Source organism: Drosophila serrata, unplaced genomic scaffold (genome assembly GCF_035046125.1).
Source record: "Drosophila serrata isolate PLE 108 unplaced genomic scaffold, ASM3504612v1 contig_273, whole genome shotgun sequence".
Lineage (NCBI taxonomy): Eukaryota > Metazoa > Arthropoda > Insecta > Diptera > Drosophilidae > Drosophila > Drosophila serrata.
The window spans coordinates 1,859,476-2,003,654 of NW_028257171.1; the positions used below are offsets into that span (position 1 = coordinate 1,859,476).

Genomic DNA, 144,179 nt, shown 5'->3' on the forward strand with positions numbered 1-144,179 from the left:
TGCACCGGGAAAAATTCATAATTTAAATATTTGTTTTTGCTAGGGGAAATAATTGCTTTCAAAAGCCGTTCATCCCCTTAAAAAATGAGCACACATAATGATATAAAATACAATTTCGTAGTAATTATTAATTATAGATAGAAAGTTAATTATATTAAATTGGTTTAACATATTTTTGAAATCAGTAAATTTTCAGTTTGTATGGTCACTTTGTTGTTAAGTTGATATATAAAATTTTAAAAAATTTTGTAAATGAATGAAGGAAAAAAAAAAACCATACATCCTAAATAAGATTATCGAAGAGCAGACATTAACCATTATCACCTTGGTCACACTATTCAAGAGATGTTCAAGTTTATGGTCATATTTAAAAAAATATATTTTATTTGGTAACATTGCCGCCTTTGACTTGTTGAATTCAAAACTTTAACGAATATTAAATCTGGAAATTACTTTTAAATCTAGAAAACTTAGAAGCAGAAACTTAAATGAATATTAAGTATGGAAAATATTTTTAAGTCAAGAAAACCTAGAAGGAAAAATAACACTTTGATTAAAAATCAAAAAATAACCTCATTTTGATAGACATTTTCTCTATGTGCCCCTGCCCGGATGTAGATGAAGAGTCTGAGGGATTGATGCCTTGGCAGGGTTGGAAGTTGCGCCGATAATCTCGATAATGAAGTGACTTTGCCTGCATGGTCATGCATCCTGTTTGGCTTCCTTGTTTATCTGTCTATCTCTGTCTCTCCCTCTGATATCCGGCTGGCATTCAGCGGCAGGATTCAGGACTCACGACTCGGGATTCAGGATTCAGGATTGAGGATCCGGCATTCCGGATTCAGTTGGCAAACCCTTAAGTGGTGGGTTTTTTTTTATTATTATTTACTTTAGCTTCCTCTCTCTCTCTCTCTGTCGCTCAGACTTTTGACCATTTTGCACGGAAATTGAATTTAAATTGGAAGTTTTTAACCCTGGCGTGCGATAATCTCAAGTCAATATAAAGGAGAAATCTCCATGAGACTGAGACGAAGACGGTGGGTCATGGACAAAAGGTATTGCGTAATACCGAAGCAACTTAACCACCCCGCCTCATCCTCCGTGGCAAATGTTCTTTTCAAATTCTATTAGCAAACAAATTTACTTACTTTAAATCGAAGAGGGGGTTGCTCTGGCAGAAGGAGGGTCTCGGGTTAGGTAAAGACCCTGACATACAACACGTTGTTATTTGGTGTAGATAAATGAGACAATTGTTCCATCTAATTATCTGATAATGCCAGCACGATTTTAATGATAATGAAGCGATCTTGCCGCCGAGAATAACAATAGGGCGAAGAAATACCCCTTTTTTTGGGTTTCAGGAACTTCCTTGAAAGATTCCCATCTAAATGTTTGTTTAGACAGAATTCCTCATGAATGGAGCTTTGAATTTTGTGGGGTACGAATCCCAGTTCGACTATTATAATGATTGTTATAGATGAATAATTTATATCTCCCGGAGGTGGGTTTTCACGTTATTTGGGTTATCCAAATATTATACCACCTCTTTTGTGGCTTTCTAAATAAATAATTAACCCTTTGACGAAGAAATACCTGCGGCTATTTGGGTTCAGGATAATTTTTAAGATAATATCCTGGGGGGGGGGTCATGTACTCGACAGGAATTGTAAATCAAACAAAAGTACGTTTGCTGTAATCGAAGCTTATTAATATTTCTGGGCATGCACCCCCTTTAATCCCTTATCCCTTATGCTGTCACAGTCAGTCAGTCGGCCCCCTTTTCCAGGGTATTCCCCGTTTTACATAAGGTTTGAATTGGGCAACTCGGAATACTAATTCCCCTGCCTCTCACAACCTTCAGCCAAGGCCGCTTATTGCTTTTCATATTTTTCTGCGTTGGCCTTCCTTTTTTCGAATTTATTTTTTTCCAATTTTTTTTTTTAGCTTTTGCGTTTTGCGTGTTTAACCCTTTGAGGTTACATTTGGCGTGTGTTCGGGGACTTCCCCCACCATGGAAAAAGAAAAGGTTCGCATTTTGTGTACGCACCATAAAAAGGAAGCCGAAAAGAGAGAAAAGGATTTCTTCGGTAACAGGAAAACAAGCGAAACTGATGAAAAGTAAAAGCTCAAATAAAAATACATAAATTTCTAGGTATATACATTCGAGCATGTATATAAATACGGGCACATGTATCCTCGTGCTTTTTATTTTTCTCTTCTTTTTTTTTTGGTTTTATTTAATCACAAACGATGACGCAAAAAGAGTTCAAAGAAGGCGGCTGGCATTATGAACCCCGAAGAGTAACCCCAGAAAACATAATACCGGGGGGGCTGCTGCTCTGCAGAATGAGTTTGGTAGGGTAAGGGTTAAGGGGTGTGCACAACCCACACCTTAACAGGGGGACACATTTAACCCTTACACCCGGACAAACATGTGCCATGATGCAGGGAAGTTATTATTATTTTGATTATGATGATGATGATGATTGTTGTTCAAATAATTCCCGAGCTTGAGCTTTGACTTGAAAGAGATTCCGTTTCACTGTCATGATCTAACCCTCGACTTTGCATCCGCCTGATGCAAATGAATTCAGGAATATGAGGCAGACACAGAGACAGAGTGAAGTGGAAGCCGGAAGTTGTTCAGGTAGTCAAACAAGGATGTTCCCCTTGATAAGACACCCTGGATCAGCGCAACAGGATACACATTAGGAACCGCTAAGAGTCCAATAAAACGCTATCCAGGAGTGATCACACACAGAAGAATAGAGTGAGGCAAAGAAAACAAAAGAGAAAGATACAGAAAGGTACAGAAAGTTGGAGAATAGGGAAGGAAGACACCACCAAAAAGTATCTTTGTCTTGTAAAAAAATTTAGTTCTGGAGTATAAAATACATTTTGAGAAAATATTTCTAATAATAATTAACAACAAATAGTTTATTACTCTAAAATACGTTCATTAAGAGTTTAATTATGGCTTTAAAAGTCTATTAGACTATTTATTAAGAAATATATTTACTATTTATATGATTATTAATTAAGTTTATTAATGAAAAATCATGTATACTTCACTTTTTATAAATGATAAGTCATATATTTATCACTAAAAGATTTTTTAAAGCTCCAATTTCTGAAACTTCAAGGTAACAACATACCCCAAGATACCGCTGAGTACCCCAATTTTTTTCAAAAATTCTTAAAATTTATACTTCATTATCTCAACATCAGTATAATATATTTTCCAGATAGAATCAGTCATCACTTATCACTAAAAAGTGGCTTTAACTTCAATTCCTTAGACTGCAAGGACGCAACATTCTCTAAAATTTCTCTAAGTTTCAAAATTCTCTTTAAAAAATTCTTAAAAATGATACTAAACTCTCTTAACTGAAGTGTAATATATTATTTTTTCAAGTGCAGATAGGATCAGTCACCACTAAAACCGAACCGCACAGGAGGGGCATATCAAAAGAGGCTCTCGCCCCGACAGAGCCCTTTGGCCTTTTGTCAACTAGGGAACAACAGTAGCCTCAAGTAGGCACAACTGCGGTGCCATCATGAGCAGGATAAGCAGGCAGGAGCAAGGCAGGACCCAGGCAGGAGCAGGAGCAGGAGCAGAAGCAGCAGGAATACTGAATAGACAGAGAGACAGGGGAGAGAAGAATGAGCAGAGGCGGATAGGCAGTCAGGAAAACAGCAGACGAGACAAAACAGACAATTATCGGGCCACGCAGTCATGACACTTATCATGTGTGTAAAGCGATATTCCATTTCCATCCAGAACATCGATGGAGTGGACTTGAATGGAGTGTGGAGCGTGCTCCTCTCTTTTGTGTGTGTGTGTGTGTTTTTGTATCTGTGAGCTGTTTAAATTCAACAGGGAAAGAAAATGTAAAGAAAATTGGTCATTAAATAAACGCTTATTACATTAAAGTTGAAGCTAATCTTTTAAATAAAATAAATATAAGATTTATGAGGTTAAGAAATGTAAAAGATACAATATCTTTTCATTAAAAGGAAAGTCTTTCTTCAGTATATGTTTATTAACCCTTTAAACTATATTACATATTTTCAATTATCTATAAAATATCTCAAGTTTTTCTTATATATACCAAAGACATCTCTTAGTTTTTTCTCTCCCTGTATCTGTATCTGTGCGTTATCCTTGACACTCGCAGTCGTCAAGCGCGTTCCGCCTCAGGAGCTGCGGATTCTTTCAGTGAGCGATGCGGTTTATTGGTTTGTAATAAGCTCTTTGAAGTGTTTAATTGAAGCTTTTGTTAAGCAATTAGACGGCAAAGTGAAGTCGAGGTGTTTGCCGCCTATTGGTAATTGCTCAAGCTAAGTGCTATCACCGTGCATTGTGATGAGCGATAATGTTTTTTAGGGTTTTGGAGTGAGGACTCACCATCATCAAAGGGAGTGGAAAATAGGGTAGACCTTGTAGTTTTTGTTCTTTTTTTTTACCTACACCCAGCTGCTGTTTCTGCTGCATTGGTCTCGTTTCCAATTTCCATTTCCAAAAGTATCTCGCCCTCGTCTTCGTTGGTTTTTATTATTTATTGTAGCCGCATTTTGTATTTCTTGTGTATCTATGGAATGCATTCGAGAGCAGATACAAAGATGCACAGAAAGAGATATATGTAGAACAAACAGTTGGGCAGTCGTCGTCACTCAGATATTTCGATTCAGATTCAGAAACAAAACGAAATGGAATTATCATTGACCGCTGATCATGATCATGATCTGCTCTCACAGAGCAATGGAAAGACCATCGTCAAACGAATCATCATCATCGTCATCGCTCATCATCTGCCTTCTGTGTTTTTTGTATTTTGTTTTTTTGGAGGTGATCTTCTCTGCTCTCTCACCGATCCGATATGATCTGATATTATCTGATCTATTTGAGCGATGACTTCGTGAGTGGATTATAATGCAGGTGATCCATGCACCGGTGGAAAATTTTGGGAATAATTTCATTAGATCTAGGAGATAATAATAGAGAAATATGTATTGGAATAATTTAAAAATATATGGTGGACAATTAATAAAATTATACCCAAAAATCCATCAAAGAAATCGGTTTAAATTAAATTTATTTATGAAAAGCAGTATATTCATTGGAGTATCTTATGGAATTTTTTATTCCAAATTAATTAAGAAGAGTGTTATTTCCTTTCAACTTGATTCTCTCGAGTAACATATTCACGTTTCCATCTCTAACTTTTGGATTTCCCATTTCAGCCACGCACTTTTCCTGGGGGGGAATTTTCCTCTCTGTTTGTGGTTGTTGTTGTTGTTCTCTCTGTGAAGTAGTTGTTGTGCCTGCCGCCTGGTGATGTTGTTATTGTGTGTTGTACTTGATTGTGGCATAATTTCTCGCTCGCCTCCATTTATACAAATCCCTCGCTTTGTCTCTGTTTCGGCCATGCAACGCATAAATTTTTTATTTGTTTGGTATTCATCTTATTTCGTTTAATGTATTTTTATTTTCCGAATATTTTTTTTCTTTTTACTTATTTTCAGCGCTTGTTTGGTGTTTTTAAGGTAATTTTTCGGTTTTTGGTGTTGTTGTTGTAGTTGTTATTGCGCATAAGTATTTTTTGTGTGTTAATTTTTTGATTGTTGTTGTTGTTGTTGTTGGGTTGACGGGTTGGTTCAGTCATTCAACTATATAAAAAAAAGTATTGTCGTTCCTTCCTTTCCTCGTCTGTACTCATTTATTTATTATTCGTTTCGTTTCGATTTCGTTTATGTACAACAACGCACTTCCCTTATTGTTGTAGTTGTTGGTGTAATTGTTGTTGTTGCTTGTTGTTTGTTTGTTGTTGATCGTTGTTTTAATTTATTGTTGTTGCTGGTTGGTCTTTTTTTTTTTTGAAGCGTGGGCATGTGGCATCCACTCATTTCCCCATTGTTGTTGTTGTAATTGCGTTGGGTAAACTGCATGAATAATTATGAAGTTATTCGAGGAGAGGTCATAAACAAGGGCTGAGAGTGGAGAAGGGGAAACTGGGGTCGAGAAAAGAGTACTTCTCTGACCTCTCTTTCTCACTTATACAAATTTTTGGATTTCTCCCTGATTTTTGGTTGGATTATTTTTAGAATTGTTCAATCATTTCTTTTGGTGGCAGCATTTATACCTAGTTAATCGAAAACAATGGCAATCCAATGTTCTTTAGTGGGAAATAAAATTTAATTCTCTATATATTATAGATTTATTTTTAAATTGTTTAGCTAATCATACATTTTTTTGATTAGTTTACCTTAATGAATGCAAAATGCTTTACCATTTACCCTGCCAAAAAATCAATATCGAATAAATATTGACTGGCTACCCCTAGATATTCTGATAAAATCTTTGATATTCGATATTATTTTTCAGAGACTTTGAAAATCAAATTTAATCTAATTTGAACCTCAATGAATTTCAATTTAACCCCGATTCGCCTTAGGGCATTATCCCGCGTAGACTAATAGCATTTTTCGTGGCTTTAATTAGGCTTATTAATAGAGAAGTCATACGCCCCGTGTTAGGGCCAGCATGGCCGTATCAATTTACCGCACACGGAAAAACACGAAAAACCCAGAAGTTGTAACTCTCGAAGGGAAACCAGAAACCAGGGAGTGCCAGAGGGAGAGAGGGAGGGAGGGAGAGTGGTGGAAAATGGGAAAAACATTTTCATTCATTCCAAATGCAAGAACAGGAATCGAAAGAGCTCAGGCTAGGAATGCCAATGGTGCTGCTTCTTCTGTCTTTTTTTCCCCACCATCGTCATCATCTTCATCACATCCACTTCTGGGGATGTCTTGAGGCTTCTTTTTCGGGCTCTCGTCTCTCTCGGCGGCGCTGTGATATTTATGTTTTCATCAAAAGAGCAGGCGAACAATCAAAATGCGCTGCACTCGACTCCAGACCCAAACCCACAGAAACAGATACAGATACAGATGCAGATGCAGATACGGATACAGCGAACATCTATAGGCACAGATACCGATGCGGATACAGCTGCAGGTACGGATTCAGATACAGATACAGGGGCTAAGGCAGAGGCAGACGCAGATACAGATGCAAGTGAACTGAAGTGAGGAAACTACAGACAGCAGGCAGCGCTTTAACCTCATATTTATCCAACAGATACTTATGGTGGAGCGCAAAAAAAAAATACAAGCAAAAGCAACGACAAAAGAAATGAAGGCCCCTCAATACCCCTTACCAAATGCACTGGGAAAAAGTTTACAATTTTTATATAATTTATAGGATATTTGTATCACAAATACATGAGGTTAAAGTAGGGTTAGTTAATATAACTTATCTTAAACCTTTTATTAATTTATAACGCAAAGAAATTCTTTGTAATTTCCATTTTTAAGCATAAAGTAAGTCATACCAAAATATTGTTAATATTTTGTTACTTAAAAAGGTATTCACACTGTAAGAAAACAATAATTAATAGCTTAACTATTTTTTTAAAAAGTTATTTTTCTTATCAGGCATTTTCCCTATGGATAAATATTAATTTAAATATTACTTTATATTCCATATTTCAATCATTATCATACCAAAGATACATTTTCTTCCCGTGCACCCAAAAAGAAAAGAAAATACAGAGACAGAGACAGAGTGTAAGAGACAGAGAGAGCCTGGGCAAGTACAGGCAAGAAAACAAATTTCAATAAAATATTATTACGCTTACGTTTATCGAACGCAGCCAGCAGCAGCAGCGAGCGAACTTTGCGAGTGAGTGAGTAAAGTATCTTACGGATACTCAGATACACGTCCGCACTCATTGTGCTCGTCGGAATTCCGATGCCAATGATTGCGTTTCGAACCGATGATGATGATGATGACGGTGGCTTGTGTGGATGATATTCGTTTCCTTCGGTTCGGTTCAGTTCGGTTCGGTTTCGGTCGCCAAGCGTTATAAATAAACCATATCCATCAATTGCTTAACTCAAAACAGCGCTAAAAGATACAAAAGAGATACAGCAGCAACAACAACAGCAACAGCACCAGCGGCAGCAGCGCCACATATAAAGATACAGATACAAATACAGAGATCCAGATACATTTGCCCGATACAAACACCGAACCGAATCCCAAAACGAAACCCAAATAAAAACAAAAACCAAACACCAGAGAGGAGAACAAAAACAACAACAACAAGGAGGAAAAAAATCATAAACGAAACCAAGCAAAAGAGCGAGAGAAAAAAAAATAATAAAAATAAAAACGCCAAGAAAATCGTCAGCGTCGACTGATAAAATGCATGAAAACAGGCGGCCATCGGTGGCAGTGAGGGGGGTGAAATCTCAAAGTATCTGCCGGCAAAGCTCCTCCCCCCCTGCTCCACCACCACCGCCTCCGCCTTTCGCCCCTGCCCCACCACCCAAAATCCCTCCTTGATTTTTCCTTCTTTCACTGCCTTTTTTTACTCGTATTTATGCTCTCGCTTAGCAGATGCAGGGAGTCAAAGAGAGGGGGGAGTGGGTTTACACAGAGAAAAAATCTGGAAGTAAGCAGAAAATCATGTAAATTATTTTGTAAAAATTTTAGTATTTAAAACAAGAAAGAAAACTATTTATGTTGTTTAGCTAAAGATTATATACCCATTCAGTTTGCAATTTAATAAGGATCTCATTGGAAAACGATTACATTATTCTTATTTTTTGATCAACATTTATCGTTATTTATATATGAAATTTTTTCAAAAATGCATATTTTAAAAATCGCACAACTAAGCCAAAAATGCATTAAATTTAATTCGGAAAGCTTTCCAATGTTAGTCTTTACTAGTTTAATAAATCTGCGTTCTAAATTAAAGATGTTAAAAAATTCAAATTTGTTTGCAATTTTTTGACCATTTTAATGATGTAACCCCTTATAAAATTTTGAAAAAATTAGGAAAATTTATTTTTCTCCCAAACATGCCTAGAACGATGCGCCTGTTGATGCTGATCAAGAATTTATATGATTTATTAGGTCGGAAATGACTCCTTTACGGGGTTTCAAGCTTCTGACTAAAATTATAATACTAGTGCAAGGACTACAAAAATGTATTTAAACAAACATGATTTTGTTAGTAAGTTAGTAGTTATTATTTTTTATTCAAACAAGGAGTTGACAAGACTCACACTTCTGTTTAGATAAGATTCTTACTAGTATGAATTTGAAGTATATTTTTTTCTTAGTGTACAACTGCAGTTTGGCGGTGCCAAACGGGGGTAACGGTGGGCGGTGCAGGAGGCGGCGAAGACGTCGTCGTTGTCGTTGCCTTTCTTTCACTTTGTGTGGCAGCCAGCCAAGCACTCAGCATAATTTTGCACGCTCTTTTTCTCCTACGTTTTTCGCTGATTATTTTCTGCTGGCAAGGGTGGTGAAGGGGGAAAGGGGGCAAGGTGGTGCAAACCTGCACGTGGAAAGGTGTCTTTGCCTTAGACCCAAAAAGCCAGCCAACAGCAAGAAGCAAAAGCCAGCAAAACAACAAAGGCAGCCAGCAAAGTTCATCGTCTACTGCTGCTGCTGCTTTTGGATTTAGTATTTGGTTTTCTTTTTATTTTTTACTTTTTTTTTGCTTTTGTTTATAGCTTTTTTGGTACCCTCTCTGAAAATGTAAGCTATTTAATTTTTAAAGCCTTTCTAGTCTCTTATATTCCATACATTCCTGATTAGCACTTGTAGGTAAGTGCTTACTTTTGAAATTAATTAAGGCTTAGTATCGAATTTGTAGTATATTTTATATTGAAATTAAAATGGGATGCAAGGGAAACATTGGAATATTGTTGTAATTATTGTATTTTATGTAAATATTATTGAAATTATATTAAATGTTAATATTTTTGTAATTGTAAAATTTTTCTAGTTATTAAAATTTGTTGAAAAATTAATTATTATATATCCTTAGAGAAGATTATGAGTGTATTTCAAGATTCGCTCTTAAGCTTTTCTCCTCTCTTCTTTTCTTTTTACATATATTTTTTTTTTTTTGCTTTTTGGCTTTGCTTTTGCACGCATTTTACCAGCCACCCAAACAACAACAACAACAACTACACCAACAAAAAACAACAGTTACAACAGCAGTTGACGTTGCCTCCCATCTCTATCGCTCGTCATCTAGCCCTCTCTATCGCTCTCGCTTGTAAATGCACAACATATTTTTGCCGACTGACCGACGCAACGACAAACAGACACTTGTGTGCCCGCCCCCTCTGCCTTCCGCCGCCCTTCCACCTACTATGCCCGCCTTGCACCCAACCCCCCTTTTCCAGTTGTCCCTAGTTTTGCCACCGTCCCTGCCATCACCCCTTTTTTCTGTTTGCTATCGTCTAGTGCTTTGCTATTTCGCTTTTTATACTCTGTAATCAGTTAGTTAAAGGGTATTATGTTTCAGTAAAGTTTATGTTAATATAGTACTATATAATTTGATTGTGATTTGATATACATATAAAGAAATAAAAATATTAATTAGGAATATTTGGAATAGCTTTGTTGGAAATATTTTCAAGTATATTTTCTTTTCTAAAAAAGGTGAAGCCTACCTTTATATTCATTATTAATATCAAACTTTGCAATTTTAAGGCATAAATATAACACGGGGTATTTCCTAGTCTTGACACTTGTTGGTTTTTATCATTTTTTCCACTACTATTTTCACGCTGCTGCTGTTGCAGTCGCTGTGATGTTGCTGTTGGTGTTGCTGCTGTTGATGTTGCTGCTGTTGCTGTTGGTGTTGCTGCTGCGCTGGCTACATAATTGATTTTAGTGCTGCACTCTCTCATTGCGTTGCATTCTGCTCCTGCTGCTGCTGCTGCTGCTGCTGCTGCATCTGCTGACGTCTCTGCTGCTGTTGGCAGTTACTTTTAGTGTAATCTCAACATTTGCTGCTGCTTTTGCTGGCATTGTTGCTGTTGCTATTGCTGCTGCTGCTGCTGCTGCTGTTCCCATGAGTGTTCTTCTTCCAGCAGAGCAACAGCAAACTTCCTAACTTCTCCCTTTTTCCCGGCCCCCTTTTAGCGCTTTCATCGCCTGCTTGTTGTTGTTGCTCCTGGTTGTTGGGTTTTTGGTTTTTGTGAAAACCAGATTTTTGTCGTTTTATCCATTAAATTGTTTTTACAGCCGTTTTTGGCCACCGGAACAGGGTGAGTCCCAGATCAATTGAGACAACTCAGTGAAAATTGTCTTGGATTTGATATTTTAATTCAATTAAGGCACAGAGGAGACTTTATTTTAATTCTTTTAATGGGAAATGCATTTCCGAAAATAGTCTTAATTAAGAAAATTAAATTAAAATACACTTAAAACCCATTGTTTTTCGCTCGTTGTCTGACATCTAATTCGAAATAAAACTGGGAAGAAGGCAGTACTTAATAGTACTTAGTTTCTGTAGTATCTACTTTCAAAAACCTTCTCTGATTAGCTAACCTATGATTAGCTTAAATACCATCCTTACTCACACCCCCACACGCATGCCTGGGACACCCTGTTTTATGGCTGTTTAGCAATTTGGCAGTTCCAGTGCTCCGTCACAGCCAAAGTAACAGGAATAGGAACACAGGCACAGTCACAGACAGAGGGACAGGAACCCACAACAACAAAAACAACAACAACACCACACACGGCACCCGAACAAACGCACGTTGGCAGCCGATGATCAAGGATGATGGCAATCGGGGGAGGGTACGGTGGCGAAACAAGCCAACAACCAACGCATTTACACAGATACAGATACGGATACAGATACAAATGCAGATACCCGCAGGATGAAGGGACAAGGCAGGAGGGCAGGGAGTAGGCTGAAGGCAGGAGGTCGCAGGACGAGAGGACGATGATGAAGAAGTGGCTGAGGACTGAGCGACAAACATACCCATTGTCCCTCCCTCACTCACACTCACACATGTGCAGAAAAAAAAAAAAAAACAATAACCACACACAGAACAACTACAACAACAACCACAGAAACACACCAACAACAACAACTACATCAACAACAACAACTACACCAACAGCAGCACAAACAACAGCAGCAGCGGAAAGCGAATGACGATGACGATGACGACGGCCTACAACACAGTACACTTCCTTTTACACACAGTACCCAACGCACACCCGTAAGCACAGTGAAGCCTTTATATTACCATAATTTTAGTATTACATATGGATTAAATTGAAGTTAATTTAGAAGAAATGGTTTACATATAATGGAAATTGGCTACTGTTGTTGGTGAAAAGTTTCGTAATTATTGAATGTTGCAAGCATCCTTAACAGTTACTATCTTATTATCTCCAGGTCTTAGAAACTTTATATAGCAGTTATTTATTTAACACTTTTACGAATTTATAAAATTGTATAGATTGTTTTTAAACTGTTCTAAGTCACTGGGCAAAGGACAATTTAAATTAAATTTTTTTTTAAAGTATATGACTGCTTTTGTACATTTTTCAATGAAATTTTCGAAAACTTTCATAAAATGAGAGATATAAAATCCATTTAAGTATAAATTATCAGAAAAGAAAACAAAAGATTTATGAGTTATATATCTATGTTGCATTTCAAATTAAATAAAATGAAAATATCCTTCTTATTTTGCGAGTGACCACTGTACAGGCACACACGGCACACCACTCACACCCCAGTAAATGTGTATGTGGAGGGCCTGAACTCGACTCAAACTCAAACTCGAACCCAAATACAAAATACGAAAATACAACAAAAATAAAAAAAGTACGAAAATACAAACCCATATAAGCATAACCCAATGAGGCTGCTGCTGCTGCTGCTGCTGTCTGCTGCCAACATAACATACCAACATCATCATTACTTCCATCATCGTCATCATCTCGATGAGTTGTTGTTGTAATTGTTGTTGTTGTTGTTGTTGGAAAATAAAAGAGACTTCCTTTTTGGGGCAGGACTCCCTCTCCTCAACTGTCCCCTTTTACCATTTTATCAGAATTATGACAAGGACTGCCAAAAATCGAGGCAGAAGCATGTTAAATAAAATAAAACATAATTTTATGCCAGAGAGCAACAAACACATTAACACGGTCGCCGTCGCTGTCGCTGTTGGCGTCTCTGTCGACGCTGGCGTCATCAATAAATCGCGACCCCAAACGAACCACCCACAAAATCACCCAACCACCCAACAACCCCCAACCACCCCAACCGCCTCCGCACTTATCCCCACCTCGAGTATTATACAAAAGCTTACAAGCCACGCATACAAACGAACTCTCACTCACTCTCTCTCTCTCTCTCTCTCTCTTTCTCTCGGGCTAAGGCCATCTCTTTCTGACCGATTCTCCCTCTCTCTTTCTCTCTGTCTCTCGTGCTGTGCTCGTTTGTGTTTTGAAAATTTAATCTCGATATGGCAACAAATATGCTACAATTTCATTGAGATGAACACCCGATACCAGAAAGAGAGTTTCTCACGCTGTGCAAGAGCCGACAAGAGAGATGGACATATGCCATACTTACAAAGAGCAAGCGAGAAGGAGACACTGTAAGAGAGAGAGAGAGCGAGCGAGCCAGAAGCGTAGTAAATACACTACTACATTTTTCCGTGCTAATTGAGTGATAAATTGGGAGTGGATTTTGCCAAGAGAGCGCGAGAGCGTGAAATGTGTGAGAGAATGTGTGTGTGCGAGTGTGTGGGCAATTGATATGCTCAGATTAAATTGTTAAATGTTTTTTATTCGGGTAATTAAAGTATATCAATTGTGCGGTCACTCGAACGAAAACTTCTTAAAGGGTTAAAAGTGTAGCAAATTAAATAGCAATTTTAGGGCGATATGTTTACTTAGTTATTAATAATTAAAAATGCTGAATATAACTTTATTTAGTTATTCTCCCACATTAAATATTTTAAGCATAAGAATATAGATATAATAATAATTATTGGTTATCCTTAGCTGACATTTAAAAAACAATTAATCCCGCTTGGCACTACACACGCCGTAAATCATTCAAAAAATCAACCACAAATCACAACAATTAAGACAAATGTGCTGAAAAATCTACTTAACGCAAACACACTCGCCAACACTGACACACACACGCACACTCGCACCCATTAAACGCTTTCAAAACAAACCCAATAAATGTCAGCTGCCTGCTTTGTACAAAAAGGTAGCAAGCAAATCTACTACCAAAACTACCTTTTTTTCTTCCTCCCAAGAGAGAGAGCGCCCCGTAAATGCCAAGTCTTCAGAGGCTGTGACTCTCGTCAAAAAGGTAGCAAAATCTACTACTACCCTACCAAATCGAATTGGTAGTAGAAATAGTAGGGAAGCGCGAGGCGAAGAAGTCAAACAAATTGACATACGTATACATAATTATTATTTTACTTAAGTGCTCGCGCGTCGTCGCCCCTTAACAGACCGAAATGAATACGAAATACGAAATACCAACCTGAAATAAATCAACCCGAGAGTGAGAGAGAGAGAGAGCGAGAGCGGACGAGAGCGAACTGTACTTCGTGCTCGTACGGCACCATTCGGCTTGCCGTGTGGGTGAGTTCGGGTGCCGAACGGCAGCTGCTGAGCGTAACAGAGAGGGTAACAGAGTGCTGTGCCTAACAGAGTATCTCATGGATTGCTCGCCAGAGGAAATACGTACTATAAGCTACTCTGAGCCGCCGTTCATTCAGTTCCTTTCTGGCTGCCGTCGAACGTTGTCGTCTCGAAACGGATCGAATCGAAGCGAGGCCAGGCCAAAAAAATCTCAAAGCCACGGCTCATGTGAAACCAACCAGAGTTTTTAAGTCGCGAAAAACCGCACGTAATTTTGTTCGAAAATATTTCAATATTTCAAAAAGCAAACAAAAATAGTGACACAATCGCAAACCGTAAATAAACAAAGAATTGCAAAACTTATGTTTAAGTGACAAGTGACAAAAAATATACGAGAAAGCGTAAAAAACGTAAACAAACCGCTTAGAGCACACATTTCTTGGATTAAGTGCCCCAAAAGTTCCTGTTAGCGGCGCAACATTTTGGATTACTATTAAAACAACAACAACAACAACAACAGTATTATCGCACAAATTCTGAAAAATAAATTCAACAACAACAACATCATCAAAAATATATTTAATTAATATATTGAAAACGAAAATATTTTTAAAACTCCAACACTTTTGCTAGGCAACCAAAAAAAAAAACATACAACAGCAACAAAAAGTAAATAAATAATTACAAAAAGAAACTTGTGCAACATCCCAACAACAAATGTGAAAGCGTAACAAACAAACAAAAAAACGCAACGAAAAAATAATAGAGAAAGAAACAAATCAGCATAAAAGTGAACAAAAAAGTGAAAAGTAAGAGAAAGAGTGAGTGTTTTTGAAAATGCTGCAGTGAACCTTAAAAAATACAAATAAAAATTAAAAACAGCAACAATTAATATCTACAGCTAATAACAACACAAGTGTTGTTGTCCCATGTATTTGTTGATGCCATGCAATTGATTGTTGACAAAATTCCCATGTATTCCAAACAAACAACGAAGCGCAATTCCAAAAAGTAAGTTTCCAAAGCAATAAACAAATTAACTCAAGAACCCCTAAAATCTATAAATTTAAAAATAAACAAAACCAAGAACTAGTGAAAAGTGCAAGCAACCAAAATAAAAGAAACTCTTCAGTGATAACTGATAACAGCAGCAAACTGAGACAGCAACAACTTTAGAGGGAAAGAGATAGCACATAGCAGCTGCTGCAACGTGCACCTGTTCCCCACCTTGAATAGCAACAACAGCAACAATAGCTACAACAACAACAACAACAGCACCACCAACAACAACAACAGCTTCAACAACCAACAACAACAATTAATACACCACGCGCTGTTGCCATAAAACCCAAAAGAAAAAGAAAACTTAGGTAAAATATCTAAAAATAAATTCCACTTAAACCAAACAAGAAAAAAAAAACGAAATAATAAAACAAAAAATAATCACAGCAAATGAGCCAAAAGAATTTTTCAACTTCAACTTTGTGTGTGTGTGTATATATCTCCTCAACTCGACAGTCAATAAAATTGCCCCGGCTAAAAATAATGTTTCACCTGGGCTAAAAATAAAAACAATTTATAAACACACACAAAGTGCTAAACAAAAAAAAAAAAAACAAGTTAAAATTCTTTATGGCCCATATCAACAATTTTATTTCTCCAACACTAGAAACTTTTAATTGTTGTGCTTGAATCAAAATTATGAAAACAAAAAGGAAACGAAAAACCAAATCCAGAAAATAATTAAATGGAATGTGCTTTTGTTTTTAGATATTTTATGTAAATTTTTATTCGTGTCTCTTATGCTTTGTTTGTTGTTTGTTGAATCATATTAATAATGATAATAATAGTTGTGTAGTTTAATTAGTTTGTAAGAGCTGTGAATATATTTTAGGGGGAGAATTGTGAGAATTAATATTTTTTTTTTTTGTGAAACAATTCCTTTTCAACGAGAATTAAAGACATGTCTTTATTACCAGTTTAAAATATTAGTTGGAATTTGAAAAGTTAAAATATTCTAAACTAGTTAATTTTTAATATGATTTTGTGAGAAAATATATATATTTTTTAATTGAACATTAATTTATAGTGCATTCTTTCATATTATAAAAACGTAGTTTCACATTAAACTGTATTTAATTTATAGAGTTAAATTTATCTCCACATAAATTTCCAGCCAATATTTTCTCAAAGATTTTTTTTTTCTATTCTACAAGATTTTTATTTCTTACTGTATAAAAAAAAAAATAATTCAAACTTCATTAAACTCAGATCTAAAAAATACATAAAAGTAACACACAAATTTCATATAAAGCCAGACAACACATTTACAAATTAATAAACAATTTCTTACCATTTCTTATCAACTATCTTAGCTATACAATTTAAATACAATAACTCTCCATATATTGTAAATATTTCTTATATCAATTATCTTAGCTAAATATTTTTTCACTTAATTTAAATTGATGAAAATTAAAAACCTCCCCCAAAGATACACGGGTTTTCCCACACACTTTAAAGATACGCATTCGAAAGATTAATTCCTGACCGACTTCTGATGCCGAATTCCCAAATCAGCTGTTTATTTGGACCGCCTCCCAACAACCGCCCCCTCGCTCAAGCTCTCTCTCTCTCTTTAGCCATCTCTCTAACACTCTCTCTCTCTCTCTCTCTCTCTGTCGCTGCCTCGCTCTCACGCACAGCTGACCCATAATTGACACACGACGCACACAAACACAAACATACACACAGATACGCCACGAAATGTATCTGAAGGGAAGAGGCCAAGAAACCATTCAGTTCAGAGACTCGAAGAAGATATTTAGGCAAAAAAGAAAAATAAAGAAAAAACATTTCGACCCACTGCTGTTGCTTTGTTTGTAGTGTACATAGGTATTTGTATCTGGAGTTTTCCATTGAAACGTTTTCCAGAAGTACGCATCGAATATGTACAGTTGCGGTTAAGATAATAGGGCTAAAGATACAAAGATATCTACAGGTTATTTAGGTTAGGTTATTTAGGTTATTTTTAAATGGTACAGAATATATTTTGTAATGACTTTAATTTTACTTTACATAAAAGATTTAAATATTTATAAATTAGTATAATCTGTTATTATATGAATTTTATTTTGCATTTTTAACTTTAAATTGTTGGTTTCATATTCCATATATTGCATAGCTTTGAGTTATTTATCACTATACATAACTTATGTCTTGTAAAAAATTAATTCCACTTGTAAACACAATTTAAGTGTTAAAAAATATATAATTTTTTGGTCAACATTTTAATAATTTTAATATACAATAATATATCTATTTTCATATTATAATTGTGATGAAGTGTATTCCTTAAGAAAAGATCTTGTAGAATTCCTGGTAAAATAATTGAAGAACTAAAGATTTTCAATTATTTTTAAACTTACTTAGTTAACTCCTGCAATTCCTCAAAAACTCCATTAATAAGACCTATTATCTTGACCCCAATCGTATATAGTTGCCGGTGGAAGTGGGCATATCGATACCAAGAAAGAAATTTTCCCAACGATCCGCTTCGTTTGCCTGAAAAACAACTCAAGTCTGTCACTTACTTTTCTCAGTTCGACAATGTTTTCGCCCATTTCTTGTGTCTGTGCGTCTTCTTCGGTTTCTGTTTCGGTTTTCTTTTGTGTGTGTGTGTGTTGGGAAAAGGGGCAGAGGTGCTGGAAAAAATATTCAGAGACCCAAAAAAAGGTCACTCCACACTCGCACACACTCTCCCCCCAACTCCAGCTTACAGAAAATTTTCCCTCCCGTATCTTGTTGTTTGCCGTTTTTCGATTTTTCGTTTTTTTTTTCTCACATGCCACGCATTTTCCCCCATTTTCCCCTCGACACAATGGGAGTTTTCTCGGCAGACATTTTTCTCGGTTCGCTTGTAATTCATCATCGATGCGAAGAAGATGAAAGCAACAAAGAAAAGGTCGAACATCTTACGGTTTAAAAGTACAGAGACCGCGAAGAAGAAAAAAAGAGCCGACCCCAGGTAAACCTTAACCCATTTGCAATAGTCGCAACTCCGCTTAACCCAAAGTGAAGTGAGAACAGGTAGACAGGGAGTTCCCATGAAACGGGAAATATGTACATAGTTTTGCCTGGAAGATTCCCGAAGAATAATAGATCGAGACCGAGATGGAAAATGCTCTGGAAATATGCCAATGAGTTGGGAATTAACCTTCTTGGAAGATCAGCCATAGGCGAACCATTCAGCACAGGTGATCTACAATGTCTTTTTGTTTCACTTCCGTTGAGGGAAAATGTTGTGTAGTGAAAAATATGAAGATCTTCAAGTTAAATGTATTTTGTATAAATTTTGCTTTTTAAACTGCTCAATTTATGTCAAGCTGCAAATGTATCTCAATTACCTTTTAAACAACTACAAAAAGGGATGATCAGCGTTCTTGCTTGCCACTTTACCTAAAAAACTCTCCCAATTTTCCGCAGCATAAAAAACAGTTTAAAATTCCGGTTACCAGATCAATCTAACGGTTAATTAACGCTTCGAGCTTATCGTAAACACCCTCTAATGTCATCAACCCACCACCACCACCACCACCTACCTCACCCCATTCAACAGCTCACTTCTCGCTAAAAAATAAAAGAAAAGGATCACAGGAACTCGGGGAAACAGAGCGCGAGACAATCATCAATCAACCACCGAGGCAACCAAATCACAACCCATCAAGCAACCACCGAAAGGACTTTAGAGACTTTAGAATTGCTACCTAAAAAAGTAAGGAAGTAAAGGGAAGGCACTCGTGTCCTCCACTTCCTCACTCACTCACTCTCCTGCCAACCATCCTGGCCACTTCCTGTTTGCCGCTCGCTCATCTGTTTTGCGATTTTCACACGGGAAATAAAAATGTGATACAAACGAGTAAATGACAGAAAAACAAAACCTAAACGCGGAAAACCATTTGCAAATCGCAGAAAGACTGCACCAACAACCCCCTCAGTCATTAGAGAGGGGAGAGCGAGATTGTATATATATATATATATATATATAGAGAGAGTGTATATATATTAGGCATTCTGCATTCTCGGTGATTAAACCCCGAAAGAAACAAACAGAAACATACACGGGTACAATTTAGCGAGTGTGGAGGAGCGTCGTCTGGGTATTAATAAACCCATCAGAACCAAAAAGGGGGCTGGAAACTGAGCAGCAGCAACCCCCGTAACACACTCGAGGGCATGCCAATAGTTACATGTGTAAGCCGTAGCCACCCCTAAAGCCGAAGGCGACTTTAACCCCTCATCAAGGCAGACTGAAGGTCATCGAAGCCGAGTCGGAGGTAGGACCAAAAGCAAACTCTGCTCGTGTGCGCATATCAAATCACACAATTTGAATTTGATTGGGCATTAATGGGTTAAGCAGTTGACTTTTCGCCTCAGGCTCTTAACCAAGGCACCTTGAAGAGTCGCACTCTGGCACTCCAATCCGATTCGTTTCGATACGCTTCCATTCAGCAGAGTTCGTTTAGTCACATGATAAAAAGAGGAACAACAAAAAGTTCCCAAAACGCAACGAAAACATTTAACGACCCAATTAAAAGCCCCTGAACGTACACTGATATCAAACTAGACCGCACTAACACACACATTCGCATAGATATAGTAAAATATATGCTTAGCAGAGCCACAACAACCGCACAGATAACTATACTCTAGCACCACATTCCCCACCACCGACAATCACCGAAAAAATAAATAAATACCATGCCATACCATACCATACCATCGTATGTAGGTACTATCACAATCGATGGGCCCAGACCCAAATCAGAGGTAACCAGCTCTTATCACAAAGCAGGCATTTGGGCGGGGGGGCGACTGACAAGCTAATTATAACCACAGATCGTACTATATCTATAGGGAAAAATAACAACAACAAAATAAGAACCATGAAGCCCGAAAACTGTATAGTTCTGCAAACCGAAAATGGAAACACAATGGAAATTTTCACTAGCTGAATGGAACCTACCTGTACCTGTACTTAAACATTGCCCATCTGCTCTTGTTTTTTTTTTTGGCCGACATAAAATTGCGCTTAGGTATGCAGAAATGGTTCTCGGTTATCGATAATTGCTTATCGCCATTTACGGCCAGGTAGTACCACCATTTAGTACGTCAGTCTCTCTGCATTCAGCAAAAAAATAACTCAACGCAAAATGGTCGCTTTGGTTTTTGTGAATGGAAAGTAATCAAGGTGAAGGTGTGGGGGCGGTGTGTAGAAAAAAATTGATTAGGCTCAGGAAGTGAGTGAGTGCAATTTATATATATATATATATTGAAACCATATGTTGAAGACTATAAAACTGAGTACAGCAGCTGATAAATAGTCGTACTTCTGGAATAATCTTTGAGGTGTTTACTTAAGCTTAAGGCATTGCATTATAAGGTGACGTGATAAGCATTGGAATCAAGCAGATTTTATTATGGTTAAATTAGCATAGATTTTATTCTTGAATCTTTGTCAACTTCCTGAATAATGAAAACTGCGATTTTGATGTAGGTGGCTCCACCTGTTGGTGATATCTATCTTAAGGAATGTGCCTCTCTCTGCGATTCTCAACATATCACCAAAATGTGTGATTTGGCCTTATCAATCGCTTTGCTTCCTGTCCCATTTTCATATCTGTGTTCTTGCTAACCTTTTTCCGATGGCAAATATTTTTAGCTTAGGCATTTTCTTAAATATATTTTGTTGGGTTTTATTTTGGTTAGCTAGTGTTGTTGTTGTCGTTGTCATTTAGCTGTACTTCAGTAGACATTTTTGTTCGAAACTGGTTTTCAAGTACGACGCTGGCGTCGCCGTCGATTTATGCGTTGGGTTTTGAGTCGCTTCAAGTTTTGCTCATTGCTGTTGCAATTTTCATTTTTGTTTTGTTTTATTTTTAATGTGATTTATGCATGTTCCTCGATGTGTGAGTGTGCGCACAAAATACTTGAACAAAATTATTGCAGCTTCTTTTATTTTTTATTATTATTATTTCGTCGTACATTTATTTTTGTGGATTTCGCTCTGTTGTTGGTTTTTTGTTTGCGAGCGTTGACAGTCGCAGCCTTCGATTTATTTTTAATGTTTATGTCTGTCCGATTGTTTATGATTTTCGTTGGGTTTTTTCTTGCTTAATTGGCGATTAGATAAATGCCAAAAACGCAACGAAACCAATGACAATGGGTATAGAGATCGCACCGACCCCCCTCTCTTTCTCTATAGATTTTTCCTCCTTTTTTTTCGTACCCCGTTTGACTGGCATAAATTTAGTTTCGAGCAAAATGCGATAGATAAGATAAGCAAAAGCAAAAACCAGACTCGCTCACTTGCCAGCCAAATCGAACCCAAAACATTGAAAAAAAAAATAGAAAAGGAAAAACTTGCTACGTAAGGTGTGCAAAAATCACACACACACACACATTGCCGGCTGATTGATAGTTGAGGGGGGATGACCAGGTGCAACGGGTGGGGGGTATTGGTGTGTGTTGGTAGGGCGTCCATTAGCGACCTGATTAGCGCGTGTGTTACAACAACCACAGGCGCTTTTTGTTTAGGGTTTTTTTTTTACACCACTTCTTTTTTTTTTGTGTTTTTTCTTTGTTTATTTATCGCGAACACGAGCAGACTTCGACGGCGACACTAGCCAGTCAGCCATCAAAACGATTTTGGTTACAACACACCACAAGGACAAACTATCAGACACCCAGCAACAAATAACAATAACAAAACGGGGGGAGAACAGCCGGCCAAACAGTGAAATGTAATTTCGAAATTGAATAATGCATCGACACCTGTTTATATACGTATATATTTATTCTGAGTGCTGCCAATCACAGTGGCCACAAACTATGCCATAAAGTTAAATAATATGGCACATGCACAGTGCAAAAATTCATAGAATTTGGAGATAAATTAACGCTTTACATCTGACTTTGAAGTTTGAGAATAATTTCCCCAGTTATATTTCGCCATAAATTATCATTGAAACTCTCTAACTAACCCACTGTACACTGAACTATAATCCCAGGCAAATTCTACATTTTAGTATGCAAATTAGCAGTTACAAACAAAACCCACAGAACAACAAATAAGCCTAAAAAAAGTATTGCAGGTCCGGCTTACATTGCGTATACGCAATATTTGGCAGAACAAAAGCATGGGTGATGGGCGGAAATGTAGGAAAACAGATATCGGGCCAATAAATAAAAGCCAGTTACAGGTGCTGAAAACATGCACAAAAATAAAGGGTGGAGTAAGGGAGAGAGGGGAGGGAGGATGGTTGGAATATTTCAAATATTACTCATACCGCATGTGGGCCAAGCCACCCTACCAATCCACAAGCGGCAAAACATTTATAAAAATGAATTTGCAAATCCGCAAAATGCAAACCGAGCACAAAAGTTGGAGGCAAACATTTTGTCGGTGGGGTGTGTGTGCAGGGCTGGTGTGTGCGGTGTGGTGTGCTGTGTGTGTGGAATATGTTTTTGCACATATTCAAAAAAGTACTCCCCTTCACCCTCTCCCCATCCCTGGCGAGTTGCTGCTGACCATCTGTATTATTTGCATGGGATTTTTAATCAAAAATTGTGCGATTTCTCTTCGCTTTTATTTTTCTGCCGCAGCTCTTTCTTCGCCTTTTTATGTTATTTCTTTTTTTTACAAGTCCTCCTTTTTTTTTTTTTTGTTTACAGTTCGATTTTTTATTGTATTCACCCCTCAACCCCCGAAAAAGAAATGAACCACTCCAATGGAGGGTTGCTGCCTGTGCAGCTCCTGGTGGTTGCTTGCTTTTTTATTATTATTATTTTTATTATTTGCCGGGGTCGAGTCTATTATGCTGATTTATTTGTATTTTCATTCAGATTGCAATTTATGCGAGGCAGAGATGAATTATGAAAGCGATCGGTTGGGCCAAGGAAAATTCAACAGCGGGAAATTCAATCAAAGTGGGAGGCAGGGAGGCCAGAGGGGAGCTAAAAGTTTGCCAAAAGAATTTTCGCGCACACGAGCTCGAGGCGACAAAAAGCGTTGCATACCAGCAGGCGCCGTCAAAATTCGAATGGCATACAAAGTCCTGACAAAAAACTAAACGCAAAAAATTATTACCATCCGTTTTCAGTCGGGAAAAAAATTCGAAAAAAAAAGGAGAAGCAATAGCAACCTACCCGACACAATATGGAAAAAATGAATCCAAGGGGGGGAGCAGAGCAGCAGAGGAGAAAAAAATACAGACAGACGACAACTGCCAACTCAAAATTGGTACTGGAAAGAGTGAAAGAAATTTTTATACGCGAAAAGTGCAGCCCATGGAGGAGTAGGGGGTGGTTTCGTTGCCTTCAAACACCCTTGAAAAACAACTGTCAAACGCATTTCAGTGATGCGAAGGGGGGTTGGGAGTGCAGTAGCAGGAGCAGTGGCAGCAGCAGCGAAACAATAAGGGGGAAATAAAGGATATGACAGGATATGGGGCGGCCGGGAGTTTTTTTGTTTTTGAGTGAATGATGAGCCCAAAAACGAGGCAGAAAAGGCAGGAGGATAGAATGGATAGAAATGGCAAAGAGAGCAAATCAAAAATTGTTGATGTGTTATTGCTTTTGCAAAAAGGGATAGTACACAGGAAGAAAATGGGATTAAAAAGATATTATTTGGGGTAATAAATAGGTAAATATAAGAGATACCAAACAATGACAAATAATAAATTGCTTTTAATTATTTTAAATATATAAACAATATAATAAATTACCAACTAGTTCAAGCCTCTAAACGGAATTTTATCTCACCTAAAATTATAAAAATAAAATCATTAAATTTGAATATTGAAATAGTAAACTTTTATCTCACCTAAAATTACAAAAATCCAATCATTAAATGCTTATTGATATAGCAAAGACCTCCCAGATATTCTACATATATTTTCTCCCACAAATATAAATTCTTTTTGATATATATACTCCTCTAATATAATATTTATTTTTCCCTCTGCAAATATGATTTAAACCTCCCTCTACCTACTCAGGAAAAATAACTTATTTCAAACATTTTTGTTCTATCATTGGCTCCACGCACGTGTTTCACAATTTTTCATGGCCTCTAAAAAACACACACATACATTTTCTCTATATACTTGTTTTGTTACATGACGCCAACTGTCGTCTACTATAAAAAATTACAAATAAAAAACAAGAAGAAAAGGCAAAGCAGAGCTGCAAAAAATAAAAATAAAACACACGCAAACAACAATAAAAATAAAAGTAGAAGAGGAGAAAATACAGAAAAAAAGTTAGATTTTTTATAAAGCATAATAAAGACTAGGCAGCAGACAGATACATGTCCTCCGAAAAGGATATATACCCCAAAACCAAATCGAGTGCCGCATTGCTGTCTCAGACCCATAATTCATATTGGAAAAAACTAGCCAAACAATGAACATAAATTGCAAAAAATGTACTCCAATAAAATAAGGGAAATAAGTCATTAAAAAATAACTAAAGAGAAATTGAGAGAACGAAATGACTACCCCTTGATAAAAACCTTTAGACACCGCCTCTGTACGGTTGACATACGGAAATCATTTCGTGTGCCAAATGAGAAATAATTTTTATTACCACAGCAAATCAAAGTGCGCACAATTTACAATTACACAAGCAGAAAAAAATACAAAAAGGTAGCAATAGAGGAGCAGGTTGTGGGGGTAATAATATCGGGGGCCAGAGATCGTGCCCTGATTTCGATATGAAGCTATATCTTTGAGCACGTGTATCGACTGGCCTCTGAACTGATTTTTTTTAGTGGTTCTAAACTTTGCTCGCACTTCTACCTCTCCCTCTCTCTCTCGTGTGCTATCTCCCTCTATCTCTCCACCTGACGAGTTACCTGTTTTGCTTTATTTTTATCTAATCAATGAAGAAATTTATATCTAATCAAAGTACAAAAGGCGGCAACAAGCTACAAACGAGAACTCGCCTCGAGAAACAAAAGCAAAATGCGGCGTCATCAGAGATCGTCGCTTGTATTTCGAACCCCTTTTCCCTGTACTGTTTTTCTTGCAGTGCAAGTCACATAATGGACAAGGGCACAACTTGGTTGTATATACATATATATCTGCTCTCGATTCCCCGTAATTATTCAAATTGTTTTGGTTACGTTTTTCCTGGTTATCTTTAACCATATCTTGACTTCCTTCGTACAGTTTTTTTTTTGCGTGTATTCTATCTTGGTTTCTATAACTTCCCACACATATGGTGATTTTTTTTATCATCCAACTCTGCGAAGGTCACTACGCGGTTTCTAAGTGCATATTCTTGATGATAAAACATAAGGCCACCTGGAATGGTATCTCTAAACAGGGATCTCTCTTAAAGAATTACCTGAAGAATATAGGATAACTTTGATTAATAGGAAAATTAGATTCTTAAATTCAATATTCTGTTTTAAAATTGTTAAAAACTTATCTGTTTTCTGGCAGTATTAAAATTCTATAATTCTTAAATTCTCTTTTCTTTGATTCTCTTTAACTCTCCACCTATCGAGTGATCACTGTAGCATGCCATGTTCATATTCCATCTTTTTCTATCTCAATATCTCCTTCTCTCCCCCTCCCTCTCCCATTCGACCTAATGACCCGCTTTGCTCTGCTTACCTCCATTCTCTACTCTCCACTCCCCCCACTTCCCCACTTTCTGCTCTCAAATCCCCATACTCTCCACCATCTGCTCTTAACTCTCCCTACTCTCCACCCCTCCTACTCTCTGCTCCCCTTACTCTCCATTTCCCTTGCTCTCCCCTTCTCTCCTCTCCCCAGTTGGCATTAGCCAGTGGCTCGATGCTAATTTATCGTCACAGTCTCGCGGCAATCACAGGTTCACTTTGCTACCTCTCCCGCCCCCTCCTTGTGCCACCATCGACCATGAATCTTCCCCCGCACCGCACCCCTCCCCACCCCCACCGCCACTGGCAATTCTCCTCGCTCGATTCTACAGCGATCTTTGTAGACTTTGCCGGCTCGGCTCGGGCTTTTCGTCATGCGATTATCAGCCAATCGCTTAGTGTGCCATTTATTTGCATTTCGTTCACTGCTGCAATTGTTGTTGCTTTTGTTACGTTTTGTTACGTTTTTTTTGTTGTTCTTTATATATTTTTTGTATTTATTTATGTTTTTCCTCGTTTTTTTTTCGTTTGTTTCTTGTTTCCAACTTTATTTGCTTTTGTGTTGTGCCGAGAGTATGTGTGTGTGTGTGTTTGCGTTGAGCCGCTTTTGTAGATGCGCAATTATTGTGAGCGTGTTACTTTATATATTTAATGTGCGATTTTTTGTTGATGTTACGGTTAGGATTTTACCCTTAAAAAGGGGTTAAAATATTAAGAAACAAGATTTATTTAAAACTTTGGTTGTATTTTAATTGGAAGAAAAGAATTTATGGCATATTTTCTATGATAAACGCGAGGGAAATTAAGTATACGCACTGTTGACAATATTGAAAACATAAGAAACTTATATATGTAGGTTTTTTTATACATTACATTATTTAAATATATAAAAAAATATATTTTAAAATATATTAAATACCGAATGTTTCATGCTAAAAGTTCTATATAAAATATATTCCGTATACGCCATGTTGTCATATTACAAATATAGATTGTATTTGATTTGAGCTTTAAAATCATTGAATATTAAATATTTCAAGTGCAAATCATTCAACAAATTTAAAATTAAATATTTTAAATTATAAATATAAAGTATTTAATATATTTTTGCTAGAGTATTTCCATTTTCGACTATCGAAACAAATTTCCGATTTGATGTGTCTTTCTACTTCGCATTCGCACTGCGTTTCACGCTCATATATGCTTCATATTGTTTATTGTCTGCCTGGCAAATATGCTTAATTATTTTTACCTTAAAAGTCGCGCCATCAAAGCGAATGCGAAAACAATTTCAATGGATTCAAGAGTACTAAAGGGGGTGGGGAGTACGAAAAAAAAATAATTGAGAAGAAACAAAACCTAAGCCCTGAGCCCATTTGACATTTTCGACTTAAATGTCACAGCAAATCGAGGGGCAAAGAGTCGCCAGCAATGAGCAGCAGCGAACAAGTGCAATGGGAAATACTTACATATAAGCAATGGAGAAGATGGAAAATGGAAAATGCAATTGCAATTGCCACAGCAAAAGCAACACCAACAACAACACCAACACCAACACCAACAACAACAATGAATGACGTTGACAATGACGATGTTGGAGATATGGTTGGGAGGTGGTGCACACTTGGCGCAGGGGGTGTTAGAAGCGGGTGTTCCAGGGATACTATTGGGCTAAAATCACGAACATAAGCCTCACCACCATCGGCTGACATCATCATCGATGGAGAAGGTCGTCGTCAAATAATTCCAATGATTCCAAGCGGGCAGAAACCAACTTGGAATCAGAATCAACTCTCAGTTCTGTGATGTGATGTGACTAACCGTCGCACAAGATAAGAAAGGAAAACAACAATAAAAAACAAAAGAACAGCTGCCAACAGAAATAGAATTAAATTCTTGGTAAAACAAAAAACTCTTGGAAAATCACAAAAAAGAGCAATGATTATCAGTTGAATTTAAACAAAATTCATCGAAAAATTAGGACATTGTACTCAAAACTATTTTGCGGATAGAAACAAAGCAAAGCTAGGTTAAATTATTAAGAAAATTGATAAAAGAGATGGAGAAATGAAATCAAATTCATTATAATTATTAAGAATAAAAGTAGTATATAATTCTATTTATAAGTAGCTTTCTCCTAATTATATTTGCTTCATTTGTCACATTTTTATCATCAAAATTTATTTATAAATTCTCACTTTTCTGGTTGTTGCCCTTTTGGTTTCCAACACTTTTTTTCTGCTCAAATTGGGCCTATGAAATAGGGACAACATGTTTTACTTAGGGACAGAAAGGGTTATACCCGTTTATATAATAAAACCTTGCTTTATAATCACCAAATTAAAGCTAACTAAATCAAATTGTTGTCTCTGTTGTGACTCTTGCAGGAAAAATGATGAAATGAACCAGCAGGCGGGCTCCTCAAGGGCGCCAGCCACAGGGGGCCAAATCTCACCGCCAGGTGCCACAACAGCCGGCGTTGATCCACAGCAGCAGCAACAGCAGCAGCAGCAGCAGCAACAGTTGCAGCAACAGCAGTACTACAATCAGCAGCAGCAGCAGCAACATCAATACCAGCAGCAACATCAGCGTGACAATTTCCTGGCCTACCAACAGCAGCAGCAGCAGCAGCAACAGCAGCAGCAAAGGACAGGAGGCGGTGGTGCTAACTTTATGCTGGGCAATGACCTTGTCGGCGGCGACAGCCTGCGCAGCCTAAACAATACCTTTGGACCCAATTCGGAATTTACAGCCGGTAGCTCCACATCAAGCTCATCGCTTGGCGGCCTAAACGGCGGCAGCACCAACGGTCAGGGATATCCGGGCATGGTGGCTGCCAGTCAGCAGCATCACCAGCAGCAGCAGCAGCATCAGCAGCAACACCACCAACAGCAACAGCACCACCAGCAGCAGCAGTCACACATGTCCAGCATGGATGCCATGGGTGGTTACAGTCAGGTGAGGATTCCTCTACATATAAGAATATAATGCTAAACGATCTCAGAAGATCTGTGAGTGAATTTAATCATGATTATCTATGCATAATGATTAACTTTATCCTTATCCTATGTTGCAGATGGGTGGCGGCATGCATCCTGGCCCCAATAGCGGCATGATGGGCAACATGAATGCTCAGTACATGAATGGCGGTTCCGGCCAAGGTGGCTATAGTGCTGGCCAAGGCATGGGCATGGGCTATGGGGGTGGCGGCAACATCGGACCCCAGAGGCATCATCAAGTAAGTAGGGATAATGGCTTAACGGGATGGTTGGATGACTTCACACTCACACTCGTGGCTTATATATGGCCAGCTGTTGACACTTCATTTGCGGCCATAAACAGATTTCGCCTTGAGAACGCCGCCTGTTTTGGCCCCATTATCGAATCACTCGCAAAATCGCAAAAAAACAGAAGTCTCCAGAAATGACAAATTTATGAATGCCAACAGTAATCCGCTCAAGCTCAATATTTAAAAAGTTTTACGCTTAATTGATTCCTTTATTTTTTTAAATGAAGTATGGCATCATCTGCCAAGCTTAACTAATTCCCTGGAAATTTCCTGACTGGGGAAATGGAAAGAAACTTTCTTTCTGGGATATCAACTTATTCTAATTATCTCTGTTTGAGATCTCGATTTTTCTGGGAATTTTTATGGGAGAATGTATTTCTAGTATTCAAGATTCAAAGAATTTAGACTACAATATGTTTCCAGATAATTATTGATGAGAATTTTATTTATTTATTATGAGAATTTCCTAGATTTATTTGTATTTTCCCAAAAATTCTTTCAACAAAAGTTTAAAGTTTTTAAGTGCGCAATTTCAGTACAAACTGAGAGCTCATTTAGTAAAGTTTGATCAAAGTACAAGCTCTAAAAAATGCTCAAAATATGGAATTACCATGGGGATTCCCTCTGATGAATATATGTACTTTAAACCTTATCTTAAACTCAAAAATTTCCCTCCTTGCAGATGACGCCCATGAATCAAATGCAAAACATGTCAATGGGACCCGGTGTTGGTGCCTCCAATGGCATGGGCATGAATCCCATGCAACAGCAGGCGGCACAGCAGCAGATGGGCGCCATGAATCCCATGGCCAAGATGCAGGGCATGGCCAATGGTGGCTATCCACAGCAGGCACCTCCCTCGCTCACAGCCCAGCAACAGCAGCAGCAGCAGCAGCAACAACAGCAGCAACGTCGCATGGCTCCGTATCCGCATCCGCAGATGCACATGGCCCAGAAGCGGGCAGCAGCGGCGGCAGCGGGCGGAGCAGGTGGCGTGGGCGTGGGCGTGGGTGGCATGTATCCGGGCAATCCCATGCAGCAGCAGCAGCAGGCGCAAATGTATGGCAATCAGCAGATGCATCCTGGAGCCGGTGGCGGTGTCCCCCTGCCCATGCAGGCGGGTGGAGCTGGCAACGGTTATGGCGGACGCGGTGGACCCATGGGCGCCGGCAATGGCGGCTATGGTCGCATGTCGGCCGGCAATGGAATGGGTCCAAATGGTGGTCCCGTCATGGGACCCATGGGTCCCGGGGGCATGACAGGCGGTGGCATGGGTCCCGGTCCCGCTGGCTGCATGAGCCAGCAGCGCTTCATGCCCCAGGCATCCGGCGGAGGTGGCGGTATGCCCGGTGTGGGATACGGCGGTGCCGGCGGACCTGGTTCCCACCAAGGTCAGTTCTATCCGGGCAGCGGAGGTCAGGGTGCTGGCATGCAGCAGGGAGGTGGCATGTGCCCGGCGGGTCCGGGCGGTGTGGCCACCACCGGCAATCCCTACCAGAATCAAGGGTGAGTTACGGTTATCTTAAGGATTTTGAGGGAATTATAACTAATCGTTTTTTTGGTTTGTAGTTTCCAGCAAAACTATCAGCACAGTCCAGTTCCTGGCAATCCCACGCCACCGCTGACACCCGCCTGCAGTGTGCCCTATGTCAGCCCCAATCCGGACATTAAGCCACCCATGGACAACAGTAAGTTGAAGTCGTATTTAATATATTTATTCAAAATTCTAATTCATTTTCCTTCTTTTCCCTTGCAGGCGAAGAAATGAGACTGACATTCCCGGTGCGCGACGGCATCATCCTGGCTCCGTTCCGCCTGCTGCACAATCTCTCGGTCAGCAATCATGTGTTCCATCTCAAGCAGAATGTCTACAACACGCTCATGTGCCGGTAGGTCCTTAGGGATAACCTTTACTCTAAGCACTGGCACTTATCCTTATTTGATTTTGTAATTTGTAGAACCGATTTGGAGCTGCAGCTGAAGTGCTTCCACCAGGATGACCGGCAGATGAACACCAACTGGCCGCATACGGTCACCGTCTCCGCGAATGCCACTCCCCTGAATATCGAGCGGTCCGAGAAGAATAGTACCGCCCTGCGTCCGCTTTACTTGAAGGCCGTTTGCCAGCCGGGAAGGAATACGCTTCAGCTGACCGCCAGTTCCTGCTGTTGTGTAAGTAGCTATTAAATATCAATCTAAATGAATTATTTATTAATTAAATGTTTTGTACTATCCAACCAACAGTCACACCTGTTCGTGCTGCAGCTAGTCCATCGACCATCGGTGCGCCAGGTGCTGCAGACGTTGCACAAGCGTAATCTCTTGCCGCTGGAGCACAGCGTGCAGAAGATTAAACGCAACCTGAGCTTGCCCAGTGAGGGACAGACACCGGGATCGGATGCGGCGAACCAGCAAAACGGGGGGCAACAGTGCGCCAAGATCTCATTGAAGTGCCCCATCACCAAGTCTCGAATACGACTACCGGCCAGGGGACATGAGTGCAAGCACGTCCAGTGCTTCGACCTGGAGGCATATCTGATGATCAACAGCGAGCGCGGCTCGTGGCGGTGTCCCGAGTGCAGCAAGTCGGCCATTACAGATACGCTGGAGATCGATCAATATATCTGGGCCATACTCAATACGCTGAGCAACTCGGATGTGGATGAGGTGATCATCGATTCCTCGGCCAATTGGCGAGCGTTGCAGCATAATGGCGGCATGCCAAATGCACCGCCACCCTCGAATGTTCCTAGCAGCAATCCCAGCGGCAGCAATCCAAATGCCAACGGAAGCGGAGGACCCAGCTCCGGTATGCCGCCCAGCATTAAGCAGGAACTGTGCGATGATATTGCCAAGTCGGAGGTCATGTCGCCGGGCTCCACGCAGCTGCCCACCTGGGACAGTGCGCAGGCGATGAGTCCCTACAACATGCACGACATGAACTCCATTGCCAGTGGCAATATGATGGGCAACGGTGGCAACAATAGCCAGCAGTGAGTGTCCTTAATTAGAGGCTTTATTTTGTAAATATTTTATTTATATTTATGCTATTTTTACAGTGGCAATCGCAGCAGCTATGATGGCTTTAGTGGCAACCACAGCGATGGCAGCGGTGGCTTGGCCGGCAGCGATGGCGGCGTCAATTCCCTGGATCAACTGAATGCCATGGAGAAGTCGCTCAGCGATCAGGTAAGAGTCTAAGGAAAGTTTTACTTCAGAGAGAGAAACTAATGATTATACTTGTTGTTTTTCCCATCAGATGCCCCACACTCCGCACACTCCTGGTGCAGCCAGCCATCCAATGACACCCGGCGGACCGCCCAGTGTCAGTAGCTCCCACAATGAACCCATCAGTGGGGGCACGCCCAATGCCAACGGCAGCAGCAATGGCAGCGTCAATGGTGGCAGCAATAATAATAATAATAATAACAACAATAGCAGCAGCACAGGCCACAATTCGCCACAGACACCCGGCACGCCCAATCGCATGGGAGGCAGCATGTCAAGCGGAGGAGGAGGAGCAGCAGATAGCCAGCAGCAGCAGCAGGAGCAGCTCCTCAACTCGCTGATGAGCAGCCAAACGCAGCTAAAGTTTAGTGAAAGTGATCTGAGCGCCGAATTGCAGAGTTTCGATGCAGCGGCAGCGGGTATAAATGATACGGCGCACGATCTGAATGTAAGTATTTGGAAGAAATCTTTTCAAAATATATTAAAAAATTAATTTCATTCAAACTATATATATATATAATTTGATGAAAATCTGTTGAAAACTAGAGAAGTTATTATGTTTTTTCTTTAAAATTTTCCGATCGTTCCTATGTCAGCTATATATATGTATATATGTAGTCTACCGATTCGCCATGCTCCGACTAATATAATAGTAAAATTATATAAAAGAATTAGTCCATAGTTTCTTTCAAATAGCTTAAAATTGTTCCTAAACAAATCTCACACATGAGTACTTATGATTCCCAACTAGTTCTAACACCCCCGGAACGAAGTGACTTCTGCCGGCCAGGTCTCAGAAATGTGTTGTGTTACAAAAGTTGCAAGTCATTGTTTATTAGTGTTCAATGTTAGTAACTGATCATACATACTTACTAGTCATAGATAATTACTGATCATAGTTAAGTCCTGGTCATAGATACTTACTGTTCAGAGTTACTTAATTTTCATTGATACTTACTGATCAGAGTTACTTATTGCTCAAAGTTACTTGCTGATTAAAGTTAAATTAAATAGCAGCTCGCTGCTCCACTCTGCCTCTCCCCCTCTTCGCTATGTTAATCGCTCTATGTTAATCTCTAGAGGCAACAGCTTCTCTCCCACACACTCACATTCTCTTCTTTGCTCTGCTCTTCTCCGCTCTGCTCGTGGACTATAAATAGAGGCGCTGAGGTCGCGCGCGCCTCAGTCTGTCCTAGGGGTACCTAGTGTTAACATCTCAAGTGATAGTGCAAGTGATCATGAAGTTGGTTTCAGTTTCTTGATACAAAAATATTTGTATATATCATTCAAAAATCACTATATTTTGTATTTATGAAATCCTTTTTCTATCTTTTCCAGCTGCTGCAGGATGTGGATCCTATGGAATTCCTATCCTATCTGGATCCCCAGCCAGATCTTAATACGCCACCCTCAAGTGGCAGTAGCAACAACAATGCCAGCGACGACTTGTTGGCCACGTTATTTGACTAAGCCCCTTAATGAAAAATATTGAAAAAATGGGCTTCGAGAGAGAGAGAGAGATGATGGATAATTGAATAAATGGCAGAAATCCATAAATTGTATATAGTATTATTAATTTTAATGAAATGTGCACTAGAAGCCAGTCGCGTACTTCAACAAAACATTTTCGTTTCCTCACACAAACCAACAGCAAAAACAACAACAAGAAAATACACACACACACACACACACGAAAAAAGGAAGAAAAACTATTACAATAACAACACAGAAGGAAGATGAAAAATCGAAGCGGAAATTTAAATTTGCCCGTGTTGAAAAACAATGAAATGTGATTTAAAAATTAATTAATTAAATTAATTGGCATTTAATTTAAAGCTAACTAAACAAAAAAAAACATACAAAAATCTAAAAAAAAAATCATAAATACACAGAGAAAGCGTAAAAAAATAACAAAAGCAGTCATTATACCATTAAAAAAGATTTAAAATATAAAAAAACAATTCAGTTGAGAGCATACAAAAAAAAATTCCTTCAATGAAATTTACGAATTTAAATGTGTAATTTCCGATGCAGCCGAAAGTTTTTTGTTCGTTTATTTGAAAATTACATTTTCTGTATCTTTTTTTTTATTCTTTCATTCTGCCTTACATTGGCTTTTGTTTGCGAAATGTTTCTTCGCCTCAGTTTACAAAAGTATTAAAACTATGCAAAAGCAAACAAAAAACATTTAAACAAGAAAAAGCATGAGCAAAGAAACAAAAACAAAAGCGCAAAAAAATGATAAATGAATACGAAAGAAAAACAAACAAATTAAAAAATACATACAAGTGAAATCCCAACAATTTTATTACATTTATAAAATGAAAACATTTACATTTTAATTGTTGCATAATTTTAATTATTTTTTAAAAGCCTATCTACATATAAAAGCTAAATGGATGAAAACGAAATTTAACAGAAGACCAGCAGATAGCGGAGAAAACATTTAAGAATTATTAACTATAATGAACAGAAGCGTAAATGTGTACAATTAAGTGAAAAGTAACGCAAGAAAAACTGCATAATTAGAGAAGTTGGAGGAGAAACAAACAAACTATTAAAAGTGTAAATCAAATTTAATGCTAGATCTTAAATATATTGTATATATGGATATGTATGTTATATATGCGGCAACAAGAACACACACCCCCTCCCCCAAAACACACACACACAAAGCTAATTAATACATTTAAATAATAATAATAATAAATGAGAAAAAAAAAACAAAAAGTATTTCAAAACTAAAAAATTAAAGCGTTATGTTTTCTTTGAGTTCCTTCTTTTCCCACACAGTTCCTTTGAGTTTTTCCTGGATTTTCCATTTCAGTTCGATCTTCAGTTGCTCCTTACCATATGTTTTTCGTACGATGTGGTTAACATGGACCAATTTTTATATACAAAAATATATATAACACCCACACACCGACGAGTCTTTGAATAGAGTATATATATATGCGAACTATATATAAAGGACAAAATATATATGATATGATATTCAAATATAGCGAAATTTTTAAGCTTTGCCCAGGCTAACTCCCAGTTCAGCGCTTGAAACAAAAACTAAAAAAAGAATAACAAAAAATGAAAAAAATACTCTAAAAATTAATGCAAAAATCGCCTCGATGTGGTAGTTAAATGAATCTCAATCTCTTCTCAATGTTATCAAAGGACACACACACGTAATTAAATTATTATATTAACACCTAAATATATGGATATACACATATATATATCGAAAAGCGAAAAAGAAAACAAAATTCGTAGTGGTTTCATTGTAAAACAATATTTCATAAAAAACGATTAACGAACAATTTAGCTTCAAGATTTCGACAATTTCCAGTTAGATATCTTCTCTCGCTTGAATGAATGATAAAAACGACACGATACACGATTAACGAGTAACAATTTAACGATTAACAAAATATCGATAGGCAGTTGGGATGCGCAAATGTGATTTTATTCAAAATAAAATACACATAACCAAGATTACAATTAATGAATGAATTTTTATTTGGATTTGCGGGATCGATCGATCGGATCAAGGAAGAAAGAGTTGTACATACGAGTATTTAACTAACGTAATATTTATGAATGAACAATATATATCGGAATATATATATATATATATATGTTTAAATTTAGTCGATAAGTTGTAATTTTAAATGATGGAACAAAAGCAAATACACATTAAATAATATGAAGAGAAATAAACCCAAATATCGTGTGAGTGCATTTTCAATTCCAGCGGCTCTTCTTGGCCCTTTTGGCATCTTGAGCACTGCTGCTGCTGCTGCTGCTGCTGCTGCTGCTGCCGGCTGAGTTGGAGGAGGAAGCGCCCTGCGAGGACGATGGTGGTGGCGCCATTGGCGCCGCAAATACTCCAGCTTCGGGCAGGGTCTTCTCCCAAGTTCGATCGCTGGAAGCCCTGAACTGGTTGTTATACTGCGATCGGAATGCTTCCCGCATGGCCGCATATCGATCGGTAGCTGGTCCCGCGTTGGAAGCTGACTTGGACACAGCTCCTTCTGAGGAACTGCTACTGGCTGACCTGTCTCCTCCTGAACCCGTCCCAGATCCAGATCCAGATCCAGCTCCAGCGCCTGTTCCATTGCCCCGCTCTCTCTCCCGATAACCCAAGCCGGTGTGAGTATTGGTGGGCTTCTTTCCTTTGCCCTGCTTGAAACGGGAACTACGAAACCAGGAGCTCTTCATGGCCAGCTCCATTAGATCGTCCGGCACCTGTTGATCCGCACCCTCAAGATTTCGCACTAGATGACCGGCGAACTCCTTGTCTTTATCGGTGACCAGTGTGAAAGCATTACCCTTCTCCCCGGCTCGTCCAGTCCTGCCAATGCGGTGAGTGTGCGTATCAATATCCCGGGCAATATCGTAGTTCACCACATTCCTGATATGTGGGATGTCCAAGCCTCGTGCTGCGACATCGGTGGCCACCAGAATGTCGCATTCCTTGCGCTTAAACTGCATGATAACCTTGTTCCTGTCCGCCTGATCCATGTCACCATGTAGCAGCAGGCAGTTATATTCCTTCACCAACAGGTTGTTGGCCACCGTCTCGGCATCCGCCTTTTTGGTCACGAAAATAAGGACGCTGCCCTCCGAAAGGAACTTCACCAGATGGCACAACAGCCAGTTCCACTTTTGCAGCGGATTGGGGAAGACAAAGACGGACTGTGTGATGTCCTGGTTGGCTTCGTTCAGGTCGCCCTGGACTATACGCACGGGATCAGAGAGCACATCCCGGGCCAGGCGTTCGATGCGCTTCTTAAAGGTCGCTGAGAAGAGCAGGGTCTGTCGATCCGGTCGTACGTGGTTGCAAATGGAGCGCACCTGCGGCTCGAAGCCCATGTGGAACATCCGATCGGCTTCGTCCAGCACCAGGAACGTCACTCTCCTTAGATTGGTGGCCTTCATTTTGACCATATCGATCATGCGACCAGGTGTGGCAACTATAATCTCTGCACCCTGCTCGAGAGCCTTGCTCTGCTCCCACTTGGATCCGCCACCGTAGCAGCAGACCACGTTCAGGTTGTACACCTTGCCAAACTTTTTGGCTTCGTTGTAGATCTGCAGGGAGAGCTCCCTGGTTGGGGCCAGAATCAAACCGATGGGACCATCGCCCGGTTTGAGCTCCCGCTGGTCCATCAGGTGCATTAGCAGAGGCCAAATGAAGGCAGCCGTCTTGCCGGAGCCCGTCTTGGCTATTCCAATGATATCCCTGCCGGACAGAGCTGTGGGCACCGCCTGCGCCTGGATGGGCGTGGGCTGTGTGTACTCCGCCTTTCGCACGGCCTTGATGAGCGCATCATCGAACCCAAAGTGGCCAAAGGAGGTCACTGGCTTGGGTGGCGACGGCCCGGTGACCTTGACGCCTAGCGTACGCCGCAGTTCTCTGACTTGATCCTCGTCCAATGCCGCTATATCCTCGTGCTGCGTGTAAAAGTTCTTCTCGAAGGGCTCGTACTCAATTTCAGAATGATATATGGGAGGCAGTGGATCAATATCCTTCTTCTTGGGCGGTGCTATTGGATTGCCATCCTCATCGTACTCCACCTCCTGGTCAGAGCCATCGTCCCGCAGACCGGCGGTTGGATTCTCCTTCATGTACCGATAGTAGCTCTCCTCGTCGTCCTCATCATCGATGTCGCCGCGTATCGCCTGCGACTGACTCTTGGGCTGCTGCTGGCGCTTCTCCTTCTCCACTTGCTGATTGATGCCGGCCATAAACTGTTCCAACGGATCCTCATCGGAATCAGAGTCCTGCTTGGAGGAAGATGCCGTCGCTGATGAAGGAGGAGCTCCCGGCGAGCCCGGTGCCGGTATGTAAGCCTGCTCCAGGTCCCGATGCTGCTGGGCGGGTTCATCGTCATCGTCAAAGTAATCATCATCCGTGTGCTGTTTCCGCTTCCCCACTAAATTGGTGGCATTTGTATATTGACTGATGGAGTCCAGCGTTGAGTAGCCGTGCTTGGAAGTGGAGCTACTGCTGCCTCCTCCCCGGGACAGGGACGCGATGCTACCGCCCCGGCCGACATAGCCGCGCTCATTCAACATCGGTGGCGGGGGTACGGCATTCATATTGTTGCCGGAACTAGCTGGCTTGCGGTACGGGAATCCACCGCCGCCCATGCCTCGGTAGCCGCTCATTGTGCTCCAATTCCGTTTGTTTTTCCGACAATTTCCAACTTCCCACACAAATCAATAGTCAGTGAGACCGTAGAGACGCTGGTGGGATATGCCAAATTTTCAGAGTTTCTTTTGCAGGGGTGCATATACTGGCATTACATATTTTTATAGCACGATCAAGTGGTCATTGCTTTTGATAAAATAATTCTTTCCACTCCAAGGACTTGTATTTATTAAGGATATTCATTATTATACCCTTGCAGGGTATTATAATTTCAGTCAGAAGTTTGCAACGCAGTGAAGGAGGCACCTCCGACCATATAAAGTATATACATATATTCTTGAACAGGATCAACAGCCGAGTCGATCTAGCCATGGCCGTCTGTCCGTCTGTCCGTCTTTCCGTTTCTACGCAAACTAGACTCTCAGTTTTGAAGCTATCTGAATGAAACTGTGTAGTTAGCCTTCTATATACTCTCACTCGTACAAATGTCGGAACGGATCGGCCGGATCGGACGACTATATCATATAGCTTCCATAGGAATGATTGGAAAATTATTACAAAAATTTTTTTAACATTTTCATTTTAAAATATTGCAATTTTATTATACTCTACAATTTTGTGTAAAATTTTATGAAAATTAGACTACTATATCATATAGCTCCCATAGGAACGATCGAGAAATTAATACAATTAAAAATTATAACTTTTTCAGTTTTTAACAGAATTTTATCAAATTTGAGGTATAGCCATTATATATTAGTCTTAAATTTGGTGCCAAATTTCATGAAAATCGGACAACTATATCATATAGGTGCCATACAAACGATCGTTTGATGTAGAAGAAAAATGCAAATCTTTGAATGTAAAGCTGCAAATATAATATGTATAGGTGAATGAAATGAAAGCAAGTATTACTTCATTGTTTTTAATACATATATATAGAATTTATATTGTATGGATTTCTAGTCATAGAAGTTCTATCTGCAAGGGTATATAAACATCGGCGTGCCGAAATTAGCTTCCTTTCTTGTTTTTTAGATAATACAGTTGTTTTGTTACCTTGCATACATTTATTGTCAAGAATTACATTTTTATAGCAACATATAATCAGTTAAGCAGTGTGACCTTGCTTACTTAACTTCCCATCCATTTTGAGTGCTTTGACAACTGGTCATACTGTACCACTGCCAAGTAAATAAAGAAATATAAACAAATTAAAGAAATGTCCGTGGATCTGAATAATGTCTCGCAGGACTATGCCAAAATCATACAAAGCGCTGATCTGGACAAGGAGATCAGCCCGCTGTGCAACAATATAGACGATATGTTGGCAAGACTCGATGAATTCGAAACATTGTTATCTTCGGTGAGTAGTTTCTTTGTGCTTTCACTTGTTTTTTTTTTTTACAATATTTCATAACTTTTAGGTGCGTGCGGAGTCCAATGGGATGATGGCCAACAACGTGTGCAGCATCCTGGGCTTCAGCGAAAGCTTCGACCAACTACGCACACGGATCGATGGCCTGGAGCAGTTTGTGTCCGCTGTGAGTACAAATTTAAGCGAAGTTGAGAGATCGGTGGACATGGCGGAGGAGGAGCTCCATGTGACGGATTACAGCATCAAGGGACTCCTCCTGAAACCCCTCAAGGCTAAGCTGACTGCCGCCGATCCCCTGAACTCTGTCTCACAGCCTCGCTCCAATCTGGTCGACGGCGAGTATCAGCCTTTTGAGGTTTACAAATCGGAAGATTACTTTGGAACACCTCAAAGGGAGGAGGAACCGGCGGCGGAGGTGTTGGTTACACCCTCGTCTAGCTAACATCGTAAATATTTATTCAGTAAATAGAAAATAGAGTCGTTAATTAATATGTTTAGTGCCTGGCACAGAGAGTAAACAATCTGGAACTCGTTAAAAAAGTCAGATGAGCCTAATAGATTTTCATAAATATTTGCTTAACAATAATATTAACGAGGCTTTCTGGAACAATTTCTATATTTTTTATTGGATTGTTGTAAAACGCGAGCTTAAAACTCTGAAAATGCAAATTTGGCCTTAACAAAAGGGAACAAATTAAGCCATGTTTAAAAAGATGAAGTTCCATTAAGTTATCATAGAAGTAATTAAATATTGATTTTTGAATAAACTTAATAAGAAGCAAAATTTAGAAAACTCCCTAATATTCAGTCATTTCTATCATCTTTACACTTGATTGATTTATTAATTTATTCCTTCATTTCCACAGGGCATCTTAATGAAGTTTCGGTAATTATTTGTGTACGTTTCGAATTACTTAAAAATACATTTAATTACGTTGAAGCTCTAATTGTAATAATTACACTTAATGGGAAAACCTCTAGAAAAATCCCTTGTGATATATTATTCCATTTTTTTGCGTCGTCTTGTTAACTTTGGGATGCTACTTGCATCCCATAATTGTCAGCTAAATTTTCCACTGTCATAAATATTTACTTATAAATTAGCAAAACAAAACTTAAGTTCATTAAATATGTTTAATTGTTCCTTTGTTTTTAGCATATACCTGAGATCCAATTACAAACTACAATTGTATAGCTTCTTGTTATACCTATAAAGGGTATTATAGCTTCAGTCATAAGTTGTCATATAAAAATATACCATTTTAAAGAATGCGAATATTTAATTATAAATTTTGATCGACTTTCCATTCGATCCTATAATTCAATTGCAAATTCCAAAGGTATACAAACTTCGGCGTGTCGAAGTTAGCCTGATTTGATATATCCCATAAATAATCCCCCCCTATTTATTGATTTATTAGCAGTCGATAGTTGCTTATGTAACTGTGTAAATATTATTGTTTGTTTTTATTTTTCGATCAGTTTTGATGACTATAAATCTCGTGGTGGTCCAATTAGCGACTTTGGGCATTGAAGTTTAGGCCTTCACTTTCTCCTTGCTCTCCTTGCTTTCTTCAGAGCTGGAAGTGGACTTTTCGGCATGCTTCTGGTGCAAGAGTACATCCACCGGCACCGGGCGCTTGAAGTGGGGAGATGAAGGCGTGGTGCTGGCTCCCTCCGATTTGGTGTCTGCCGGCTCGGCAGTGGCCTTCGTCTGAGTGGGCACCGGAATATCGCGCTTCTCCTGCTTCTTGAGCAAGTCCGAGGCAGGATGAACTCCAGAAAGAGCCTTCACGACGTCCGGAATGTCAGCGGCTCCGAGCTCATGAGGAGCATGGGGTTCGCTGGCCTGAACACTGTCTGGCTTCACCTGAGTCTCGCGCTTCTCCTGCTTCTTGACCAGATCAACGGCTGGAGCGGCGGATGGCAGAACATGGGGCACTGGCAATTCCTCCGTATGGGGCTGCTCCTGGTGTCCCTCCTCGTGGTGAGCCTCTCGCTTGGCCTTCTTCTCAGCGGTATGCTCATCCGTATGGGCCTTCACGCTGTCTGCTTGCAATGTAGCTGGAAGCGCATGTTGAGCCAGATCCTCCGCCTGAGGCTGTTCCTGGTGTCCCTCCTCGTGGTGAGCCTCTCGCTTGGCCTTCTTCTCAGCGGGATGCTCATCCGTATGGGCCTTATCGCTGTCTGCTTGCAATGTAGCTGGAAGCGTATGGTGAGCCAGATCCTCCGCCTGAGGCTGCTCCTGGTGTCCCTCCTCGTGGTGAGCCTCTCGCTTGGCCTTCTTCTCAACGGTATGCTCATCACTATGGGCTTTAACGCTGTCTGCTTGCAATGTAGCTGGATGCTCATGGTGAGCCAGGGATTCCTTGGTCCTCACACTATCGGGCTTCTGCTCAGTATCACGCTTCTCCTTCTTGGCCAGCTCAACGGCTGGAGCGGCGGTTGGCAGAGTGTGGGGCACTGGCAACTCCTCCACCTGAGGCTGCTCCTGATGACCGGGCTCATGGTGAGCCTCCCGCTTGTGAGGATTGTGCTGGAGTCCTTCATGTGCCTTGACACTATCGGGATTGGCGGGAGCTAGCGTTGGAGGTGCCACCGGCTGACGATGGGGATTGTGCTGCAGTCCCTCATGAGCCTTTACACTGTCAGGTTTCTTAAGCTCATCACGCTTCTGCCGATTCAAAGGGCTATCCTTCAGCAGAACGACTTTTCCCTCGGTGGGCTTGGGCTCACTGATCACATCGGGACTGATGGGACCCACGCCCAGGGAGGTTTGCTCTTTGGACTCCTTGCTATCCAAGGGAGCCGCCTGACAGAAGGCCACCAAGGCCAGAAGAATAATCTGCAAATAATAGTAAATATTAAATAACAAGATGATGCTAGAGGTTTAAATTAATTTAATGTTCTGTTTCTGATATTCCCCAGAGAGAGATGAGAGATCTGGCTCGGGATTGCGATTACTTACAACCGACTTCATATCCTTTTCTATACTGATGTTCACCGCTTGGTAATTTTACCCAAACTGCTGCTCCCACCGACGAAACACACCCATTTTATGCGTTTCAACCAAGAGGCATCTCTCCGCCGGGCGGCTGTTAACCAGTTTGTAATTCGGTGCTAATTGCCAATAGGTGCACGTCAAGTGCGCCGGAAACCCGTTCGGTATGTAAATACTGATTTTCCACGTTGATCTTCATAAGTCGCCGGCTAATTATAACCCGAGGAAATCGCCGTCAAGTGCGCCGGCTTCTCAACAAAAAATATATATGGATATAGAAATAATAAATGAAATGAAAGCGCGGTAAGGCAGATACAGCGAAATGGGCTCAAGGCTTAGTCAGAGCCAAGCACGGATCCCCAGATATGTCGTCTACTTAGCACCGGGTTGCAAAAAAGCGAACGGATCGGGCGGGGATGGACTAAAGCTAAACTAAAACTAACTTGAGTTAACAATCCGAACGTTGAGGTAGCTAATTCGAAGAGCACATAAATATGGAGGCGTCTGTAATTACGCCCTTTTACGTAAGTCAGCCCCGACATGTCAATTTGCTGGAGATTTTTTCCTGGAAGTCTGTGCTTCCCTCGCGACAATTTGATTGATATAAATTCTACAAAAATTGCTTTGATTTAATAACAAATCAAAATTAAAATCAAATCTGTCAGTCAATGAGTTCCGTACAAGGTATAAACAATTTATTGTATGCTTAATTTATTTGCGATTCGTTTGAAAATGCAACTTAAATATAACAGCCACTTCGGGTTTTTATGCACCTCTGATGTGATTTATACCTTAAACTTGCAAATGTATACTTGAATTACCTTGTTTTCCAATTAATTAGCGCTAATATGCTAAGAATCGTTCAAATAATTGATTTTGAATAAATTTTAAATTCGCATATATGACGCGCTAAAAAAAAGTGTGTACACCCCTTAAAAAAATAGTGGTCATATTTAGTATATATTCATTTGTGCAGATGTGCACATTATTTGTCAGTCTGGTTTATTTTGCTTCGATTTCCATAAAAAACGTAAAAAATAAAGTAAATACGAAGTAAACAAAGCAAAATGCCAACGGAAATTGAGAATATAAACCCAAGTGTCTATGACAAGATCAAGGAACGAGTGCTAACGGCCAACGATGAAGACGAAAACGTCTCCGATCCGTTTGACAAAAGGGAGATTTTCGGTAAGACTCAGCCAAGACAGAAGAAATTAATAATAAAAATGATTCTACTTAGATCTTATAAGGAACATTAATGACCCAGAGCATCCGCTGACCCTGGAGCAGCTGCATGTGGTGCAGGAGGAGCTCATCCGCATCAATGATGCCCAGAATTCAGTGCACATCAGCTTCACCCCGACGATTCCCCACTGCTCGATGGCCACGCTAATTGGCCTGTCCATTCGGGTGAAGCTGCTCCGTTCGCTGCCGCCGCGCTTTAAGGTCACCGTGGAGATAACGCCCGGAACACATGCCTCCGAACTGGCGGTGAATAAGCAGCTGGCGGACAAGGAACGAGTGGCGGCCGCCCTGGAAAACAAGCATCTGGCCGAGGTGATCAACCAGTGCATTTCTGCGAGTGGTTGAATGAATAATAGCTATATCCTCCCTCACTTGAGTTATTGTCAACTTGTTGAAGTTTAGTAATAATAATTATCAATGATTTTATAGTTTTTAAATGAGTTCCATTGGGATTTTGTGGAATTTTCAACAAGCTAAGCTTATATTCATTTATGATTATGATTGATTTATAGGCCTGACACTAATTGATACTTCTAGCTCCTCGCCTTGATGTGTCTTGCGTTTTGTTTCATTAACAATAATATTGATTTTATTGGGCTTGTAAGCAAAGTCAAGAATTACAATATTACAACAGGTCTACTGTTTGCCTAGCTCATAAGCTAATCTATTAAGAACTCTCGAAAGATTACAGCTTTCCGATGGGTTTATCTTAATATTGAATATATACAAAAGTCGTTAGCTCGTTTTCCCTTTAGGAAATCTTATCTCAAGTAGTAATGGCTTCAATTTATGACCAATGACATTTCTATATCCTACCAACATTACCTTTTCCCACCCGAATGAAACAACTATTGCCATCCTTTGGTTTTTTACAATTTTATATTTTTTTTTAGCAGCAAAACTGTCAAAGTTTAATGGGAGTTTACTATGGGCTAAATGGGTTAAGTTAACGTAACAGGACACAGCACCGACGGTCTAACCCTATGACTTGTCATTGGGCGGTTCCTTTATCCGCATGTGCGGCTCCGCGGTGCCTGGCTTTGTTGTCTTGGTGGGATCATATTTGAAGGTTTTGACCAGCGGACCCTTGCCCGCCTTTGCGAATCTGATCTCGTCTAGACGTTGTCGCTCCTCAATCTCCTTGGTGATCTTCATGTTGTCCCATGCTGGAAAGTAAATTCAAATTAAAATTAGATCGAAATTAACCACTGAAAATAACAGAGGAGCCACAGAACTCTGTAAGAATATGATAAAATTCTTTCTATATCCTTAGAATTTTCTGTGACACTCCTGGAACTCCTTCCTGATACTTACACTCCTTCATGCCACCAACGAATCCCTTCTTCGGGGGCAGTGCGCTTGGCTTGTGCGTTTGCATCTTCTCGATCTTAAAATAATCCCTGACAGCGGGTATCCGCAGCAGAGCCACCTGGCCCAGCGATATGAAGTTACTGCAGGCCCAGTAGGTCAGGATGGCAGCGGGGAAGTTCATCGTGAAGGGAAAGATGACGATGGGCAAGGCTCTAAGCACATACTTCATGGTGTTCATGTTGGCGGCGGACAATCGTGCGGAATCCGTGCCGATTTCAATGGTCAGGTACAGCGTGGCACTGGTGATCATGGGTAGTAGATAGTAGGGATCCGCCAGCGTGAGATCCTGGAACCAGAAAAGACCTCCATCACGCATCGACTCCACTGGTGTGTTGGCCATCTGTCGCAGTCCCATGAAGAAGCTGATGAAAAGCGGCGCCTGAGCCAATGGCACCACCATGTTCTTCAGCGGATTGACGCCCTTCTCCTTCATGAACAGCATCATCTCCTGGGCGTATCGCGCCGACTCGATGGCATTGCCCGACTGCCTGGCCTCGGTCATCTTCAGCTGGAGCATCTGCATCTGTGGCATGTTGTTGTTCATCTTGGCCGAGTTCCGTTGCGCCACAATGACCAGCGGGAAGATGATGGTGCGCACCACAAGGGTTCCGATGGCGATGGCTCCCCACCAGGGCAGGTCCCAAGTACAATGCAGGAACTCCATGCAGTTCTGGACAATGCCAATTGGCGACCAGCCACCCAGTCCTATTGAGGCAAAAGTAGGCTCCCCAGACACATCGACCACATCCATAACGTCGATTCCATTCGCCCCTATGACAGGGGGCGTGGGGGCAGCCGGTATGTCGGGAAGATCAACCAATTCCACGGTGGATACAGCTTGCATGAATTCTCCACCGGGTGCCGTGTTAACTCCCGCTGCTGCAGCTGCTCCCCCGCTGGCAAAGCGCAACTGGTGGGGATTCAGCCATTTCCCACTGACTGTCAATGGCAGGGGACTGCCCCGAATGAACCTCTGCTGGTGGAGATCTCTTCTGCCCACACTGGAGTGCTGAAATTGAAAGTTTTCATTGAATTTTGCTTGGATACTTAGGGACAAACATTGCCCACTTGCAGGTTATGTCACAGATAACCGGCTGATAATTGCCACTTCCCGCTTACCTGTGTGGCCCAACGGCCGGCAACGGATTGAAGGGCCGCCGCTGCGTTCGTCGTCCTCCAAAGCTGCATCCTGTGGGCCAGCATCCTGGTCAAAATTTGGTAAAATCAAGTTTTAAAATTTTATAATTCAATGTTGCTGGAACATTGGTGTTTCTATCGTTAATCGATGTCATCGATTTTTTGAAATGATTTAACAAATGTCTTCAGCTGGTCACACTTAAATCGGAGGTTGCCAGACGGCTCTGAGAGAGCCCCCTATCGGAAATTAAAGAAGCTCATTGTGACCGCTAAGATTTGAATTAAAAGCTTTGAATAAAATAGTCATAAGAAAGAACATCGATTAAAATTAAGAGGATAAGTCTTAAAATAATAAATCTTTTAAAAATTTGTGGCACAATAATTTTGCTAAAATATTTTAATATGCACAGAAAAATTGCGCTTACTTGTCCATTTTTCAATTCTATCAAACTTGGTAAAAATGTCCACAGCAGCCGTATTTTAAGATATTAAGGAACTTTCCTAAAATGTTGTTAATATTTGACATTAAATTTAAAAACCGATATAAGTGACAACAAATAAAAAGTTTGCTGAATTTAAGCCCTAAATCTTTTTGGTGACTAACCCTTAGGCAGTGAGAAAGTTAATTAATCTGGAGATTTTTAACCATTCTTAATTTTAGTTTCCAATATAAATAGAAAATACATAAACAATTTTAGTTTTGTATACATATCCTCTTTTTATTTAATCTCTTCAAAAATATACATATTTACAATTTTCATAAGCCGCTTCTGTGCTTAACCAACCAGGCTCCTAAGCCTGCCAAAGCTATGACCGCTATGCTGGGCAGGCTCAACGTACTGGGGATGAGTGCGGATGTACTCCAGGGACTTCAAGATGGCAGCTGGGATTGGAGGAGGAGTGGGCAGGAGAGCTCCCTGGGGCTGGAAGCCGTTCTCATCAGCCACATACTGGATCTGGACGAGCTCACCCTCGGGGGAGTAGTAGGAGTAACCTCCATTGGCCTGGTAGCCACCGAGGCCGGACTCCTGGGCGGCGATGCCGTTGCTGGTCTCATAGTTGTAGTTGTAGTGGCCATCGGGCTGGATGTCAGCACCGCTCTTGGTGATGTAGGCACCAGCATCCTGGTTGTAGTTGGCGGCAGCATAAGCGCAGGCCAGGAAGGCGGAGGCGACGAGAATCTGATAAATAGGGAATTATAATTAATTATTTATATTTCACAATTTCCATTTGAAAGTAGTTTTCTCAATCAAGAATAATTAAAGTAGTCTGGTAGACTTCAATTATCGCTTATTCACAATTTTAGCTATGATTAGTTTTTCTCTTTATCTCAGAATCTTTATCACTTCAAAAATATCCTTTCAGACTTACGTAGCGGAACATCTTGGCTTAGTTGAAGACGGACTCTGAATGACGACTCTTTTGCAGTTTGCTAAAGTTTTTATACAAATTCTCGTGTTAATGAAACCAGATCTATCAAACCACTTTAAGACGTAGCCGATGAACATTCATGTTAAAGGATAGTTAATATACTACAGGGAATATAAAAACCTAAAGAAATTTAAATAAGAATAGATTTGGCAGTTTTTATTAGCTAAGAAAGCTGCCAGTAGAGGTGTTAATTCTAAAATACTACACAAATTATGCAATCTTTTTTAATAAGTAATTAAAAATGGAACCCATAAATAAGAAGCCACTTTGGTTTTTAATTTTGGAAAACTAAAATAATAATTAATTCCACAATTTGTTGCTTAGACCATAATAATATTTGGACATTTTATGACAGACTTCCCGGAAGGCCAACAGGTTCGTGGCTGCGAGCTTTGGAAAATGCTAAATGTCAATGCGACATATTTAGCAATATTTAAATGTATCGGTTTTAGTTTCAGTTTCAGTGAAATTAATATGCATTCGATTTCGATCCAATTAATTTGCATTTAATTTGAAACACTCTTGGATGAAGTCTTAATGTTTGGACACATGCCAACCTTTTAGAGCAGTTAATTTTATGAATATTTTTTACTCCATTTACTGTGCAAAAACTAGGCTAAGCGAAGATCGGATACTTTTATTAAATACATAATATATGATATTTATTAAATGTAACCTAAGAACAAATTTTTATATCCTAGCAGCGTATTCTAATTTTGGTCAGGAGTGTAAAAGTTAGTGAACGAGTCATTTCCGACCTTATAAATTATATATATTCTTGATCAGAATTATAAGTAGAGTCGAACTAGAGATTATCAGAGTATCTCCAGTTCGATTTCACACTGAATATAATCATTTCCCATTATGAATGCGATACACTTAATATAAAGATTGACTTGGGAAAAATAAATTATAAATTCAGCTCGATTTTTGGCTGACAAAACTTGCACCAATATTGACACTGTCTCATCTGCATAAAGCTGAATCGAAACCCGGGAGATTATATATACATATAGCCCCAGAATCGGTGTGAATTATTGAAACCGCCAAACCCATTGACGCGCATTGCCATGCGAAACCAATTTGTTTTATTATTGAATAGAGGAAACCAAAAACTTAATAAAAAGACAGCAAAAAATAATATTATATGTTTTGGAACTAGTTTATTGGGCTTAGATGCGGTTGCTGGGTAGATGCATTTTTTTTTTTTTGAATAGCAAGCAGAATACAAAAGCTAATCGTTATTAAGTAGTCACTCAAATGAATCAAATGCCACCAATATGGGTAAAACGAATCTTTCTTTACTCTTTTGGTGAGTTTAGAGATTATTTATAACTATAACTATATTTGGCTCCTCTTTGTAAAGACTTACAACTTTCAGATATTTCTTTAACTTTAGTTTGATTTTTTATACATCAATCAAATTCGTGAAGGTTAAGTTTAAGTGCCTATAAACAAAGCCATTCCACGTTTTATCCCCTATTTTTAAGGTAGCCTGTTCATAAAATGGAATTAATTAGCGGCATTAAACTAATAACCATAATCGTTCCTCAGCATTATGCATAATTATGGGAATAAAGTTGAGGGGTTCCCCCAGTCTAGTGACGACAGCAACATCAAGGGTGCTAAATACATAATCAATGTTTGATTAATTCATTCTCAGAAATCAATATGAATTTGCGCCTAAAAATCGCACAAAACAATAAATCTTTTAAACGTCTTTGACATGTTACCAAAAACTGTCTTGAAATTAAACGCACCATCACCATTTCCTCTCAAGCAGACCGATGATTTCACTTTCCGTGGATGTCATAAAGTCCATTTTATTACCATCGAGTTCTCATCGGATCTCTTCTCAAGGCCATGCCTCCCAAGTTGAATTATTTAGTTGGCACATCGCAAAAACTATCAACACAGTGGGGCGAAAATTGGGCCATTAAAAGACAGGAGATCAAAGAGATATTTTTTGTCTTGTTAATAGAATAATTTTCTTTAAAGGCAACCTATGTAAAATCTTGGTAAATTTTATAAAATTGGAGTAAATACTTGAGGGTTATATTAAATATATAATTTAGTACAGAGACTAATCCATAATGAAATAGTCAAAGACACTTCAAAGGTGTTCAATTGAATTTATATTACTAAGCAATTTATAAAAAAAATCAAAATTTGAAAAACTCATAACTAAGCCAAAAAATCATTAATTTTAATTTGGAAAGCTGTTCTATGCTAATTTTTACTAGAATACCAAATCTGCATACTCAGTTTTTCAATTTTAAAAATTCAATTTTTTGTCGGTTTTTTAAAAAAATCATGATGTAACCCCTTATGAAAATTTCAAATTTTAACAAAATTCGGAAAATGTTATTTTTCTTCCAGACATAGCTAGATCGATGCAGCAGTTCATCCTGATTAAGAATATATATACTTTATAGGGTCGGAAATGATTCCTTCACTGCGTTTCAATCGTCTGACTGAAATTATATTCTGCAAAAAAGGTATAAAAACAGACAATTTCATTGAAAAATCAATGTTTTCCAAACATCATAATAAAGCCGAAATAGCATTAATTTTGATTCGGAACGCTTTTTTGTGCGAGTTTTTAAACCGCTATCAAATCTGCATACTACGTTTGTTGATGCAATTAAAAGTTTTTGACTAAAATAAAAATTACCTTGCAAAAAGGTATAAAAACAGCAAATTTGGAAAAAAAATCATAGTTTAAAAATCTCATAACTACGCCAAAAAATCATTAATTTTAATTTGGAAAGCTGTTCTATGCTAATTTTTACTAGAATAACAAATCTGCATACTCAGTTTTTCAATTTGAAAAATTCAATTTTTTGTCTATTTTTGAAAAAAATCATGATGTAACCCCTTATGAAAATTTCAAATTTTAACAAAATTCGGAAAATGTTATTTTTCTTCCAGGCATAGTTAGATCGATGCAGCAGTTCATCCTGATTAAGAATATATATACTTTATAGGGTCGGAAATGATTCCTTCACTGCGTTTCAATCGTCTGACTGAAATTATATTCTGCAATAAAGGTATAAAAACAGACAATTTCATTGAAAAATCAATGTTTTCCAAACATCATAATAAAGCCGAAATAGCATTAATTTTGATTCGGAACGCTTTTTTGTGCGAGTTTTTAAACCGCTAACAAATCTGCATACTACGTTTGTTGATGCAATTAAAAGTTTTTGACTAAAATAAAAAAAACTTGCAAAAAGGTATAAAACAGCAAATTTGGTCAAAAAATCATAGTTTAAAAAGCTCATAAGTTCATAAAAAATCATTAATTTTAATTTGGAAAGCTGATCTATGCTAGTTTTTACTATATTAACAAATCTGCATACTCAGTTTTAAAATTTAAAAACTAATTTTTGTCGAATTTTGGAAAATAGAATGATGTAACCCCGTATCAAATTTTAAAATTTTAACAAAATTTCAAAATTTTAGGTTTCTTCCAGACATAGCTTTATCGATTCAGCTGTTGATCCTGATCAAGAATATAAATGATATGATAGGGTCTGAAATGACTCTTTCACAGCTTGACAAGCTTCTGACTGAAATTATAATACCTTGTAAGAGTATAAAAACCACCCAATTAAATCTAATCTCCAAAGAATGCCAATAAAGGCAGCCAATTATAATTTGATATTCGATATTATTATTTTATAAAAGCTTCCATTCATTCGTCCGAGAACTGGTTGCATCCCACTGTGCTAGAATATTAAATTTTTAAGAAATCAAATTAAAGGTGCCGCGAGTTGGTGACACGAGACGTTTTGTCCGCTCGGATTAGGCGGATTGGGCGGGGCTGGCAACGAGTTAATCCTGTTCGATATCTCACTCTGCGTATCAATTAGGCATTAACTCACATTTATGGCCCAATTTGTTAAACGCACACATTTCAGCGCCTCGCAGACTGAGATAGTGATCGAGGGAAAGGCAAGGGTTTGCAGGGACGGATCGAACTGGAAAAGTTAAGCATTGAAGTTGATGTCAGAGTGGCATCATAAATTATGCTAAAATCGTATCGAGACGCGTCTGTTTCAAATGCATTAAATTAAGACTGCCTTTTTGGGTGTGCCAGACGAAACTGAAGCTTGAACTGAAACTGAAACTGAATCTGGAACCTGAAAACTGAGACTAGAGGCGCAGACCAGACCTAGGCTAAGCTCCGACATTGACATTGCCGCATGGGGTTATGCTTTTAACATTTGCTCTTTCCAGGGCCCACACACGGACAATCGAGGGTGAGATAATAGATCTTCAGATGCTGAAAGGCTTTAGGTATATATTAAATATAGATATACTAACATATATATGTTATATTTATGAGACGTCATTGTGTCAAAGATAAGTCTGACAGAACAACATTTTTAAATCCTCTTTAATAATAATTCAGTAATTAAATTTGTGGCAAGACACCTTCTCCGGATGTGGTTAGCATCCTTATTAATTACCTTAACTTGGATAACCTTTCAATCAATAAATATATAACAAAAATTATGTATAATTCCCAGGTTTTCAACCCCGACTGTATGCCTAAGCCCTCCCAGCTTGAGATGAAACTGGAAGAGACCACGAAGAGACTGTGGCCGGTGCGTGGTTTGGCTCTTTACTTTTTGGCCACTCACGACGCTCTAGTTTAACCAATTTCAACTCTTTTTGGGCTTATTGTTATTTAGATGAGTTTCCTGCAGCCGGGCGTAAAAGTTGTTTTGGGTGGATCGGGTTTCGGATCGAGAATTTGTATAAAAACATTGCCTATGTGCCACAGAGACATCATTCCGAGTCGTCTTGCAGTCTCTGACAAACATACCCCAAGCCAAGATGTTCCGCTACGTAAGTAAAAAGGACGAGCTAAGAAATATAAATTTTTATTAAAAAATAATAAGATTACAAATTAAAAGCTTCTTAATATGCAAAAAAGATAAAAAATGTTTAAGGCATAGTGCAATTCTATAAATTCTAATTGGTAATTTCTTCTCCTTCTCCTCCAGATGCTCGTCGCCTCCGCCTTCCTGGCCTGCGCTTATGCTGCCGCCAACTACAACCAGGATGCTGGTGCCTACATCACCAAGACCGGTGCTGACATCCAGCCCGATGGCCACTACAACTACAACTATGAGACCAGCAACGGCATCGCCGCCCAGGAGTCCGGCCTTGGAGGCTACCAGGTCAACGGTGGCTACTCCTACTACTCCCCCGAGGGTGAGCTCGTCCAGATCCAGTACGTGGCTGATGAGAACGGCTTCCAGCCCCAGGGAGCTCTGCTGCCCACTCCTCCTCCAATCCCAGCTGCCATCCTGAAGTCCCTGGAGTACATTCGCACTCATCCCCAGTACGTTGAGCCTGCCCAGCGTCCCCATGGTGGATCCCGTGGTGGTTTCTCTCGGTTGGGTTAAGTATACCAAGGATAGCCTAGTAACGCACTCTAAAAGCTTTATTACGATGTATGAAAATATTATTGTCGAGTTAAAATAAATGAGAACAATACAAAGAAAAAAATCAATGGAAATTTATTGGGAGATTTGGGAAAAAAATATGAAAAGACAACGAACGGGGCGGATATCGATTAACTAGGTCGCGAATTTTTCAGGTCTTTTGGAGCCGTTAATTTTTTATATTTAGATAGGTCTGACTGAAATTATATTTTGCAAAAAAGGTATAAAAACAGACAATTTCATTGAAAAATCAATCTTTTCCAAACATCATTATAAAGCCGAAATAGCATTAATTTTGATTCGGAATGCTTTTTTGTGCGAGTTTTTAAAGCGCTAACAAATCTGCATACTACGTTTTTTGATGCAATTAAAAGTTTTTGACTGAAATAAAAAAAACCTTGCAAAAAGGTATAAAAACAGCAAATTTGGTCAAAAAATCATAGTTTAAAAATCTCATAACTAAGCCAAAAAATCATTAATTTTAATTTGGAAAGCTGTTCTATGCTAATTTTTACTAGAATAACAAATCTGCATACTCAGTTTTTCAATTTTAAAAATTCAATTTTTTGTCGATTTTTGAAAAAAATCATGATGTAACCCCTTATGAAAATTTCAAATTTTAACAAAGTTCGGAAAATTTTATTTTTCTTCCAGGCATAGCTAGATCGATGCAGCAGTTCATCCTGATTAAGAATATATATACTTTATAGGGTCGGAAATGATTCCTTCACTGCGTTTCAATCGTCTGGCTGAAATTATATTTTGCAAAAAAGGTATAAAAACAGACAATTTCATTGAAAAATCAATGTTTTCCAAACATCATAATAAAGCCGAAATAGCATTAATTTTGATTCGGAACGCTTTTTTGTGCGAGTTTTTAAAGCGCTAACAAATCTGCATACTACGTTTTTTGATGCAATTAAAAGTTTTTGACTGAAATAAAAATTACCTTGCAAAAAGGTATAAAAACAGCAAATTTGGTCAAAAAATCATAGTTTAAAAATCTCATAACTAAGCCAAAAAATCATTAATTTTAATTTGGAAAGCTGTTCTATGCTAATTTTTACTAGAATAACAAATCTGCATACTCAGTTTTTCAATTTTAAAAATTCAATTTTTTGTCGATTTTTGAAAAAAATCATGATGTAACCCCTTATGAAAATTTCAAATTTTAACAAAGTTCGGAAAATTTTATTTTTCTTCCAGGCATATCTAGATCGATGCAGCAGTTCATCCTGATTAAGAATATATATACTTTATAGGGTCGGAAATGATTCCTTCACTGCGTTTCAATCGTCTGACTGAAATTATATTTTGCAAAAAAGGTATAAAAACAGACAATTTCATTGAAAAATTAATCTTTTCCAAACATCATAATAAAGCCGAAATAGCATTAATTTTGATTCGGAACGCTTTTTTGTGCGAGTTTTTAAAGCGCTAACAAATCTGCATACTACGTTTTTTGATGCAATTAAAAGTTTTTGACTGAAATAAAAAAAACCTTGCAAAAAGGTATAAAAACAGCAAATTTGGTCAAAAAATCATAGTTTAAAAATCTCATAACTAAGCCAAAAAATCATTAATTATAATTTGGAAAGCTGTTCTATGCTAATTTTTACTAGAATAACAAATCTGCATACTCAGTTTTTCAATTTTAAAAATTCAATTTTTTGTCGATTTTTGAAAAAAATCATGATGTAACCCCTTATGAAAATTTCAAATTTTAACAAAGTTCGGAAAATTTTAGTTTTCTTCCAGGCATAGCTAGATCGATGCAGCAGTTCATCCTGATTAAGAATATATATACTTTATAGGGTCGGAAATGATTCCTTCACTGCGTTTCAATCGTCTGGCTGAAATTATATTTTGCAAAAAAGGTATAAAAACAGACAATTTCATTGAAAAATCAATGTTTTCCAAACATCATAATAAAGCCGAAATAGCATTAATTTTGATTCGGAACGCTTTTTTGTGCGAGTTTTTAAAGCGCTAACAAATCTGCATACTACGTTTTTTGATGCAATTAAAAGTTTTTGACTGAAATAAAAATTACCTTGCAAAAAGGTATAAAAACAGCAAATTTGGTCAAAAAATCATAGTTTAAAAATCTCATAACTAAGCCAAAAAATCATTAATTTTAATTTGGAAAGCTGTTCTATGCTAATTTTTACTAGAATAACAAATCTGCATACTCAGTTTTTCAATTTTAAAAATTCAATTTTTTGTCGATTTTTGAAAAAAATCATGATGTAACCCCTTATGAAAATTTCAAATTTTAACAAAGTTCGGAAAATTTTATTTTTCTTCCAGGCATAGCTAGATCGATGCAGCAGTTCATCCTGATTAAGAATATATATACTTTATAGGGTCGGAAATGATTCCTTCACTGCGTTTCAATCGTCTGGCTGAAATTATATTTTGCAAAAAAGGTATAAAAACAGACAATTTCATTGAAAAATCAATGTTTTCCAAACATCATAATAAAGCCGAAATAGCATTAATTTTGATTCGGAACGCTTTTTTGTGCGAGTTTTTAAAGCGCTAACAAATCTGCATACTACGTTTTTTGATGCAATTAAAAGTTTTTGACTGAAATAAAAATTACCTTGCAAAAAGGTATAAAAACAGCAAATTTGGTCAAAAAATCATAGTTTAAAAATCTCATAACTAAGCCAAAAAATCATTAATTTTAATTTGGAAAGCTGTTCTATGCTAATTTTTACTAGAATAACAAATCTGCATACTCAGTTTTTCAATTTTAAAAATTCAATTTTTTGTCGATTTTTGAAAAAAATCATGATGTAACCCCTTATGAAAATTTCAAATTTTAACAAAGTTCGGAAAATTTTATTTTTCTTCCAGGCATATCTAGATCGATGCAGCAGTTCATCCTGATTAAGAATATATATACTTTATAGGGTCGGAAATGATTCCTTCACTGCGTTTCAATCGTCTGACTGAAATTATATTTTGCAAAAAAGGTATAAAAACAGACAATTTCATTGAAAAATTAATCTTTTCCAAACATCATAATAAAGCCGAAATAGCATTAATTTTGATTCGGAACGCTTTTTTGTGCGAGTTTTTAAAGCGCTAACAAATCTGCATACTACGTTTTTTGATGCAATTAAAAGTTTTTGACTGAAATAAAAAAAACCTTGCAAAAAGGTATAAAAACAGCAAATTTGGTCAAAAAATCATAGTTTAAAAATCTCATAACTAAGCCAAAAAATCATTAATTATAATTTGGAAAGCTGTTCTATGCTAATTTTTACTAGAATAACAAATCTGCATACTCAGTTTTTCAATTTTAAAAATTCAATTTTTTGTCGATTTTTGAAAAAAATCATGATGTAACCCCTTATGAAAATTTCAAATTTTAACAAAGTTCGGAAAATTTTATTTTTCTTCCAGGCATAGCTAGATCGATGCAGCAGTTCATCCTGATTAAGAATATATATACTTTATAGGGTCGGAAATGATTCCTTCACTGCGTTTCAATCGTCTGACTGAAATTATATTTTGCAAAAAAGGTATAAAAACAGACAATTTCATTGAAAAATTAATCTTTTCCAAACATCATAATAAAGCCGAAATAGCATTAATTTTGATTCGGAACGCTTTTTTGTGCGAGTTTTTAAAGCGCTAACAAATCTGCATACTACGTTTTTTGATGCAATTAAAAGTTTTTGACTGAAATAAAAAAAACCTTGCAAAAAGGTATAAAAACAGCAAATTTGGCCAAAAAATCATAGTTTAAAAATCTCATAACTAAGCCAAAAAATCATTCATTTTAATTTGGAAAGCTGTTCTATGCTAATTTTTACTAGAATAACAAATCTGCATACTCAGTTTTTCAATTTTAAAAATTCAATTTTTTGTCGATTTTTGAAAAAAATCATGATGTAACCCCTTATGAAAATTTCAAATTTTAACAAAGTTCGGAAAATTTTATTTTTCTTCCAGGCATAGCTAGATCGATGCAGCAGTTCATCCTGATTAAGAATATATATACTTTATAGGGTCGGAAATGATTCCTTCACTGCGTTTCAATCGTCTGACTGAAATTATATTTTGCAAAAAAGGTATAAAAACAGACAATTTCATTGAAAAATTAATCTTTTCCAAACATCATAATAAAGCCGAAATAGCATTAATTTTGATTCGGAACGCTTTTTTGTGCGAGTTTTTAAAGCGCTAACAAATCTGCATACTACGTTTTTTGATGCAATTAAAAGTTTTTGACTGAAATAAAAAAAACCTTGCAAAAAGGTATAAAAACAGCAAATTTGGTCAAAAAATCATAGTTTAAAAATCTCATAACTAAGCCAAAAAATCATTAATTTTAATTTGGAAAGCTGTTCTATGCTAATTTTTACTAGAATAACAAATCTGCATACTCAGTTTTTCAATTTTAAAAATTCAATTTTTTGTCGATTTTTGAAAAAAATCATGATGTAACCCCTTATGAAAATTTCAAATTTTAACAAAGTTCGGAAAATTTTATTTTTCTTCCAGGCATAGCTAGATCGATGCAGCAGTTCATCCTGATTAAGAATATATATACTTTATAGGGTCGGAAATGATTCCTTCACTGCGTTTCAATCGTCTGGCTGAAATTATATTTTGCAAAAAAGGTATAAAAACAGACAATTTCATTGAAAAATCAATGTTTTCCAAACATCATAATAAAGCCGAAATAGCATTAATTTTGATTCGGAACGCTTTTTTGTGCGAGTTTTTAAAGCGCTAACAAATCTGCATACTACGTTTTTTGATGCAATTAAAAGTTTTTGACTGAAATAAAAATTACCTTGCAAAAAGGTATAAAAACAGCAAATTTGGTCAAAAAATCATAGTTTAAAAATCTCATAACTAAGCCAAAAAATCATTAATTTTAATTTGGAAAGCTGTTCTATGCTAATTTTTACTAGAATAACAAATCTGCATACTCAGTTTTTCAATTTTAAAAATTCAATTTTTTGTCGATTTTTGAAAAAAATCATGATGTAACCCCTTATGAAAATTTCAAATTTTAACAAAGTTCGGAAAATTTTAGTTTTCTTCCAGGCATAGCTAGATCGATGCAGCAGTTCATCCTGATTAAGAATATATATACTTTATAGGGTCGGAAATGATTCCTTCACTGCGTTTCAATCGTCTGGCTGAAATTATATTTTGCAAAAAAGGTATAAAAGCAGACAATTTCATTGAAAAATCAATGTTTTCCAAACATCATAATAAAGCCGAAATAGCATTAATTTTGATTCGGAACGCTTTTTTGTGCGAGTTTTTAAAGCGCTAACAAATCTGCATACTACGTTTTTTGATGCAATTAAAAGTTTTTGACTGAAATAAAAATTACCTTGCAAAAAGGTATAAAAACAGCAAATTTGGTCAAAAAATCATAGTTTAAAAATCTCATAACTAAGCCAAAAAATCATTAATTTTAATTTGGAAAGCTGTTCTATGCTAATTTTTACTAGAATAACAAATCTGCATACTCAGTTTTTCAATTTTAAAAATTCAATTTTTTGTCGATTTTTGAAAAAAATCATGATGTAACCCCTTATGAAAATTTCAAATTTTAACAAAGTTCGGAAAATTTTATTTTTCTTCCAGGCATAGCTAGATCGATGCAGCAGTTCATCCTGATTAAGAATATATATACTTTATAGGGTCGGAAATGATTCCTTCACTGCGTTTCAATCGTCTGACTGAAATTATATTTTGCAAAAAAGGTATAAAAACAGACAATTTCATTGAAAAATTAATCTTTTCCAAACATCATAATAAAGCCGAAATAGCATTAATTTTGATTCGGAACGCTTTTTTGTGCGAGTTTTTAAAGCGCTAACAAATCTGCATACTACGTTTTTTGATGCAATTAAAAGTTTTTGACTGAAATAAAAAAAACCTTGCAAAAAGGTATAAAAACAGCAAATTTGGTCAAAAAATCATAGTTTAAAAATCTCATAACTAAGCCAAAAAATCATTAATTTTAATTTGGAAAGCTGTTCTATGCTAATTTTTACTAGAATAACAAATCTGCATACTCAGTTTTTCAATTTTAAAAATTCAATTTTTTGTCGATTTTTGAAAAAAATCATGATGTAACCCCTTATGAAAATTTCAAATTTTAACAAAGTTCGGAAAATTTTAGTTTTCTTCCAGGCATAGCTAGATCGATGCAGCAGTTCATCCTGATTAAGAATATATATACTTTATAGGGTCGGAAATGATTCCTTCACTGCGTTTCAATCGTCTGGCTGAAATTATATTTTGCAAAAAAGGTATAAAAACAGACAATTTCATTGAAAAATCAATGTTTTCCAAACATCATAATAAAGCCGAAATAGCATTAATTTTGATTCGGAACGCTTTTTTGTGCGAGTTTTTAAAGCGCTAACAAATCTGCATACTACGTTTTTTGATGCAATTAAAAGTTTTTGACTGAAATAAAAAAAACCTTGCAAAAAGGTATAAAAACAGCAAATTTGGTCAAAAAATCATAGTTTAAAAATCTCATAACTAAGCCAAAAAATCATTAATTATAATTTGGAAAGCTGTTCTATGCTAATTTTTACTAGAATAACAAATCTGCATACTCAGTTTTTCAATTTTAAAAATTCAATTTTTTGTCGATTTTTGAAAAAAATCATGATGTAACCCCTTATGAAAATTTCAAATTTTAACAAAGTTCGGAAAATTTTAGTTTTCTTCCAGGCATAGCTAGATCGATGCAGCAGTTCATCCTGATTAAGAATATATATACTTTATAGGGTCGGAAATGATTCCTTCACTGCGTTTCAATCGTCTGGCTGAAATTATATTTTGCAAAAAAGGTATAAAAACAGACAATTTCATTGAAAAATCAATGTTTTCCAAACATCATAATAAAGCCGAAATAGCATTAATTTTGATTCGGAACGCTTTTTTGTGCGAGTTTTTAAAGCGCTAACAAATCTGCATACTACGTTTTTTGATGCAATTAAAAGTTTTTGACTGAAATAAAAATTACCTTGCAAAAAGGTATAAAAACAGCAAATTTGGTCAAAAAATCATAGTTTAAAAATCTCATAACTAAGCCAAAAAATCATTAATTTTAATTTGGAAAGCTGTTCTATGCTAATTTTTACTAGAATAACAAATCTGCATACTCAGTTTTTCAATTTTAAAAATTCAATTTTTTGTCGATTTTTGAAAAAAATCATGATGTAACCCCTTATGAAAATTTCAAATTTTAACAAAGTTCGGAAAATTTTAGTTTTCTTCCAGGCATAGCTAGATCGATGCAGCAGTTCATCCTGATTAAGAATATATATACTTTATAGGGTCGGAAATGATTCCTTCACTGCGTTTCAATCGTCTGGCTGAAATTATATTTTGCAAAAAAGGTATAAAAACAGACAATTTCATTGAAAAATCAATGTTTTCCAAACATCATAATAAAGCCGAAATAGCATTAATTTTGATTCGGAACGCTTTTTTGTGCGAGTTTTTAAAGCGCTAACAAATCTGCATACTACGTTTTTTGATGCAATTAAAAGTTTTTGACTGAAATAAAAATTACCTTGCAAAAAGGTATAAAAACAGCAAATTTGGTCAAAAAATCATAGTTTAAAAATCTCATAACTAAGCCAAAAAATCATTAATTTTAATTTGGAAAGCTGTTCTATGCTAATTTTTACTAGAATAACAAATCTGCATACTCAGTTTTTCAATTTTAAAAATTCAATTTTTTGTCGATTTTTGAAAAAAATCATGATGTAACCCCTTATGAAAATTTCAAATTTTAACAAAGTTCGGAAAATTTTATTTTTCTTCCAGGCATAGCTAGATCGATGCAGCAGTTCATCCTGATTAAGAATATATATACTTTATAGGGTCGGAAATGATTCCTTCACTGCGTTTCAATCGTCTGACTGAAATTATATTTTGCAAAAAAGGTATAAAAACAGACAATTTCATTGAAAAATTAATCTTTTCCAAACATCATAATAAAGCCGAAATAGCATTAATTTTGATTCGGAACGCTTTTTTGTGCGAGTTTTTAAAGCGCTAACAAATCTGCATACTACGTTTTTTGATGCAATTAAAAGTTTTTGACTGAAATAAAAAAAACCTTGCAAAAAGGTATAAAAACAGCAAATTTGGTCAAAAAATCATAGTTTAAAAATCTCATAACTAAGCCAAAAAATCATTCATTTTAATTTGGAAAGCTGTTCTATGCTAATTTTTACTAGAATAACAAATCTGCATACTCAGTTTTTCAATTTAAAAAATTCAATTTTTTGTCGATTTTTGAAAAAAATCATGATGTAACCCCTTATGAAAATTTCAAATTTTAACAAAGTTTGGAAAATTTTTTTTTTCTTTCAGGCATAGCTAGATCGATGCAGCAGTTCATCCTGATTAAGAATATATATACTTTATAGGGTCGGAAATGATTCCTTCACTGCGTTTCAATCGTCTGACTGAAATTATATTTTGCAAAAAAGGTATAAAAACAGACAATTTCATTGAAAAATTAATCTTTTCCAAACATCATAATAAAGCCGAAATAGCATTAATTTTGATTCGGAACGCTTTTTTGTGCGAGTTTTTAAAGCGCTAACAAATCTGCATACTACGTTTGTTGATGCAATTAAAAGTTTTTGACTAAAATAAAAAAACCTTGCAAAAAGGTATAAAAACAGCCAATTTGGTCAAAATATCATAATTTAAAAATATTATAACTAAGCCAAAAAATCATTAATTTTAATTTGGAAAGCTGATCTATGCCAATTTTTACTAGAATAACAAATCTGCATACTCCGTTTTTCAGTTTTAAAAATTCAATTTTTTGTCTATTTTTAAAAAAAATCATGATGTAACCCCTTATGAAAATTTCAAATTTTAGCAAAATTCGGAAAATGTTATATTTCTTTAAGGCATGCCAAATAAGATTCTATTGTTCATTCTGATTAAGAATATATATAATTTATAGGGTCGGAAATGATTCCTTCACTGCGTTTCAATCGTCTGACTGAAATTATATATTGCAAAAAAGGTATAAAAACAGACAATTTCATTGAAAAATCAATGTTTTCCAAACATCATAATAAAGCCGAAATAGCATTTATTTTGATTCGGAACGCTTTTTTGTGCGAGTTTTTAAAGCGCTAAAAAATCTGCATACTACGTTTGTTGATGCAATTAAAAGTTTTTGACTAAAATAAAAATTACCTTGCAAAAAGGTATAAAAACAGCAAATTTGGTCAAAAAATCATAGTTTAAAAATCTCATAACTAAGCCAAAAAATTATTAATTTTAATTTGGAAAGCTGTTCTATGCTAATTTTTACTAGAATAACAAATCTGCATACTCAGTTTTTCAATTTTAAAAATTTAATTTTTTGTCGATTTTTGAAAAAAATCATGATGTAACCCCTTATGAAAATTTCAAATTTTAACAAAAAAGGTATAAAAACAGCAAATTTGGTCAAAAAATCATAGTTTAAAAATCTCATAACTAAGCCAAAAAATCATTAATTATAATTTGGAAAGCTGTTCTATGCTAATTTTTACTAGAATAACAAATCTGCATACTCAGTTTTTCAATTTTAAAAATTCAATTTTTTGTCGATTTTTGAAAAAAATCATGATGTAACCCCTTATGAAAATTTCAAATTTTAACAAAGTTCGGAAAATTTTAGTTTTCTTCCAGGCATAGCTAGATCGATGCAGCAGTTCATCCTGATTAAGAATATATATACTTTATAGGGTCGGAAATGATTCCTTCACTGCGTTTCAATCGTCTGGCTGAAATTATATTTTGCAAAAAAGGTATAAAAACAGACAATTTCATTGAAAAATCAATGTTTTCCAAACATCATAATAAAGCCGAAATAGCATTAATTTTGATTCGGAACGCTTTTTTGTGCGAGTTTTTAAAGCGCTAACAAATCTGCATACTACGTTTTTTGATGCAATTAAAAGTTTTTGACTGAAATAAAAATTACCTTGCAAAAAGGTATAAAAACAGCAAATTTGGTCAAAAAATCATAGTTTAAAAATCTCATAACTAAGCCAAAAAATCATTAATTTTAATTTGGAAAGCTGTTCTATGCTAATTTTTACTAGAATAACAAATCTGCATACTCAGTTTTTCAATTTTAAAAATTCAATTTTTTGTCGATTTTTGAAAAAAATCATGATGTAACCCCTTATGAAAATTTCAAATTTTAACAAAGTTCGGAAAATTTTATTTTTCTTCCAGGCATAGCTAGATCGATGCAGCAGTTCATCCTGATTCAGAATATATATACTTTATAGGGTCGGAAATGATTCCTTCACTGCGTTTCAATCGTCTGACTGAAATTATATTTTGCAAAAAAGGTATAAAAACAGACAATTTCATTGAAAAATTAATCTTTTCCAAACATCATAATAAAGCCGAAATAGCATTAATTTTGATTCGGAACGCTTTTTTGTGCGAGTTTTTAAAGCGCTAACAAATCTGCATACTACGTTTTTTGATGCAATTAAAAGTTTTTGACTGAAATAAAAAAAACCTTGCAAAAAGGTATAAAAACAGCAAATTTGGTCAAAAAATCATAGTTTAAAAATCTCATAACTAAGCCAAAAAATCATTCATTTTAATTTGGAAAGCTGTTCTATGCTAATTTTTACTAGAATAACAAATCTGCATACTCAGTTTTTCAATTTTAAAAATTCAATTTTTTGTCGATTTTTGAAAAAAATCATGATGTAACCCCTTATGAAAATTTCAAATTTTAACAAAGTTCGGAAAATTTTATTTTTCTTCCAGGCATAGCTAGATCGATGCAGCAGTTCATCCTGATTAAGAATATATATACTTTATAGGGTCGGAAATGATTCCTTCACTGCGTTTCAATCGTCTGACTGAAATTATATTTTGCAAAAAAGGTATAAAAACAGACAATTTCATTGAAAAATTAATCTTTTCCAAACATCATAATAAAGCCGAAATAGCATTAATTTTGATTCGGAACGCTTTTTTGTGCGAGTTTTTAAAGCGCTAACAAATCTGCATACTACGTTTTTTGATGCAATTAAAAGTTTTTGACTGAAATAAAAAAAACCTTGCAAAAAGGTATAAAAACAGCAAATTTGGTCAAAAAATCATAGTTTAAAAATCTCATAACTAAGCCAAAAAATCATTAATTATAATTTGGAAAGCTGTTCTATGCTAATTTTTACTAGAATAACAAATCTGCATACTCAGTTTTTCAATTTTAAAAATTCAATTTTTTGTCGATTTTTGAAAGAAATCATGATGTAACCCCTTATGAAAATTTCAAATTTTAACAAAGTTCGGAAAATTTTAGTTTTCTTCCAGGCATAGCTAGATCGATGCAGCAGTTCATCCTGATTAAGAATATATATACTTTATAGGGTCGGAAATGATTCCTTCACTGCGTTTCAATCGTCTGACTGAAATTATATTTTGCAAAAAAGGTATAAAAACAGACAATTTCATTGAAAAATCAATGTTTTCCAAACATCATAATAAAGCCGAAATAGCATTAATTTTGATTCGGACCGCTTTTTTGTGCGAGTTTTTAAAGCGCTAACAAATCTGCATACTACGTTTTTTGATGCAATTAAAAGTTTTTGACTGAAATAAAAATTACCTTGCAAAAAGGTATAAAAACAGCAAATTTGGTCAAAAAATCATAGTTTAAAAATCTCATAACTAAGCCAAAAAATCATTAATTTTAATTTGGAAAGCTGTTCTATGCTAATTTTTACTAGAATAACAAATCTGCATACTCAGTTTTTCAATTTTAAAAATTCAATTTTTTGTCGATTTTTGAAAAAAATCATGATGTAACCCCTTATGAAAATTTCAAATTTTAACAAAGTTCGGAAAATTTTAGTTTTCTTCCAGGCATAGCTAGATCGATGCAGCAGTTCATCCTGATTAAGAATATATATACTTTATAGGGTCGGAAATGATTCCTTCACTGCGTTTCAATCGTCTGGCTGAAATTATATTTTGCAAAAAAGGTATAAAAACAGACAATTTCATTGAAAAATCAATGTTTTCCAAACATCATAATAAAGCCGAAATAGCATTAATTTTGATTCGGAACGCTTTTTTGTGCGAGTTTTTAAAGCGCTAACAAATCTGCATACTACGTTTTTTGATGCAATTAAAAGTTTTTGACTGAAATAAAAATTACCTTGCAAAAAGGTATAAAAACAGCAAATTTGGTCAAAAAATCATAGTTTAAAAATCTCATAACTAAGCCAAAAAATCATTAATTTTAATTTGGAAAGCTGTTCTATGCTAATTTTTACTAGAATAACAAATCTGCATACTCAGTTTTTCAATTTTAAAAATTCAATTTTTTGTCGATTTTTGAAAAAAATCATGATGTAACCCCTTATGAAAATTTCAAATTTTAACAAAGTTCGGAAAATTTTATTTTTCTTCCAGGCATAGCTAGATCGATGCAGCAGTTCATCCTGATTAAGAATATATATACTTTATAGGGTCGGAAATGATTCCTTCACTGCGTTTCAATCGTCTGACTGAAATTATATTTTGCAAAAAAGGTATAAAAACAGACAATTTCATTGAAAAATTAATCTTTTCCAAACATCATAATAAAGCCGAAATAGCATTAATTTTGATTCGGAACGCTTTTTTGTGCGAGTTTTTAAAGCGCTAACAAATCTGCATACTACGTTTTTTGATGCAATTAAAAGTTTTTGACTGAAATAAAAAAAACCTTGCAAAAAGGTATAAAAACAGCAAATTTGGTCAAAAAATCATAGTTTAAAAATCTCATAACTAAGCCAAAAAATCATTCATTTTAATTTGGAAAGCTGTTCTATGCTAATTTTTACTAGAATAACAAATCTGCATACTCAGTTTTTCAATTTAAAAAATTCAATTTTTTGTCGATTTTTGAAAAAAATCATGATGTAACCCCTTATGAAAATTTCAAATTTTAACAAAGTTTGGAAAATTTTTTTTTTCTTTCAGGCATAGCTAGATCGATGCAGCAGTTCATCCTGATTAAGAATATATATACTTTATAGGGTCGGAAATGATTCCTTCACTGCGTTTCAATCGTCTGACTGAAATTATATTTTGCAAAAAAGGTATAAAAACAGACAATTTCATTGAAAAATTAATCTTTTCCAAACATCATAATAAAGCCGAAATAGCATTAATTTTGATTCGGAACGCTTTTTTGTGCGAGTTTTTAAAGCGCTAACAAATCTGCATACTACGTTTGTTGATGCAATTAAAAGTTTTTGACTAAAATAAAAAAACCTTGCAAAAAGGTATAAAAACAGCCAATTTGGTCAAAATATCATAATTTAAAAATATTATAACTAAGCCAAAAAATCATTAATTTTAATTTGGAAAGCTGATCTATGCCAATTTTTACTAGAATAACAAATCTGCATACTCCGTTTTTCAGTTTTAAAAATTCAATTTTTTGTCTATTTTTAAAAAAAATCATGATGTAACCCCTTATGAAAATTTCAAATTTTAGCAAAATTCGGAAAATGTTATATTTCTTTAAGGCATGCCAAATAAGATTCTCCTGTTCATTCTGATTAAGAATATATATAATTTATAGGGTCGGAAATGATTCCTTCACTGCGTTTCAATCGTCTGACTGAAATTATATATTGCAAAAAAGGTATAAAAACAGACAATTTCATTGAAAAATCAATCTTTTCCAAACATCATAATAAAGCCGAAATAGCATTAATTTTGATTCGGAACGCTTTTTTGTGCGAGTTTTTAAAGCGCTAAAAAATCTGCATACTACGTTTGTTGATGCAATTAAAAGTTTTTGACTAAAATAAAATTTACCTTGCAAAAAGGTATAAAAACAGCAAATTTGGTCAAAAAATCATAGTTTAAAAATCTCATAACTAAGCCAAAAAATTATTAATTTCAATTTGGAAAGCTGTTCTATGCTAATTTTTACTAGAATAACAAATCTGCATACTCAGTTTTTCAATTTTAAAAATTTAATTTCTTGTCGATTTTTGAAAAAAATCAAATTTTAACAAAGTTCGGAAAATTTTATTTTTCTTCCAGGCATAGCTAGATCGATGCAGCAGTTCATCCTGATTCAGAATATATATACTTTATAGGGTCGGAAATGATTCCTTCACTGCGTTTCAATCGTCTGACTGAAATTATATTTTGCAAAAAAGGTATAAAAACAGACAATTTCATTGAAAAATCAATATTTTCCAAACATCATAATAAAGCCGAAATAGCATTAATTTTGATTCGGAACGCTTTTTTGTGCGAGTTTTTAAAGCGCTAACAAATCTGCATACTACGTTTTTTGATGCAATTAAAAGTTTTTGACTGAAATAAAAATTACCTTGCAAAAAGGTATAAAAACAGCAAATTTGGTCAAAAAATCATAGTTTAAAAATCTCATAACTAAGCCAAAAAATCATTAATTTTAATTTGGAAAGCTGTTCTATGCTAATTTTTACTAGAATAACAAATCTGCATACTCAGTTTTTCAATTTTAAAAATTCAATTTTTTGTCGATTTTTGAAAAAAATCATGATGTAACCCCTTATGAAAATTTCAAATTTTAACAAAGTTCGGAAAATTTTATTTTTCTTCCAGGCATAGCTAGATCGATGCAGCAGTTCATCCTGATTCAGAATATATATACTTTATAGGGTCGGAAATGATTCCTTCACTGCGTTTCAATCGTCTGACTGAAATTATATTTTGCAAAAAAGGTATAAAAACAGACAATTTCATTGAAAAATCAATATTTTCCAAACATCATAATAAAGCCGAAATAGCATTAATTTTGATTCGGAACGCTTTTTTGTGCGAGTTTTTAAAGCGCTAACAAATCTGCATACTACGTTTTTTGATGCAATTAAAAGTTTTTGACTGAAATAAAAATTACCTTGCAAAAAGGTATAAAAACAGCAAATTTGGTCAAAAAATCATAGTTTAAAAATCTCATAACTAAGCCAAAAAATCATTAATTTTAATTTGGAAAGCTGTTCTATGCTAATTTTTACTAGAATAACAAATCTGCATACTCAGTTTTTCAATTTTAAAAATTCAATTTTTTGTCGATTTTTGAAAAAAATCATGATGTAACCCCTTATGAAAATTTCAAATTTTAACAAAGTTCGGAAAATTTTATTTTTCTTCCAGGCATAGCTAGATCGATGCAGCAGTTCATCCTGATTAAGAATATATATACTTTATAGGGTCGGAAATGATTCCTTCACTGCGTTTCAATCGTCTGACTGAAATTATATTTTGCAAAAAAGGTATAAAAACAGACAATTTCATTGAAAAATTAATCTTTTCCAAACATCATAATTCAGCCGAAATAGCATTAATTTTGATTCGGAACGCTTTTTTGTGCGAGTTTTTAAAGCGCTAACAAATCTGCATACTACGTTTGTTGATGCAATTAAAAGTTTTTGACTGAAATAAAAAAAACCTTGCAAAAAGGTATAAAAACAGCAAATTTGGTCAAAAAATCATAGTTTAAAAATCTCATAACTAAGCCAAAAAATCATTAATTATAATTTGGAAAGCTGTTCTATGCTAATTTTTACTAGAATAACAAATCTGCATACTCAGTTTTTCAATTTTAAAAATTCAATTTTTTTTCGATTTTTGAAAAAAGTCATGATGTAACCCCTTATGAAAATTTCAAATTTTAACAAAGTTCGGAAAATTTTATTTTTCTTCCAGGCATAGCTAGATCGATGCAGCAGTTCATCCTGATTAAGAATATATATACTTTATAGGGTCGGAAATGATTCCTTCACTGCGTTTCAATCGTCAGACTGAAATTATATTTTGCAAAAAAGGTATAAAAACAGACAATTTCATGGAAAAATCAATGTTTTCCAAACATCATAATTCAGCCGAAATAGCATTAATTTTGACTCGGAACGCTTTTTTGTGCGAGTTTTTAAAGCGCTAACAAATCTGCATACTACGTTTGTTGATGCAATTAAAAGTTTTTGACTGAAATAAAAAAAACCTTGCAAAAAGGTATAAAAACAGCAAATTTGGTCAAAAAATCATAGTTTAAAAATCTCATAACTAAGCCAAAAAATCATTAATTATAATTTGGAAAGCTGTTCTATGCTAATTTTTACTAGAATAACAAATCTGCATACTCAGTTTTTCAATTTTAAAAATTCAATTTTTTGTCGATTTTTGAAAAAAGTCATGATGTAACCCCTTATGAAAATTTCAAATTTTAACAAAGTTCGGAAAATTTTATTTTTCTTCCAGGCATAGCTAGATCGATGCAGCAGTTCATCCTGATTAAGAATATATATACTTTATAGGGTCGGAAATGATTCCTTCACTGCGTTTCAATCGTCTGACTGAAATTATATTTTGCAAAAAAGGTATAAAAACAGACAATTTCATGGAAAAATCAATGTTTTCCAAACATCATAATTCAGCCGAAATAGCATTAATTTTGACTCGGAACGCTTTTTTGTGCGAGTTTTTAAAGCGCTAACAAATCTGCATACTACGTTTTTTGATGCAATTAAAAGTTTTTGACTAAAATAAAAAAACCTTGCAAAAAGGTATAAAAACAGCCAATTTGGTCAAAATATCATAATTTAAAAATATTATAACTAAGCCAAAAAATCATTAATTTTAATTTGGAAAGCTGATCTATGCCAATTTTTACTAGAATAACAAATCTGCATACTCCGTTTTTCAGTTTTAAAAATTCAATTTTTTGTCTATTTTTAAAAAAAATCATGATGTAACCCCTTATGAAAATTTCAAATTTTAGCAAAATTCGGAAAATGTTATATTTCTTTTAGGCATGCCAAATAAGATTCTCCTGTTCATTCTGATTAAGAATATATATAATTTATAGGGTCGGAAATGATTCCTTCACTGCGTTTCAATCGTCTGACTGAAATTATATATTGCAAAAAAGGTATAAAAACAGACAATTTCATTGAAAAATCAATGTTTTCCAAACATCATAATAAAGCCGAAATAGCATTTATTTTGATTCGGAACGCTTTTTTGTGCGAGTTTTTAAAGCGCTAAAAAATCTGCATACTACGTTTGTTGATGCAATTAAAAGTTTTTGACTAAAATAAAAATTACCTTGCAAAAAGGTATAAAAACAGCAAATTTGGTCAAAAAATCATAGTTTAAAAATCTCATAACTAAGCCAAAAAATCATTCATTTTAATTTGGAAAGCTGATCTATGCCAATTTTTACTAGAATAACAAATCTGCATACTCCGTTTTTCAGTTTTAAAAATTCAATTTTTTGTCTATTTTTAAAAAAAATCATGATGTAACCCCTTATGAAAATTTCAAATTTTAGCAAAATTCGGAAAATGTTATATTTCTTTTAGGCATGCCAAATAAGATTCTCCTGTTCATTCTGATTAAGAATATATATAATTTATAGGGTCGGAAATGATTCCTTCACTGCGTTTCAATCGTCTGACTGAAATTATATATTGCAAAAAAGGTATAAAAACAGACAATTTCATTGAAAAATCAATGTTTTCCAAACATCATAATAAAGCCGAAATAGCATTTATTTTGATTCGGAACGCTTTTTTGTGCGAGTTTTTAAAGCGCTAAAAAATCTGCATACTACGTTTGTTGATGCAATTAAAAGTTTTTGACTAAAATAAAAATTACCTTGCAAAAAGGTATAAAAACAGCAAATTTGGTCAAAAAATCATAGTTTAAAAATCTCATAACTAAGCCAAAAAATCATTCATTTTAATTTGGAAAGCTGTTCTATGCTAATTTTTACTAGAATAACAAATCTGCATACTTAGTTTTTCAGTTTTAAAAATTCAATTTTTTGTCTATTTTTAAAAAAAATCATGATGTAACCCCTTATGAAAATTTCAAATTTTAGCAAAATTCGGAAAATGTTATATTTCTTTTAGGCATGCCAAATAAGATTCTCCTGTTCATTCTGATTAAGAATATATATAATTTATAGGGTCTGAAATGATTCCTTCACTGCGTTTCAATCGTCTGACTGAAATTATATTTTGCAAAAAAGGTATAAAAACAGACAATTTCATTGAAAAATCAATGTTTTCCAAACATCATAATAAATTCGAAATAGCATTAATTTTGATTCGGAACGCTTTTTTGTGCGAGTTTTTAAAGCGCTAACAACTCTGCATACCACGTTTGTTGATGCAATTAAAAGTTTTTGACTGAAATAAAAAAAACCTAGCAAAAAGGTATAAAAACAGCAAATTTGGTCAAAAAATCATAGTTTAAAAATCTCATAACTAAGCCAAAAAATCATTCATTTTAATTTGGAAAGCTGTTCTATGCTAATTTTTACTAGAATAACAAATCTGCATACTCAGTTTTTCAATTTTAAAAATTCAATTTTTTGTCTATTTTTGAAAAAAATCATGATGTAACCCCTTATGAAAATTTCAAATTTTAACAAAGTTCGGAAAATTTTATTTTTCTTCCAGGCATAGCTAGATCGATGCAGCAGTTCATCCTGATTAAGAATATATATACTTTATAGGGTCGGAAATGATTCCTTCACTGCGTTTCAATCGTCAGACTGAAATTATATTTTGCAAAAAAGGTATAAAAACAGACAATTTCATGGAAAAATCAATGTTTTCCAAACATCATAATTCAGCCGAAATAGCATTAATTTTGACTCGGAACGCTTTTTTGTGCGAGTTTTTAAAGCGCTAACAAATCTGCATACTACGTTTTTTGATGCAATTAAAAGTTTTTGACTAAAATAAAAAAACCTTGCAAAAAGGTATAAAAACAGCCAATTTGGTCAAAATATCATAATTTAAAAATATTATAACTAAGCCAAAAAATCATTAATTTTAATTTGGAAAGCTGATCTATGCCAATTTTTACTAGAATAACAAATCTGCATACTCCGTTTTTCAGTTTTAAAAATTCAATTTTTTGTCTATTTTTAAAAAAAATCATGATGTAACCCCTTATGAAAATTTCAAATTTTAGCAAAATTCGGAAAATGTTATATTTCTTTTAGGCATGCCAAATAAGATTCTCCTGTTCATTCTGATTAAGAATATATATAATTTATAGGGTCGGAAATGATTCCTTCACTGCGTTTCAATCGTCTGACTGAAATTATATATTGCAAAAAAGGTATAAAAACAGACAATTTCATTGAAAAATCAATGTTTTCCAAACATCATAATAAAGCCGAAATAGCATTTATTTTGATTCGGAACGCTTTTTTGTGCGAGTTTTTAAAGCGCTAAAAAATCTGCATACTACGTTTGTTGATGCAATTAAAAGTTTTTGACTAAAATAAAAATTACCTTGCAAAAAGGTATAAAAACAGCAAATTTGGTCAAAAAATCATAGTTTAAAAATCTCATAACTAAGCCAAAAAATCATTCATTTTAATTTGGAAAGCTGTTCTATGCTAATTTTTACTAGAATAACAAATCTGCATACTTAGTTTTTCAGTTTTAAAAATTCAATTTTTTGTCTATTTTTAAAAAAAATCATGATGTAACCCCTTATGAAAATTTCAAATTTTAGCAAAATTCGGAAAATGTTATATTTCTTTTAGGCATGCCAAATAAGATTCTCCTGTTCATTCTGATTAAGAATATATATAATTTATAGGGTCGGAAATGATTCCTTCACTGCGTTTCAATCGTCTGACTGAAATTATATTTTGCAAAAAAGGTATAAAAACAGACAATTTCATTGAAAAATCAATGTTTTCCAAACATCATAATAAATTCGAAATAGCATTAATTTTGATTCGGAACGCTTTTTTGTGCGAGTTTTTAAAGCGCTAACAACTCTGCATACCACGTTTGTTGATGCAATTAAAAGTTTTTGACTGAAATAAAAAAAACCTAGCAAAAAGGTATAAAAACAGCAAATTTGGTCAAAAAATCATAGTTTAAAAATCTCATAACTAAGCCAAAAAATCATTCATTTTAATTTGGAAAGCTGTTCTATGCTAATTTTTACTAGAATAACAAATCTGCATACTCAGTTTTTCAATTTTAAAAATTCAATTTTTTGTCTATTTTTGAAAAAAATCATGATGTAACCCCTTATGAAAATTTCAAATTTTAGCAAAATTCGGAAAATGTTATATTTCTTTTAGGCATGCCAAATAAGATTCTCCTGTTCATTCTGATTAAGAATATATATAATTTATAGGGTCGGAAATGATTCCTTCACTGCGTTTCAATCGTCTGACTGAAATTATATATTGCAAAAAAGGTATAAAAACAGACAATTTCATTGAAAAATCAATGTTTTCCAAACATCATAATAAAGCCGAAATAGCATTTATTTTGATTCGGAACGCTTTTTTGTGCGAGTTTTTAAAGCGCTAAAAAATCTGCATACTACGTTTGTTGATGCAATTAAAAGTTTTTGACTAAAATAAAAATTACCTTGCAAAAAGGTATAAAAACAGCAAATTTGGTCAAAAAATCATAGTTTAAAAATCTCATAACTAAGCCAAAAAATCATTCATTTTAATTTGGAAAGCTGTTCTATGCTAATTTTTACTAGAATAACAAATCTGCATACTTAGTTTTTCAGTTTTAAAAATTCAATTTTTTGTCGATTTTTGAAAAAAATCATGATGTAACCCCTTATGAAAATTTCAAATTTTAACAAAGTTCGGAAAATTTTATTTTTCTTCCAGGCATAGCTAGATCGATGCAGCAGTTCATCCTGATTAAGAATATATATACTTTATAGGGTCGGAAATGATTCCTTCACTGCGTTTCAATCGTCTGTCTGAAATTATATTTTGCAAAAAAGGTATAAAAACAGACAATTTTATTGAAAAATTAATCTTTTCCAAACATCATAATAAAGCCGAAATAGCATTAATTTTGATTCGGACCGCTTTTTTGTGCGAGTTTTTAAAGCGCTAACAAATCTGCATACTACGTTTGTTGATGCAATTAAAAGTTTTTGACTGAAATAAAAAAAACCTTGCAAAAAGGTATAAAAACAGCAAATTTGGTCAAAAAATCATAGTTTAAAAATCTCATAACTAAGCCAAAAAATCATTCATTTTAATTTGGAAAGCTGTTCTATGCTAATTTTTACTAGAATAACAAATCTGCATACATAGTTTTTCAGTTTTAAAAATTCAATTTTTTGTCGATTTTTGAAAAAAATCATGATGTAACCCCTTATGAAAATTTCAAATTTTAACAAAGTTCGGAAAATGTTATATTTCTTTTAGGCATGCCAAATAAGATTCTCCTGTTCATTCTGATTAAGAATATATATAATTTATAGGGTCGGAAATGATTCCTTCACTGCGTTTCAATCGTCTGACTGAAATTATATATTGCAAAAAAGGTATAAAAACAGACAATTTCATTGAAAAATCAATGTTTTCCAAACATCATAATAAAGCCGAAATAGCATTTATTTTGATTCGGAACGCTTTTTTGTGCGAGTTTTTAAAGCGCTAAAAAATCTGCATACTACGTTTGTTGATGCAATTAAAAGTTTTTGACTAAAATAAAAATTACCTTGCAAAAAGGTATAAAAACAGCAAATTTGGTCAAAAAATCATAGTTTAAAAATCTCATAACTAAGCCAAAAAATCATTCATTTTAATTTGGAAAGCTGTTCTATGCTAATTTTTACTAGAATAACAAATCTGCATACTTAGTTTTTCAGTTTTAAAAATTCAATTTTTTGTCTATTTTTGAAAAAAATCATGATGTAACCCCTTATGAAAATTTCAAATTTTAACAAAGTTCGGAAAATTTTATTTTTCTTCCAGGCATAGCTAGATCGATGCAGCAGTTCATCCTGATTAAGAATATATATACTTTATAGGGTCGGAAATGATTCCTTCACTGCGTTTCAATCGTCTGTCTGAAATTATATTTTGCAAAAAAGGTATAAAAACAGACAATTTTATTGAAAAATTAATCTTTTCCAAACATCATAATAAAGCCGAAATAGCATTAATTTTGATTCGGAACGCTTTTTTGTGCGAGTTTTTAAAGCGCTAACAAATCTGCATACTACGTTTGTTGATGCAATTAAAAGTTTTTGACTGAAATAAAAAAAACCTTGCAAAAAGGTATAAAAACAGCAAATTTGGTCAAAAAATCATAGTTTAAAAATCTCATAACTAAGCCAAAAAATCATTCATTTTAATTTGGAAAGCTGTTCTATGCTAATTTTTACTAGAATAACAAATCTGCATACTTAGTTTTTCAGTTTTAAAAATTCAATTTTTTGTCGATTTTTGAAAAAAATCATGATGTAACCCCTTATGAAAATTTCAAATTTTAACAAAGTTCGGAAAATTTTATTTTTCTTCCAGGCATAGCTAGATCGATGCAGCAGTTCATCCTGATTAAGAATATATATACTTTATAGGGTCGGAAATGATTCCTTCACTGCGTTTCAATCGTCTGACTGAAATTATATTTTGCAAAAAAGGTATAAAAACAGACAATTTCATTAAAAAATCAATGTTTTCCAAACATCATAATTCAGCCGAAATAGCATTTATTTTGATTCGGAACGCTTTTTTGTGCGAGTTTTTAAAGCGCTAACAAATCTGCATACTACGTTTTTTGATGCAATTAAAAGTTTTTGACTAAAATAAAAAAACCTTGCAAAAAGGTATAAAAACAGCCAATTTGGTCAAAATATCATAATTTAAAAATATTATAACTAAGCCAAAAAATCATTAATTTTAATTTGGAAAGCTGATCTATGCCAATTTTTACTAGAATAACAAATCTGCATACTCCGTTTTTCAGTTTTAAAAATTCAATTTTTTGTCTATTTTTAAAAAAAATCATGATGTAACCCCTTATGAAAATTTCAAATTTTAGCAAAATTCGGAAAATGTTATATTTCTTTTAGGCATGCCAAATAAGATTCTCCTGTTCATTCTGATTAAGAATATATATACTTTATAGGGTCGGAAATGATTCCTTCACTGCGTTTCAATCGTCTGACTGAAATTATATTTTGCAAAAAAGGTATAAAAACAGACAATTTCATTGAAAAATCAATGTTTTCCAAACATCATAATAAATTCGAAATAGCATTAATTTTGATTCGGAACGCTTTTTTGTGCGAGTTTTTAAAGCGCTAACAACTCTGCATACCACGTTTGTTGATGCAATTAAAAGTTTTTGACTGAAATAAAAAAAACCTAGCAAAAAGGTATAAAAACAGCAAATTTGGTCAAAAAATCATAGTTTAAAAATCTCATAACTAAGCCAAAAAATCATTCATTTTAATTTGGAAAGCTGTTCTATGCTAATTTTTACTAGAATAACAAATCTGCATACTCAGTTTTTCAATTTTAAAAATTCAATTTTTTGTCTATTTTTGAAAAAAATCATGATGTAACCCCTTATGAAAATTTCAAATTTTAGCAAAATTCGGAAAATGTTATATTTCTTTTAGGCATGCCAAATAAGATTCTCCTGTTCATTCTGATTAAGAATATATATAATTTATAGGGTCGGAAATGATTCCTTCACTGCGTTTCAATCGTCTGACTGAAATTATATATTGCAAAAAAGGTATAAAAACAGACAATTTCATTGAAAAATTAATCTTTTCCAAACATCATAATAAAGCCGAAATAGCATTAATTTTGATTCGGAACGCTTTTTTGTGCGAGTTTTTAAAGCGCTAACAAATCTGCATACTACGTTTGTTGATGCAATTAAAAGTTTTTGACTAAAATAAAAATTACCTTGCAAAAAGGTATAAAAACAGCAAATTTGGTCAAAAAATCATAGTTTAAAAATCTCATAACTAAGCCAAAAAATCATTCATTTTAATTTGGAAAGCTGTTCTATGCTAATTTTTACTAGAATAACAAATCTGCATACTTAGTTTTTCAGTTTTAAAAATTCAATTTTTTGTCTATTTTTGAAAAAAATCATGATGTAACCCCTTATGAAAATTTCAAATTTTAACAAAGTTCGGAAAATTTTATTTTTCTTCCAGGCATAGCTAGATCGATGCAGCAGTTCATCCTGATTAAGAATATATATACTTTATAGGGTCGGAAATGATTCCTTCACTGCGTTTCAATCGTCTGTCTGAAATTATATTTTGCAAAAAAGGTATAAAAACAGACAATTTTATTGAAAAATTAATCTTTTCCAAACATCATAATAAAGCCGAAATAGCATTAATTTTGATTCGGAACGCTTTTTTGTGCGAGTTTTTAAAGCGCTAACAAATCTGCATACTACGTTTGTTGATGCAATTAAAAGTTTTTGACTGAAATAAAAAAAACCTTGCAAAAAGGTATAAAAACAGCAAATTTGGTCAAAAAATCATAGTTTAAAAATCTCATAACTAAGCCAAAAAATCATTCATTTTAATTTGGAAAGCTGTTCTATGCTAATTTTTACTAGAATAACAAATCTGCATACTTAGTTTTTCAGTTTTAAAAATTCAATTTTTTGTCGATTTTTGAAAAAAATCATGATGTAACCCCTTATGAAAATTTCAAATTTTAACAAAGTTCGGAAAATTTTATTTTTCTTCCAGGCATAGCTAGATCGATGCAGCAGTTCATCCTGATTAAGAATATATATACTTTATAGGGTCGGAAATGATTCCTTCACTGCGTTTCAATCGTCTGACTGAAATTATATTTTGCAAAAAAGGTATAAAAACAGACAATTTCATTGAAAAATTAATCTTTTCCAAACATCATAATAAAGCCGAAATAGCATTAATTTTGACTCGGAACGCTTTTTTGTGCGAGTTTTTAAAGCGCTAACAAATCTGCATACTACGTTTTTTGATGCAATTAAAAGTTTTTGACTAAAATAAAAAAACCTTGCAAAAAGGTATAAAAACAGCCAATTTGGTCAAAATATCATAATTTAAAAATATTATAACTAAGCCAAAAAATCATTAATTTTAATTTGGAAAGCTGATCTATGCCAATTTTTACTAGAATAACAAATCTGCATACTCCGTTTTTCAGTTTTAAAAATTCAATTTTTTGTCTATTTTAAAAAAAAATCATGATGTAACCCCTTATGAAAATTTCAAATTTTAGCAAAATTCGGAAAATGTTATATTTCTTTTAGGCATGCCAAATAAGATTCTCCTGTTCATTCTGATTAAGAATATATATAATTTATAGGGTCGGAAATGATTCCTTCACTGCGTTTCAATCGTCTGACTGAAATTATATTTTGCAAAAAAGGTATAAAAACAGACAATTTCATTGAAAAATCAATATTTTCCAAACATCTTATTAAATCCGAAATAGCATTTATTTTGATTCGGAACGCTTTTTTGTGCGAGTTTTTAAAGCGCTAAAAAATCTGCATACTACGTTTGTTGATGCAATTAAAAGTTTTTGACTAAAATAAAAAAAACCTTGCAAAAAGGTATAAAAACAGCAAATTTGGTCGAAAAATCTAGTTTAAAAATCTCATAACTAAGCCAAAAAATCATTAATTTTAATTTGGAAAGCTGTTCTATGCTAATTTTTACTAGAATAACAAATCTGCATACTCAGATTTTCAATTTTAAAAATTCAATTTTTTGTCGATTTTTGAAAAAAATCATGATGTAACCCCTTATGAAAATTTCAAATTTTAACAAAATTCGGAAAATTTTATTTTTCTTCCAGGCATAGATAGATCGATGCAGCAGTTCATCCTGATTAAGAATATACATACTTTATAGGGTCGGAAATGATTCCTTCACTGCGTTTCAATCGTCTGACTGAAATTATATTTTGCAAAAACGGTATAAAAACAGACAATTTCATTGAAAAATCAATGTTTTCCAAACATCATAATTCAGCCGAAATAGCATTAATTTTGACTCGGAACGCTTTTTTGTGCGAGTTTTTAAAGCGCTAACAAATCTGCATACTACGTTTTTTGATGCAATTAAAAGTTTTTGACTAAAATAAAAAAACCTTGCAAAAAGGTATAAAAACAGCAAATTTGGTCAAAATATCATAATTTAAAAATATTATAACTAAGCCAAAAAATCATTAATGTTAATTTGGAAAGCTGATCTATGCCAATTTTTACTAGAATAACAAATCTGCATACTCCGTTTTTCAGTTTTAAAAATTCAATTTTTTGTCTATTTTTAAAAAAAATCATGATGTAACCCCTTATGAAAATTTCAAATTTTAGCAAAATTCGGAAAATGTTATATTTCTTTTAGGCATGCCAAATAAGATTCTCCTGTTCATTCTGATTAAGAATATATATAATTTATAGAGTCGGAAATGATTCCTTCACTGCGTTTCAATCGTCTGACTGAAATGATATATTGCAAAAAAGGTATAAAAACAGACAATTTCATTGAAAAATCAATGTTTTCCAAACATCATAATAAAGCCGAAATAGCATTTATTTTGATTCGGAACGCTTTTTTGTGCGAGTTTTTAAAGCGCTAAAAAATCTGCATACTACGTTTGTTGATGCAATTAAAAGTTTTTGACTAAAATAAAAATTACCTTGCAAAAAGGTATAAAAACAGCAAATTTGGTCAAAAAATCATAGTTTAAAAATCTCATAACTAAGCCAAAAAATCATTCATTTTAATTTGGAAAGCTGTTCTATGCTAATTTTTACTAGAATAACAAATCTGCATACTTAGTTTTTCAGTTTTAAAAATTCAATTTTTTGTCTATTTTTGAAAAAAATCATGATGTAACCCCTTATGAAAATTTCAAATTTTAACAAAGTTCGGAAAATTTTATTTTTCTTCCAGGCATAGCTAGATCGATGCAGCAGTTCATCCTGATTAAGAATATATATACTTTATAGGGTCGGAAATGATTCCTTCACTGCGTTTCAATCGTCTGTCTGAAATTATATTTTGCAAAAAAGGTATAAAAACAGACAATTTTATTGAAAAATTAATCTTTTCCAAACATCATAATAAAGCCGAAATAGCATTAATTTTGATTCGGAACGCTTTTTTGTGCGAGTTTTTAAAGCGCTAACAACTCTGCATACCACGTTTGTTGATGCAATTAAAAGTTTTTGACTGAAATAAAAAAAACCTAGCAAAAAGGTATAAAAACAGCAAATTTGGTCAAAAAATCATAGTTTAAAAATCTCATAACTAAGCCAAAAAATCATTAATTATAATTTGGAAAGCTGTTCTATGCTAATTTTTACTAGAATAACAAATCTGCATACTCAGTTTTTCAATTTTAAAAATTCAATTTTTTGTCGATTTTTGAAAAAAATCATGATGTAACCCCTTATGAAAATTTCAAATTTTAACAAAGTTCGGAAAATTTTATTTTTCTTCCAGGCATAGCTAGATCGATGCAGCAGTTCATCCTGATTAAGAATATATATACTTTATAGGGTCGGAAATGATTCCTTCACTGCGTTTCAATCGTCTGACTGAAATTATATTTTGCAAAAAAGGTATAAAAACAGACAATTTCATTGAAAAATCAATGTTTTCCAAACATCATAATTCAGCCGAAATAGCATTAATTTTGACTCGGAACGCTTTTTTGTGCGAGTTTTTAAAGCGCTAACAAATCTGCATACTACGTTTTTTGATGCAATTAAAAGTTTTTGACTAAAATAAAAAAACCTTGCAAAAAGGTATAAAAACAGCAAATTTGGTCAAAATATCATAATTTAAAAATATTATAACTAAGCCAAAAAATCATTCATTTTAATTTGGAAAGCTGTTCTATGCTAATTTTCACTAGAATAACAAATCTGCATACTTAGTTTTTCAGTTTTAAAAATTCAATTTTTTGTCTATTTTTAAAAAAAATCATGATGTAACCCCTTATGAAAATTTCAAATTTTAGCAAAATTCGGAAAATGTTATATTTCTTTTCGGCATGCCAAATAAGATTCTCCTGTTCATTCTGATTAAGAATATATATAATTTATAGGGTCGGAAATGATTCCTTCACTGCGTTTCAATCGTCTGACTGAAATTATATTTTGCAAAAAAGGTATAAAAACAGACAATTTCATTGAAAAATCAATATTTTCCAAACATCTTAATAAAGCCGAAATAGCATTTATTTTGATTCGGAACGCTTTTTTGTGCGAGTTTTTAAAGCGCTAACAACTCTGCATACCACGTTTGTTGATGCAATTACAAGTTTTTGACTGAAATAAAAAAAACCTTGCAAAAAGGTATAAAAACAGCAAATTTGGTCGAAAAATCTAGTTTAAAAATCTCATAACTAAGCCAAAAAATCATTAATTTTAATTTGGAAAGCTGTTCTATGCTAATTTTTACTAGAATAACAAATCTGCATACTCAGATTTTCAATTTTAAAAATTCAATTTTTTGTCGATTTTTGAAAAAAATCATGATGTAACCCCTTATGAAAATTTCAAATTTTAACAAAATTCGGAAAATTTTATTTTTCTTCCAGGCATAGATAGATCGATGCAGCAGTTCATCCTGATTAAGAATATACATACGTTATAGGGTCGGAAATGATTCCTTCACTGCGTTTCAATCGTCTGACTGAAATTATATTTTGCAAAAACGGTATAAAAACAGACAATTTCATTGAAAAATCAATGTTTTCCAAACATCATAATTCAGCCGAAATAGCATTAATTTTGACTCGGAACGCTTTTTTGTGCGAGTTTTTAAAGCGCTAACAAATCTGCATACTACGTTTTTTGATGCAATTAAAAGTTTTTGACTAAAATAAAAAAACCTTGCAAAAAGGTATAAAAACAGCCAATTTGGTCAAAATATCATAATTTAAAAATATTATAACTAAGCCAAAAAATCATTAATGTTAATTTGGAAAGCTGATCTATGCCAATTTTTACTAGAATAACAAATCTGCATACTCCGTTTTTCAGTTTTAAAAATTCAATTTTTTGTCTATTTTTAAAAAAAATCATGATGTAACCCCTTATGAAAATTTCAAATTTTAGCAAAATTCGGAAAATGTTATATTTCTTTTAGGCATGCCAAATAAGATTCTCCTGTTCATTCTGATTAAGAATATATATAATTTATAGAGTCGGAAATGATTCCTTCACTGCGTTTCAATCGTCTGACTGAAATTATATATTGCAAAAAAGGTATAAAAACAGACAATTTCATTGAAAAATCAATGTTTTCCAAACATCATAATAAAACCGAAATAGCATTAATTTTTATTCGGAACGCTTTTTTGTGCGAGTTTTTAAAGCGCTAACAACTCTGCATACCACGTTTGTTGATGCAATTAAAAGTTTTTGACTGAAATAAAAAAAACCTAGCAAAAAGGTATAAAAACAGCAAATTTGGTCAAAAAATCATAGTTTAAAAATCTCATAACTAAGCCAAAAAATCATTAATTATAATTTGGAAAGCTGTTCTATGCTAATTTTTACTAGAATAACAAATCTGCATACTCAGTTTTTCAATTTTAAAAATTCAATTTTTTGTCGATTTTTGAAAAAAATCATGATGTAACCCCTTATGAAAATTTCAAATTTTAACAAAGTTCGGAAAATTTTATTTTTCTTCCAGGCATAGCTAGATCGATGCAGCAGTTCATCCTGATTAAGAATATATATACTTTATAGGGTCGGAAATGATTCCTTCACTGCGTTTCAATCGTCTGACTGAAATTATATTTTGCAAAAAAGGTATAAAAACAGACAATTTCATTGAAAAATCAATGTTTTCCAAACATCATAATTCAGCCGAAATAGCATTAATTTTGACTCGGAACGCTTTTTTGTGCGAGTTTTTAAAGCGCTAACAAATCTGCATACTACGTTTTTTGATGCAATTAAAAGTTTTTGACTAAAATAAAAAAACCTTGCAAAAAGGTATAAAAACAGCAAATTTGGTCAAAATATCATAATTTAAAAATATTATAACTAAGCCAAAAAATCATTCATTTTAATTTGGAAAGCTGTTCTATGCTAATTTTCAATAGAATAACAAATCTGCATACTTAGTTTTTCAGTTTTAAAAATTCAATTTTTTGTCTATTTTTAAAAAAAATCATGATGTAACCCCTTATGAAAATTTCAAATTTTAGCAAAATTCGGAAAATGTTATATTTCTTTTAGGCATGCCAAATAAGATTCTCCTGTTCATTCTGATTAAGAATATATATAATTTATAGGGTCGGAAATGATTCCTTCACTGCGTTTCAATCGTCTGACTGAAATTATATTTTGCAAAAAAGGTATAAAAACAGACAATTTCATTGAAAAATCAATATTTTCCAAACATCTTAATAAAGCCGAAATAGCATTTATTTTGATTCGGAACGCTTTTTTGTGCGAGTTTTTAAAGCGCTAAAAAATCTGCATACTACGTTTGTTGATGCTGATCTATGCCAATTTTTACTAGAATAACAAATCTGCATACTCCGTTTTTCAGTTTTAAAAATTCAATTTTTTGTCTATTTTTAAAAAAAATCATGATGTAACCCCTTATGAAAATTTCAAATTTTAGCAAAATTCGGAAAATGTTATATTTCTTTTAGGCATGCCAAATAAGATTCTCCTGTTCATTCTGATTAAGAATATATATAATTTATAGAGTCGGAAATGATTCCTTCACTGCGTTTCAATCGTCTGACTGAAATTATATATTGCAAAAAAGGTATAAAAACAGACAATTTCATTGAAAAATCAATGTTTTCCAAACATCATAATAAAACCGAAATAGCATTAATTTTGATTCGGAACGCTTTTTTGTGCGAGTTTTTAAAGCGCTAACAACTCTGCATACCACGTTTGTTGATGCAATTAAAAGTTTTTGACTGAAATAAAAAAAACCTAGCAAAAAGGTATAAAAACAGCAAATTTGGTCAAAAAATCATAGTTTAAAAATCTCATAACTAAGCCAAAAAATCATTAATTATAATTTGGAAAGCTGTTCTATGCTAATTTTTACTAGAATAACAAATCTGCATACTCAGTTTTTCAATTTTAAAAATTCAATTTTTTGTCGATTTTTGAAAAAAATCATGATGTAACCCCTTATGAAAATTTCAAATTTTAACAAAGTTCGGAAAATTTTATTTTTCTTCCAGGCATAGCTAGATCGATGCAGCAGTTCATCCTGATTAAGAATATATATACTTTATAGGGTCGGAAATGATTCCTTCACTGCGTTTCAATCGTCTGACTGAAATTATATTTTGCAAAAAAGGTATAAAAACAGACAATTTCATTGAAAAATCAATGTTTTCCAAACATCATAATTCAGCCGAAATAGCATTAATTTTGACTCGGAACGCTTTTTTGTGCGAGTTTTTAAAGCGCTAACAAATCTGCATACTACGTTTTTTGATGCAATTAAAAGTTTTTGACTAAAATAAAAAAACCTTGCAAAAAGGTATAAAAACAGCAAATTTGGTCAAAATATCATAATTTAAAAATATTATAACTAAGCCAAAAAATCATTCATTTTAATTTGGAAAGCTGTTCTATGCTAATTTTCACTAGAATAACAAATCTGCATACTTAGTTTTTCAGTTTTAAAAATTCAATTTTTTGTCTATTTTTAAAAAAAATCATGATGTAACCCCTTATGAAAATTTCAAATTTTAGCAAAATTCGGAAAATGTTATATTTCTTTTAGGCATGCCAAATAAGATTCTCCTGTTCATTCTGATTAAGAATATATATAATTTATAGGGTCGGAAATGATTCCTTCACTGCGTTTCAATCGTCTGACTGAAATTATATTTTGCAAAAAAGGTATAAAAACAGACAATTTCATTGAAAAATCAATATTTTCCAAACATCTTAATAAAGCCGAAATAGCATTTATTTTGATTCGGAACGCTTTTTTGTGCGAGTTTTTAAAGCGCTAAAAAATCTGCATACTACGTTTGTTGATGCTGATCTATGCCAATTTTTACTAGAATAACAAATCTGCATACTCCGTTTTTCAGTTTTAAAAATTCAATTTTTTGTCTATTTTTAAAAAAAATCATGATGTAACCCCTTATGAAAATTTCAAATTTTAGCAAAATTCGGAAAATGTTATATTTCTTTTAGGCATGCCAAATAAGATTCTCCTGTTCATTCTGATTAAGAATATATATAATTTATAGAGTCGGAAATGATTCCTTCACTGCGTTTCAATCGTCTGACTGAAATTATATATTGCAAAAAAGGTATAAAAACAGACAATTTCATTGAAAAATCAATGTTTTCCAAACATCATAATAAAACCGAAATAGCATTAATTTTGATTCGGAACGCTTTTTTGTGCGAGTTTTTAAAGCGCTAACAACTCTGCATACCACGTTTGTTGATGCAATTAAAAGTTTTTGACTGAAATAAAAAAAACCTAGCAAAAAGGTATAAAAACAGCAAATTTGGTCAAAAAATCATAGTTTAAAAATCTCATAACTAAGCCAAAAAATCATTAATTATAATTTGGAAAGCTGTTCTATGCTAATTTTTACTAGAATAACAAATCTGCATACTCAGTTTTTCAATTTTAAAAATTCAATTTTTTGTCGATTTTTGAAAAAAATCATGATGTAACCCCTTATGAAAATTTCAAATTTTAACAAAGTTCGGAAAATTTTATTTTTCTTCCAGGCATAGCTAGATCGATGCAGCAGTTCATCCTGATTAAGAATATATATACTTTATAGGGTCGGAAATGATTCCTTCACTGCGTTTCAATCGTCTGACTGAAATTATATTTTGCAAAAAAGGTATAAAAACAGACAATTTCATTGAAAAATCAATGTTTTCCAAACATCATAATTCAGCCGAAATAGCATTAATTTTGACTCGGAACGCTTTTTTGTGCGAGTTTTTAAAGCGCTAACAAATCTGCATACTACGTTTTTTGATGCAATTAAAAGTTTTTGACTAAAATAAAAAAACCTTGCAAAAAGGTATAAAAACAGCAAATTTGGTCAAAATATCATAATTTAAAAATATTATAACTAAGCCAAAAAATCATTCATTTTAATTTGGAAAGCTGTTCTATGCTAATTTTCACTAGAATAACAAATCTGCATACTTAGTTTTTCAGTTTTAAAAATTCAATTTTTTGTCTATTTTTAAAAAAAATCATGATGTAACCCCTTATGAAAATTTCAAATTTTAGCAAAATTCGGAAAATGTTATATTTCTTTTAGGCATGCCAAATAAGATTCTCCTGTTCATTCTGATTAAGAATATATATAATTTATAGGGTCGGAAATGATTCCTTCACTGCGTTTCAATCGTCTGACTGAAATTATATTTTGCAAAAAAGGTATAAAAACAGACAATTTCATTGAAAAATCAATGTTTTCCAAACATCATAATAAAACCGAAATAGCATTAATTTTGATTCGGAACGCTTTTTTGTGCGAGTTTTTAAAGCGCTAACAACTCTGCATACCACGTTTGTTGATGCAATTAAAAGTTTTTGACTGAAATAAAAAAAACCTAGCAAAAAGGTATAAAAACAGCAAATTTGGTCAAAAAATCATAGTTTAAAAATCTCATAACTAAGCCAAACAGCAAATTTGGTCAAAAAATCATAGTTTAAAAATCTCATAACTAAGCCAAAAAATCATTAATTTTAATTTGGAAAGCTGTTCTATGCTAATTTTTACTAGAATAACAAATCTGCATACTCAGTTTTTCAATTTTAAAAATTCAATTTTTTGTCTATTTTTGAAAAAAATCATGATGTAACCCCTTATGAAAATTTCAAATTTTAGCAAAATTCGGAAAATGTTATATTTCTTTTAGGCATGCCAAATAAGATTCTCCTGTTCATTCTGATTAAGAATATATATAATTTATAGGGTCGGAAATGATTCCTTCACTGCGTTTCAATCGTCTGACTGAAATTATATTTTGCAAAAAAGGTATAAAAACAGACAATTTCATTGAAAAATCAATGTTTTCCAAACATCATAATAAAACCGAAATAGCATTATTTTTGATTCGGAACGCTTTTTTGTGCGAGTTTTTAAAGCGCTAACAACTCTGCATACCACGTTTGTTGATGCAATTAAAAGTTTTTGACTGAAATAAAAAAAACCTAGCAAAAAGGTATAAAAACAGCAAATTTGGTCAAAAAATCATAGTTTAAAAATCTCATAACTAAGCCAAAAAATCATTCATTTTAATTTGGAAAGCTGTTCTATGCTAATTTTTACTAGAATAACAAATCAATTTTAAAAATTCAATTTTTTGTCTATTTTTGAAAAAAATCATGATGTAACCCCTTATGAAAATTTCAAATTTTAGCAAAATTCGGAAAATGTTATATTTCTTTTAGGCATGCCAAATAAGATTCTCCTGTTCATTCTGATTAAGAATATATATAATTTATAGGGTCGGAAATGATTCCTTCACTGCGTTTCAATCGTCTGACTGAAATTATACTTTGCAAAAAAGGTATAAAAACAGACAATTTCATTGAAAAATCAATATTTTCCAAACATCTTAATAAAGCCGAAATAGCATTTATTTTGATTCGGAACGCTTTTTTGTGCGAGTTTTTAAAGCGCTAAAAAATCTGCATACTACGTTTGTTGATGCAATTAAAAGTTTTTGACTAAAATAAAAAAAACCTTGCAAAAAGGTATAAAAACAGCAAATTTGGTCGAAATATCTAGTTTAAAAATCTCATAACTAAGCCAAAAAATCATTAATTTTAATTTGGAAAGCTGTTCTATGCTAATTTTTACTAGAATAACAAATCTGCATACTCAGATTTTCAATTTTAAAAATTCAATTTTTTGTCGATTTTTGAAAAAAATCATGATGTAACCCCTTATGAAAATTTCAAATTTTAACAAAATTCGGAAAATTTTATTTTTCTTCCAGTTTAAAAATCTCATTACTAAGCCAAAAAATCATTAATTTAATTTGGAAACGAAACACAATTCTATAAAATATAGATATGAATTAATGTTAAATAAATTTCTTCTTGAGAAAGAGCAACCTGGTGTCTTGTAGGAACTTAATCGAATCTGTTTAATGGGTGTTTAAGACTTATCTGTCCTCTGCTATTTGAGCTCTTGAAAAAACTTCATTTTATCATCGATTTGAAGCATACTTTTCGGCTCAAATGAAAAGCGAAACTAATTGGAATCTAATTAGGAATGTGACTATCTAAAATCGGCAGCAAATGGTTAATATTTACGATGACACTCTCGGCATGTGTTCAAGTTTCAAGTTCGGCTCAGACTTTGGCGCAACTGCGCTGCCGGCATTCGCTCGCATTCATATTCGCATTTGCATCTCATTAACAACAAAAGCCGCTAATCGAGTGACAGTCCGAATCGCTTATTGGCGCCTCCGTTGTGCATACACTTTCTTTCGGGAGGAGATTGAGTGATTCCTTGAGTGCTTTTGTCAGTCCTAGTGGTTCTCTTGAGTGAAATGGGTTGAGTTGATTTTTTTTTCATTATAAATAAAAAGAGAGAGGGAAGTTTTAAAATTGAATTTATTGACTATCTTAGTATTTTACTTTTCAAAATTAAATTAAATATGATTACGGATTTGCATTAATATGTAAAATTATCTGAACTTTACAACAAATTTGTTCCTTAAATTACTATTTCAGCTAGTATTAAAATTGGAACTCGGTTTAATTAATTTACAGAAACTGACAATTTCTAAACACTTAAAAATATATTAATTGGGGAAAGCTCCAATCTAACTTTACAAAATAAATATTTTCTATAGATAAAATATTTTGACTTACCCAAAAAATAAATCCGGAACTCGATAAGCGTCTTTAAACTTCGGCTTTATAATATTTTGTATCTGCTTTAGTTCGGTTAACAATTCATATATTTATTATGAATTTAAGTCAAGATTAGATAAGAAAAGAAGCTTTTGTGCGGAGCGAAGACACTGGCATCTGTAAATCGCGATCGCTGATCTGTGATTTCTAAGGCGCAGATAAGAATGCGCCATGAGTATAGATGTAGAGGTTATAGAGCACCACCTGGGCCGGTCGTAAAACCCGTTGAAAAGCCCGAACAACAGTCGATAACAAACGGAGCTATTAACCGAGGAACGCTCGTAAAACTCGGTCAAACTCATATTTTCAAATGCGCGAATTAAATTATTAATTCGGATCGGCGAAGAGTCATCTGTGCTCGCAGTGTTGTAGGTGTAGGTCAGTGATCGGTTCGGATGGATTGAGCAGGTGAGTTCGAGTATAAAACGATCTGTTGGCGGAATTCGAAATCAGTTAATCAGTAGCAACTGCAGCGATACAGCAAAACAACTAAACAGCAAGCCAAGCAGCCAATATGTTCAAGAGCGTAAGTGTTATCATATCTAAATATATATGTAGATATCATATAGCTAATCGAGGTCTTTATCTGGCAAACGCAGGCGCTAATTATTTCCATGTTCCTGGTGGCCGCCATCCGGGCTGCGGATGAGTCACAGGCGGAGATCACCAAGTATCGCAATGAGATCAAGGAGGATGGCAGCTACAGCTGGGAATATGGCACCTCCAACAACATCGATGCCCAGGAGAGTGGAGTGGGTGGTGTGAGTGCAGCCGGTTCGGTCAAGTACACAGCTCCCGATGGAACACCCATCGAGCTGGAGTACACCGCCGATGAGAACGGATACCAGCCGAGGGGCGCCCATCTGCCCACTCCTCCTCCCATTCCCGATTACATCCTCAAGGCTCTGGCCTACATCGAGGCCCATCCCTTCACCAGGATCCAGCTGAAGAAGTAGATTTACCTACCTTTAAATTTAGTTGTAATTTAGCCAAATTTTCTTATGCAAAAAATAAACTCTAAGTAATCAATTAAAGTTGTGTTGTTTTTTATTTCATTTATAAGAAAGGAAACTTTGGGAAAGCTGTTATTTATTTTTAGAGCGCTAACAAATCTGTATACTGCGTTTGTTAATGCTGTTAAAAGATTCTGACAAAAATGATAAAACCCTGCAAAGAGGTATAAAAACAGCAAATTTGGTCAAAAAATCATTGTTTAAAAATCTCATAACTAAGCCAAAAAATCGTTAATTTTAATTTGGAAAGCTGTTCTATGCTAATTTTTACTAGAATAACAAATCTGCATACTCAGATTTTCAATTTTAAAAATTCAATTTTTTGTCGATTTTTGAAAAAAAATCATGATGTAACCCCTTATGAAAATTTCAAATTTTAACAAAATTCGGAAAATGTTATTTTTCTTTTAGACATGCCAAAATAATAATTCTCCTGTTCATTCTGATCAAGAATATATATGATATATAGGGTCGCAAATGATTCCTTCACTGCGTTTCAATCGTCTGACTGAAATTATATTCTGCAAAAAAGGTATAAAAACAGACGATTTCATTGAAAAATCAATATTTTCCAAACATCATAATTAAGCCAAAATAGCATTAATTTTGATTCGGAAAGCTGTTCTGTGCGAGTTTTTAAAGCACTAACAAATCTGCATACCACGTTTGTTGATGCAATTCAAAGTTTTTGACTACAATAAAAAAAAACCCTGCAAAAAGGTATAAAAACAGACAATTTTTACAAAAAATCATAGTTTACAAATCTCATAACTAAGCCAAAAACTCATTAATTTTAATTTGGAAAGCTGTTCTATGCTAATTTTTACTAGAATAACAAATCTGCATACTCAGTTTTTCAATTTTAAAAATTCAATTTATTGTCGATTTTTGAAAAAAAAAATCATGATGTAACCCCTTATGAAAATTTCAAATTTTAACAAAATTCGAAAAATTTTATTTTTCTTCCAGACATAGCTAGATCGATTCAGCAGTTCATTCTGCTCAAGAATATATATGATTTATAGGGCCGGAAATGGCTCTTTCATTACGTTTCAAGCTACTGACTTAAATTTGAATGCCCTGCAAAGGTATTATTATAAAATAAGTTTTGCCTTAAATTATAGATCATAGAAAATATTATAGCTGTAGGTTTTCCCTGACTTTGCTTTTATTTATAGAAAATAATGTCATGAAAAGAATTCCGGACAAAATATTTAACTTAAACAAAACACTCAATTATCGTTGTGTTTGTTTTCTTCTTTATTGGTTGTAAATCATCGTTTAATTGCAACAATTTGTGATATAATTTAGCGTTCCGATAAAAGTCCCTTTGTCGGCTTTAGTTTGCAACTAAAGTACAATTGATAGTTTGGAATAAATCATAGATTCAACTGCCAGACTTTGTTGCTCTTTTTGAGCTTGAATTAAAATTTTCGTTTGTTGCGCGCTTTTGAAGTGCCGAAAAAAAATCATCGAAAAAATGTCACATAAAATTGTCCATCATCCATCTTGTATCTCTTAAATCACATTGAAAACATGCACACACTCTCTCTCTCTGTCTCTATCTCTTTCTGTCTTGCGCCCTTGCAGCTTGTGTTGTTAATATTATTTCATAATCGTAATTATTATTGTTATATCTGGTTTTTTGTTTCTGAAAAGTACAACGTGCACATATCTTAGTAGTTGAATTAGTTCATAATATGTTGTCTCGCATTTGTTGTGTGTTTTTACAATAAGTTAACGTTTATCTTTATATCACCCCTGCAGTGGGCTTGCTTTATCTTCTTGCATAGGCAACTGTTGTTTAATTATTTTAAGGTTTTCTAATGATTTCTCGACTGTCCGCTTGTCCGTCCGTCAAATGTCCGTTGTGGGTTTTTGTTTTCGAAAACTGATGTTTAGAACGAAATTGTTTCGTTAGTCGTCGCTTAAAGAGGTTTCGATTTATTGTTTAGGCCGCTTAGCTTAGTTAATCAAGTGTTTCTTTTGCGTTTCCAATTATTTTTGCTTGTTACAATAATCAATTAAGATGCCTTTTTTGAGTAAATTATAAAAAAGAGTAGAAAAATCTAATAGATATCGTTACATTTGCTTTTCTTTTTTGTTTAGTTTATCTAGTTTTAGTTTAAGTTTCTTTTTCGTGTTTGCAAAAAGTGCTATTCGCTCAAAAATTATTAAAGGTTATTTTTTTTAGTTTTCCGTTGCTTTCGTGTCGTGTTACAGATCTCGAATTATGTAATTATCGCTTAGCATTGATCGAGTAGCGTTTTTTTTTGTGGTTTTTTTGTTTTCTTTACCTCTCTATAGAGTACACATAAGTATAGTTCTCATTACAGTTACTAAAGACATAAATGAACGCTTTGACTTAAACTTAAACGCAAATGGGGCCGTATGAGGGATGCGGGTTAACATAAGTATCGCTTAATAAACGTAATCTAGAATCTAGAAGACTGCCTGTCTATTTGTAAATTTTCAAAATGTCAAAATGTGTATGCGGCTCTGGTAAGGTAATGGGGTTAGAATAAGTGTTGGATTAGTCTCGGGTTAAGTGTGTGTGTGGTTGTGGTATCATCCGCCTTCCAGTGTCCTGCATTTGTCCTTTTATGCCGTTGTGGGCGACGCGGCCGGAGTGGCGGCATTGGTCAGCTTAGGCGGATGCGTAGCATTAACCACCCGATTCGTATTGTCCAGCGTCTTGGAGTGCTGCAGCTGCATCAGGTAGTGCTGCTGCGTCGGCTTGTGCAGCGCCAACTGCGACAATGCATCATCGATGGTGAACCACTGACGCTTCCGACCGATGCTCCGCGAATCCTCCCACTCGTCCAGCTCCTGGGTAACGTTCATTACGAACACCTCGGTGCGATGCATGTGATCGTTGTTCTGAAAAGGTTAATGGAATTTCTATTTAATTGAATTGAAATAATCAAACTTGTAGTTAATATTTGTTGGTTTTTTAACGACTTAAGCTATTAAATATTTCCAGGGAAAACGTAAACTTATTCAACTTATTTTAAATACTTTTTTACTACCTTAGGTAAGCATTCCACTCAATGCCAATTTTCCATTTAAATAAATTACGTTTTGCTTTCAAAACAAACCTCGAATACGCCAAGACAACGACCCAGATCGCCAACGACACCGGCTTCCTCCAGAACTTCGCGGACAGCGGTAACCGATGGTTCTTCCTCAGGCTCTACGCCGCCTCCAGGGACGATCCACAGCTCCGGCCGACGAGAAGAGGTGACCAAAAGAACCTTTAATATAGATGGTTAAATAAGTTTTTGAGTAAACTTTTACTGAACCATGCTCACCTCCGCCTCATTTTCCGATTTCACGCAAATACAGGCAGCCCGTCGCCTGAATCCATCCTTGTCGTAGATACGAGTTGAGTTGGGCTTCTCCTTGACCATCTGGAAAATAGAATAAACATCAAATCAAAATCGCCGCACTTGTGGGACTTAATTTAAAGCTGCAATGTGGCCAAATCCCCTTCATTTGGGCACGTTTAAAAATAATAATAATTGCTGATAAATGGCAAAGCTCTCTATATATCATTTTATAGCTGACGCCTTTAATTTGAATGTGCGGGCACAGGAAAATCGTGATTCGGGCCTTATCAGATGTGAGATTGTCCCGCAATCGGCGAATTGCAGCGCCCCTGTCCGTCCGGCTTATCAGCCGGTAGGTCTCGCTGCCCGTACTTGACTTGGGTGCCGGTCGCGTTTGCCGATTGGCGTCCCTCGTGAATGTTATGTGGACTATTTTATGGGTCTGCTTTCCGGCAATTCCTGTGGGGGTGGGCATGCTGGGCAAGTAGTATCAAAAAGTGATTAATGTGGCTATGAAATACCGGACAAAAGAACTATAGAATATTACAAATCGATTTGAAAATTGGGTCAGACAGATTGGAGCTTCTTTACAGGAATAGTGAGCTGTTGGGTGACCTTGTAAGCTTTAAACTTAACTTCTTTTCAATTTAATATAATATCAATACCATATTTTAAAGCTCTTAATATTTGTACTTAAACTAACACCTTTTTTATAAATACCAAGTGAGTAAAACAATTAAGAAAAGCGCCAACAGGGAATACAGATGTAAGAATGTTTGACAAATTAATAAAAATATGGCGTTTATTTTGTTGTTAAACAACATTTCCCGCCTTTGAACTGGGGGAACAACAGGTGTTGTTTAACGCTCTATGAGTTAGCTTTACAGGGTAATATTCGCGCCTATTATTCCTTTTTTCTTCCCCCATTCGTGTTTGCTTACTTTTGCAGTGGTATTCGCTGATAGCAGATGAGCGGTGTTGTCTTCTTAGGCACTTGTTCTCTTCCTCCTCCTTGTCGCCCACCTTATGCTCCTCTTTTTATCGCTCCTTTGCCCGTTCTCCTCTTCCGCTGCAACAAGTGTGTCTCGATGTGGGCGCGAGGCGAGGATGTGTGTGTGTAAGTGAGTGATTGGGAGCCGGTCGCTTTTGCTTTTTCTGCTTTTCTGGCGATCTCGTGCTGCTTTCTTGCAGGTGCTTCTCGGCTAGCGCTCTCTCTCTTTCTCGATGTCTCCACTCCTCCTCTTCCCCTTTTCACGCGCTCACAACGGAACAACACAAAGGGAAATGGCGAAAAGTGCACAAACAAAAATCTAAAGACGACAATTTTTGCGCTCGCACGTCACAAGAGACGTTGCGTTGGTGTTGGTAGCTGGTATTTGTTCGTGTGCGTCAGTGTTTGTGGCTGCCGTTGCCGTCTTGTTGTTGTTGTTTTTGTTTTGAAGTATTAGCGAAAAAAGAACTGCGCGTCGGGAGACGAGTGTGTGTGTGTGTGTTTGAAGGGGGAAAACAGAAACAAGAAACAGAAACTTGTTGAAAGTACGAAATTAAGAAAAACAAACGAGAACAAAAATGAAGAAGGAAATAAAGCGCAGACAGGGCAGAATTATTTAACTACTTTGCAAAGATTGCATGGTTGTTGTTTTTGGGTTTTTTGGTTGTATTGGTTTTATACGGCAAAAAGAGAGTGTGTGACGCGTGCGTGTGTGTGAGTGAGAGTTGCAGCTATTTCTCTTTGTACTCCAAACTTGAGATGCAATTTCGGCGATCTTGGCTCAAGTTTTTGTCGCAATTTCACCAGCTCCACTCGTTCGCCTCTTTTGCCGTTTCGCCTTTGCGTCTTATCCCAGCGACACACATGCGTTTTCGTTTTCGCTTTCCATTGCCTCCGCGGTGTGCGTGTGTCTGTTTTTCCGGCTGCTGCGAGTCCGATGCGGCGAAAGAAAAACTCCTTGGGAAATGGAGGGAAAAGTCCCAGATATAGTGTGCTTTTCACCGGTTACGACGCGAACGAAGCCGCGCGGCTCTTCTCCTTTGTGTGGCGAGAAAAGACCGCTTTTTTATCGTATTTTTGTATTTTTTGCCCGTCGAAAGAAATTGGCCGTTTGTTACTAGGGATGTGAAAATATAGCAAAATATCAATATATCGATATATTCTTCAGAAAAAGCTTATATTTATATCGGGATATATTTTTGCAATATGTTTAATTAACTGGTTCGCTGTTTTTATATTATAATATTCAAAATAACCATTTTTGATATAACAGAATGTATTGGCTATTAAAACAGATTATTTATAGGTTTTATTTGCTTTTATAAATTGTCGTTGGGAGCCGAAAATGGTAAAAAGCTCAAATTACTTACTCAGTCTGGCACTTTCAATTTCGATTCAAGCGACACCTATCAGGGCATGATGGAAATCACTAGAGCCCGTGATGGCCGTTTGGGGGAGCAACAAAAAAGAAAACAGAAAGGCGCGAGATTCAAAAATCAATACAAAGCTTGGAAAAAGTTGAATTTTAATTATATTATATATTACAAATAAAAAGAGATATATATATATATTTAAATTCTTTAATCTTCTTCATTTACATTACACTAAAGCACAGTATATTTTGCAATACGTTACAATTTGCTTATTAAACATTAAAATTTTTATCAACATTTAAAACCACGTACTTTAATCTGTGTAAAAAATGTATCTTAAATTCTATTAAAGTTAAAAAACAGACTATGAGGCAAATCCGCATGACTTACTAGCTACAAGCCCCAAACTCCGCCCAAAGAGTCGCATAGTTTTGATTCGCTGCCAGCAAAGGGCAACGCAGGATACACTACCCAAAAAAAAAACAAAAGGGGGGTGGTGGTGGCTTAAGCAGACTAACTCTGGGGAAGAGTAGGAGAAACACTGCTCGACTTTACGGCCAAGGCGCTGGGCTGCGCGCTACCAAAAATTTGTTTCTTGTCGTGTTTGTCTGCTATTGTCGCAGGTTTTGTTGTAAGCTTTTAATGCAACTACTTAGTCGGGGGTTATATTTAGAGGAGGAGTAGCGCACGGCGTGTCCTTGGGTCCTGGGAAGCTCCCTCGCCTCACTCTCACTCCTCCCCCGAATTGGCTCTTCTTGCCGATCTCTCTGTGGCACTTTTTGCTTTTGGCCAAGAGAAGCTGAGAAACAAATTGCTTATTTCTTAATGCATTCGCCATTTCCTTTTTTGGCCTTTCTTAGACAATTTCCCCTCAGCTTCCGACGTGGCCTCAGCCTTGTGTCGCATGAGTTATGGTCGCCGTTTCCATTTCCATTTTCATTTCCATTTTCTTCTGCATTTTTTTTTTTGTTTTGGGTGACCATGCAGAAGTGTTAAGCAGTTTAGCGCGCTTTTTTCCATGGGCTTCTTCATGGGCGACTCCACCTCCTCCTGCAAATTTGCGACACTTGCTCGGATGATGTTAATTCTGGCGAATCGATCGGCTTCTCCTGCTTCCGACTTCCGTTTCCCAGCCCAGCCTTCTGGTTTTTCGGGACGGACGGCGGCACGCTTTGCTGCACATAAATTCAATGTCATAAATTTGGCAAGAGGCGTCGCTGTGGCTACCAAAAAACTTTGCCTATTTGATGCGTCCGTGTGACCCCTCCTCAACCAGATAGAGATGCAGAGCAATGAAATCAAGTGCGGACAGTGGGAACATCAGCGGGAAACTCCACGGAGATGGGAGGAAATTTCACAGAGGTCAGTGCCAATGGAGACACTAAAATAGTTCTATTATAAGTTCATTTAGAATGTAATTCATAACCTAAACGATTTATTCATTTCTTATATGTTTTCCATGGCAATTTTATTTCCTTGCTGGGTATTATAATTTCAGTCAGAAGCTTAAAGCGCAGTGAAGGAATCATTTCCGACCTTAAAAATCATATATATTCTTGATCAGTATGAACTGAATTGAGTATGCAGATTTGTTAACCTAATAAAAAGAAACATTGGACTGCTTTCCGTATTAAAATTAATGCATTTGTTGCTTAGTTATGAGATTTTTAAACTTGGGGTTTTCGGAAAAATTCTCATATAAAATTACACCTTCTTCGATATATTTTTAAAACAGATATTAAATCCATATTTTCCCAATAAAAGATTCGATAAAATACCACACACTGTTGATAGTTATTAAACCCATTAAAGGTTGTTATTAATCCAGTTCCAAAAATCCCTAGACCAAATCAAATTGCACTTATTTCCATTATCTACTTTCATTTATTTTCGGTTTCAACTACTTTTTCATGTTTCTCCTTCATAAAATTGTTTTTTCTTTTCTCGATTTTTTCTGGTTTTATTATTTTTTTCTGCCCCTTACGTTATCCTGCGGCTGTTGTGGTCAACGTATCGTCCTGTCTACTGTCATTTTCCTTTCTGCCTCTTTTCCATTTTCTACGCTTTCCCCAAACGAAAACTCCTGGCCACGTTGGCGAGGAAACTTCATGAATTTAAATGAACCCGATTCCCTTAAGTTACTGTTAATTGAGCCGGCAAATGGGATTGAATGCAGGAGCGGACCGACTTTTTGGCCAATTGCAATTGGAAAGTTGCTGACTCTTTGTGGTGTCGCAGGTGTTTGCAATTTGTCGTTAATTCACTAATCCCACTAATGCCACGCCCCTGTCATCGCACGCCCCTTGCTATACTCTACGGGAACTCATCCTTTGGCAGCATATTGTTTCATCCTAGATGGCAAAGGAGATGGGCGGAGATAAAGGACCTTTTGGAGTCACCTACAAACGCAATTTGGCAACAAAATCCACGAAATAGTGTACAAAACAAAGCAACAAACATTTTACAAAAAGTAAGAGAAACAAAAACAACACGAATGGAGTGCCCAGAATTATACAATTTATGCGATTTACGAGCTGGCACCCTCCGCTCCATTACTTTGCTTTCAGTAAACAGAGATGCAACACAAATGCGGAGTTATTCATAATAAATTTATATTAAATATTAAATTTTAATTATGAAAAATTTGGAAACTCTTTTAAGCTGAGAAACTATATTTTTTAAATATATTTATAGTAAATTTATCAATTTATAAACATGAAAGATGAGTTCTTTATATTAGCAATGTCTTTTAGAAAGGCCTTTCCTGAAAGCCGTTCTTTAAAGTAAATACCTTTAAGATTATGATAGTATATAGGATATTACTTAATATAATATGCCGTATTACTAAATTTTAAAGAATTATTAAAGGGTTAACATAATCAGGATCTCAGGCAATTTACCCATAAGAAAATCTAAACAATTGTTTACATACTTTTTCCATAGTTTACTTTTAAAATATTCAATTGTTAATTTAGAAATTCTATCTAAAACCCAAACCCAAACTATAATAACTTAAATATTATAGATTAAAATCTATTATAAAATAAATTATATAATATATTTGCCTATATTTATTATCTTAATATTTAATTTATCAATTTGTTTATTTTAAAACAAAATCCTTTGTCATCACTGCTTGCAACTCGTGGAGTCCTTTGTCCTGCATTTTCTGTTTTTTTTTTGCCAGCGGGGCTGGAAACTATTTCTATTGCTGCGGCGCCGACATTGCCTGGGCAAGGATATGCCGTATTTCCGTTTACATAATAAATTTGCTAACCACGTTCTGTCCTCGTTGCGTCCTCCGCCGCCTCCCCCCCGTTTTCCCGGTGGCTCTTTCCTTCTGGTTTACCCAGCGTTTCCTCCTCCGAGTGAAATGCGGCATCGCCACCAGCGCCGCCGCCATCGCTTGGCATCAAGTGCCTTGTGGTTTCTCCACTCCTCCTCCTCCTCGACCACCTTCCTTTGGGCCATCTGAGGTTGAGGTTAAAGTTGAGGTCGCAATGAGAGCAAAAAGAGTCAAACAAAAAATTATTTGGACAGCCACCGCAACAGAGGCGAAGACCTCAGTGTTTTCAGCGCTTTATAAACTTGGAAACTTAAAGCCCCGAGGAGGTGATATCTATTGACAATTGCCTCGACTTTTGACGGAAGTCCAACGGCGGCGACAACAACTTTTGCTTGATCAATGGGCGGCTGTTGGTCCGGTGTGGCCTCTAATTAATCTATTAAATCGAAACCACAAACGAGAGTACAGAGCGCCTACAAAAAAATCAAGATAGAAGGTGATAACGAATATCAAAATACACTTCGATTATAAAGAATTAATAGGAAGAGGGAAGAGAAATATAGGAAAATGTAGTTTAGAAATAAGTAGTATTTATTAAAAGTTTTACTTACTACTAAACCAAAATTTATAGAATACTTTAGATCCCTAAATAAGGTGACAAAAAATGTGCTAGATATTATGTGGCTTTTGTTTTTTAAAAATCCACAGAATTTGTTGCAAGTATTGATTAAGTTATTTATTATTCAAGAAGGTATTAAGATGATATAGGTATATAAATAATATCTAAGTATAACTTAACCCATCACAAATCCATATTTTTAATAAGGAAAAACAAAACCTCTCCCACCTAGGGTATAAGGAATAGCTATACTTTCCATTATTGAGGAAGTTGTCTCCGCTGGGGAGTTGATTTGAATTGCTCTCCCCCCTCGACCCGATCTTGGTCCGATCTCCTTTGCTGCCCAACTGGCCACTTCCGTTTTCCGCTGGAAGTGAAATCTGTTGGCGGCGGATGCCATAAAAATGCCAACTTAGTGGGCAGGCGTTTCTGGGGCGTGGCCATAGTCGCTGCTGCTGCTCCCAGTTTCCCAGCTCCCAGTTCTCTTAATTTTCCATCCTCTTCCCACACACACTGTCAGCTGTCCCGTCCCGGGGGTTCAACAACCCGATCCTGACGGAGCTGCCGTTCGTTCTACTAATGGCTTGCCACACTTTACATTAGCGTCACAATTTATTGGTCGACTGCTGCGCCGGCGCAGACGCATCACAGACATTGCAAGGGCACTGAGAGAAAAAATCTCGGAGACTTGCTAATAAGTCGAGTATAACATAAAAATTGTGTAAATAATAAGTGTAAAAGCTCGAAAACTACTTTTATTTACTATATGTACTTCCAAAAGGCATTTGTTTTTATATTTTTGAGAGCAGAAAATAAATAAGTCTTTAGATATAAGGACTTACAATATAAACAGCATTTATAAGTGCGTAAAGTAGTGCCTGAATTTTATAATTAAAAATACAAATAATTTGTTAGGATAATAGTTTTAGTTATACTTCATAAGTAAAGGTATTATAAGCAACGTATGTATAAAAGTATCTATGATACTTATTATGGAAGAAATTACAGAGGCTTCACTTTTATTATAATTAATTCTATAATTAATTTTTATTATTTAAATTTGTATATTTTTTTGATATTTCCTTATCTTCCCCACTCTTACCTTTAATTTTATTTCTCAGTGCTTGGTTCGGCCCACTTGGCCGCCTGCTCCACGCATTGCTTGGTAGCTAAAATGGTCATAATAATAATAAAAATTTTCCGCAGTCGCCAACGCGTCGCATCACAGTCGGAGTTGCTGCTGCTGCTGCTGCTGCTGTTGCTGCTGTTGCAGTTGCTGCTGTTGTTGCTGCTGCTGCTGTTGCAGTTGCTGCTGCTGCTGTGGCATTCGCTGTCGCTATCGAGGCGTTTGAGCGCATGTTTGACGCATCAAATGATGACGACCACAACAACCTCGATGATGATGATGATGATGATGATGATGATGGCAACAGGTCCGCCAGGCATTCCCCATTCCCAGTCTCAAATCGAAACCCATTCCATTTGCCCAGTTAAGCTTCCAGCTTCCAGCTTCAGACTTCCAGCTCCCGGACTCCCGACTCCCGACTCCCGGAGTCCCGACTTCCAACTCCCATTTCCAAACTCCAAACAGTGCGTAAGCTCAGAGGCGACCGGTTTATGTCAAATGTATTGACAGGTGCATGGCGACGGTTGCTCCAGATCATTGAAACAGGCTCAAATCGGTTCAGTTAAGATCGCTGGCGGGATGAAGGTGGGCACTCTCCAGTGCATCCATCAATGTCATCGCGATCATCCAATTTATGAGTTATAACTCAAAGGAAACTATGATTTTGTGCTGTTTTCTATGATTATTTAGTTAAACTAACCAAATGATAAGTTGGTTTTAATATATATATAATTTTATAAAATATTAGGTATACGCATATTAAGTATACGTAGCCCAGAGGAAAATGTTTATTAAAGCTGGAATAAATCTAGAGAGGATTTATTCTCAGTCTTAAAAGTGAGCATATTAAGTACTATTTCGTTTTTATTTACTTATCATAGCAGCTTAATAGTATTATAATTTTAATCCCCAGAGTCACTCTTTGGGGAATTCTTAGAATTTAACTTGATTTCTGATGCAGAGAAATGCTCTGTCAATATAGCCATGAATTTATGTTTAATAAATGCACTTCTCTGGCTAACTTTACGCTTATTCTTTTACCTGGTTTGACTGTGTGTATTCCGCATTCCGTTCGGTAGCCTTCAACCCGCCACTCCCCCCTTAAAAAGTTCTCTTGAGAGGGGGAAAAAATAACACCCACAAGAGCCCAAAACAGGCGTTCATTGTAAAGCCGCAAATAGCACCGCTTGGTCTTCTCAACTCAAGTTTGATTTTGATGGCTTCACTGCGAGAAAAGTGTAAAAGTACGAAATTATAAAGAATTTAATATATTTTCTTAGCTGAGAATTATATTTTAAATCAGAAGCTTAAAAAGCAGTGAAGGAGTCATTTCCAACCCTATAAATCATATATATTCTTGATCAGGATGAACTGCTGAATCTGAATCGATCTAGCTATGTCTGAAAAAAAATAAAATTTTACGAATTTTGTTAAAATTTGAAATTTTTATAAGGGGTTACATCATGATTTTATTTCAAAAATCGACAAAAAATTGAATTTTTAAAATTGAAAAACTGAGTATGCGGATTTGTTATTCTAGTAAAAATTAGCATAGAACAGCTTTCCAAATTAAAATTAAGGATTTTTTGGCTTAGTTATGAGATTTTTAAACTATGATTTTTTGACCAAATTTGCTGTTTTTATACCTTTGTGCAAGGTAATTTTTATTTTAGTCAAAAACTTTTAATTGCATCAACAAACGTAGTAAGCAGATTTGTTAGCGCTTTAAAAACTCGCACAAAAAAGCATTCCGAATCAAAATTAATGCTATTTCGGCTTTATTATGATGTTTGGAAAACATTGATTTTTCAATGAAATTGTCTGTTTTTATACCTTTTTTGCAGAATATAATTTCAGTCAGACGATTGAAACGCAGTGAAGGAATCATTTGCGACCCTATAAATCATATATATTCTTGATCAGAATGAACAGGAAAATCTTATTTGGCATGCCTAAAAGAAATATAACATTTTCCGAATTTTGTTAGAATTTGAAATTTTTATAAGGGGTTACATCATGATTTTTTTCAAAAATCGAAAAAAAATGGATTTTAAAAATTTAAAAACTGAGTCCGCAGATTTGTTAATCTAGTAAAAATTAGCATAGATCAGCTTTCCAAATTGAAATTAATGCCTTTTTGGCTGAGTTATGATATTTTTAAAATTGTTTATTTTTTAAATTTTCATTTGAAAATGTGGATAAATATTAACTTAAAGAATACCAAAGCCTTAAACAATCTTATAATTTATTTTAGCTTGAATTCATATTTAAATATATTATAAATTTCTTATTACATACCTCTTTGCTGACTTTGATATCGACTTTTCTCCTGAGTGTCGTTTTGGACTATGTTTGGGCTGGGTTTTGGCTTTGAGCTTGACTTTGGGCCGTGGTCCATCGTTGGCGGCTTCTTTTGTGGCTTTTGGTCAGTGCGGTGCAGTTTTTAGATTATTTGTTGCTGACAGCTTCATGAAATATTTATTATTATGGTCCCGAGCTCTCAGTTCGCAGTCGCAGTCGCAGTCACAGTCACAGTTCCCCCGTTTCAGGTGCCTCGGCATCGGTCAGGTGTTGGTGGGTGCGGGTGCTGGTTACCGATTTCCAATGATGATGCTTCGATGCTCTGGAGCTCCGATGCTGCTCCATTCCATGCCATGCCATTCCTTAAGCCCCCACATAGGCAAAGCGGCTACCAAAATTGAGGTGTTTGCCTCCTTTCGCAAAACTTGAAAGCCAGAATGCCGAACGAATGCCGATGGATCAAAGCGGCCCGTGGTAACAATGCTGCGTTAAAGGTAATTGTTTGTCAATTACTCGACTCCCGAGACGCAGCCGAGGGAAGCGTCTCTCTCTCTCTCTCTCTTGAAAACCGCGAAAGCGCGTGGCCAGGTTCTCTCCTTGGTATCTCCCCGTTTTTGGCCAGCTTTGGCTCCTTTGGGCCAATTATAGGCAGGCCCCAGCAGCTCGTTAGCATATACCAAATCGTATCCGTATGGGCAATCGGCATCGCAATCGCTGCCGATAATCGCGAGGAGTGTAAAATTATTTAATTCCCGCTTATCGCAGCTGCCGATGCTCTGAGCCTGAGCCTGATCCTGAGCCTGTCTCTGCTCCTTTGGGCCAATCTCCTCGAGGAGTGTGTGAAAATGTGTAGCAGTTGGTAAGACAATGATATCGCACAACTGGCATTTGGCATGGGCATAGTTTTGATATTTGCCTGAGCTTCGCAATGAGTGCTGGAGTGTTTTCTTTTTTGTTGAGTTAGGGTATTTTAAAGGAGGGTTGTGTTGTTTAACTGAGGTTGTGGGCTATTTTTATCAATAATATACTATATATTATATACTATAAATACTATAAAATATAAAACATACAAGATAAGCAAATGATTGAGATGCCTTAGCATATGTAAAACATATTTTTGTTTAGATAATTATTATTATTTGGGCATCACATATTTAATTCAACAAATTTAAGCTTAAGATTCCCAGCAGGGAATTATTATATTCAAATTAAATTTAAACTATATTTGTCTTAAAAAACATATTAAAATAAAACAAATAACTTCTTTAATGGATTAAACTTGTCTTTCTTTTGTTTATACAATTTTAAATTGTTTTTTAAGTATATAAAAATGCTCTATGCTAGATGTTCACATATTTGTTTATTTATGTTTATCTAAAGACAAAAAGATGCTAGAATATTTTTATAATAGAAACAATAGAACAAATGTATTCAACTCTGAACTAAATTATAAACTTGCTGTCTTACCCCTGATAAATCCATTTAAAATCCCCCTTAAAGGTTTTTTAATATTTATAGTAATATTAAAGGGTATCAAGACTTCTTCTTTGTTTAAGAAAAATCCCCAAAACATTCAAAACCAACAACTTGTGGCTTTCGGGCGTGTGTGTGTGCCAGTTTGTACACAGAAAAGTAATTTCGAGCATGTTGCTGCAATCAGAGAACGCCGCCGCCGTCGCAGAGATGCCTTCCGATATGGCCCACAGTGCACAGTGGCCAGTCGGTGAGAAAGTTCCACAGTTCGTGGTCCAGATCCACATCCACATGCTCCATCCCATCCGGTTGAAGGTGTTTTCAGACAGGCTGTGACTGCTCCGAATGCTCCATTCCTGCTCCTTAATTGCTTGCGATTTTCAAATGCTGGACGCACTCGATTTATCACTCATACGGGAAAGTCAGAGGGATTACGAATGAGGGAGGAGCTACTACTCTTACTACTACTACTACTACTACTCTACTACTGGTGGAGGTGCTACATCGTCAGTGACATTTTATTGGGCGATAACGATAAATTTACAAAGATTTATGAAGTGCTGCCATCGTCTCGCTAATTCAAACAAATTAAATGAAAATCCCAACAATTATTGATCACTTGGAACGTGAGGCCAAGTAATGAGCTTGTTTCCAATTAATGAGTTTCGATATGGTATTGATATCAATTTGTTTGTCATTGTTGAAGCAACAAAAATTAAAAAGAAATGCGGGCTTAAGTTGGAGTGAAATTATGCAACCCTTTCACTACTAATTAATGGTAAACTTCCCTAATTAAATTCCATTATAATTATATGTTCTTTTCTGATTTACTAATAGGAATTTTATCTTTATTAAGTACTTAAATCTTTGGTTATAAAAATAAGCAAAACACCTTTTAACTTGTCTCGTGTTACAACCTTTTCGGAATTAGTAAATATGAAGGCTTTATGGGAAATTGTAGAGAAAAACTGGGGGCGTTATATTACGAAGGTGGCGTGGGTGTGTATATGCTGCTCCAGACACTATTCCGAACGTGGAATTATGCAAATTTTCCCAGCCTCCCCCCGATCTCCAGTGTCTGGTCTGTCGTCTGCTCTTGTGGGTGGACAATGTGACACGCGTCGTCGTGAAAAACAACAGTTTACTCGCCAGGCCAGACTTCCATTTCCCCATCTCCAGCTCCATCTCCTGGTCCAACTCCAGCTCCATCTCCTGGTCCAACTCCAACTCCTATTCAAGCTTCAAACTGCAGTCTGAGCTGCTCTTTACTGAGGAGAGGGAGACCCAAAAGACAGACAGTTTTTACTGTCTTGGCTGCAAAATTTATATTATTTCAAGCAATTTGTCATCGTTTTGCCAGCTTTTGCGAAGAAAGATGACTTTGCTGGTGGAATCATTCACTTTGGCTTTGATTTCATTATTTATTTATGAATTTAATAGGATAAACGTTTTGGTTCGAATATTATTAACCATTGCTGGGTTGGTTTTCATGGCAAGTAAATGATTTTCTGTATGGCATCTTGCTTAAGCTGCGATTTGAACTAGTTTCTTTACCAATTTTCCACTTAATATTTTATGTGCTGAGCTAAGGTTCGCTGGAGTTTTGAATTAAGTTTGTTTAAGACATTTGAATTAAATATATATAGTTTTTTAAGTAAGCTAATACGGTGAAATATATAATATGGGATTTTCAATAGCTTCAAATAAAATAAGACATGGGTGAAACTATGTTGAATTATACTATTATTTCCTACAATCTTCTACAAGTACTTCTTATTTATATCTTTCTAAAGCAAATGGGAAATTATATTTAACTGTGTTATAATTTATTTATTAATAAACTGACTTATATAAAACTATGTTCTTAATATGTTAAGTATTTCATGAAGAGTATTTCCATCTTCGTTGACTCTCTGGCATTGCAGATTCGCTTCACTCCTCTTGATTTTTTTATACTTTTTGGTGTTGAACGCTTTTATGCGACATTCAAAATATTTGTGGCACATTATACGAGCTTTGTTGTTGTTTATTTTCATTGTTGTTGTTGCTCTTTGCTGTTGCATTTACATGCATTTATGAGTTATTAAATCTTGGGGATTTATGAACCGTTTTGTGGGCGTTGAGCGACGACACGCGAGCTGGGAAATTGTTGCGTGGGTGGGGCGAGTGACAGGCGGTTAAATCAAATTTAATGAGCACTTGAATTTGGCCAAAAAGGGAACTCCCATTTCCCCTTTGAGCCCCTTAATCGCATCCCGTTTTCCTAATATTTTTCCCCCTCTTAATCCGTGACTAAGTTTCGCTTCCTTCGGAAAGTTCTATCAAAAGTTTTTCAAGGCGGCGGCGGCGGCGGCAAAAATTGAAATTACACTAATTAAAATGCAATAAAATGTCGTTGAAATTGCGGCCAATAAATCATTACGACCTGGGGTGTGGGTGAGGGAAGGGGGGTAAGCGTACAGTGGATGCTGTGGACAATGACCAAGTTAACCCTATGAGTGGAAGTTTTGATTGTTAAGAAACGGAGTTTATTTGCTGAAGAGATTTTAAATTAAATGTATACTTTAATACTAATTTTTAGTTGAATATATTAAATATTACCTTTCCCATTTTATTAAAAACTCATTAAATAAGTTTAACAGCCATTTAAAAAGATCAAACTAATTAAGTTCTAGTTTCAATCTTTAAGCTCATTAAATCCAAATAATCCCTGACCATAAAGGAACCAAGAATCAAGACTAAAATGAAAGGAATTTTCTATAAGTGATGATACAAATATTTGGTATAATTCTCTTCCTGTGGAATGTTACACATGTGTCACTTGGGCATTCAGAGGGTTAAGGAGACCTCGATGCAAGACCAGGAACTGCACTCGGCGAGGTGCGAGAGCCGACAAAGGAAATGTGGCGGCAATTTGCTTGAAAAAGCGATGCGCTCATCATCATTAGACTCCTCTCCAGCATCAGTTCCAGCTTCATCTCTCCCCTCGACATGGTCCCCACTGTTATTTGCTTTATGATTTTGTTAATTCAGCCATTCAGCCATAGATCGCCGGCTGGGATCTGTGGGAAACGGACTCCTCCTTGGGATGGCATCGTCCGTGAAGCTGATTAAAATTGCTTAGAGCTTTGACCAAATATTTTTTAACTCAGCCAAGGTAAGGTACTCACTCCTGGTAGCTAACTGAAATTATGCGCAATTTGGCAAACAATGGCGTCTCCATCGGATCGTTTCGGTTAATCGGCAATCAATATATCTCTGGGGCGGGGTGGATCGATCGGAAACGGGAGAGGGGAGGGGTGAGGGCTGAGGGGTGAGGTTTTGGGGCGACAGCTGCCAGAGGCGCGCCCATTAAACATAAACAAAATTAAGTGACCATTAAAATGCCATAAACTGGCGGCGTTCATGGCCATGTCGCTGGATTAACTTCAGTACGAAGCAGAACCAAAAACTCCAACTGCCAAACTGACCAGAGACCAGCAATGGGATCCTTGTGCACTTGGGCAAAAATTACAACATTTTAACTAATTTTTGAGAGATACTTTTTAACAGATAACACTTAAAGATAGATGTTGGATTTTGGAGCAAAGTTTTTAAGTATTTATAGAATTTTAGATTATATTTCTTGGCTAAAGGAAATGGTTTTAAAGTAGAGAGTAGAGTGGGGAAAGCAGAATATATTGATATATGAAAAATGTACTCATTTTACTTCAAGTTTGATAGTTAAAACGATATCTTTAATCAGTTTGACATATGGGATATAAATAGGAAACTTAAGGTGGGTAGGTTACAGTGGTGAAGCCCAAGACTAGAGATGGAAACATAAAAAATTTCATGGATACTCTAATGGTAAATGAATATATCTTAGATATTCTAAACTTTAATGAATCAAACTTTTCAATATTTAATTCAGTGATATCTTTTAGTTAGAGGGTTTTCAATGGGGAATGTATATAGAGAGGACAGCGGGATATATTCCTTATATACATTCCTCATTTCAAACCCTTCTGCTGCTTAGTAAAACCCTTTTCCCTCAGTGTACTCCGACATGATAGCTTCGCTATAACTTATATAGATTTCTCATTTCAAACTCTCTGTTTGCTTAGTTTAATCCTTTTCCTCAGTGTACTCCGACATGATAGCTTCGCTGTACCTCCCCCACCACAGTTCCGTCTCTTAACCCATTCCAGCCCACATAAATCGTGTACTTGCCGCTTGTAGCTTTCAATTTGTGACAAGCCGTGGCCAAGTTGCAGGACAGGAGTCGCAGGAGGAGCAGGAGGCGCTCCTCTACAAAATGGTGCGTGGGCGAGGTGCCATGTCCCCTTTTCCAGCTCCTCCTCCCCAAACCCTCCCCTTTAGTTGTCTGACCGCTTACGCAAAAATGTTTCAATTAAGTCCAGATGCAGATGCAGATGCAGATGCAGATCCAGATCTCTGGCACCAGGATTGGGATTTGGGGAGTGGGAGTGGAAGTCCACGGACCGGATGTTAAATACAATCCTGAGAAATGGCAGCGCGGCACGCAAATCATCAGCGGACGCGGACGCAGCCAGGTGCCAAGCCACAGGGGGTTCCCCAGTGGAGGAGCCTCTGGGCTCCTCTTCTGCTGACCCACTCTGGTTATTATTATTGGCCTGATTGATTTATCGGCTTCAAGTTGCCAGCTAATTGAGTTATATTAACCCCCGGTCGAACTCGTTGGCAAAATCTCTCACACTGTCATCATCATCATCATCGGCGCTCTGCTGTCGTCGTCATCATCATTGTTTGTCGGCCTCCATTTGACGTTTGACGTCAAGATTGGGGGCTTAAACAGGGGCTGGAACTTAGGCTTGAACCTGACTTTATATGGCTAAAACGCGCCATTAATTGCTAAGCCGTGCTGCTTATGCGGCCCATGGCGCTACAACGCTGCCTTTTAATATTTATTGTCAATTATTGTTACTTTAATTGTCAATTATTAAAAATCTTTGTGGCACTGACAGAAAGTATGGCTCTTTGGGAATGTTAAGAAATAAGTAAATAAGAATAAGAAAAACAATAAATGTTTTAAAAGTATGTAGTAATTTATTTCATATTTTAATTGTTGCTGGGTTTAATATATTACTTTACTTACTCCTTGCAGGGTATTATATTATATGTATGTAAGTCAGAAGCTTGTAAACCTATGAATAAGTCATTTCCGACCCTATAAAGTATATATATTCTTGATCAGCATTCCCAGGAGAATTGATCTAGACATATCTGGGAAATAAATAAATTTTTCAAAAATTTAAAAAAAAGAAAATTTGATAGGGGGTTACATCACTCATTTTTTCAAAAATCGACAAAAAATTGAATTTTTTAAATTTAAAAACTGAGTATTCAGATTTGTTAATCTAGTAAAAACTAGCAATGAACAGCTTTCCGAATTGAATTTAAAGCATTTTTGACTTAGTTATGAGATTTTTTTAAATTTGATTTATTGAAAAAATTGTCATTTCAAAAATATTCATAAATATCGATTTAAAGGAGCTTTGTTATGATCGATTTCTGATTCGTTCCTTTAACTAAATTACAAACTAAAAGTGTATTGATGTTCCTTTTCAGCAATGTAATTTTTATTTGCCGTGAGAAAATCGTTGGGTTCCACGCTGCGTATACGCAATCAGTGCGTAACCTCAGGTGCTCAAGGCTGTCAAGGCTGAGCTCATTCCATCACCATTCCTTCCTTTTGCTTGGACTTAAAATAAGGTAAGGTAAGGTAGGGTCTTCCCCTTTTGCAGCTAATCAATTACCCCCAAAAAAATCAACAGCAGCTGGTTGAGTTGAACAACTATGTCCTCCCATTAGAGTAACCCAGTTCAGGGAGTTGCTCCAATTTCCAAGAGCCCAGCTTCCCCTTTCACTTACTTTATGAAGCTGTAAATAAAATAAAGGCAGTCGAGTGCAGGTGCCAAAGCAATTCGAGTAGCCTGTATGGCACAGTTTGAAGCTGATATATAATGATATATATATATATGTATACTCTATATATAACTTGTGTACACAACACACACTTGCAGGCGATCTCTGACCATCTGCAATCAGCGGCTACCGATTGCAATCTCTCATCACTCACTTCTGGTGGGGAAGGAGCAGGTTGATCCAAAGTGGATTTGGCGGTTCAGTTGGCTCATTATTTACGCTAAGTACACTGAGAGGAAAGAGAGCTGGTATTTATTAAAGAAAAGTTGCTACAATGGGTTCACAAAAGCAACTTGTTAATAAGATTTAGTAAAGTTTATTTAGACACAAAAGACTTCTTAATTTTAGTAGAATATATTTTATCTTACCAAGATTTCTCCCAGTATCTTTTATATATTATTAATGTACCATTGCAAATTGCTGATTTACCGATTTGCTTGCCACAATCTTATGCCAGATTAATCGCACAATTATTGCGTTACCAAACATTTGGACAAAAATTAAAAAAAGAATATGCCAAGCAATTTTTCTAACCATTCCCCCCTTTTGACTTCTTTTTTTCGCTGTGGGTGTCTGGGCCAGGCCAAAAAGCAATAAGCCAAGGCGTAAATCAACAGGAATAGTAACAGGAATGGTAACTGTGAGCCGCAAAACAGAAACAGAAACAGGAATAGGACAAGGACCAGCAAGCACCAGCAGGAGGACATGCCGCAGCAAGACATGGCTAAGCAGGCAGGGCCAAAAGGCACCTGGCCGTCGTCTAATCAACTTGGAAACAGGACAAAACTCCAGGACGAACTGCTGGCTCGGCTCATAAAAACCAAATGAATGGCTTGGTATGATGGCATCCTGGCCAGAAGCTGCAAGGCAGCGGAAAAAAAATACAAAACAGAAACAACAGAAACACTTTACGACAAGCCGCACAAATTGGAAGCTCTTTTTTTTTAGTTTTGAGGCCAGGACTCTTGGTCTTTTATGCTCTAGGGTTGAGAGGGGTATGACAGGTGGGTCAGGTGACATAATTTATAGGGGGAGATAGTCTCCTGGTTTTGGATTAATCAATAAATGTTTAAAGGATTTATTCAAGAAGTTTTTATATTAATTTACCAGGAAGATCTCAATGATTTTAAAATGTAATGAAAATATAAGCTGGAATTTTGAGATCTTAAAAATTGTTAGAATATTAACAGAGATCCTTATTAATTACTTTTTGAATATTTTAAACTGTCTTATATTTTTGTAAATATTTTCCTAGGGTATTTAGCTCTTTGGTAACCTTTTCCATTTCAGTTTTATGACCCGCATCATGTTGATGCTGATGACAAAGGCCGGAACGGAATGGAGCCAGAGACCTGGGTCGACCTGAGACCTGAGAGCTGAGACCGAAGAACATTGCATTCTTGACCCAGGCATTTTGCATGCCTCCACCTTTTAGATGATATGTCTTCTGGGCGGATTTTCGGGGCCCCACATCAATTTTAGCGCTTTGCAAGTGCAAATGAAATGCACTTTCTTTTGGGATATCCTTATCGCCTGCGTTTCATCTGTTTGGTGGCAGTCAGAAATTAAATATCGCAAAAATTCGCTTGTCAAAGCGCCAGACGTGAAATTGAATTGCAAAAACTTGTAGGAGGCGGTGGTGCTGCAATTGCTGCTGTTGCTGCTGCATCGTTGATGTTGCTGCATGTTGCTGCTGTGGCTGCCTTGACTGCTGATTCCAATCGGTCTGCGGCGGGTGCTGCGCTCCGTTTGGCAGCGCCAAAAAGAGCCAAGAAACGCGATTGGAATCGCTCATTTCACCCGCCTGCAGTTGCAACAATTTTTATATACATATCTCTTTTATTTACATATAATTCTTTAAATAAATATACATTTAAGTTTAAGTTTCTAGGCATTCATTTAAAAAAATTAAGTTTACTTAAAAATCCACTATAAATGGCAAATGCATTTTGTGATTGATATAGGAGTTAAAGTTTAAATTGCTCATAACTAAGTCAACAAATAACTAATTTCAATTCGGAAAACAGTCCAATGTTACTTTTAATTAGGTTAATAAATCTGGTTACTAAATTTAACACCTTTTAAAGGCATAAACAAATCAACGCATATTCTATAGTGATCCTGTACATAATTGTGACTTCAAGAAACAAGGCTGTAGTCTTACAATTTTTACAATTTAATCAAACTTCTGAGACTTTTCTCTCTGTGTTGGACATTGGCTACCCCCGGGTGGGGGCATATTCGATGGTCCACTCGGTGGGGCACTTCTGGGGCCACATTTCCCACACTCACGCACTCGGATGGCGGGTCTGGGTTGTTTGGGCTGGGCGAGCGTTTCTAAATCGATGCCAAATGCATGCCAAAATGATTCAAAAGACAAACCGCAAAAGACTATAAAAGATTTCTTTTCTTGTTCGATATGCCAGCCAGCGATAAGAGTGCGATGGCAGTCGAGGAGGGGTTCAAGGGGCGGCTGGCAAAGCGCAGCTGCTGCTGCATTAATTACACCACGTTGCGATCTTGCAGAGAAACGGAGGAGGAGCAGGAGGAGGAGGTGGCAGGTGGCAGGTGGCAGGAGGGGAAAGCAGGAGGTGCATGCAGGTGGAACCTGCTCGGCGGGATCTGTTGGATATCGATGGGGGTTTCCTTAGTTTCCTTGGCACCCGCATAACCCTGCTCACCATAGGTTTTGAAAATTTGCAGCTTTTCTTCACTCCATCAGAGTTTAAGCCACCTCAAGTAATTATCATAAAATTCATAGCTTGCCCAATGTCATTTGTCGTTAATATCCAGAAAATTGTCAAAGATGAGGGAGAGTTAATCAAAAAGATGAAGAACAAATCAAAAGAATTTCAGCCAGAAAATTTGTCATTTCTATTTACCAAACTATTACTAAAACACAAGTAAATATCATTAAGATACTACCCTTTCATTCAACTGATTTATGAATAATATAATCAAGCGAGGTTAACTCTTTCTATTTGTTAAAGCCACACACAGATTGTGCCCCTTGGCCGCCCCCCTCGGCAGAGTCATCTTTTTCCGCGACACCCACGATCGAAGAAGTTATAGACAAACATTCTCGCGATTTAACCCCAGACTTGTTGTTGATGTTGTTGCGGCTTTAAGGTGAAGTTGTTTGCTCCTCAAGTTGAGATGCTGATGATGCTGCAGGCTGACCTTAATCACAAATTTGCATGCAACGTGCAGCTGCAACAAATGCAACAGGGACAGCAAACAGCAAACAGCAAACAGCAGGTGCAGTTGCATGTACAGGGGAAAAACAAAGTATATAAAATATAATATATAAATTTGTATAATATATAATAATAAATTATACAATATAAAAAGGAAGCTTGTTTGCAATTTGAAAAGATAACTGCAGTATTGTAATATAATAACATATAAATTGGAGGAAATGTATATCTTGAGAAAGAGTTGGAAAAATGATATGAAATCATATCGTAAATATCCTACTGATATTTGAAATAAAAAAACATAAAATATACCTCCTAAACCCTATAAAGATTATAGATTATTCTACATATTTTGCAATGATTACATAAAAATATATAAAATAATTCATAATATAGCAAATACCCAAATATAATTTATAGCAAAATTTTTATGCCAATGGAATTGTACATTGTTGAAATAAACATATCAAACTCTAAACATTAGGTAAGCAATACTCCCTTAACCTATCGAAATACCTTCATAAATCTTTTATAAATCATATATCTTTAGATTTAGTAACTGAATTTAAAACTAACAATATTTTCTTACTCTGTAAAGTTTATAGTTTGTGGCCAAGTACCTCTCCTCCCCCCTCATGTTCCCTACCTAGTTCCTACACCTACACAGGCGACGACCTTAGAGAGAGGCAAGAAAAAAATGAGTGGGGTTGGGTGGTTTCGTTGGGAGGAGTGGCAGCTCATTGACTTCCATTGATGGCTGGGCAATAAATTGCTGTCGCCGCTGGATAGTTGCCGGTTGTGGCGGTCGCCCGTTGCATAGTTGCTAAGGTCGCCTGAGTGGAAAACCCGTTGTGGCAGGCTGGGAACGAGGCAACCAACACCCGCAATACCGATTCAATTTGAACCGTTGCGATTTGTGTTTTTTCCTACCCGTTCTTTGTTTTTTTCGCCCGCTCTCTGGGTGACTTGCAGCTGCAATTGTTGCTGCAGCGACTGCAGCTTGATTTATGCGACAAGAACGTCCGCGAAGGCCGTTGCACATATGGCAAAAATTGTCAACACAACGGCCCATAAAAGCAGCGGCGACGAGAGATACGAACACGATACGCCGGTCGCCAGACAGATACAGATACGACACTTGCTAAGGGCACTGGGGGAAAACTTATCTAAACGTTTGTGGGAAATGTAAAGGAAAATTTAAAAAAAATCATAAAAACAAGGGTATATAATATTGTACAATTCGATCTTTTGAGGAGTTCTTAACTGTTCAATAATCAAGAGCTTTATGAGTAACTCAAAAGTAGTCCATGATTATTTCTAGAATATCATTCTTAGAAAATAGTTCCCATGCTTAAGGATAATAATGAATATATTTACCGAGAAATTTCTTAAGATTTGTAATTTTCTTTTGTACAATTTTAAGTTCTTCAGATCTTCTCAATAAAAACTATATCATTTTTGTAAAGTATACATCATATTTTTGCCAGTGCTTGTTCGGGCCACCAATCAACACATACTGATCATATGCAAGTGGTAAGTGGTCAGCACAATCTGAGACTGAGGCCGTCTATTAATTAAGCGGTGGTAGTAGCCACAAAAAAAAATATAGGAAAATGAAATGAAATGCTTTTGGCCTGGCTAAGATTTGCTGGTGCTGCCGTTTTGGTCGCTGCACGTTCACCCGGCTACAAATTGCTCTTGCCACTTTGGTGCTCCAATCGGTGGTCGGATCGCGTCGCTCGACCAATATGCTTATCGTGGTGGCATAATCATTGTCCCCATGTCCACTGGCCACCACATCAAGGAGCAGGAGCAGGACCAGGAGTAGCTGTGAGGACCATGTGTGCGAAAAATGGCCATCACAGGCATTCCTCATCCGCTTAGGTCTTCTCATAATTTTGCCTCAAGTTTTCTAGGGAAAATCTCTGCTAAGGAATCTATAAAAAAAGTGCTTAATAGATTGTAGCTTAGAGTAGTTTTTGTACAGTAAAGTTAATATTAAAAATAAAACTTCTTAGAGAGTTAAAAATTCGATTGTTTAATCTTGTTTAATTAGAATTATAAATTTTATATTAAAGCTGATACTTATATTTCACACTATCGAAACTTTTACCATTTTCAAATTTTTAGTATGAGATAGTAATTTTAATATCCAGATAGCATTCTTTCCCATTGCTTAGTTTGGTTATATGTATCTTTCGATCTCAGCTCTCTCTCTCTGTTTTTGTAAGTATTTTATTTAGACGGTTTCCGTCTACATTTACAACCGTTACCAAATCAATTGAGTTCGCCCCTCAACGTGCTTTTGGCCTTTTTGTTTTTTGTTGTTGTGCTGCTGACACCCTTCACTCGACTCCGTCGTCTGTCTAACATTTAAACATTCAATTAACCAGCTCATGACGAATCGATGCGTCGCAAGGTATTAACAAAACGCGCCCCAGCGAACTTTAAGCGAAAATGCAAATTTTCCATTAACACCTGACGACGGTGGAGTCTCTCTCTCTCTCTCTCAGTCTTACCTGCAAAAGGACGCTTAATTACCTGGCCTCGGCTTCCAAAGCTGTTAATGACTGCCGCTGGGCAGGCTTGAGCCCGGCCTGGTCTTCTCGGTGTGCTCCAGAGGAACAGCTTCCGTTCCCAGGCTTCCAGGCCTCTTGGCTCAAAGTCGACTCACCCAGTTGGGGGGCCGCCAGTCGTTGCGCCCCTTTTGGAATCTCACTTCTTTGCTTTTATTTTTTTATTTTTCTTTATTTTTCCAACGCCACGGGGCAGACTTCCGGCATAAAAATGTGTGTCATAAAAGAGCAGAGTCCAATGAAGTGGAGCTGAAGGGGAGGAGATGCCTTCGTCACTTGTACTCTATGATTGGTAAAGGATAAGGTGTGTTTTTGTTGGGTACATAAGACTCTGCTTATACTGGATTAAGGAATAATGTATGTGTTTTTAGTGGATTTTATATATATTTCTAAATAGATTATATGTTTTATTCTAGAGTTAAAACTCTACCACCTTGAAGAAACTTAATAGAAGTCCTCTATATCAAGATGATAAGTTTAATATATATGTATGTATATACCAAAATATAATGCCATTCTTTGGACATTATTTTAAGGTTTCATATATTTATATTAATAATATGTATAATATTTATTTAATAATTTTAATATCTAATGAATCTGAAAAAAAATTGATTTAATCCATACTCTTTTACAGTTTTAATATATTATTGTTTGCAGACTTTTTTTAAAAGAAACATGACCTATTAAAAAATATAATGATTAATCACATTTTTAAAATATATAGATTTTTATATCACCTAAAGTGTCACTTATAGATAAATGATCGATATATCAATATTCTCTGCTTAATTTAGTTAGGAGTATCAATAAGTCTTCTTTACACTTCCACTATAAAGTTTCCCTGCACCTTGAGTTACCTGACTTCCACAATCATTATATATATATATAGTATATAGTTATACGATCCGCTTAGGGTGCTCACCCGCTGACAATAGGTGGCGTTTTAAAGCATTTAATGGTTTACATTTGCAAAAAACCTCAAAGGCCTTAAACTTTCTTTTGCATTTCCTTTCCCGTTGCTCCAAGTGCGATTCTATAATCATCCGATGGTCGGTCAGGTGCAGGTGCCTCAGGTGCCTTTGCTTCGCCCCCACTTGTGTTTTTTTTTCTCTTCCAGCACGCACGCAATCAAGCGGCAAATCAACAATTTTCCATGGCAAAACAGGCAACGGTTGTTGCAGTTGCAGTTGCACCCTCCCCCTCTTGTTGTCCCTGTTGATTTTTATATTCAGTTTTGTGCGGGTGATTGACGCTTGTTGCATGCAACAACGGTTGCAGCCCCATCAGGCAGTCGATATTTCAGTGCTGGCAAACCGCAAAGAGAGAGAGAGACAGAGAGGAGGCCTCGGGGAGGTATAATGGTTGCAGGGAGCCTCTTTTGTGCCTCGTATTGGGGCGCCAAGCAGGTGAAATGTTTGCCAGATATCAACGGCTTTCGGATTGTGGCCTTTCTAACGTTGTCCCCTCCCTTTCTTTCCCCTTAGTTTCAGGTCTTTAGTTTAGATTTTTCCTCGGATTCCACACACATGCGTGTGTCAACATGCGTGCAACAAGTTCCCACTCTTCCTGAAAAAGTTTAAAGTCTTTTGGGGCGCGGGTGAGCGCTACACTTGAAATTTATTACAACTCGATTGCTTGTATTTACCACATTTTTCCACGCCCGATATCGATCAGGTAGTAACACTGGAGAAAATTGGGGGGAACTCCTAGGAGATTGTATAATACTTATAAGCCAACATAACTTTTACTTGCCTACAATTTATGGGAGGATTATAATAGGAAACGATTTGAAAGTTCATTTGGGGCATTAACTTTACCTAAAAGTAGCTGAAGAGCCTAAGAAATATGTAGTATATTCATTAGCAATATTAATTATATATTTAATTTCTTATTTAATATAGTTTTGAATGGTTTTCAACACTTTAAACAAAAGGAACAAACCAAATATTACGTATACGCTTAGTTGGTTGTCTGAAAAGCATAGTTTAAGTTTAAAGAGAGATTAAAGGATAAGTTGTAAACAAATTTACTTCATTTTCTTTGATTTCTTCCTTAATTCTAATACTTTTCTCTCACTGTACGGTTGGCACCATTGCGTGGCCATCGTGTCATCGCCCACAACAAGGCAGCTCCATCGCCATCTCCATCGGCAATTCCTTAGCTCTGAGCGTGGCCTCGTGTAAATTAGCATATCGTGCGCGTAATCTTTTGGGCCAAAATACACAGGAGGCTCACAGTTTCTACCTGAGACTCTGGACTCCATATCCATATCCCTCATATCCCATAGCCCATGTCCTGCTGTTGCTTTTGCTGTATTTTTTGCGGCATGCGAAGGCGGTCGTCACGCAATGTGCGAGTACTTTTCTTGACCACTGTGTGGGCAGCTGCTCCTCCTGCTCCTGCTCCTTTCCTACTCTCCACTCCCCTTGCCATGTTGTTGCACTTTAGCTTAATGACATTTTATCTGCCGCCAAAAAAACAAGAAACAAAAAAATCGCGCATACGCAACGTTGGAATTTTTGCTCTCGTTGGTTATGCAACATAAAAACCTGCCAGAGATTTCTTTTTTATGCAATTGGCAACGAAAATTGTGGCCATTGCTTTTTATGCCATTTTAATATGCAAAAGTTTTCGCCGAGAGTCACTAAAACTAAACTTTCAGGGAGGAGAAGGAGGAGCAAAACTCCTTCAAAATGTGTGTACTTGTCTATTCATAATGGTTGCCAAAAACTTTGTGTCCCTTCAATGGTCAGTGGTCAGAGAGGAAAAGGGTTCCCTTCCGGTGGTCACACCAAGAAACAGGATTTAATTCCCTTTTTATTGAGTTCAGCAAATCCAATTAGAAGGCAAAACTTAAAGTCCCAAAAAAATGCTAAGAAAAACAGGTCCTGCGACACGTTGAAGCCGCATTGTTAACTCTTGACTTGAGTTAAACTTTCCTGACCCAAGTTGCCGCCGAGTCGAGTCCTGGCCCCATGTCCTTTTCTGTCTCTTTCGCCGTCTCCTGGCGGGTGTTTCGCATAAAAAATGTATACGAAATCCCTGCACTGCAGCTGCAGCATTACGTGGTTAGCGAATTTATTATGCAGCAGTCGCCACCGTCTCGTGTGAGTTTGTGCTTACTTTCCATCCTTTCAAAACTTATAGAATCGAGGGAGGAAGAGTAGCCAGGACATCGCTCCTGTATCAACTAATTGCCTTTTAACAAACAAATCGTGCAGGAAATCATATTGAACCAATGGCCATTCATTAGAATGGGTGCTAACAGTTAACAGGGGGAAGTAGAGGTTCTATTGTGAGGGAGGAGGTTTCTTCGAGTAAGTGAAACTTTCAAGAAAGAGTTTTGATTGTGGACGAAAGGATACCTTCATTTAAAGAAGGAATATTTTAAATATTTAAATGAAATTTTACTATATTATATATTGTAATTGAATTGATGGAAGAGGGTTTGTTCTTTAAAGTATAGTAAAATGTTATATTATATTTATTCAATGCATCTATTATTTAATGCTGACTTTTGCATATCTTCATAAAGATTCCCTGAATTTTAAAGACTTGATAAAAAGAATCATAATTAGTTTTAAAGGTTTTATATTATTTTACAATATTTTTAAAGGCATTTATATATTTTCAAAACGATTCTATGAATTTATGGAGTTTATGAATACAATCTTAATTAATGTTAAAGTTTCTTGAACATTTTACTATATTTAGAAAGGTACTAAACCTAAGGTTATGTTTGTTAATACCTTTTAAATGATAATTTAATCATATTCAAATGTAATTAAATATATGCCAAGCCATTATTTATTTTATTTTTATTTTGTTTAGATTTTATTAAACTTATCCCAAGTCCAACTTATATTCCCTTCACTTTTTCAAGTACTTGGTAGCCAAATCCTAATCCACTGGGAAACCCTTTGCGCTCGGCATTCGCTTAAAAATTCTATTTCTTAAACGTGCCTCGGAATCCTTGGGGCAGGCCAAGGGCTCCTCCAGTTGCAGCTCCAGTTGCTTCAGTTGCTTCAGTTGCTCCATTGAGGCGGGCAGACAGTCAGCAGCCAGTGTCTACTACATATATCCGTGGGGGAATACGAGGAATACGAAGATACACGGGGTGCATAAGGGTATTCCTTCCAGTTGCTCTCTGGCTGTGAGAATTTAAGTGTTTTGTACGTGCGCCAACAGCAATTGGCAAATTCAAAGGCGTGTTAGCATGCCATCAGCAGTAGACTTCAGTTGCCAGCTAAGAACTGGGGAAGGATGAGGGGGTCACCAAGGACTTGGATAAACTCGCCCAAGGATACCATGTATGTGTGTGCATGTGCACCCAGGAGGGTGTTTGCGGGCGAATTATCCTTTCAATTTGACTTGGCATATGTGTGTGGAGAGCGTTTTCCCCCCTCGACCTCTGGGGAAAATCGCATTTTAAATTTGAAATGTCTTGAGATTTCTTTTCTTGCTTGGCTCTTCTTTTTCCATAGTTTTTTTTTTCTTTGGTGCCCTTGTTGCCAAGTTGGCCTGTCCTTTTTGCCATATTGACGTATGTTGCGAGTTCCGTTTGCATTTGGTTTTTACCCTAACTTAGGGGTGCCTTATAAATCAGATGGAAAGTGGTATATATTAGCAGATATATATCTTGATTTTTTGATATTTTATGGATTGTAAATATCTCATAACTAATCCAACAACTCATTAATTTTAATTTGGAAAGCTGTTCTATGCTAGTTTTGACAAGATAAACAAATCTGCATACTCAGTTTTTAAATTTTAAAATTTAAATTTTTTTGTCGATTTTTGAAAAAAAGAATGTGTAACCCCTTATCAAATTTTCAATTTTTGGCAAATTATTGAAAAATGTATTTTTCTTCCAGACATGTCTAGATCGATTCTCCTATCGATGCTGATCAAGATAATATATTATTTTGTGGTCGGAATTGTTTCCTTCACTAAGTTCTAAGCTCTTGAATAACATTATAAAGGCCTGTAAAGGGTACCACAAGAATTTTAAAAAATTATTATTTTGTTTTGGGTTTCCTTAAAATATTTTTCTGGAATATCTTAATATAAAAAGGAATTTATATAGTTGCTTATTTTTAAGAATAATTTAAGACTTATAGATTATTTATATATTTTCTTATTCCAGAATAATACAATATGTATTAAACCTGAAAACCGTTACGGTTTTGAAGAGTATTTCAAATTCTTTAAACTAAATAGACAACATACCAGATCTCACCGCCCTGTCTTATGCCAGTCAATGGGCAAATATCGAAATTGATTTATATTGAAAAGGGTTCAGACTTTGTCGGGCCACTTCCTGAGGTCGAACCGAACGGAAGTCAAATCAATTGCCTTGGAGGTCCATGGTGGTTTTCGTCTTCCAGTTCCGAGTTCCGAGTCACGTTCCGGCTGTGGCAAAAGGGGCAGGCTTTGGGGCACATCCTCTCCCTGGGATGGGGAGAGATGGGGATTCTAATGCTGCCACAAATTGCGGCAAACGAGTTTGCAACATTTAATGATGATTTCATGTAGGTGCCGCCAATAAACTCAATGCTAAATATTCCATTATTAATGTCGTCGCTCCGCACATTTGATTCCATAATTAGTTGGCGGCCAGCAACAGGTTGTGTGTGTCTCTCTGTGTGTATTAGTCACTTTGTGAGTTGGTCTGTTAGTTAGTCAGTCAGTTAGTCAGCCTCCAACTCAGACGATTGGCTAAACGTTTTATGGCACAAAGTACCGTTGACAAAGCGCGATTCCGTATGCGCCCTGCAGGCCAAAAACGTTGCCAACTTTATGCAAAATGCAAATGCATTTCGGCTCCAAAGTGCCCCCCTCAAAAACTCATCTCTCCTCTTAGATCTCTGATGGATGGCAAATGGACGGCAACGCATCTAAAGTTTAGTGGCTGGAAAATGGTTTGGGAAATGGAGAATGGAAATGGAGGAGGAACTGCGTTGGGCCGGGCCTCAGAGTCACTGAACTGTGATTAGTCATGGCGATTTGTCTGGGGGGAAATTCTATAACTGAGATCGGTTATGACGGGTTTGGATATGGTAATGTCTTGGCTTGGGCAGGATTAGGTACTTGGAAGTCAGGGCATCATCTAGAAGAAATAAACCTCCTCTATTAATATCCTTTTGATCCACACAATTTTCAATTATAAATTCCTCCCCTGAAATATCCTTGAAATCGCATCTCAATTGCATAATTCCTGCAAACACTGTGATTTTCCTAATTGAATGCTCGCTCACTGGCTCGAGCTCAAAAGGTAGCCCTATTTCCAATGGCCAATGCAAATTGATACCTGCCGTGCCACAAATTGTGGTTCATAATTCATAGGTGCTTGGGTGGCGACTCTCTGGACAGTTTCGCTGCACTTTCAATGCAATTATCCAGTCGCAGAACAGGAGAGGAAAAATGTGTTGTAGCAGAACTCGGAAGGAGAGACGCGACGCCATAAAAGGCGAGCCCCAAGTCGAGTGGGCATATTATTTTATTTTAATTGAAACATTTATAGCTCCTCCGGCACTAACTTAGAGGTGCTGCTGAGACAATCGATTGAAGTGCCGATGTCTCGATGCCATTGATTTGCATCTCAAGACGGGGGTAAGGGGAACCGGAGAGAATTCTCTCCATGTTGCACCGCATGTCGCTTGTCACATTGACAGACGCTTGCCCCTTTTTGTGGCAGCCGCCGCCGCCTTCTCCTCCTCGTTGAGATTGACAAACTACAACGCAGACGCGTCTGCATGTTTGTTTAATTTTTTACTTAATTAAATTTGAATTTGTAATTTGCCCTCCTCTACGAAGGCAGCAAAAAAACAGAGAGAAATAAATAAGTGCAACAAAAAATAGCTGACTAAATCTGCAACATCGCCTTGTTTTATGTTTTATGTTTATTTTTTTGCTGCTCTTCATTTTGCCTTAGCATTGAAAATGATGTACAAGTTGTTGGCTGCGTTGGTGTGGCACAGGCATAGACCTGGAAAAAGAGTCAATGAATGGTGTGGGTTAAGGTGCTGGGGCTGGTGGGTTAAGGGGGAATCCCACAGGACAGAGGAGCAGTTGTCTGCCAAGTCTGAACATTGCACTTGCAGTGGAGCAATGAAGCGAAGAGGCCACGATCGCAACATGTTTTCATTTTCACCTGCATGAGTACCCTGTACTAGGAATTATTTCACTCTTAGGTTTATTACTATACAATTAATAATCTACTTTATTTAATATATAATAATTTAAGAGAGGAATATTAATAAAGAGACTTCTACAGCAATATAATAAGACTTGTCTTTTGTAGTAAACTCAAATCATTTAATTCATAACAAACTTATACTTAGTAATAGTTTTAAATTCTTACATTAGTTTAAACAATTTGTAAACCAGAAATTTAAAGTATAAGTACCTTATTTAAATATCAATTAAGATCATCTCTAATATACCCCTTAAAAACTATTACTACCTCTTAACCCAAACCGTCGAGACGAATGCCAGAGGAAACACTCCCACCCAGCGTCGCCTGCACTTGGCACAGCAGAAGATTTATCACATTGTTCCACAGATTGTCTGCAGATCTTTACAGATATATATATATATATCCTAACATATATATATATATAAAGAAAATACATACATGTAGGGGCGTGTGCACCCGCACCAACCACAAGCAGTGAAAATCGCAAGAGGATGATCCACACTCCACTCCCAAGAACAGGGACATGTGTGAAAAGTGGCAAGAACTCAACGGAGTCTGTTGAACTTCAGTGAGACGAATCTTGCAGGGAAAACTATTCGAAGAAACTGAATCTGCGTCTGCAATTTGCAATGTAATGAGCTTGATATGCATTCTCCAAAATAAAAAAAGAGGGGAGTTGAAAAGGAGGAGGATCTGCAGTCGGAGACAAGTGTCATCCTCCCGTCCGTTGGTCCCTGGTCAAAGAAGGAAAGCATTTTTCTTGCACTGGAAAAATTTAATAAAGGAAAAAAGTTCTTAATATTTAAATACACAATATTGGAAAACCTAAATCTATAAGCTTAATAATAAAATTATGCTAAAAACTAAGTAAACGATCTGCTTTCTTTTTTGGTACAAATGTAAATCTTATTTGTTATAGGTATGTTCTTTGCTGATTCATTTCTTATAGGAAACGATGTACTAGAATGCTTAAAATTAAATCTGTATAATCCTATTTTACTCCTTTTCCTTCAGTGCATCCATGTGGGGGAGTCTGCGACTGTTGCATGGAGAAGGAAAACCCGGAGTCGGTGACTGACTTTGCCTTGTTGCATGTCAAATTGCATTAGATTGGGACAGTTCTGGGAAATATCTTCTCGATGCACAACTCCTCCACCTCCACCTGACTAAAAATAGCCGTTGGAGAAATCATTTAGAGGGCTGGCTGTGACGAATTTTATGTTTCAATCAGGGAATAAAAGAACGGAGGAGACTCTTTCCCACTCCGTCGGTGGTCCAATCAAATATTTTAATAGGCCTTCCCTTCCCATTCCCAATTTGGCTGCCAATCGAATCGATTCGGATTGTGCCGGATCAGTGTGGATCACTCGCAGTGATGGCTTTCCCAGAAATTAAAATTAATAATCAAAAACCATTTGATTTCAATAATTCGAAAGTCTGGTGGTCGCTCACCCACTGGGTTCACTGAGTCCACTGAGTTTATGGATTCCTCTGCCCCGCCAATCCGAGTTAATTACTTTTCACTGCACTTGACTTTGGTCACACGCTCAATCTGCCCCTTCGGAAGCTGCCCGTTGGCTTTTCTCACCAGGGAAATCTCCGTGTCTCTGCCCCTGTCTCTCTCTCTCTCTCTTCTCCATCTATGTATCTTTCTCGCGGGTAACTGGGAAACACGCGGAGAAGACACATCGCGGAAAATGCGCAGAGTCAAGGGAAGTGTGGAGAAGTTGAGGGCCAGCCAGAACCGAACTGAGCCGCATGTTAATTTTCCGCATGCTAAACCTTTAGCACAGTAGCACCTAGAGGTGGCATTTCTGGGAATAAGTTACTAAAAAAGTTACTAAATCAACTTGAAAAAATATTTTAATTAAATATAACAAAAGAAATATTAGAGGAGACTATATATAGTATATAAGTTCTGTCAAATATGAGGTTTTTTAAAATTCAGGGGATTCAGATTTACCTAAATCTTGTAGAATGGTTTGATAATAATTATAAATTGAAGATGAAAAAGAAATCATTAATGTGTATATGTATATTACCTTCAATAAACTTCAAGCATTACCTATAACTTCTAATTAAGTTTTTGAGTATCAAATCCCTAACCGAAATAAATTCTTTCATTCTATTAGGAACCGATACCATGAATTTATGTAGCTATTTGATTAAATTATCATAACACTATATTATCGATATTTGTTCCCGTTATAAAACCTTTAATTAACAATAATTAACAACATGAATAGCTAGCCTTGATCTGAAGATATATTATAGTAACTTTTGATTTAAATTCCTTTAGTTACTAAAGTTCTGTCTAAGAAAATTCCTTTAAAACCATAAGGAAATTCTTCTAACATCAATCCACTTCTCTCTTAAAGATTTATCTTCCACTAAAGTAACCCATTTTAAAAATCTTCTGATATAACCCAGACTAATTCTATTTTACCAACCCAGAATCAGAACCAGAGCTTGATTCCTCCTTTCACGATCCCATCTCCACTTGGTAATAAACGCCAAAGTATCGCTGGCAATGTGCTGGCATCGCGGGTGCTTGGGCCGTGAGATGTGGGATCTGGCATCTAAAATCTGGCATCTGGGTGTGGGCAAACTCCTGGCAATGGACCACGTCTCCAGCTTCGGACTCCTCGCTGGCAGCTCCATCTCGGACATGCCTAAATCGCCGCTAAATTGTTATCTACGAGTGCAGCGTGTGCGCTGGCATTTCGGTTTGCCATTTGGCCAGTTAACCATTTTACCATTTTACCATTCTGCCAGTTGGCCAACAGCAGACGGGGTACTGCGTTCGGCATCTCTCTCTCCCCTCTCCTCTCTGGCCGGTAATTAAAAACACATTCAATGTGCGGAAAATCACAGGCAGCGCGGCCTCCGCTCGGCCAATTTCCATTTGCCAACCCCAGAGGCCAACGCCGCCGACGCTGTGGATGAGGCCATTAACTCTTGTTTGTTGCAGCGCCAATTTGACACATAATTCCATAACTCCAAAAGCCATGGACCCAGCACCAAGTCTCTTCTTCTGCTGCTCTGGCGAACCTGATGCATTTATTTGCTTTTTGGCAGTGCAAACAATTTCGATTTATCGTCAGAACTCACGCGGAGCATGCGTAGCGGCTAAAGATCGAACATGGTCCAGGAGAAAAAAACTAAGAAAAAAAATACTGCAAAAAAATATAAATATAATCATAAACTAGGAATGGGACTGGAAGGAAACCTTATGGAGATAGTGTGTGGCCTGTGTGGCCTTTGTGGTATTCGGGGGAATTTTGTGTGTGTGGGTCGTGCGGTTTTTTGATCGTAATTGCATTTCATTACATGACTGGTTGCCTCAAGGTCGTATTGGGGCCAAAATGTACATACTTACACTACATGGTAAGAAAATAGAGTGTCAACTGAAAGATTATTAATCAAATATAGATTAAAGAGTACTAGAATTCAAGTAAGGAGTCTTTAGAAGTACATATATAAATAGAAAGGACAATGATTCCAAGGAATATTTTTGGTAAAGGATTAAAGACAAAAGGTTCTAAATAAGTAACAGATTATAACTAAAAGATTTGGTTTAATATTTTTCATTGTTTTATATTCTATTAGCTTAATATATAATATTATTTAAATATCCTTAAATTTGTCCAAATCAGTTTAAGGCACGAAAATTATATATTTTTACACAACATTTAGAGATATTCTATGATTATCTTTTAGAAAAATCTCTTTATTCTAGAAAATCTAAAAAGATAACCTTATTTTCCAAGTGTTTCTCATATTCCCTGACCATAATCAATGGCATATTTGTTTTATTGACTTCATTGTCTTGGCCCCAGGCGAGTGGACATTTGACAGCTTGAAATCGAATGGCAATCAAAGCGAAAGACATTCGCTGACAGTTGGCAATAGAACGATATATATTACTTATTATTCTGCAGACTTGAAGATTGCAAATTGGAGCGAGGTTTAGTTTTCCTTATTTTAAACTAGAAAATAGCTTTGCATGACTTGTTATGGAATTTCTGCAGATATTTAAACTCCCCAGCCAGTTGCTCTCTTTTATTTTCTTCTATAATTACCATTAGCATTTCCTCTTCCCTTTTTTTTTTGGCTGTCAGGGATTTTTACAAACTATAACTGACAGCTTTTCATGCCGTGGCAGACTGTCTACGGCTGAAATGAAGTGTTTTACGACATATTTAAATTTAACTACCATTATGCACATTATCCACTTAGCGCAAATTGCCGCCCCCTGATATATTAGGCTGCCCTCGAAAAAAAATAAAATAAAATAGAGAGAACAAAAAAACACACAGAAAACACAATAAAAAATTAAAAACAAACCCGAAAAGAAGTCAAGTGGAGTGCAGAGAGCAGAATTTGTGACAGCTCGTAAATAAAAAATTAATTTCTCTGTCCGGGACCCTTTTTTTTAGCTCCAACACGCGATGATGACGCGACTGGTGGAAAGTCCTCCGGAAAATCTCCTCCTCCTCCGACTTCCTCATTTGTGTCTGTAATTATGTGGAGTAGACGGAAAAAATTACCCAAAAATATTTGCAGTAAATGTTTTTTTTATATATAGAATGCATTGTTTGTCTAGATTGGGGATTTTAAGCAGAGGATAAGCCAAATATTTGGCGCTGCCAACTAGAAGCCGAAGCAATTTGCTTGGGACCACACGGCGTATGTGTAATCTATGCAAAAGAGAAGGGGGAGTGAATCAATGGGTATCAGGGGGAAGAGCGGAAAGGGGACACCTATTGCTAACTTCATTAGGCGCCAAATTAAGCGATAAAACTGTAAGAAATTCATTAAGCAAATTCTCATGACCAAACAAGGCGAACAACAAACGATAGACAGAAGCTGTGAAGCGAGAGAGCGAAAAGCAGGGGGAAGATGAGGAGCAGCTGGAGAATCCAAAGAAGCAGCTAAAGATTAGACCCTCCAAAATCGTGGGGAAAGGCCAAGAAACCGATTGCCAAAATACCCTAAATTAATGGGGAATATTAACCCAGTACTAAAAACGACAAATCAAATTTTTTAAAATTATCATATCTTGGCCAAAAAATCATTAATTTCAATTCGGAAAGCAATTCTACGCTAGTTTTTAATAGGTCAATAAATCTGCATACTCAGTTTTTAAATTTTAAAAATTCAATTTTTTGTCGACTTTTGAAAAAAAGAACGATGTAACCCCTTATGAAATTTTTAAATTTTAACAAAATTTAAAAAATTTTATTTTTTTTCCAGACATGCCTAGATTGATTCTCCTAATGATGCTGATCAGGAATATATATGATTTATAGGGTCGGAAATGACTCCTTCACTGGGTTTCGGACTCTGCTAGAGTATACAAAAATATAAAACAAATATACAAGTAAAATTTATCATATAATGCTTTATTTATAAAAGGAAAATTTGATATAATTAGGGAAAAGTATTATGATTTTATTGAATAACATATTTCTTACAAGCGGAAAATAATTTAACATCTTTTTTATTATATCCTTAGTAAAATTAAATAATAAAATCATTTTACTTTACCCTGTTTTCATAACAATTTTATTGTTTTGTGAAAAACGTATTCAAAGATTGTTTACAAACGAGGGCTATAAACTTTATGGCTAACAAAGACAAAATAAATTTTATTAAAGTTGTTAGCAAACTTCCTTTGAATTTCGATTGCTGAAACTCCCCCCTTTTGCGGTTAGGGTATTGCAAAATGGAAAGGCACAACAAGTTGAAATTTTGTTTTTTGCCGAAAAAAGAGTTGCGCAGGCGCAGATTCGATTGGGCGAATGTTCGTTCGTTCGTTTGGCTGGCGGCGTGTGAACGCTGTCTTGGCTCTTTTTTGTTTTTATTTTTTGTATGTAAACTACACGCATGTACCGACGTACTTTCGATAGCAATCTCCGCTTGAATCGGAGGCTGGGTCTTCGGGGGCTCAATGCTTTCGGCTGGAGCCGAGAGTCGGCTCTTTCATGGCAGTTGCCATTAATTAATTGAGCGCAAGCGCGAGCCGCTCACCTCGCGATCATCATCGGTTTTGGCTTTGGAGTGCACAGAGAGAAAATTAGAGAGAAATGGCACTCACTTAAGACTTATAGATTGATGGGTAAATATCCTATAAAAATGTGGCATCAAAATGGACGTAAAATATATTAAAAACATTTTTGGAGTATCTGTCTTGACTTAAAACATAGATTTTAATAATTTTAAGATATGTTTTTAAATGGTTTTATATAAATGGAAATTATTTTGAATCAATAAATATAATTTTAAATGGTTTGACATGAGTTGATGCCATTTTATATAATTTACTAGCTATTAAAGGATGATTTTGTCTTTCTTTTTATTGGGTTTTAGTTTCAAATTAATTACTGATATTTGTAAACTATATTTTTCTCCGTGAATCCCCTCGAATGCGATGGGTAGTCCTGGCTTCTGTCAGGCCTTCCTTTTGTTTGCATTTCCAATTGCAATCTGCCTGGCAGAATCTCAGCTCCCAAAAGGCGTTGCCCGTGAGCCGGGCGTCGTCTCCCTCTCTAATGGCCGATATCCAAGCTAATCCATTTAATTATTATTTATATCAAGATTGCGACGATGAGCTTGGTGAAATTTCCACGACGCCGCCTTGTCTGTTCCTGCGACTGGCATATACGCACCCAGACCGAGCTCCAGCTCCAAGTGCAGGTTCAGGTCCAGATCCGAGGTCCCAATCCATGGCAGAGGTCTCGCATCCGAGAGCTGAAAAACCGCATTGAGAAATGCAATTAAAGTCATTTGCTGCGGCAATGGCGACATAAAATGCCTTCGCTGCGGCGTCGGCGTCGTCGTCGGCACTTTTTGCATGCCGAGCGGCCTTTTTTTTATGCCCGCTGCAGCAGCAGAACGAACAGGATGCCAGCAAAAGCAGCAAAAAACAGAGTGTTGTTTTTTTTTATGTAGGTGGCGGAAGGACGACGCCAAGATACCCTGGAATATGGTGTGGGGGTGTGGAAATTTGGGGAGTTTTCTAGAAAGAACATTAAATTGAAATGTTAATTAATGTTTCCTTTGAACTCTTTTCAATAGAAGAATTAAGTAAGTAAGGCTTTTGGAGATTGAATAATATTTGAATTAAGTTATAGATTTTTATTAATACCCGTCATTAAAAAATTCATATATTCTTCTATAGATATTTACTAGTTTATTTTTACAAAGGTTCTTCATCTAATAATTTTAATGTAAGTTCTAATTACATTTTCTCTTTGGTCTGAAACAATTACTTTTCCGAGAGGTTACCGAAATTCGATATTAAGTCAAGTTAAGATTATTCTAAGATTTTTGGTAAGAAGTATTAATACCCACTTATTCTTATTTTTCCTCTTTTCTAGCTTTGGAAAATTCCATGATAATTATGCAGAACTCACCTGCCACTCCTTCGCTCTAAAATTTGTGTATAGCATTTCCTGTAGTCGCACATGCTCCACCCAATTTAATGGGTATTTGCGGCAGTGAGTAAAAAAATGCGACTGCAATCGCCGCCCGGTCGGCAGTCGGCAGTCGGTGGCTGTTAAAAACCTCCTACTTTTCCTGCATTTCCGCTCATAATGATCATGATGATTGCATTGCGTGGCTGATGGGATTTGAATGTCGCTCCTCCGCGTCCCGATGGCTTGCTCCCCTTTCCTTTTTTCTCTCTGTGTAATTTGCCAGCATCGTGGGAGCGAACTTTTTCCTTTTGAACTCCGGGAAACCGAAACTCTTTTCTTTTTTCGGTTTTTTGTTTTTTGTTTTTTTTGGGTGACGCGTAGTCCGAGGTGCACCTGTTACCCCCGGTGGAGTGTCCGAGAGGGCCATAAGTTAGCCAGTTGATGGCCGGGAGTTGATAAGCGTGCTGAGACAACAGCTCGTAAACAGTAAACTTTTGTCTAATAAATTCAACTCTTGCACTTAGTAAATTTCCACAGCTCGCATTATATATTTTTGAGCACTTCATCATCAAACGCAGGCGACGTTGGCCCGGCCTGGCTTGACTTGGCTTGGCTTTTTTATGCACAATTTACTTTGGCCAAAAGTCGCATAAATCTAGTCCCAAGAGAGAAACAGAGAGAGAGACTCTAAAGCTGCACTTTCAAGCCAAAGTTTGTAGCTGTGGCAAGGTAAATGCTACCCACAATCCACACACACACAAAACACTTAAGTGCCATAAAAGAGATTTTTATTATGTCTTGTGGCAGCATCCAAAGCGGAATCCCAAAACGGGAGGCAATCTATGCCCCATTCCACCAACATCTCCTCCACTAAACTCGAGTTTTGCCCGAAGGAACTCGGGGATCCGGGATAGTAAACATTAGCTTAGTGAAGGTTACCCAAAATAAACGGATAAGTAAATGTGAGTTCAAGTGAGTTTTGAATACTCTGCTTGAGGTTGCCATTTAATAAAGTACTTTTAAATGAATTAGAAATATTAATTGAGAAGAAATATTACCAGGATGTCATAGTTTATTAAAGGATTGTTTTATTTGAGTCAAAGTATATTATACAATTGTTACATTCTAACAAGAATGGAATGCTGTAAAGAGTTATTAATATAGAAACAGCGTTCTCCATTTTTCAATATTTTTAGAGTGAGAAAATGCTTAATGCTTAATGCTTAATGCTTAATGATTATATTAATTTATTAATTGCCTTAAAATATGAAGAATTCATTTACTTTAATTAAGCTTTGGCAGACTCTTATAATTAATTTGTACATACTCTACACCCCAATCTGTAAGAAAGGTTTCTTTTTTATAAATATTTTTACACATTACTAAATGTATCTTTTTCCATAATATTTTTCTATTTTTTTTCTATATTTCTCAGAAAAATATATTCTTCTAAACTTCTTAGAAACGCAGGGTATTTCCCTTCTCTACTTAACTTAATCCATTTATTCCGTAAAGATGCTGCTGCTGTCTCGATGATTGGCCTGCGCTGCGCTCCGTCTGTCCGCAAATCGCTTACTTGTTGCTCATCCATCCACCTACAGTCGCCTCTGTTCCATTCCCATTACCATTCCCATCCAACCGTCTGGTGGTGGCTCATCCTCCTCCGGATCTCGGGGGGGACTCCACTCCGCCAATCTGTCTGCTGGCAGCTTATGCAAATTGCGGCATTGTGGGTGTCAGCTTTGGGCTCTCGTTCTTCGAGAGTGACGGTGATGTGGCTGATAGACTTGTTGGCATTGTTGACATTTCGTCAGCACTTGGTGAGGAGTAGGAGTAGGGTGAGTGAGTGGGTCTGCCAGCATCACTTGGCACTTGGCACCCGCTCCTTGGATTGGAAATCGGAGCCAGCAATTGCTGGTCATCTCCTTGGATTTATATGATGCTCCGTGACTCCAGATTTGTGGTTTTCTGTCAGCCAGGACACACACTTCTTGGGCTTCAACCGCAGCTTCTGGGGGGAACAACATTTTGGTTTAAATGGCAAACCTTAGTCAAGGATTTTGTATTCTGGTTTGAGAGGTTTGTATAGTTTAAGTATAATGTTAAGAACTTTATACTTTTTCATTTTCTAAACAAAGACTTCAGGAAGTTTCCTTATAGGACTCTCAACCCAACACTTTCCCACAATTATCAGAGAACTTCCCTGAGAATATCTATAAAATATGCCCAAGTCTTCCCGAATCTTTTGATGATTATTTTTTGTTGGTAAATTCCCTATCCCTCCTGCCAAATGGAAAAGTCATTGCTGCTTTTTCATTATAGTTCATTAGTTGCAATCAAGCTGGCCAAATGGACAAGAAACAATTATCACGGTAACGCCCAGAGCTTGAAAGCCAAAAATGCGCCACCAAGAAACTTAGATGGAGCTGCCAAGAGAGACAACAGACTTTGGCATCGACACCGCTGGTATTAGTCTAGTACCAAACATTACCAGCACTGGCCCCGGCCACACTATATCCACTATAGCACTCCGACTTCTCCAGACCGACATCGACAATCTGTTGACCTTCGCCGTCTCCCGCCCATAGCAAAAAAAATAAAGAACCAAAGCCACGTTGGGACTGCCACAGCCTTCTCGCCGCCGTCTTTTGCGGCCAACAAAGTAACAAGCTCCGTCGCAGTCCGAGTCTCCGGATCGGACTGTCTGCGAACATGTGGCTAGCCGCAGTCGCAGCCTCCTGCCACCTGCCACCTTCCATCTGCCCCTGCTACCTGGCTGCACCTTATCCACCTCCCACTGCTCAAACTCCAAGCTTCAATCGGCACTGAGGGAAAGATTTGGGGAGATCTTTGGAGATAGAACTATAATAGGTATAAATTATTAATTTATTTTTATACCCTTGAAGGGTATTCTACATTTAAAAAGAAGCTTGAAACATTGTGAGTGAGTCATTTCCGACCCTATAAATCATATACATATATACTAAAACAAAACAGCTTTCAGATTTGAAATGAATGCATTTTTGACTGAGCTATTACAAATTTTCTCTAGCAATTTTAGGATTTCTAACTAGCTTCCTTTTATGTTATTAATAATAATAATAATTTACAGATTTCAGACCTATTAACAGTTTAATTCTCAGTGTATAGTCTGCAGTCTTGGGGTCTCAAGCCTCTCGACTCCGATCTCTCTCAGCTGCGTCTGAGTTGCTTTCAATGGCGTTATTTATGTTTATTACCTCTAAGGTCGTTCGTTACTCGACAGTCTTAGCCAGGCCAACTTGTTGTTGTGTATCACTCGTTGTCTTTGTTGTTCTTGTTGTTGTTGCTGGTGTTGGTGTCATTGTTGTAGTTGTTGTTGGTGTTGCTGCTGTCGCCGCTGTTGATACTATTTTGTACGCAGATATCAGTAAATTTAGATTTAAAGTGAATGCGCGCGTTGAGTGTCAAATGCGCCAAGTGTCAAAAGACAAGTTGTTGTTGGTTGGTGTTGGTGGTTGGTGTTGCTGTTGTTGCCGTTGTTGGTGTTGCCATGTTGGCGTTGTTATTGGCGTTGTTGCAGGACGTATTACAAGATCTCCTCGTCCGAATCACAGTCCCACCCTCCTCCCCTGTTAAGCCAACTCCCCACCTGGTCCCCGTATTATATGTATATATTTATGGCCAAGTTTTGCACCTGCTGCTTTTGCTGTGGTTTTGTTTTCAACTCTTTTTTTTCGGTTTTCCGCCAAACAGTTATGCTCAAAAAGCTGCTCCATATATGGCACGGGCATAAATTTCCAATTGTTTTGGTGCCGCCCGCTTATGAAGACATTCAATTGAACAAAAACGCATATTTTATTTACGACCCTCGCGAACAAAACAAATACAAAAAGTAATGCTGAAAACGCACTGAGATTTTTGCAGAGATGCTGCTGCTGCTGCCTCTTGTTGTTGTTGTGTGCTAATTTTATCACTTTGTGTGTCGCTCTGCCGTCACGACTTCTGACAGCACATAAATACTCATAATTTATTAATACGGTAAATGTTGCATGCAATCATTCCACCAGCAACAATCTGGCTTAGAGTTGGCCAGGAGTAAGAGGGGGCTGAAAGGGGGGAGTATTGCGGCAAAAAGGCAGCAGCAACAAGTGGCCAAAACGGAGCAAACTTTGGCATTCAGGTAGGCTAACCGAGTGAGAGCGAAATCCAGGATTTTGAAATACCCTGGAATTTAAGTCAAACAAATAAGGAGATTTTTCTTCAAGAAATTCAGAGCCCTTAAAAATATGTTTCATACAAATAATAGAAATAAATAATGATGAAGACAAGTATATGTTAAAAGTAAAATCTAATAAAATAAATAATAATTTCTAGATGAAACAATTATCTGTAAAACCCCCAACCATGGGAGCTCCTCTTAATTATTTCCTATTAAATGTTGAAAGTATATTCCCATTAAAAAATTGAAAATATATCCAAAAAGTATCCTCTGTTCCTGAACAGAGTATCTTTTTAACTTTAACTGGAGCACAAAACACGCACAAATAAGACTGTCGCCCAGAAGGTGAGGTGAGAGGAAAGGTGCCCGCTGACTGCATAAATAATAATTTCATCATTGTGCAACTGGGATGATTTATTTGGCATCACCATAAAAGGATTTGCACTCCAGCCCTCCAAAAAGGAGGGGATTTTTATATACCATTCCCATTCCCAATCCATTTTCGGTTCGATTCCGATTGCTAATTCAATTTTTTGACTGCTCCGCCACTCCCTGACACTCTGTCACTCTGACTTCCTGACAAAAGACAAAATACAAAAGACAGGAGAGAAAACTCAGTGGAAAAAGCTTTGTCGAAATATTTATAGCAATAATTTATTGTAGTTTGGAATTTATTGTCTACGACACGTTTCAATTGTTCCTCCGTTTGTCTTACGCGCCCAGTTAGACCAGAGAAATTTCCAGGGGCGGAGGAGGGAAAGGCAAAAGGAAAAGGGGATCAAAAGGAGAGAATCGCTGCCAGGCACTTAGCGAGGAGGCGACTGCATCATTTGACACTTGCAAGATTTATAGTCGCTGCCTCAGCCAGCATTTCTAAGATGCCAAAGCCAAGGCAGCCCGCAAAACTAATGGAATCTTAATTTAGCAAAGCCAAAATAAAGGCAACATCAGCCAAAGCAGCAGCAACTGAAACAACGAGCAATCGAAGCGACAGCAACATCAGAAAATTCCATTTCCATGGTTGTATCTTGGCACCCGCGAAAAATGCAAGGAAAATAGCACTCTGGCAAACTAAAAGAAAATTGAATTTCTCTTTTAAATTAAGAAAAAGGGCTTGTAAAACTAGATAATGGTTTAAATATATTTATTGAAGTTCCTCTCTAAATGCCAGTAAATATTTCTAAAATAATTTAAAGACAGACTCCCTTAAAGTTTAAGGGTCAAAGTCATTATAGACTTTACCTTTTCTTTCTGTGCATCGGAAAGTGGACTTGTAAATTGAATTAAAATGTTTGTCACTGACGAAAGGGTTGCCGGTTTGCCAGCTCCATGCTGCAGGTTGCAAGTTGCAGCTTGCAGGTGCCACTTTTGGTTCACTAAAATTAACGCCGAATGCAAGATAATTACAATATAAATGCGCTTCGTTAACCTGCTCCTTAAAAGGCTAAATGTGCGGGGAGCTGGAGTTCGAGAGCCTCAATGTCACTCTGTCCAAGCGGATAATTGGCCGCGGCGACAGCAGCAACATTCTCCCCCAGCAGCAGCAGCAGCAACATGCGACGACTCCTCCAATTTGTGCAACGTCTGGCAGAACTGCAGGAGCCACCCTCGTCGTGGAGTTGCTGCTGCTGGAGATCGCTTGATGTTGCTGCTGCTGCTGCTGCTGCATTATGCATGCTGATTGAGCAACATTTTTGCGCAACCCACTGACAAAACAACGCGCCTATCGACAGACAATCAACAACAACGACGACGACTCCAACTGCAACTGCAACTGCCACAGCAGCAACAGCAAAGAGCCACATCCTTTCCACCTCCGCGTCCGTTATGCGGAGCACTTCCTGTCCGCGCAATCTTTCATTCATGAAATTTGTTGCCGTTGTCATTGTTTGTGTTGCAAATCAAATGCCCGCCAGCAACATGGTCGCATAAATTGCTGCCACTGCCACTGCTGCTGCTGCTGCTGCTGTTGCTGCTGGGGATTGTTGTTGCTGCTGCTCCACTTTGGCAGCAGCAAATCTCTGAGGCCGCGTTCTTGTTGTCTTATTTTTTTTTGGCTCAGTTATTTTAACGAATTTATTTGCCGCAGCTTTTCATGGTCAGCGCAACAACAATTTAATGTAATTTAAATGACGTGCCCAGGACGCAGGACAGGACAGGCCAGGACAGGACAGGCCGAGACAGGACAGGAACTGGAACTGGGGACAGCAGGTGCAGTTTGGATCTGTGGGAGTATGCAGTTCGTTCGCATTTTTCCCTGGCGGCTTCTTTTGTGGCAGCAACAGCAGCAGCAGCAGTAACTGCGACATTGACGACAACGACGACAGGCGAATGTCGCTATCAAGTTCTGTCTGCTGCCCTCTCCTTTCCCTTGTGTTGTGTTGTGTTTTTTTCGGTACGACACATTTTAATGATGAGTCGAGTGGAGTCTCCGACTGGGCCTTTCCTCTTGGAATTGGGAACGTCTGTCCCTGGATCCCTCTGTCCAAAGTTCAGACTTGAGCTGAGTTCTGAACTCGCCTCTGAGACGAGACTGGCAACAAGGGAAATGCTAATTTGTGTATGTCGCTTTGGATGTTGTCTGTGCTGGGCTTGGCTTTAAATACCTTGAGTTACAGGGTAGCTGAGATAAGATGGGAATCACTATCATCTTATAATCTCTTAAGTATATAAACTAAAGTATTTGCATTGCCTTGAAATAATTCATAAAATTTATTTCTTTAAGAAAATTTATCTCTAAGTAGGATATTTTGTTCAAGTTCTCTGCTTTATGTAAAGAGATCTTCTGATACTCATAAATAGGGTATTCCCTGTTCTATATATTATTCTTCTTTGGTAGTCTCTACGTTTTGTTCCTCCATTTCTGGCTTTAATCAGTCATTCAGTCGTTTTGGTTAAATTGAGTCGCCGTTGCCGCCATCGTCGGCTGTCTCCATTGGCTTTGTATCCGTGTCTTCTTACACTCTTACCCTTCTCCAATCTAAAGATTCTAAAACCTTCAAGCTGTTGGCCCAAATTAAAGAAGGTTTTCCTCTTTTCAGCGTGGGTTGTTCGATGAGAACCGAGTGTGGATCGCTGTCGCATGCTTATTAATAACGCGCATTAGTCAGGTGGCTAAGCAGGCGCAAAAAAGGGTTAATTAGTTACTGATTTCGGGTGCTAATCAACCGGGTCATTTACCATTTTACCATAACCACAACGAATGGGTGAAAATGGTAAATGGTAAATAGGAAATGGAAAAGCGATGTGGTTCCCATGCCCACGCCTGTTTAGGCGTTGCTGGAACCATTTCGAAAATGTCACTAAATTATGCACAATCAATGCATCATCAATTGAGGCTTTCGTTGGGGTTGGAGAGAGAGGCAGTGGGAAAAAGGGGTGACAATTGATTTCAATTTGCAATCGAATTGAAATGAAATCAGTGACAAAACAAACCCCGATGAAGGCAACAAACTTACACCCGCATTCGGCAATTTGTTGCTGCCGGTCTTAATTGATGTTGCTGCTGCTGCCGTTGATGTTGCCTCCGAAAAGGGTGACAATTCCCTGTTAGAATCGTGGCCAGCCATTTGTTTCACTTTCGTTTCGAGTACAACAAAAAAATAGACCCATTGATTGGGTTAGGGAAGGCATTGTGGCTGCGGCTGCAGCTGCCTTGCCTTCGGGAAACAATAAAATAAAGTGGCAAACAAACTTGGCAGCCCACAAACAGCAGCAGCAACAACAGGCGATACAGCAGCAACATCGACGTACGACAGCAAAATAGCAATTGTTGCCTGTTGGGTGAGAGGTTTTTCTCGCTTTTCCTTTGATACCCGGTGATTGTAGTCTATCAGGGTAGATTGTAAGTACTCAATGTTTCAATGAAGGCTATTGATAAGCCTTTGAGGAACATATCTTAAAGTATTACGTTAGAGTTAATGGGTTTTAAACATTTTATTATGAATTTTCTTATAATAAAAAGGTATCTCCTAGTCGAGCACTAGCACTCTACATTCTCTTTTGTTACTCTTTCTTTGGTCTCAATTGACTCATGCGGCAATTGTGTCAATTTGTCAGGCATTGATTTCGATATTGATATTGGAGGCGGACCGACGATCATTAGAGTTTATGATGCGGGTGAGCCACCTCCACACCCCCGATTGTGTGTTCCACCCCCCTTGATTTCCAGCAACCCCCCTTTCTTTCCGACCATGCTCAATTTCCATTTTACGCGTTCGCTGTGCAATTAAGTGATTTATCATTGAAGTCTCCCTCTGATGTTGCTGCTGCTGCTGCTGGTGTTGCTGTTGTTGCTGCTGCTGTTGCTGCTGCTGTTACTGCTGGCTCAGCCAACTTAATTTTAGCGGCAATCAAGCAATAACAAGCTGCAACATGCCGTGTTGCACGATTGCCTTTGACTCCGGCAGCCAGTACGAGCAACTGATATCGATAGCTTTTGCGCCTCGACTTCTGCCTGATTGCATCTGTTGCAGCAACAACAAAAATTACAAGCAGCAACAACTTGGCTGCTGCATAAGTTAAATTGAATTTAAGAGAGAGAGAGAAGGAGTTCCTGACTGGTTGCCTCACCTGGTTGCACCTTACCCACTCTCAACCCAGCATTGAATCGTTTTAAGTTTCTGTACTTTTTTTTGCAAGTACGTGCTGCAATCAGCAACACCTACAATGCCACGCTGGAGTCTGGCTGCCCATCAATGGATATAAAGCCACCCACTAACCCCCTATTACCCCCTCGAAACCCCACTTTAAGCACATGCATTAAATAATTTTACACTTTGTTTGCGATCAGCGAGGGGGTGCAGTGGATGAGGGAGAGAAATGCAAAAATCGCGCGATAATCGGCAAAGCGTTTGGCAGTTAACGAGACTCAAACTCGATGGCTACGTGGATGCGGTTACCAAAGGCAGATAAGACCAGGTGGCGGCCAGAGGGTGGTATGTGCACCTGGAGAAATATGGTTCATTTATACACTTGCAAGGTTTGTTCGAAAAGGGGAGTGGCACTCTGTCTAAAGGGGCATGGTGTGGCGGGATTTTAAGCAGGCATTTAACAGAGGCAGAGTGGCCGAAAATCTATAGCTTAACAGCGGCTTAACAGATTGTAAATATTAAAAAATATAAAAAAAAATAATAATAATAATAAAAATAAGATAAGATAAGTTAAAATTAATTGCCAAAGAAAATGGTTTAAAGAGAATATACAATCATAACATAAGCTTGGGTTTTGTTTACAGAAATGCAGCATTAAATGTTAGCTCACTGCTCCTCTCTGCCTCTCTCCCGCTCTCGCTATGTTAATCGCTCTATGTTAATCTCTAGAGGCAACTCCTACTCTCCCACCCACTCACACTCACTTTCTCTGCTCTTCTCTGCTCTGCTCGGGGACTATAAATAGAGGCGCTGAGGTCGCGCGCGCTTCAGTCTGTCCTAGGGGTACCTAGTGATAACATCTCAAGTGATAGTGCAAGTGATCAACCTCCGAACCCAAAACTATAATGTGGCCAATGCAATGCATCTGGATAATGAGGAAGAAGCTCACTTTGGATGAAGCCACCATTCTTGGTCAATGTAAACAATGACGAAAGAGGAAAGCCACGTGTCCTTTACGGCGGTAAGTCTTAATCATTACAATATTATTATGTATAAAGAAGCTATTGGTCTAGACTTTAAATTTCAATTAAGTCCCGTATTGCCATGGTCCCCTCTACTTAATTTAAAATGACACAGCAATTTGTATTAATGATATCTAGAAAAGGTTTACTTAAAGTTAAAAGTCTAACTTGATTATAAATAATTCAGAAATATTGATTCCTTACTCTTACGATCGTTTCGAAAATGATTTCGGTTCAACTTTTTCTACATTATTACAACCTTATTATAACTAGAGTCTGAAGCTTGAAACTTCATTAAGGAATCATTTCCGACCCTATTAACCATATATATTCTTGTCAGCACCAACAGCTGAATCGATCTAGCTATGTCCGGTTGAAAATACAATTTTTCCAAATTTTTTCAAAATGTAAAAATTTAATAAGGGGTTACGTCGTTAAAATTTTTAAAATTTGACAACAAATTTAATTTTACAACTTAATATGCAGATTTGTTAACCCTACAAAGACTAGCACAGAAAAGGTTCCCGAATTGAAATTAATGTATTTTTCGCAGAGTTATGGTGTTTGAAAAATTGCAATTAACCGAAAAAATTTGCATCTCAAAAGATTAATTAGTTTTTGGCCAAGTTATAGTAGATAGCATATCCAAGCCCATAATCCTTTGGCTAACTTCAAGGGTACTTCGGCTTGGACAAACCAAACCTACAATTCATTCTCAAAATTTATACATATTTTGGTTTCTTATAAGTAATAAGTACCTTTCATTATAATAATAAGAGTAATATAATTATCATAGTTCCTGAATCCTATAATATATTCTACAAGAAATATATTAATTTTATTTCAGTTAATTTTCAACAAATTCAATTTCATCAGACTATTTTCAAACTCTTATGATTTTACTTTACCAAGAAACCCCTTTAATTTAATCCCCACAATTTTTGAACTTTAACGAATATGATATTGGTTTTATTACCAAAGTTTCCTTTTTAAGTCAGCTTAATATATATTTTTTAAACAATTTTTTTTGCGGCTCTGGTGGCACGAGCAACAAATTGCCCATTTTGCAGGCCATGTACGTGCGGCAATTTTCAAATGACATTTTCATTAGCAATTCGTTACGAAAATTGCAGCTGAAAAGAGTTGATAGAAAAGGGGAAAAACTTGTCAAATTGGAGTTTGGTGTAATGTCTTGAGGAAAATTATTCTGGGAGATTTATGAACTCTAAGATTTAAGAACCTTTACCGGAATTAACCTTAACTTCTCCCTTTCTTTTCGCTTCTTAGAAAGCTATTTTATATTTCTATGCTATGCTTTGTCTCTGCCTTTTCCATTCAACTTTTTTGGCAAAGTTTTTCGCCGGAATTTAATTAAAAATATTTATTCAGAAGCATTTTGGGGTGGAGCATGTGTGTGCCTCTTGTTTACTTTCGCTTAGCCAGTGCAAATGTTCAAATTAGCAGCAACAACGACAACCACTAATAATAACTAGAAAAGGAAGCTAAGCAGTGGAAAGAAGAAGTTTAAATACCCTTTAAATTATAACAATAGCACTTGACGAAAATAGATTTTAAGCAGAAAGAAATCAAATTTCGGGAAATTGGTATCGGAGATCGAATACTAAATCGATCATAACTAATCCCAAAATGCTTCAATTTCAATTCGGAAAGCTGTTCTGTGTTAGTTTTTATTAGGTTAATATATCTACATACTTTGGACTGAAATTAGGATACCCTGTGAAAGGGTATATAAAGTCTAGCAAATGAAATGACAAACAAAAACGAGTCAAGCGAATGAGAGGGCAAAAATGAGAGCACGCTTTTTTCGCTTGTTTGTTGTTTGCTTTTGTTTTTATTTTATTTCAGCTTTTTGTGTGTGTTGCTGCTGCTGCTGGTGTGTTGCAGCTGTTGCAAAATCTTTGCCGCTGCTGTGGCAGCCATTTTCCTCTGGCATTTTCCTGGCCACTTAGGTGAGCGGCAACAAAAGACATCGCGAAATTAATTTTATGCACAACAGCAGCAGCAGCAGCAGTGGCAACACAAAAATTGTCATCCGAAATGGCAGGAAAAACTTTGCGCCAAAACAACGTGACATGGAAAATGTTTTTCCGCGCACAGAGGTTTTAAGAAGGAGGGGTCGTTCCCCACCCCTAGTTGGGGGTTGGGTCCACCCCTTTTTATCTTTCTTTTTTCGGTGGGTTAGGAGGGGGAGGGGTGTTGGGCCGTTTTCCACAAATTAGCTTACGTTTTTTTATAGTCGCCGCCGACGACTGACGCTAATTAGCACGCGCCATCGAATCAGCAAGCGGCATCAGCAGCAATCCACTGAGAAAAAATATATGAATGTACTTAAAAGAGTTGGGGAAAAATAAAACAGCAAAATCAGCTTGTTTCTGTGTATTTTAGCATGTTTTTGTAGGTCAAATATTAGGTTCAACCATGAAATAAATTAATTCAGTGGTCTTATATCCAAAATAATTATGACTATACATTTTAATGATTTTAAAAGTAAATATATCACTAATAAATTTTGCAAAAAATATAGATATGTTGTTCTCTGTAAAATTAATTAACTTTTAGCTTTATATATCTTTTAGTTTTGTCAGTTTTTCATTTATTTATAATCAATTTATATCTATATTATAATTGGCCATAACACACATGCGTTTTAATATCAAAATTCTTTGACAGTATAAAAGCTCTAAAAATGCTAGAATAATATAACAAAGAAGTATATAATCATTTTGATAAGTGCAGCACCACCGAGAGGAGCCACCGCAAGTTGCCTGCACCACCGCATCCATCGTTTGTATATTTGCCGGGGCCACTTATTATATCATTTTTGTTCTTGGCAAAAAATCGGA

General features: G+C 36.2%; 10 protein-coding genes across 16 annotated transcripts; 5 read left to right on the plus strand and 5 right to left on the minus strand.

Annotated features, from left to right (window-relative positions):
- The first annotated feature begins 874 nt into the window (after positions 1-874).
- On the plus strand, positions 875-34,403 carry tna (Zinc finger MIZ domain-containing protein tonalli). Of its 5 annotated transcripts, none has more exons than XM_086834745.1 (11): positions 875-15,879; positions 28,586-29,156; positions 29,275-29,436; positions 30,170-30,993; positions 31,057-31,175; positions 31,244-31,376; positions 31,446-31,659; positions 31,732-32,480; positions 32,547-32,676; positions 32,747-33,163; positions 34,054-34,403. In XM_086834745.1, exons 2-11 carry the CDS (start codon positions 28,599-28,601, stop codon positions 34,183-34,185), a joined length of 3,438 nt encoding a protein of 1,145 aa, XP_086690871.1. In that variant the 5' UTR covers positions 875-15,879; positions 28,586-28,598; the 3' UTR covers positions 34,186-34,403. The 5 variants fall into 5 exon arrangements, with proteins under 5 accessions (XP_086690871.1, XP_020801500.2, XP_086690872.1 ...); XM_020945841.2 differs by having other exon boundaries at positions 875-15,520; XM_086834746.1 differs by lacking the exon at positions 875-15,879 and adding an exon at positions 15,917-28,493.
- Positions 34,404-36,150: 1,747 nt separating this feature from the next.
- On the minus strand, positions 36,151-38,975 carry LOC110178598 (ATP-dependent RNA helicase DDX42). Its single transcript, XM_020945783.2, has one exon. It carries the CDS (start codon positions 38,878-38,880, stop codon positions 36,451-36,453), a length of 2,430 nt encoding a protein of 809 aa, XP_020801442.2. The 5' UTR covers positions 38,881-38,975; the 3' UTR covers positions 36,151-36,450.
- A 1,021-nt stretch (positions 38,976-39,996) lies between these two features.
- On the plus strand, positions 39,997-42,054 carry Blos4 (biogenesis of lysosome-related organelles complex 1 subunit 4). The gene is made up of 2 exons (XM_020945842.2): positions 39,997-40,229; positions 40,291-42,054. The coding sequence occupies exons 1-2, from the start codon at positions 40,086-40,088 to the stop codon at positions 40,681-40,683; spliced, it is 537 nt and encodes a 178-aa protein (XP_020801501.1). The 5' UTR covers positions 39,997-40,085; the 3' UTR covers positions 40,684-42,054.
- Positions 41,673-43,682, minus strand: LOC110178603 (uncharacterized). The gene is made up of 2 exons (XM_020945788.2): positions 43,210-43,682; positions 41,673-43,086 (listed from the first exon to the last, which is right to left on the minus strand). Exons 1-2 carry the CDS (start codon positions 43,219-43,221, stop codon positions 41,779-41,781), a joined length of 1,320 nt encoding a protein of 439 aa, XP_020801447.2. The 5' UTR covers positions 43,222-43,682; the 3' UTR covers positions 41,673-41,778.
- A 541-nt stretch (positions 43,683-44,223) lies between these two features.
- Positions 44,224-44,915, plus strand: galla-2 (MIP18 family protein galla-2). Its single transcript, XM_020945866.2, has 2 exons — positions 44,224-44,430; positions 44,483-44,915. The coding sequence occupies exons 1-2, from the start codon at positions 44,310-44,312 to the stop codon at positions 44,830-44,832; spliced, it is 471 nt and encodes a 156-aa protein (XP_020801525.1). The 5' UTR covers positions 44,224-44,309; the 3' UTR covers positions 44,833-44,915.
- Positions 44,916-45,347: 432 nt separating this feature from the next.
- Positions 45,348-47,560, minus strand: OXA1L (OXA1L mitochondrial inner membrane protein). Its single transcript, XM_020945817.2, has 4 exons — positions 47,421-47,560; positions 46,978-47,062; positions 45,802-46,867; positions 45,348-45,653 (listed from the first exon to the last, which is right to left on the minus strand). The coding sequence occupies exons 1-4, from the start codon at positions 47,426-47,428 to the stop codon at positions 45,469-45,471; spliced, it is 1,344 nt and encodes a 447-aa protein (XP_020801476.2). The 5' UTR covers positions 47,429-47,560; the 3' UTR covers positions 45,348-45,468.
- Positions 47,561-47,687: 127 nt separating this feature from the next.
- On the minus strand, positions 47,688-48,663 carry LOC110178605 (pupal cuticle protein Edg-78E-like). Its single transcript, XM_020945790.2, has 2 exons — positions 48,367-48,663; positions 47,688-48,176 (listed from the first exon to the last, which is right to left on the minus strand). The coding sequence occupies exons 1-2, from the start codon at positions 48,376-48,378 to the stop codon at positions 47,772-47,774; spliced, it is 417 nt and encodes a 138-aa protein (XP_020801449.2). The 5' UTR covers positions 48,379-48,663; the 3' UTR covers positions 47,688-47,771.
- Positions 48,664-53,228: 4,565 nt separating this feature from the next.
- Cpr67Fa2 (Cuticular protein 67Fa2) lies at positions 53,229-53,949 on the plus strand. Its single transcript, XM_020945791.2, has 2 exons — positions 53,229-53,283; positions 53,442-53,949. The coding sequence occupies exons 1-2, from the start codon at positions 53,272-53,274 to the stop codon at positions 53,844-53,846; spliced, it is 417 nt and encodes a 138-aa protein (XP_020801450.1). The 5' UTR covers positions 53,229-53,271; the 3' UTR covers positions 53,847-53,949.
- A 35,135-nt stretch (positions 53,950-89,084) lies between these two features.
- Cpr67Fb (Cuticular protein 67Fb) lies at positions 89,085-90,679 on the plus strand. 3 transcript variants are annotated; one of them, XM_086834750.1, is made up of 3 exons: positions 89,085-90,053; positions 90,119-90,171; positions 90,245-90,679. In XM_086834750.1, exons 2-3 carry the CDS (start codon positions 90,160-90,162, stop codon positions 90,599-90,601), a joined length of 369 nt encoding a protein of 122 aa, XP_086690876.1. In that variant the 5' UTR covers positions 89,085-90,053; positions 90,119-90,159; the 3' UTR covers positions 90,602-90,679. The 3 variants fall into 3 exon arrangements, with proteins under 3 accessions (XP_086690876.1, XP_086690875.1, XP_086690874.1); XM_086834749.1 differs by having other exon boundaries at positions 89,086-90,053; positions 90,107-90,171; XM_086834748.1 differs by having other exon boundaries at positions 89,662-90,053; positions 90,110-90,171.
- A 1,221-nt stretch (positions 90,680-91,900) lies between these two features.
- On the minus strand, positions 91,901-96,325 carry Aps (diphosphoinositol polyphosphate phosphohydrolase 1 Aps). Its single transcript, XM_020945828.2, has 4 exons — positions 94,929-96,325; positions 93,970-94,068; positions 93,757-93,912; positions 91,901-93,538 (listed from the first exon to the last, which is right to left on the minus strand). The coding sequence occupies exons 2-4, from the start codon at positions 94,066-94,068 to the stop codon at positions 93,260-93,262; spliced, it is 534 nt and encodes a 177-aa protein (XP_020801487.1). The 5' UTR covers positions 94,929-96,325; the 3' UTR covers positions 91,901-93,259.
- Positions 96,326-144,179: the final 47,854 nt, after the last annotated feature.

What these genes read in the sequence shown, in the direction of transcription:
- tna (XM_086834744.1), top strand. Translation starts at nt 28,470, where the DNA reads ATGTTTTACTTAGGGACAGAAAGGGTTATACCCGTTTATATAATAAAA. An exon ending in GACCCCAGAGGCATCATCAA is followed by an intron (nt 29,437 to 30,169) that starts GTAAGTAGGGAT and finishes CCCTCCTTGCAG; the next exon opens with ATGACGCCCATGAATCAAAT. An exon ending in AGAAGTCGCTCAGCGATCAG is followed by an intron (nt 32,677 to 32,746) that starts GTAAGAGTCTAA and finishes TTTTCCCATCAG; the next exon opens with ATGCCCCACACTCCGCACAC.
- LOC110178598 (XM_020945783.2), bottom strand. Translation starts at nt 38,880, where the DNA reads ATGAGCGGCTACCGAGGCATGGGCGGCGGTGGATTCCCGTACCGCAAG.
- Blos4 (XM_020945842.2), top strand. Translation starts at nt 40,086, where the DNA reads ATGTCCGTGGATCTGAATAATGTCTCGCAGGACTATGCCAAAATCATA. An exon ending in TCGAAACATTGTTATCTTCG is followed by an intron (nt 40,230 to 40,290) that starts GTGAGTAGTTTC and finishes CATAACTTTTAG; the next exon opens with GTGCGTGCGGAGTCCAATGG.
- galla-2 (XM_020945866.2), top strand. Translation starts at nt 44,310, where the DNA reads ATGCCAACGGAAATTGAGAATATAAACCCAAGTGTCTATGACAAGATC. An exon ending in TGACAAAAGGGAGATTTTCG is followed by an intron (nt 44,431 to 44,482) that starts GTAAGACTCAGC and finishes GATTCTACTTAG; the next exon opens with ATCTTATAAGGAACATTAAT.
- OXA1L (XM_020945817.2), bottom strand. An exon ending in CCGGCCGTTGGGCCACACAG is followed by an intron (nt 46,868 to 46,977) that starts GTAAGCGGGAAG and finishes TTTCAATTTCAG; the next exon opens with CACTCCAGTGTGGGCAGAAG. An exon ending in CGTTGGTGGCATGAAGGAGT is followed by an intron (nt 45,654 to 45,801) that starts GTAAGTATCAGG and finishes TTTACTTTCCAG; the next exon opens with CATGGGACAACATGAAGATC.
- Aps (XM_020945828.2), bottom strand. Translation starts at nt 94,068, where the DNA reads ATGGTCAAGGAGAAGCCCAACTCAACTCGTATCTACGACAAGGATGGA. An exon ending in AATCGGAAAATGAGGCGGAG is followed by an intron (nt 93,913 to 93,969) that starts GTGAGCATGGTT and finishes TCTATATTAAAG; the next exon opens with GTTCTTTTGGTCACCTCTTC. An exon ending in GTTGTCTTGGCGTATTCGAG is followed by an intron (nt 93,539 to 93,756) that starts GTTTGTTTTGAA and finishes TAACCTTTTCAG; the next exon opens with AACAACGATCACATGCATCG.